Source organism: Nicotiana tabacum, chromosome 23, assembly GCF_000715075.1.
Source record: "Nicotiana tabacum cultivar K326 chromosome 23, ASM71507v2, whole genome shotgun sequence".
Lineage (NCBI taxonomy): Eukaryota > Viridiplantae > Streptophyta > Magnoliopsida > Solanales > Solanaceae > Nicotiana > Nicotiana tabacum.
Genome location: NC_134102.1, coordinates 25008130 through 25152308, shown reverse-complemented (window position 1 = coordinate 25152308; position 144179 = coordinate 25008130). Strand labels below are relative to the sequence as shown.

At 38.4% G+C, this 144179-nt stretch overlaps 1 protein-coding gene and 1 long non-coding RNA gene across 2 annotated transcripts; both read right to left on the bottom strand.

Moving 5' to 3' along the window:
* Positions 1–38876: 38876 nt before the first annotated feature.
* LOC107764656 (plasma membrane-associated cation-binding protein 1-like) lies at positions 38877–41088 on the bottom strand. The gene is given in 6 exon segments (NM_001324854.1): positions 38877–38921; positions 38924–39331; positions 40029–40113; positions 40248–40337; positions 40642–40776; positions 41031–41088. Coding segments are annotated over 4 exon segments (694 nt in total). The 5' UTR covers positions 40753–40776; positions 41031–41088; the 3' UTR covers positions 38877–38921.
* Positions 41089–52679: 11591 nt separating this feature from the next.
* Positions 52680–74794, bottom strand: LOC107764655 (uncharacterized). The gene is made up of 2 exons (XR_001643267.2): positions 74410–74794; positions 52680–54506 (listed from the first exon to the last, which is right to left on the bottom strand). It is a non-coding gene; the product is annotated as an uncharacterized LOC107764655 (long non-coding RNA).
* Positions 74795–144179: the final 69385 nt, after the last annotated feature.

Sequence of the window (144179 nt, the reverse complement as noted above, 5' to 3'; positions counted from 1 at the left end):
TCGAAGAGTCAAACATGCTTCACTTGGTACCTAAACACTTAACTACGTGCTTATGGTTAAAAACAAGGTTGTTTTTAAAGAAATAGCTCTAGTTAGTGACCTTGTGACTCTTGTTTTGTCTTAAGCAATCATCGATCGAACCATAGTAATTTTTAATCTTGAATATGGTCGTTGTTGGCCCTCGACTCTATCCTCTTTAACAATTCAATTGCATGAGAGGTGAGATGTTTGTGTTGCAAGTCCAAGTACCCATGTGAATGGTCTAAAACTTGCCCCGAATGTGTTTCTAGACGAAATTTTAAGTTTTGCTTGGCTTGAGAAGTGATTGTAGGCTCTTCTTGGCCCGCTTGAAGTTTTCCATTGCCCATCAATATTTTTATCCCTAGTCAACCCATTTGAGCCTAAACCCTTCTCATTTGATAACCATGTTACAAGCCTTTTCCCGTTTTGTCGTGACCCTCTCTTGGCACCCGAGCTTTCTTTAACACTCTTGTGAAACAATTGGCTAAGAATGTATGTTTGGGGGAGAGACGAGGAACTTGAAAGAGGTATCAAGGCACAAAAATAAAAGAAATGATGAGAAGGAAAGGCAAGAAAAGGAAAGAACAAAAAGAAAAGTGCAAAAAGAAAGTGAATAAGTTGAAGAGTTGATGGGATTCAAATAAAAGTAATGATGCAAAACATGAAGAAATCAAAAGAGGGAGGAAATGAATATCATGATCAAGAAATAGCTATGTTAAGTCTCTCTAGTTCCCCCAAGGAGAAGAAAATGCCTTAAAGAGTTGGCAAAGCATGATCCTAGAAAAGAAAATGGAGTGCTTAAGGAAAGATGAACCCGTTCTATCATAGCATATCCAACCTTAGTCCAAAAGCATTCATTGCATCCTGAAAAAGCCCTACATGATTTCAAGCTGAGTGAGCTTACATTAGTGGTGATCTACATGAGGGGTAAGCCTATGGTACTTAAAGTCGTGCTTGCGACATTCCTTTGAGAGAGATGAGTGAACCTTTCGCAAATCTTTGGATTAAGTGCTAAATTCTTAAGTGAGATAGGCAACCAGAGAGTAAATGAGGAGGCGTTTGGGATCCACAATGACCTATATAAAAGATCGAGCTTCCTTGATGAATAAAGTCAACTCTTGATGCTCAAGTGTCACATTAGAACTATTTGTGCATGAAAGTTTAACTTGTTGCCTTGTTGATAATTCATAAGTGGTGTGGGTAATTGTGGGTCCTAATTGATGTGTGAATGACTCACTTTTGATTGGCTAGAATGGCTATTAACTTGTGGAGGTGGGAACTACTTTATTTACTTGAGGACAAGCAAAAATTTAAGTTTGGGGGAGTTGATAAGTGGGGATTTTGACTACTTATTAACGCCTTTTAGCTTTTATTTTTGTCCAAAAGCATTTAATTGTGTTACCGAAAACTAATGAAATATGCTTAATTGCAGGAATATTGGAAGATGAACTTCAACTCAAAAAGGAGTAATCTGAACTCAAGGACATAAAAGGCACAAAAGCTCAGAAGCGCAGGCCGCATAATATAATTTGCGGCCACAGGTTATGAAGGAAAAACCATCAGAGTTTGGTGCAAAGTGCAGTCCGCACATGAATTGTGCGGCCGCAAAATCTGAGCCAGGAGGAAAGTTCAGAGAATGTGCACTCCAATTCCCCCAGAAGTGCGGACCATACAAGAATTGTGCGGCCACAGAAGAAGAACTACGCGGCCACAGATGTAAAATCGTGGACCGCAGAAGAGCAAGGTGTGGCCGCACATGTAAAAGTCCGGACCGCAGAAAGAGTGCATTGCGGCCACAAATCAGAATTATGCGTCCACAGACTTCCAATCCTGACAAATTGAAGAAAAGTGTGCACCACACATGGAATTGTGCGGCCGCAGAACCTCCCAAATGGGCATTTTTGTCTTAAATATCCAGTCTTGTATAAATAGATGAGTTTTATATTTTTAGGTAAACTTTTGACATCAGCTGCTACAGTATCCGTCTCCTTTTACTCTTTTTAGTAGTTTTTCATATTTTGAGCTATTTTAACTTAGATTTTATCATTTTGATCTTGAAATATGAGTTTAATTATCATTTCTTCTTATATTTCTTCCATTTCAAGCATAAGTATCTAGATATTCACTAGGGTTGTGACCCAACCCTAGTATGTAAACTTAATGAGTGTTTGATTTAATGCTTGTTTATGGTTGGGTGTTTATAATTTAGCCTTTTTCTTGCTTTTATTTATGGAACTAATAGTTGTAAATATTAGTTCATGCCTATTTGAGCTGGTCTCTACTTGAGAAAGAGAGACTTAGTCTAGGAAAATTTGGCTAACTAGAAATTGGGTCAATCAAGAGATTGATAATCCCAATTAAAGGGTTCAACCTAGAGATAGTAATAACCCGACTTGAGCTTTTATCAGCTATTTTGTTCAATACCCATTTGGACTTAAGAAAGCCAAATTGATCAAAATCACTCTCTGACCGAGAGGTATTGAGTGGGTGATTGAGTGTTGATAGCTATAATACACCCCGATCAATAAAACAAGCACCAAGGTTTAAATCCCATTAGGCAAACAGCTAGGTGAAGGTCATAGCCTTAGGCTTTTTACAACATTTGAAAATAACAAAAAAAATCTCTTAGTTTTATTTCGCAACTTGCAATTGTAGTTTTAAATTAGACTTTAAAACAACCCCATTTTGTGGAAGAATAAACTTAGATATTCAAACTCTCACGCTACGATATATACTATTAACTCCCATCTATAGCTCCCTCCAGAATTTGACCCTAACTATTGTTGGGTATTATTATTGCATCGACCGTTTTCATAACCTTGAATTGAGATATGAAATTTGACGAGATCAGTAGGTGTGTGGTCGCTTCTGTAGAGGCAGTGTCACTTCTGCGACTTTGATGCCAAGGAGAAGCTTCGCTTCTGCGAAGCTTGGGGCGCAGATGCAATGCCCGCTTTTGCGGTGCCATGATCGCAGATGTGATCATTCACGCTTTTGTGGCTCCCCTTACGCTTCTGCGTAGTCGTATCTGCGATGTGAAGGTATGCAGATGCGGTCCACTGCCTGGCTGCCTTGGTTCGCAGATGCAAAAATGCTGGACAAAATGCTTAAAATAGGGCATTTGCCATTTTTACTCATTTTTTGAGTTTTAAGTCTCGGATTTGGGCGATTTCAAAGGGATTTTTCACAAGCTCGTACTGGGTAAGTGTTCCTTATCCTATATTAATTATATTGCATGATTCCGTACTTATTTACATCATGAATCAGTGGATTTAATGGGAGAAAAATCAGATTTTTGTAAAATCTTCCAAAAATGTAAAATGAAGATTTGAAAGGCAATCCGATGTCGGAATTCGATAATTTTTGTATGGTTGAAATTGTATCGGAATGGGTATTTGAATTCCGTAATTTTTCATTGGGTTCCGAAAAGTGGACCCCAGATTGACTTTTGGTTGACGTTTTCGAAAAAGACTTAAATTAAGTCTCTTTCGAATTGTGAATAAGTTCTAAAGCTCAAATTGAATTGTTGGTAAATAAATTGCTAGGTTTGATTGGTTTGGAAACTAATTCGAAAGGAAAAGCTGTGGTCGAGTGATCACTTGAATTGCGAAGCGAGGTAAGTGTCGTGATTAACCTTGACTTGAGGGAGTAGGACTTGTTTGTCTTTTTGCTACGTGATTTAATATGCGGGTACAACGTATATGTGAGGTAACGAGTACTTATGCGTTGTGGTTGAGTCAAAGCATGCGGGTGGAATTTTTTTATTTTGAATAATTTCCTATTTAATTAAGATATTTCTGGTTAAGTTTATTATTGTTTATTTGATCATATTTCATAAACTTATTGCTAATTTAATTATTGTTGAATATTGTGGAAGGTGAGGTCAGTATTCTGGTATCGAATTGATTGATAAGTATAGATCCCCGCATTTAAATACTCTTTCGAATTTATATTATTATTTTTATGGTAAGGAGGAGTGTAAAAGCACGACGGATGATGTCGTGCCATTTATACTATTTATATTATTATTGTCAGGGTGAGGAAGAGTGTAAAAGCATAAAGGGTGATACCGTGCCATTTTCACATTATTATTTATTGATTTATAAAGTGAGGAAGAGAGTCAAAGAACGAAAGTTGATGATGTGCCATTTAAATTATTTATTCATCATACTGTGGCAAGAAAGAAAGTTAAAACACGAAGGGTGATGCCGTGCCATTTATATTATTTATTTATCATTTCATGGAAAGAATGAGAGTAAAAGCATGAAGGGTGGTGCCGTGTTAGTTTTATATTTCAGCTACCTATTTTGTTGTTGGTGCATTATTTGTCTGCTACGTGACACTTCCATGGCTGAAACTTTTATACCATTTCCCTTCACATGTTCCCTCCCAAATTTGTAAAATTTGTTAATTACTGTGTTCAATATTGCTTCGTATATATATATACTTGCACATGTAGTTTACATATTTGTCTTGTCATAACCTCTTCACTACTTCGTCGAGGTTAGGCTCAACACTTATAGAGTACATGGGGTCGGTTGTACTCATACTACACTCTGCACTTCTTGTGCAGATTTTGGAGTTGGTCCCAATGGCGTATAGTAGACTTGCTCAGATTCAGCTACCCAGAGGAGGCTTGATGTATAACTGCACAACGTTCGTAATTCTGAAGTCCCCTTCTAGTTTATCTTAGCTGTGTATTATCTTTCAAACAGCTTGAATTTTATTCAGACCTTTATTTATATTATTCTAGTAGCTCGTGCACTTGTGATACCTGATTCAGGGTTGTATTTGGATGATTCGGTTGTTATGGTCTTCTTCACTTTATTTCAGTAATTGACTTCCGTTTAATTTGATTTGTTTAAAATGGTTAAGATTATTCTAACGTTATCTGCCTAGCAAGTGAAATGTTAGGCGCTATCACGGTCCCGAAGGTGAAAAGTTTGGGTCGTGACATCTATTAGCTTCATTTGATGTTTCTTGCTTTGTGTGCATGGTTCGTGTCCCTTTTCAAATAGTTTTATATGAAATTTTGATAAAAATGCAAATCTTGACTAAAATTAAGGCTAGATTTGACCACAGTCAATATTTTGGATAAACGATTTCGGATAGGTATTTTGACGATTTCAGTAGGTCTGTATCGTGATTTTGGGCTTGGACGTATTCCTGAAATTGAAATCGGAGGGTCCTACATTGATTTGACTTCTTTTGCCGAAAGTTAACAATTTGAATGTTTGAAAATTTTCTAGGTTTGATTGTAGGTTGACTTTATGGTTAAAAGGTTTGAATTTTAGTTTTAGGATTTGAAATAGGTCTATTTTGTTATTTGAAGCTTGTCTACAAAATTTGGTCCAATATGAAGTTGGTTTGACTGGATTCAGACACTTTGTTGTGATTCTAGAGGTTCTTGAGTTTTCTTTTGAATTTTATGCGTTTTTATATCTGATTCGTGGTCCTAAATGTATTTTTGTATATTGATTGCGCAAGCAAGTTTGTATGATATTTTTAGACTTGTGTGGATGTTTAGTTTGGAGCCCCGAGGGCTCGAGTGAGTTTCGGATTGGATTGAACTCTTTTTGGGTTGCTGGTGTGCTAGTGCTGCAATTATCTCAATTGCAAGCACCAACCTTGCAATTGCGAAGTGATCAGTAAGGGGAAGGTATCGCAATTGTGATACCTCTCTCGCAATTGCAAAGAGAGACTGGAACAGGGTAGGTTCGCAAATTGCGACAATTTTGTCACATTTGCGATGGGAGCAGGCTTCGCAAATGCGAAGCCAATGTCACATTTGCGACTTCTCCTTTGGGCTATCAGTCCACAATTATGAGTCATTCTTCGTAATTGCGACATCTGCACCTGAACAAAGGGTTGGAAAGTCGGGATTTGACCTCATTTCTCTCATTTTAGAACCCTAGACTCGGTAGGAGGCGATTTTGAGAGGGGATTTTCATGTACAATCATTGGGTAATTGATTTTGATCTATTTTCAATTACATTACACGATTTATACATGAGATTCAACATCAAATTCATAAGAATCGAAGAGAGATTTTGGGAATTTTTGTCTATATTTTGAAAAATAAAAATTTGGGATTTGAGAGTCGAATTGGACTCAAATTTTGAAACAAATTACATATATGGACTCGTGGGGTTATGGGTAGTCAAGATCTATCCTTGGGCTCGAATTTTGACCAGGTGGACTCGGGGTTGACCTTTGTTGACTTTTTTCAAATTCATTAAAAATTAAATCTTTTTCACTCGTGGGTAATTTTTAAAGCTTATTTTTAATTTTTTGAATTAGATTTGGCTAGATTTGACTGGTTTTGAGGCTAGTTCTAAAGGAAAGGTCGTGGTTGAGTGTTGATTTGATTGTGAAAAAAGGTCAGCGCTTTGTCTAACCTTGACTTGAGGGAATTAGGACTTTGTTGGAATATTTGCTATATGAATTGTGTGAGAAAACGACGTATATGTGAGGTGACTAGGGTATATACGCCATCATGGGATCCAAGCATGCGGGATTGGGCTATTTACTTCCTTGTCTTTTTTTTACTTTATGTTATATCTTGTTACATGCTTTAGTTGCTACATATTCTTGCTCGGTATTCATGGCTTACTTATTATTTGTTGTTTATCTATGTAACGACCCGATCGATCTTTTTGAGCTTTAGCATTCCATTCGTGGTTTGAGACTTTGAGTAGCTTCATATTATGTATTATGACTTGCGTGTATGGTTGGTTTCGGTTTTCAAGCGGTTCAGGATTGATTTGGAAAGATGATTCTCGTTTTAGAAGCTTTAAGTTGAAAGAGTTGACCAAGGTTTGACTTTTGGATAAACGGACTCAGAATCGTATTTTAATTATTCCAATAAGTTTGTATGATGATTTTGGACATGTCCACAAAGTTTGGTTCAATTTCGATGATATTTGGATAAGTTTGGGTTGTATGGTGATTGTTTACGATTTCGACGTCGATTTGAGCATAAAAATTACCATATTGAGCAAACGACCTTTGATTCGTATTTTGACTAAACCATTATATCTGTATCGTAATTTTGGAACCATAGCGACTGAAATCACCAAGTTTCAACATCGTATGAGGAATTTAAGGTCATTTTACTAAGAATTGGGTTGCTAGATCTTTTAGATTAATTACGAAATTGCCACTGAATTCATATTTAAACATATACAGTATTTCCAAATATTGAAACCAAAATATCTCCTTCATTATAAAGTCAAATAGAAAGATTCAAAAGCCCAACTTAACTAGAATTTCACGAGGAATCCATTGGAGGTATCAAAAGCGAGTTTCGGGATCGTTTGGCATAAAAAACAAGGCAGAACAACTGGGAAATTTTGGCTATTAATATTGTTGGAGTTTTTCTCATCTTGAAAGTTTGGAATTGGGATAATTCAAGGATGTTCTTAAAGTTTATTCCATGGGGTAAGGTCTAAACCATAACCTAAATATTTTTCTTTGATTCATTCCCTTGATTTAAGCTTTAATCCATGATTTTAATTGAATTCTTTAAATCAATACCTAAGGTTATGTTCTAAATTTTAAAAATTGAAAATGAGTTAGAGGCGCTTATTTCTCGATTCCTTTTGGGGTTTTGTTTCCTATATTAGGTATAGGAGAACAACATACTCAAATTTGGCGAGTTTTGGAGGAGTATTTCAGGAGATAGGGGACCCAACTAGTATGGATTGGACTCTTGGGTTATGAACACCCAAGAGTGATGTTTTGGCAAATTGGTTGAGCTACCGGACTCCGATTGAGTCGGTATTTATTTGTGTGAGCTTGTATTGGTTCAGGCTTCGCTCGGGTAAGCTTGGATCAGAATTCGGGGATGGGGCATTGGCTTTTGTTGACTTTTTGGGGAAAATATAAAGATCATAGCTTTATTTTTTATAATTAGTTTCTATTGCATTTTTTGATGTTATTTTAGGTGAGATTTGAGCCGTGTGGAGGCGAATTTTAGGGAAAAAGCTATTTCGGAGGTTGAGCTGGCCTAGTTGAGGTAAATATCTTACTTAACTTTGTGTGGGGGAAACTACCCCTTAGGATTTGGGTTGATTGTGTTTTTTTTGTTATGTGAAAGCCGTGTACGCAAGGTGACGAGTGGGTACACGGGCTATATGTGGTATTTGACCGATTTAGATTATCTAGACTCTTTCTATGCCTTTAATTGAATTGTCATAACATATCATATATCTCATTGTTAATCTACTCTTACATGCTCTATTTGACATTGTAGGCACTTGTTCTACCTCTTACTTGTTATTTTGCTCTTATATGATTTAGTTGAAGTTATTGTCTTCCTTATTGTCTTGTTACCTCTTAATTGTTGAATCATTTTTAATTGAAGTTGTTATTTCGTGGAATATCATCTTTTTGAGTTATTAGTGTTGAAGTTTTAATAGTCGTTATCACATTGAGGCGAAGTTGTTAATTGTTGACATCATACTTTTCCTTGTTGAGCATTCTCATTTATTTTGTTATTGTTGAAATTCTTGTGCACATTGCGGTTGAGCCATGTGCTATTTGTTATGAAAATATTGGTGTTGTTGACTTTGTGGCAAGTTGTGGCATATGAGCATTTGTGGTGCGAGTTGTAATTGTGTTGTGATATTGATACGCATGCGATGGTATAAGTGTAACGACCTGGCCAGTCGTTTTAAGTATTACAATCCCGTTCCCCCATTTACTACTCAATTTATACTTTACAATTATTATGTGACTTGTCAGGGTGATTGGTTCGGGTCCCCGAATGTTGTGTTACATTTCTAAACTTGGTTCTAAGGGTATAAATCCCCGAATGTTGTGTTATATCAATTGTTGGAGGTGACGCACATGCTAGGTGACGAGCTTGTGTGCGTGAACCATAGAAACTGTGACTTAAATGAATTCTGTGGAGTTGTAAAATTAAAGAATCATGTTATTATCCGAATATTCTCCACGTGTTAGGAAAATTGAGCTGAGACTCGTATTAAAGATCATGTTTAGGCTACGTGCCGATATTTTGGGACCCATAGGGTCGTGTTTCTGTTGAATTAATCGTTTTAAATGTACCTTTCATAGTCATATTTCATTCATTATGAGGATATTTATGGGATCGAGCTGCGTGCCACAGCAGGCCATATTGGCTTTATATATAGTATTATTATATTGATCGGGGTTGCCCTTTGCAACAGGCCTTGTAGGATTTATTATTATATAGATCGGGACTGCCCGCCTGCAGCAGGCCATATCGATTTTATTATCATATGGATCGGGGCTGCCCGTCTGTAGCAGGCCATATCGGCTTTATATCACGCTTGGGCTGAAGGAGCCCCTCCGGAGTCTACACCTCCCACAGTGAGCGTAGATGATTTATATATACGGGATGGACTTCCCTGGGCATGGACTTGCCTTACTTATTTATGATTGTGATGAATTTCCCTGGACATGGATCTTGTCCGAAACATTTACATTTGGGAATAAATTACCCCAGGGCTGGATTGGCCTTATACGGTACTGAGTGACTGATTGTCAGTCAATGTGTGTGTGTATGTGTGTATGTATGTATGTATATATATATATATATATATATATATATATATATATATATATATATATATATATATATATATATATATATATATATATATATATATACGGGATGGAATGTCCCTGGGCTGGATTGGCCATAAACAGTACCGAGTGACCGAGTGATTAGTGATCAGTAATACATGAGGTTTTTCCACTGAGATGTCATATCCCTCATATCATGCAGTATTGATCTATCTTACTTGTACTGAGTTTAACTATTGAATTTGAAAGCATGCTTACATTTCTGTACCGTTATCTATATACTGGACTGTACCTGCGGAGCTCATCACTTCTTTCAGCCTAGAGGTTAGTCTTGTTGCTTATTGAGTTGGTTGTACTCATACTACACTCTACATCTCGTGCGCAGATCCAGGTGCTTTCGGACACGGCGACTGCTAGATTTCAGAGTGCTATTAATTGGAGACTATCAAGGTAGTTGTCTGGAGTCCACTGACCTTAACTCTTTTTTTTTCCACTTATTGTACTGCTCTATACTTTCAGACAGTATTTTTATCAGTCAGACTTTGTATTCATTTAGATACTCATGTACTCAATGACACCGGGTTTTGGGAGTGTCTTCTATCTATAACTGTGAGGCTTTCTATTAAATTCAAGTATTATGTTTTCAAACATAAAAGATATTGTGTTTTATTAAGGTTGTTGGCTTGCCTAGTATTTAGATAAGCGCCATCACGACAGGTGAGATTTTGGGTCGTGACAAGTTGGTATTACAACCTAGGTTACATAGGTCTCACGAGTCATGAGTAGGTTTAGTAGAGTCTTGCGGATCGGTACGGAGACGTCTGTACTTATCTTCGAGAGGCTGCCGAATCCTTAGGAAAATTTCACTTTCTTGTACTCCGTCGTGCGAATTTGTTGATTCCGGAAAACTAAATGTCTGTTATTCTATTCTCTCACAGATGGTGAGGACACGTACTACCGGATCGGATGGTCAACCACCAGTGCCACCAGTAAGGGCCACGAGAGGTCGAGGCCGTGGTAGAGGCCGGGACCGAGGTAAAGGTCGAGGTGTAGCTCGTACAGCAGTTGGAGCAACACCTAAAGCACCACCAGTTGCTCCAGCTCAGGAGCAGATTCCAAATATAGCTTAGCCGACAGGACCAGCTCAGGCACCAGCTGTGCCTATTGTGATTCCAGGCCTTCAAGAGGCTCTAGCACATATATTGACAGTTTGCACTGGCCTTTCTCAGATGGTTTCAGATCAGGCCGTACCAGCCACTTCTCAGGCCGGGGGAGGTACTCATACCCCTGTTGTCCGTACTCCAGAGCAGGTAGTGTAGGGACTTCAAACACCGGGGCCACCACCAGCCCAGCCAGTTCTAGCTGCTCAGGCCCCGGTAGTCCCTGTTATGGTTGATGATGAGGAGAGGTGACTTGAGAAATTTGGGAGGCTTCAACCTCCATTATTTAGTGGTGCTGAGTCAAAGGATGCTCAGGGTTTTCTGGATAAGTTCTAGCGGATGCTTCAGACATCGGGTATTCTGTAGACCAGTGGGATCTCGTTCACTACTTTTCAGTTTTCTAGGGCTGTCTTCAGATGGTGGGAGACTTATAAGAGGAGCAGACCAGTTGGTGCAGCACTACTTTTATGGCATGAGGTCTCCGTATTATTTCTAGAGAAGTTTGTGCCACAAACCCGCAGAGAGGAACTGCGCAGGCAGTTCGAGTACTTACGTTGACTAGTTTGTGACTCAGTATGAGATGCGTTTTCAGAGTTGGCTCGTCATGCAGTTTGGTTGGTTCCCACTGAGAGGGAAAAGATCAGGAAGTTCATTAATGTCCTCAACCAGCAGTTCCGTTTTGTTATGACTCTGGGGAATGTAGCAGGTTCTAGATTCGATGAGGTGGTTGATAGTGCTCGATGGCTAGAGATAGTCTGTACTCAGGAGCATGAGGATAGGGAGGCCAAGAGGCCTCGTGGTCCGGGTAATTCCAGCGATGTTCCTTCTGGAGGACAGCCCTATCACAATAGGGGTCATCCTTATAGGCCCGCTCAGATGGCTCGTTCAGCTCATCATGGCGCATCAGTTAGCCATGGTCCATAAAGTGATCGACAGAGTCAGTCTTCTCTTGGTGCACTTCCATCTCAGAGTTCATCTCGTGCACCATCAGTTCAGGGTTCATCGGTACCAGGATCTTCTGGTAGTTATTCTGGTTCACGAGGTCCGCCTCAGAACTTGCCACCATTTTTTGAGAGGGATTGCTATGAGTGTGGAGAGCTGGGTCATGTGAGGAAATATTGTCCCCGCTTTTCACGAGGTCCAGTTCAGCAGAGGAGTCAGGCTACGACTCCTGCACCAGTTGCTCCACCACTCGCCCAGCCAGCTCGCGGTGGGGCTCAGTCAGCTAGGGGTCGCCCAAGAGGGGGAGGCCGATCAGGTGGTGGTCAAGCCCGATTCTATGCTTTTATTGCCATGCCATATGTCGGTTCTTCAGATGCAATGAACACAGATATTGTCTCATTGTGCCACATGGAAGCTTCTATATTATTTGACCCTGGTTCCACATATTCGTATGTTTCATCGTATTTTACTCATTATCTGGATATACCCTGTGAGTCCTTAGTTTCACCTGTTTGTGTATCTACACCGGTATGGGATACTATTATTGTGGACCGTATATATCGGTCGTGTGTGGTAACTATTGGGGGACTGGAGACTAGAGTTGATCTCTTATTGCTTAGTATGGTTGATTTCGATGTAATCTTGGGTATGGATTGGTTGTCTCCATGTCATGCTATTCTGGATTGTCATGCTAAGATCGTGACGTTGGCGATACCGGGATTGCCGAAGGTCGAGTGAAGAGGTTCTCCAGATTATGTTCCCAGCTGGGTAATTTCTTACTTGAAGGCTCAATGTATGGTTGGGAAGGGGTGTTTGTCATATTTGTCCTTTGTGAGAGGTGTTGAGGCAGATACTCCTACTATTGATTCAGTACCGGTAGTGCGGGATATTTCGAGTGTATTCCCTGCAGACCTGTCGGGTATGCCACCCGACAGAGATATTGACTTCGGTATTGACTTGGGGCCGGGCACTCAGACCATTTCTATTCCCCCATATCGTATGGCACCAACTGAGTTGAAAGAATTAAAAGAGCATCTTCAAGAACTTCTTGATAAGGTTTTTATTAGGCCTAATGTGTCGCCTTGGGGTGCATCGGTTCTGTTTGTGAAAAAGAAGGATGGTACTATGCGGATGTGCATCGACTACAGGCAGTTGAACAAAGTTACAATCAAGAATAAGTATCCTTTGCCATGTATTGACGATTTATTTGACCAGCTTCATGGAGCGAGGGTATTCTCCAAAATTGATTTGAGATCCGGATATTACCAGTTGAAAATTTGGGATTTGGATATTCCAAAGATGGCATTCAGGACCCGTTATGGTCACTATGAATTTCGCGTGATGTCTTTTGGGTTGACCAACGCCCCAGCAACATTTATGCACTTGATGAATAGTGTATCCCAGTTGTATCTTGATTTATTTATCATAGTATTTATTGATGATATCCTGGTGTACTCACGTAGCCAGGAGGAACATGCACGATATTAGAGTATTGTACTATAGAGGCTGAGGGAAGAGAAACTTTATGCCAAATTCTCTAAGTGTGAGTTCTGGCTTAATTCGGTGGCATTCTTGGGACACATATTGTCCAGTGAAGGGATTAAGGTGGATCCGAAGATAATAGAGGCAGTTCAGAGTTGGCACATGCCACCTTCAGCTACTGAGATTCGAAGTTTTCTTGGCTTGGCTGGTTATTATCGTTGCTTTATGGGGGGGGTTTCTCATCTATTACATCGCCTTTGACTAAATTGACCCAGAAAGATGCTCAATAACTCCATAACTCCAGAGGCTAAATTGAAGAGAGCTTTCAGAGGCTCAAGACTGCCTTGACCATAACTCCAGTTCTAGTTTTGCCTTCAGCTTCGGGCTCTTATACAGTGTATTGTGATGCTTCTCGGATTGGTATTGGGTGTGTCTTACTGCAGGAGGGTGGAGTGATTGCTTATGCTTCACGCCAGTTGAAGCCACATGAAAAGAACTACCCTATCCATGATTTAGAATTGGCAGCCATTGTTCATCATTAAAGATTTGGAGGCACTATCTCTATAGTGTGTCTTGTGAGGTATTTACAGATCATCGGAGTCTTCAACACTTATTCAAACAGAAGGATCTAAATTTGAGGAGGCAGAGATGGTTGGAGCTGCTTAAGGACTATGATATAGCTATTTTGTATCATCCCGTGAAGGCTAATGTGGTGTCCAATGTCTTGAGTAGAAAGGTGATGAGTATGGGTAGCCTTGCATTCATTCCTATTGGTGAAAGGCCTTTTGCAGTTGACGTTCAGACCTTGTCTAATCAGTTTGTGAGGTTAGATGTTTCGGAGCCCAGTCGGGTTCTAGCTTATGTGATTTCTCGGTCTTCTTTATATGAACGCATCAGAGAGTGCCAGTATGATAATCCCCATTTGCTTGTCCTTAAGGACATAGTTCAGTACGGTGTTGCCAAGGATGTTACTATTGGGAATGATGGGGTATTGAGGATGTAGGGTCGTATTTGTGTGCCGAATGTAGATGGGTTGCGTGAATTGATTCTTGAGGAATCCCAAAGTTTGCGGTATTCCATTCATCCGTGTGCCGCTAAGATGTACCAAGACTTAAGGCATCACTACTGGTGGAGAAAAATGAAGAAAGATATAGTTGGTTTGTTGCTCGGTGTTTAAATTGTCAACAAGTGAAATACGAGCATCAGAGATCGAGAGGATTGCTTCAGAGACTTGAAATTCCGGAATGGAAATGGGAGCGTATTACCATGGACTTCATAGTTGGGCTCCCGCAGACTTTGAGGAAGTTTGATGTTGTTTGGGTGATTGTAGATCGATTGACCAAGTCCGCGCATTTTATTCCAGTCGGTACTTCTTATTCTTCGGAGCGGTTGGCTGAGATTTATATCCGCGAGATTGTTTGCCTACACAGTGTTCCAGTATCCATCATTTCAGATCGGGACACACAGTTTACATTACAGTTTTGGAGAGCAGTACAGCGAGAATTAGGTACACAGGTTTAGCTGAGTACATCATTTCACCCTTAGACGGACGGCCAGTTCGAGCGCACTATTCAGATATTGGAAAATATGCTATGCGCTTGTGTTATAGATTTTAGAGGTTCTTGGTATTAGTATCTGCCACTTGCAGAGTTTGCTTACAATAACAACTACCAATCGAGCATTGAGATGGCTCCGTATGAGGCTTTATATAGGAGACGGTGTCGGTCTCTAGTGGGTTGGTTTGAGCAGGGTGAGGCTAGACTATTAGGTACTGATTTGGTGCAAGATGCTTTGGAGAAGGTTAAATTGATTCAGGATCGACTTCGCACGTCACAGTCTAGACAGAAGAGTTATGCTGACAGGAAGGTCCGCGATGTTGCTTGCATGGTAGGAGAGAAGGTATTACTCCAAGTTTCACCTATAAAGGGTGTTATGAGGTTTGGAAAGAAGGGCAAGTTGAGTCCTAGGTATATTGGGTCTTTTGAAATACTTAAGAAGATTGGAGAGGTGGCTTATGAACTTGCATTACCACCTAATATATCGGGTGTTCATCCAGTGTTTCATGTATCTATGCTCTGGAAGTATGTCAGAGATCCGTCTCATGTTTTGGATTTTAGTACAGTGCAGTTGGATGGTAATTTGACTTATGATGTGGAGTCGGTGGCCATTTTAGACCGGCAGGTTCAAAAGTGAAGATTAAAGAACATAGCTTCATTTAAAGTGCAGTGGAGAGGCCAGCCGGTAGGAGAAGCTACCTGGGAGACTGAGCGGGAGATACAGAGCAAATATCCACCCCTATTTGAGACTCCAAGTATGATTCTAAACCCGTTCGAGGAGGAACATTTGTTTAAGAGGGGGAGAATATAACGACCCAGCTGGTCGTTTTTAGTATTACAACTATGTTCCCCTATTTACTGCTCAATTTATGCTTTAAAGTTTTTATGTGACTTGTCGGGGTGATTGATTTGGGTCCGATGAGGTTTTAGAATGAATTGGAACACTTATTTCCAAGGTTTAAAGCTTAAGTTGAAATAGTGATCAGATATTGATTTATGTGTAAACAACCCTGGAATATAATTTTGATGATTCCAATAGCTCCGTGTGGTGATTTTGGACTTAAGAGCGTGTCCAAAAAATTAATTGGAAGTTCATAGTGAAATTAGGCTTGAAATGGCGAAAGTTGAATTTTTGAAAATTTGACCAGGGAGTTGAATTTTTGATATCGGGATCGAAATCCAATTCTAAAAATTGGAATAGGTCCATTATGTCATTTATGACTTATGTACAAAATTTGAGGACAATCGAAATTGAATTGATAGGTTTCGACATCGAATGTAGAAGTTGGAATTTGTTAGTTTTCATTAAGCTTGAATTGGGGGTGTGATTCGTGTTTTTAGCGTTGTTTGATATGATTTGAAGGCTCGACTTAGTTCGTATGATGATTTAGGACTTGTTGGTATATTTAGTTGAGGTCCCGGGGGCCTCGGGCGAGTTTCAGATGGTTAACAGATCAAATTCAGACTTAAGGAAATATCTCAAAATTTCAATCTTCTGGTGCCATCGCACCTGCGGAATTTTGGTCGCAGGTGTGAGATGAGGAGCGCAGATGTGACCATGAAAGGAGCTGGGTAGGGCTCGCAGATGCGACTATATTTCCGCACCTGCGTGGTCGCAGACGCGGTGAGGGGCTCGCAGAAGCGCACCTGCACGTGCGCGAGTCGGGGACTGGGCGTGCCTTCGCAGAAGCAGAAGCTTCTCTACATAAGCGAGAAATTTATCCGCAAGTGCGAAAGCACTGGGCAGTGTACAAAATAGAGGATTTCCGACATTTTTGTCATTTTTGATATTTCAAGCACGGTTTTGGGCGATGTTTTAGAGAGAATTCACGAAAAATCTTGAGATAAGTCACTTGTAATCATTGTTAGTCAATAATATTGGATTATCATTGAATATTTCGACTAGATTACATGTTTTTGAGGTGAAATTAGAGGATTTGGGCCTAGGGATTTTAAAATGAGAATTGAGATTTGGAGGTCGAGTTGATGTCGGAATTTGGTAAAATTTGCATGATTGGACTCGTGGTTAAATGGGCGTTCATATTTTATAACTTTTATCGAGCTCCGAGATGTGAGCCCCACTTGCCATTTTTTAGTTAAATTTCGAATTTTGTTGGAAAATTAGTATTTTCATATGAAATTAATTCCTATAATTTGTTTTGACTGAATCAAATTATTAATGACTAGATTTGAGGTATTTGGAGGCCGATTCGCGAGGCAAAGGCATTACAGAATAAATAATTACACGGGTCGAGGTAAGTAACACTTCTAAACTTGGTTCTGAGGGTATAAATCCCTAAATTTTATGTTGTATGAATCGTTTGGAGATGACGCACATACTAGGTAACGGGCGTGTGGGTGTGCATCATGGAAACTATGATTTAAATTGATTCCGTGGAGTTGCATAATTAAATAAATATCATTATCCGCATATCCTCCACGTGTTAGAGAAATTGAGCTGAGACTCATATTAAAGATCATGTTTAGGCTACACGCCGATATATTTTGGGACCCACATGGGTCGTATTGTTGTTGAATTATTTCTTTAAATTTACAATTTTGTATTCAGTCACATATATCACTTGCATATCATATCTCAGACTCTGTTGTCATTCATTGATACTTCATATCATCATGTCGGGTTGATTTTTCATGTCATTGAGATCACGAGAGACTGGAGATTCTGAGTGATATTTATGTTTATTTATTTATGCCTGGATCTGGCTATTATAGCGCTTGGGCTGAAGGAGCCCCTCCGGAATCTGTACCCCCACAGTGAGCGTAGTTGATATGTGTGTGTGTGTGTGTGTGTGTGTGTATATATATATTGAGGAATGGATCTTCCCTGGACATGGATCTTGTCCGAATCATTGATATTCGGGGATGGACCTTCCCCTGGACTGGATTGACCTTATACAGTACTGAGTGACTGACTGTCAGTTGATGGATATACATATATACTTGGGATGATCTTCCCTGGACTGGATTGGCCATATACAGTACTGAGTGATTGAGTATTTTTAGATTGTGAATACATGAAGTTTTCACTAAGGTGCATCACATATGGTATGTGCATGGGCATGTAGATACAGAGATGACATATTCCTCAAATTGTTCAGAATTTGTCTATTTTACTTGTATTGAGTGTAACTGTTGAACTTGAAAGCATGCCTACATTTTTGTACCGTTATTTCTATACTAGACAGTACCTGTTGAGATCGTCATTACTATCAGCCCAAAGGTTAGTCTTGTTACTTATTGAGCTGGTTGTACTCATACTACACTTTGCACCTCCTGTGTAGATCCAGGAGCTTTCGGACATGGCGACTGTTAGATCTTGGAGTGCTATCCGTTGGAGACTATCAAGGTAGTTGTCTGGCGTCCGCAGACCTTGACTCTCTTTCTTTCAGTTATTGTACGATTCTATATTTCCAAACAGTGTTTTCATCATTTAGGTTTTTTATTCATTTAGATACTCATGTACACAGTGACACCAGGTTTTGAGAATGTATTTATATCCAGTATTTGTGGGATTTGCTCTTAAACTTAATTATTATGTTTTCCGTATTTAAAAGAAATTGTGGGTTATTGATGTTGTTGGCTTGCCTAGTACCACAGTAGGCGCCATCACGACAGGTTAGGATTTTGGGTCGTGACAAGCTGGTATCAGAGCTTAGGCTACATAGGTCTCACGAGTCATGAGCAGGTTTAGTAGAGTCTTGTAGATCGGTATAGAGACGTCTGTACTTATCTTTGAGAGGCTATCGAAGCCTTAGGAAAATTTCACTTTCTTGTACTCCGTCGTGTGAATTTGTTGATTCCGAAAAACTAAATTTTTGTTATTCTATTCTCTCACAGGTTGTGAGGAAACGTACTACCATATCGGACGGTCAGCCACCAGTAAGAGCCGCGAGAGGCCGGGGCTGTGGTAAAGGCCGGGGCCAAGGTAGAGGTCGAGGGGTAGCTCATACAACAGATGGAGCAGCACCTGCAGCACCACCAGTTGCTCCAGCTCAGGAGCAGATTCCAGATATAGCTGAGCTGACAGGACCAGCTCAGGAACCAGCTGTGCCTATTATGATTATAGGCTTTCAAGAGGTTTTAGCACAGATATTGATTATTTGCACTGGCCTTGCTCAAGTGGTTTCGGCTCAGGCTGCACCTGCCACTTCTCAGGCCGGGGGAGGTACTCATACCCCTATTGCCCGTACTCCAGAGCAGGTAGTGCAGGGACTTCAGATACCGGGGGCACTACCAGCCCAGTCGGTTGCAGCTGCTCAGGCCCCGGTAGTCCCCGTTATGGTTGATGAAGAGTAGAGGAGACTTGAGAGATTTGGGAAGCATCGACCTCCATCATTTAGCGATGCTGAGTCAGAGGATGCTCAGGGTTTTCTAGATAAGTGAAAGCAGTTGCTTCGGACAGCGGGTATTCTGGAGACCAGTGGGGTCTCGTTCACTACTTTTCAGTTTTTTAGGGCTTCCTTCATAGGGTGGGAGGCTTATGAGAGGCGCATGCCGGCCGGTGCAGCACCACTTACATGGCAGGAGTTCTTTGTTCTCTTTTTGGAGAAGTTCGTGCCGCAGTCTCGCTGGGAGGAGCTACGGAGACAGTTTGAGCAGCTTCGGTAGGATGCCATGTCTGTGACCCAGTACGAGGTGAGGTTATTTGAGTTGGCTTGTCATGCGGTTTGGTTGGTTCCCACTGATAGGGAGAGGATTAGGAGGTTCATTGATGGCCTCACGTATCAGTTTCGGTTGCTTATGACTAGGGAGAGGGTATCTGGTGCCACTTTTGATGAGGTGGTTGACATTGCTCGGCAGATAGAGGTGGTAAGTAGCCAGGAGCGTGGTGAGAGGGAGGCCAAGAGTCCTCGAGGTTCGGGCAGTTCTGGTGGTGTACTTTCTGGAGGGTAGTCCTACCACATCAGGGGTCGTCCTTACAGGCACGCTCAGACGGGTCATCCAGTTCACCGTGGTGCATCATCCAGCCATGGTTTATATAGTTCTCATCAGGGTCAGTTATCTCTCAGTTCCCTGCCAGCCCAGAGTAAGTCTCGTGCTCTTTCAGTTCATGGTTCATTTGCACCACGTGCTTCTAGCAGTTGTTCTGGTTCTCGAGGTCTGCCTCAAAACATACCGGCATTTTCAGAAAGGGTTTGCTTTAAGTGTGGACACTTGGGCCACATAAAGAGATATTGCCCTCGCCTTATAGGAGGTTCAGCTTAGCAGAGGAGTCAGGCTACAACTTCTGCACCAGTTGCTCTATCACCCGCCTAGTCAGGTCGGGTTAGGGCTCAGTCAGCTAGGGGTCGCCTAAGAGGGGGAGGCCGATCAGGTGGCGGTCAGGCCCGATTCTATGCTTTTCCTACTAGGCCAGATGTTGTTGCTTCAGATGTTGTGATCATAGGTATTGTATCAGTGTGCCACCGGGAGGCTTCTATATTATTTGACCCTGGTTCCACTTATTCGTATGTATCATCATACTTTACTCATTATCTGGATATGCCCTGTGAGTCCTTAGTTTCACATGTTCGTGTATCTACACTGGTGGGCGATACTATTATTGTGGACCGTGTGTATCGTTCGTGTGTGGTAACTATTGGGGAACTGGAGACAAGAGTTGATCTTTTATTGCTCATTATGGTTGACTTCGATATAATTCTGGGTATGGATTGGTTGCCTCCATGTCATGCTATTCTGGACTGTCACACAAAACCTGTGACGTTGGCGATGTCGGGGTTGCCGATAGTCGAATGGAGAGGTTCTCTAGATTATATTTCCAACAGGGTAATTTATTATTTGAAGGCCCAATGTATGGTTGGGAAGGGGTGTTTGTCATATTTGGCCTTTGTGAGAGATGTTGATGCAGATACTCCTACTATTGATTCAGTACCGGTAGTGCGAGACTTTTCGGATATGTTTCCTGCAGACTTGCCGGGTATGCCACCCGACAGGGATATTGATTTCAGTATTGACTTGATATCGGGAACTCGGCCCATTTCTATTCCTCTGTATCGTATGGCACCAGCTGAGTTGAAAGAATTGAAAGAGCAACTTCAGGAACTCCTTGATAAGGGGTTTATTAGGCCTAGTGTGTCGCCTTGGGGTGCACCGGTTCTGTTTGTGAAAAAGAAAGATGGTACTATGCGGATGTGCATCGATTACAGGCAGTTGAACAAAGTTACAATCAAGAATAAATATCCTTTTCCATATATTGATGATTTATTTGACTAGCTTCAGGGACGAGGGTATTCTCCAAAATTGATTTGAGATACGGGTATCACCAGTTGAAAATTCGGGATTCGGATATTCTAAAGACGGCATTCATAACTCGTTATGGCCACTATGAATTTCTCGTGATGTCTTTTGGGCTGACCAACGCCCCAACAACATTTATGCACTTGATGAATAGTATATTCCAGCCATATCTTGATTTATTTGTTATAGTATTTATTGATGATATCTTGGTGTACTCACGTAGCTAGGAGGAGCATGCACAACACTTGGGTATTGTATTACAGAGGCTGATAGAGAAGAGGCTTTATACCAAATTCTCTAAGTGTGAATTCTGGATTAGTATATATTGAGGGATGGATCTTCCCTGGACATGGATCTTGTCTGAATCATTGATATTCGGGGATAGATCTTCCCTTGAACTGGATTGACCTTATACAGTACAGAGTGACTGGCTGTCAGTTGATGGATATACATATATACTTGGGATGATCTTCCCTGGGTTGGATTGGCCATATACAGTACTGAGTGATTGAGTATTTTTAGATTGTGAGTACATGAAGTTTTCACTAAGGTGAATCATATACGGTATGTGCATGGGCATGTAGATACAGATATGTCATATTCCTCAAATTGTTCAGAATTTGTCTATTTTACTTGTATTGAGTGTAACTGTTGAACTTGAAAGCATGCCTATATTTATGTACTGTTATTTCTATATTGGATTGTACCTGCTGAGCTCGTCACTACTTTCAGCCCAAAGCTTAGTCTTGTTACTTATTGAGTTGGTTGTACTCATACTACATTCTGCACCTCGTGTGCAGATCCAGGTGCTTTCGGACACGGCGACTGTTAGATCTCAGAGTGTTATCCGTTGGAGACTATCAAGGTAACTGTCTGGTGTCCACTGACCTTGACTCTCTTTCTTTCAGTTATTGTATTGTTCTATATTTCCAGACAGTGTTTTTATCGATCAGAATTTGTATTCATTTAGATGCTCACGTACTTAGTGACACCGGGTTTTGGGAGTGTATTTATATCCAGTATTTGTGGGATTTACTCTTAAACTTAATTATTATGTTTTCCGTATTTAAAAGAAATTGTGGGTTATTGATGTTGTTGGCTTGCCTAGTACCACGTTAGGCACCATCGCGAAAGGTTAGGATTTTGGGTCGTGACGTAAGTGTTCTTAACTCAATATTGGTCAAATTACTCGAATCCATGGTTGTTTTTAACATTTAATTGGTGATTTAAGTTGGAAAAATTGTGAAAACCCTCTTGGTTTAATTTGAATATTTGAGGGTCGAATTGATGTCGGAATTTGTTAAAAATTATATGGTTGGACTCGTGGTTGAATGGGCGTTCATATTTTATAACTTTTGTCGGGTTTCGAGATGTGGGTCCCACTGGCCATTCTTTAGTTAAATTTCAGATTTTTATTGGAAAATTAGTATTTTCATATGGAATTAATACCAATAATTTGTTTTGACTGAATCGAGTTAATTGTGACTAGATACAAGGCTTCGGAGGCCAATTCGTGAGGCAAAGACATAGAAGAGTAAAGAATTACACGGTTTGAGGTAAGTAACATTTCTAAACTTGGTTTTGAGGGTATAAATCCCTGAATTTTGTGTTATATCAATTGTTGGAGGTGACGCACATGCTCGGTGACGAGCGTGTGAACGTGCACTATAGAAACTGTGACTTAAATGAATTCTGTGGAGTTGTAAAATTAAAGAATCATGTTATTATCCGAATATTCTCCATGTGTTAGGGAAATTGAGCTTAGACTCGTATTAAAGATCATGTTTAGGCTACGAGTCGATATTTTGGGACCCATAAGGTCGTGTTGCTGTTGATTTAATCGTTTTAAAATGTACCTTTCATACTCAGTCATATTTATCCATTGTGAGGATATTTATGGGATTGAGCTGCGCGCCGCAGCAGGCCATATTGGCTTTATATATATTATTATTATATTGATCGGGGTTTCCCGTTGCAACAGGACTTATATGCTTTATTATTATATGGATCGGGACTGCCCGCCTGCAGCAGGCCATATCGATTTTATTATCATATGGATCGGGGCTGCCCGCCTGCAGCAGGCCATATCGGCTTTATATCACGCTTGGGCTGAAGGAGCCCCTCCGGAGTCTGTATCCCCCACAGTGAGCGTAGATGATTTATATAAACGGGATGGACTTCCCAGGGCATGGAATTGCCTTACTTATTTATGATTGTGATGAATTTCCCTGGACATAGATCTTGTCCAAACACATTTACATTTGGGAATAAATTACCCCAGGGCTGGATTGGCCTTATACGGTACTGAGTGACTGATTGTCAGTCAATGTGTGTGTGTATGTGTGTGTGTGTGTGTGTGTATGTGTATGTATATATATACTCACACATACGGGATGGAATGTCCCTGGGCTGGATTGACCATAAGCAGTACCAAGTGACGAGTGATTAGTGATTAGGAGTACACGAGGTTTTCCACTGAGATGTCATATCTCTCATATCATGCAGTATTGATCTATCTTACTTGTACTGAGTTTAACTGTTGAACTTGAAAGCATGCTTACATTTCTGTACCGTTATCTATATGCTGGATTGTACCTGCGGTGCTCGTCACTACTTTCAGCCTAGAGATTAGTCTTATTACTTATTGAGTTGGTTGTACTCATACTACACTCTGCACCTCGTATGCAGATCCAGGTGCTTTCGGACACGACGACTGCTAGATTTGAGAGTGCTATCAATTGGAGACTATCAAGGTAGCTGCCTGACGTCCGTTGACCTTGACTCTCTTTCTTTCAGTTATTGTACTGTTCTATACTTTCAGACAGTGTTTTTATCAGTTAGACTTTGTATTAATTTAGATGCTCATATGCTCGGTGACACCGGGTTTTGGGAGTGTTTTGTATCTGTAATTGTGAGGCTTTCTATTGAATTCAAGTATTATGTTTTCAAACTTAAAAGATATTGTGTTTTATTGAGGCTGCCGTCTTGCCTAGTATTGAGATAGGCGCCATCACGACAAGTGTGATTTTGGGTCGTGACAATAAGGCTAGGGGTTGATACGCATGCGGTGAGATAAGGTGAGCTTGATACTCGTGTTGCTAGTAGGGGAACTACTTGAAGCCACGCAATGAGATAAGGTGGGCTAAAACTCATGTAGCTATTTCAGAAAAAAAAATCATTTTCAAAACTAAATATAAGGCTTACGCGGTGACATAAGGAAATATTGCGATTGAAATTGTGAAATATGAATACGAGGCAGTACCTCGGTTGTGATTTTCATTGTACATTCCATGTTGGAACAACTTGTTGATTTGAACGGTCATTATTCTTCCTTCAATCATTCATCCGGATTTTGATTGTATTTGGTTATTCATTGTTATCTTGGTGTTGGAACGATTGTGGTTTCTTGTGTGAGTCATGCATTCTACGTGATTTGTTGTATTGCTTTAACATGCCAATTTGTGCCTCCGTTATAACTTGATGAATTGATCGTCAATGCGAATTTAATTGTCTGGAGTCACTGTAACATATTCTGTTGAGTTGTTGGTAACATAATGGTTTAAATAAAAGAATTATTAACATGCTTTATTCTATGTCCCTCTTAAGATAGGACTCGTTATCTCATTCGATGCGTTATTCTTCTAAAGGGTTATCGCACTTTCTCAATAATTGGGTTTTCAAATTATACCCATCACCCCGTTAGATGTTTACCTTACTTATAATTGTTATCATATTTTTCTTTAACAAATTCTATATTTATAATTTGTTAATTTAACTTGCATTTTACTTTGTTTAAAAATGATACTTTTACTCAATTTTATTGATTTCTAAAGTAAACCCATCTTATACTCTGTTTCGTACAAATCATATATTAATTTAATTTACTTGATTTCTAAAATAAACTCATTATTTCATTTGACACCTTACCTTATTCAAGATTTCTATTATGTTTTATGGTATCTAAATATATCTTTCGTAATCCAAATTAATATTTATCGCAGTTGCAAAGTAAATGGTAGCACGTGGGTTTTGCCGTGCGAATGTGATTGTTATTGTGGGCACGAGGTGCCATATGTGTAAGATTTAGAAATTGTGGTTCATGACTTATGGTTTATGAGGTGTGGTGCTTCGGGGTAATTCTTGTTGTAAGTCCATACTGTGGGAGCGATTTGATTATTTGAGTTGTCATCCGTTTTTCCTTATTTGAGTTCATTTACATCTCATCGGTGTTCTCATTATGTTATTTCTTTATTACTCGTTTACTACTTGCTGCCATTTATGTTTCTATTACTTCATTGTTAGTTGTAAATTAATAATTTTTCCGTCGTTGGTCTTATATTGATGTTCTTTCTATTGTTAGCTTATGTTTATCTTGAATAGGTTTCTATGTCTAGTAGGTATCTTGACCTGACCTCGTCACTATTCTACCGAGGTTAGGATTGATACTTACTAGGTACCGTTATGGTATATTCATGCTACGCTTCTGTACATTTTTGTGCAGATCAGGTACTCTGATTGTGTTGTTGAGAGTTGCGTCTGTGCGGCGAGAGACTTCAAAGTATACTTGAAAACAGTATTGTGTTACCGTCTTACTTCATTATGCTACTGTTAAATTATAATTCAAAACAGTATTGTGTTTAGAAATTCTAGTGTGTTTTAGTAGTGCTTATGATTCCGTACTACCGATTTTGAGAAATGTAAAACTATTGGCTGCCTGCGGCTATAAAAACAATAATATACCCAGTATTATCACACATCGTGGGGTCCGGGACGCTTGCGGCTATGTGTGTCATTTAATGGTTTATGATAAATGATTAAATAGTTCTATTATTAAATCAACATGTGTTAGGCTTACCTAGTCTTAAAGACTAGGTGCAATCACGACATCCTAAGGTGGGAAATTGGGGTCGTGACAATCTGTTATTTATTTTGATTATACATTTCTCACCAAATATCTGTTCACTTGCTACATGCTTCTAATTGAATTAATTCTATATTTTCGTTGTCTCATGTCCTACTCGCTTTTACCGTCCTTAAATTACTTGAAGTCCTTTATTTTATTATTTCGTTCATGTGAGCCATCTAGCTATTTTGGTACTATTGTTTTGCCAAGGTTGGGACTTCGAAGTATTGGTTATTTTCCGTTTGTTTGGTAGTTCCTTATTGTTCCATATGTTTCATTTCTTCTTTGTATTGATATTTTGTGAATATTGGTATTGAGTTGTTATGTTAATAATTTAAAATTATTGGGATCAGGGTGCGCACCGTAATAATATTAAAATGAATTGATATGGTGGGATCAGGTTGCACGCCGCAACGGAATTGAAATGATATGATATGAAGGAATAAGGAAGGAATATGATATGAACAGATGATGATATGGTGGGATCGGGTTGCGCGCCGCAATGTATTTGAGATATTATTGTTGTTGTTGTGGCTGTAGAGATTGTTCTCGGTATTGTGTTATGAGAATTGATATTATGTTATTCTAGGGCCCTCTAGTAGTTGACCTACGGGTACGGTTATATGAGCTTATTGCTTTACTTCTATTTCGGTATTCTGTCATTATTCTTCGTACATGTTTATTGTGAGTGTCTTGTCATAGCCTCGTTATTGCTTCGTCGAGGTTAGGCTTGGCGCTTACAGAGTACGTGGACTCGGTTATACTCATGATACACTTCTGCACTTCTTGTGCAGATACATGTATTGGTCCCAGTGGCGTGTAGAGGAGATCTTGCCCGAACAGGCTGTCAGCAGGAGACTTGAGGTAAAGTTACTGGCGTTCGCAGTCCCTGAAGTCCCCGTCCATTCTGTCCTTACTGTTTACCTTATTTCAAATAACTATATTTTATTCAGACTTTATCTGTAGTACTCTAGATGCTCATGTATTTATGACTCCAGATTTTTGGGATATGTTTAAGCTACGGCACATGGTATTTTATCAATCTATTTCAGACTATTACAGTTTCTTATTATTAATGTTTTGATTTAAATTGTTAAAACTGGTTAAGTAATTAGCTAACGTTGACTTACCTAACAAGTAAAATGTTAGGCGTCATCACGATCCCGAGATTGGGATTCCGGGTCGTGACAGAATGGTACAAAAATTGTTTGGAGAAGAACAATTGCCCTAAGTGTAGAATACTGTTCTAGAATACCCAAACAAAAATCGTAGGCCAAAAACACACAACCCCAATCGGCTTAATCACAAATTAAATCCAAAACTAACTTTTTGAAGTAAGTAGTTACCTTGAGGAGAGCAAGGAGTCACTACTAGAAATTCGCTAAAAACCGACCAAAAATACCGACCAACGTTAGTCGGTTATGGCAAATTACCGACCAAAACGCGACCATTACGGTGTGGACGGTGTTTTGATGGTCGGAATGGCTTACCGACCAAAGTTGGTCGGAAATTACCGACCAACTTTGGTCGGTATATTAAAACGACCATCTGACAAGTTTAATTACTTACCGACCAACTTTGGTCGGAAACATATTTTATTAATTTAATTTTACCGACCAAAGTTGGTCGGTTTAACTAAATTATATTTTTTTTATTAATTATTAAAATTAAAAAAAACCGACCAACTTTGGTCGGTAATTGAAAATATATATTTTTTAAAAATAATTAAAATTAAACATTACCGACCAACTATGGTCGGTAATCTCAACAATGCAAGCAAAATACCGACCAAAGTTGGACGGTAGTGTTGAATTCTGGGAATTCAATGTTCATTAACCGACCAACTTTGGTCGGTATTTTGGAATAATTTATTTTTTTAATTAAAAACCGACCAACTTTGGTTGGTTTTTCTGGGTTTAATTTTGGCATAAAATGCCTGTTTTGGCAGCTAAACCACCTGCCAGCATACCAATACAACAACACAACAACAATAACAACACAACAACAACAACAACAACAACAACAATAACAACAACAACAATAATAACAAAAACACAACAACAACAACAACAACAACAACAACAACAACAACAACAACAACAACAACAACAACAACAACAACACAACAACAACAACCAAAACATTCAATAAATACTTTAAAACTAACAAATTAAAGTTTAATTGAACATAAAAATCCAAAACTAAGTTAAAACTAATTACAACTAGTTCAAAACTGGTTCTATTTGTCTAGTTCAAAGTATATAAAAGTCAAGGGGTGTTTTGTACAACATCATCATCACCGTCTGATGAACTTTCATCTACAAGACGATATAGAGAACGGTCTTGTGGAGGACGGGAAGCACGATCACGGGGAGGACGGGAGGAACGATCACGAGCAGGGCGGGAGGAACGATCACGTGGAGGTCGACCCTCTGGAGATGACTCACAAGATCGGGGCAACAGAAAAGCTCCACTAGATAGGAGAGTTCTGATCTGAGCTTGCATGCCAAGGAATTGAGCATCTCTAAGACTTTCTCTTTCCTTGGCCGCTTCTAGCTCTGATGTGAGCTTTGTCACTGTCTCCCGCATAGCGGAGAGGCTCTCCCTATTAAGTTGCTCGCCTTGCGAGGAAGTCCCTATTCCTCACATTCCACACTTATAGCGATGGAAGTTTTTAGTAGGAAGCCCGTATACCTTCCCCTATTTTGGACCGCCAACAGACTCCAACCATATTCTTTCAGCATCCTCGTCCGAAGGTTGGGTTGGCTCACCCGATTCACCAGCTGGATGACTACGGATGAATTCCTCCATGTTACTTTGGTAGCGACCCTATATTATTTTAAATTAAATCAGTATTTCAAGTTTTTTATAAAAGTAAATTATAATACTTAAATAAAATTGAAAGCTTACATATGCAGTCGAAGGCCCGGTCCTCGACCCACCTATCTTGATCCCCCTCTTTCTTCTTCTTCACAACATGTGTCTCCTTGAATAGCTCATCATGACTCATTGGACGCCCATACTTCTTTTCCTGAAAACAAATTAATTTAGTTAATAAACAGAATAGATATACTTAGAAAAGTAAAATAATTTAAGCAATTACGTACCAATCTTCTTTTTATTGTCCCTAGGCTGATCGCACCTCCAGTATGCAAGGAGCCTCCCTTCTCGGATGCGCGAGCTTTCTTTCCTTTTTTGCTCCTCTCTAAGAACTCTGCGGTAAGCCATTGCCTTTGCAAATCATTCCACAAATTCTCAAGTAACCAGCCAGGCCTCTTGTTCTTCTTTCTAGCATCCGAGAAAGCATCCGCCAATCTCTTGCGAGCTTTATGATGAAAATTTGTAGCCACTTCCGCGCTATAGCGGTCTTCCCATACACACTTGCTCTGTATTTCAAAAGTTAAATATTAGATGGAAACATCATAAATATAAATTATTAAACTGTTTAAAAGAATATTTATACCTTAAATTGATTGAAAATTTGCTCCTTCAGTGAGAATGGGCAATCAGTCCAAGTCGCATAAGGGCCATCATAAAGCTTTCTGATGGCATTGGTGATTATCCTCGTAGTCTTATTACCCGGCCTGAACCTGCAATTTAACAATAAAAACACATTAATATCTTAGTAAAAATGTTACAAATCAATAGACGCAAAAATAGTGAATAACACTTACCCATCACCCTCAGGAACTATGATGATCCTACCATATCGATCATAATGCACTACCTCGTCATCACCATCCGAAGCATGTGTATCAGAGGCATGTGAAGACGGTGTAGGCGGGTCAGAGCTAATGCCTCCCAGGCGAAGGCCTACAATAGATGGAGTCGATGATGAAGATGGTTGTGATCCCTGTGACTGCGACATAGCTGGATGCGACCCAAGTAGATGTGATACCGATGGCTGTGACCCGAGTGGCTGTGACCCGAGTGGCTGTGACATGGGTAGATGCGATCCATGTGGCTGTTATACTTAGGGATGTGATCCATGTGGATGTGATGCAGATGGTTGTGAGGCAGCTGGACTGTATGTCGGACGTATAGTCCTGTGGCCCTGTGATAGAAGACTGGGTGTCTGAATGAAGGTGTACGGCTCGTGATGCTGTGGCAGCTCGGTATAGCCGTGTGGTGAAGGATAAGACATAGGCATCTCTGCAAAGGGTGGACAAGAGGGAGTATTATTTTCTACCCTCCTCTTTCCCTTCCTACCCTTTTCTCGACCCCGAGAACTAGTAGGGTCATTGTTACCTTGACCCTTGCCTGCCATCTGCATAATATAATACATATTTAGATTGAAACATATAAGAAACTAGCTATAAAACGAGAGTGCTTTAAAAAACCAACTTTTTAATCCTCATCGACGTATTGTTCCTCGTCCGAGAATTCTTCGTCCTCACTTGTTTGAGCTTCATCAGTTGATTCTTCGTCCTCATATTCTATAATTGTTACTTCATTTATATCAACTTCTTCCAATATGCGTTCAGGATGTTCCAAATCATTTTCTAACTGATCGTCCACTATTTGGTGAATATTGGAGATATCGTTTTGATATGCAACATCTAACACATTCTCGACTTCCACCCTACCTACAGGCTTAGTTTTTATTACAACCCACCAATCGGACTTATTCCGCCGCAATGGATAAGGAGCATAATACACTTGCCTAACGTTATGTGCAATTATGAAAGAATCATAGCGATCATACTCCCTCGTATGATTAACCTCAATTATGTTGTATTGGTTGTGTACTCTTGTACCTCTTGTTGGATTTGGGTCAAACCACTTGCATCTAAAGAGTATCAATTTCTTATATGGCCAACCTGTATATTCTAGTTGTAATATTTCTTTGACCACACCATAATAATCAATATCTCCAACTTGGTTGCCATCACCACCTTGAACCCACACCCCGCTGTTGTTGCTATTTTTATTTTTAGAGCAATCCTCTGTATGAAACTTATAACCATTCACTACGTACTTAGACATTGTTGTGACCTGAAGCCCAGGTCCCCAAGATATATCTTTCAAAAATTGATTTACACCATTATTTGGATTATTTACCTACATAGAGTTAAAAAAAGTCATAAGTTAGCACAACTTATGAATCAATTTTTATACATTCACTACATATGTATATATATATATACACACACACTTACAAACTGTTTGAACCACGTATCAAATCTCGTATATACAGCATCATAGCCAAATTGACCCACGAAGTGACTGTGACATATCAAATATTTTTAGTAGTTGCATCAATATGTAGTCACAGTAAATTTTACATTTTGATAACTAATAAATCAATACTTACTTGAGAAATGGTACAACTTCGGGACAATTTAGCAACACATGAAGTGTAGCTGACTTGTACTCCATATCACTCAAACTTCTCTTTCTAACATCCTTAGAACATCGGCCTGGTTGATTGAATATGGACATTGGTGGATATAATGGATCATTCACACATTCGACCGTGTGCCTATTGGGCCTATTCCTAGAACATGGCACGTTACTCTCAAAATAATAAGAACAAAAATGTGCAGTTTCCTTTGCAAGATAGGCTTCGCATATAGATCCTTCAATCTTATTCCTCTGCTTAACAAATTGTTTGCATTTGCCAATTGTCCTACATAATCTCATGTTAGCCAAGAACATTCAAATAAAATAGAATATTACATCAAACTTATAATATTACCTCTCAAAGGGATACATCCATCTGCATTGAACAGGCCCTCCAAGTCGTGCCTCGTGTACAAGGTGTATTGGAAGGTGTTCCATCACATCAAAGAAACCACATGGGAATATTTTTTTCATCTTACTAGAAATTACACGGATGTTCTTGTCCATCCGAAGTAGGTTTTCTTCCCTTAATGTGGTAGAACACAAGTCTTTGAAAAACAAACTAATCTCTGTGATGGGTTTTCAGATTCTTTCAGGCAAACCACAAAATGCAATAGGCACTAAGGTCTCCATGAAAACATGGCAGTCATGACTTTTCAAATGGCTCAACTTCCCTACCTCCATATCTACTATTTTTTCCAAGATTCGACGCATAACCCTCAGGCATCTTTAATTTCGTAACCCAATCACAAATTTGTCGTCTTTCCTCCAAAGTGAATGTGTAACTTGCTTTGGGCTTGAACACCTTACCATTGTTTGCTGTCTGCAAGTATAATTCAGGCCGCCTGCAATATTCTTGTAAGTCCATTCTAGTCTTCGGGTTATCTTTTGTCTTACCTTTAACATCCATCACTGTGTTGAACAAATTATCAAAATAATTCTTCTCAATATGCATGACATCAAGGTTGTGTCGGAGAAGATTATCCTTCCAATAAGGCAACTCCCAAAATATACTCTGTTTCGTCCAATTATGATTAACACCATATCCGGAGAATCTATAAGGTGGAGCCTCAGTAACTTTACTGAAGTTCTGGACCCTCTCCCAAATTTCCTCACCTGAAAGTATCGGAGGTGGAGAATCATATTTCACTTTATTCTTTTTGAATGCATTTTTCATCCTTCTAAACTCATGATCATCAGGCAAGAATTGACAGTGACAATCAAACCATGATTGCTTTCGGCCATGTTTCAAAGTGAACGCTTTACTATTTTCCATGCAGTAAGGACAAGCTAGCTTCCCAGCAGTCATCCACCCAGACAACATTCCATACGCAGGAAAATCATTAATAGTCCACATTAAATTAGCACGCATATTAAAATTCTGCTTGGTTGATATGTCATATGTTTCAACACCATCATACCACAATTGTTTTAGCTCTCAATCAAAGGTTGCAAATATACATCAATCAAACTTTTCGAATTACGTGGACCGGGGATAATACAATTTAAGAATATATATGGACTAGTCATACACAACTCAGGTGGTAGATTATAAGGTGTAAGAAAGACAAGCCAACATGAATATGGTGTCGCAGATATAGAAAAAGGCGTGAAACCATCGGCACACAGGCCTAACCGAATGTTCCTTGGTTCACTAGCAAAATTTGGATATGTCCTATCAAAGTGCTTCCAAGCTTCTCCATCTGAAGGATGACACATAACACCAGGTGGTCTTCTATTTTCAAAATGCCATCTCATATGAGGAGCAGAACTCATCGACGCATATAACCTCTTTAACCTAGGTATAAGAGGTAAATAATGCATTGCCTTGACAGCGACTATATTCCCGCTGGAAAGCCTCTTGAAACGAGGCTTTTCGCAAAATTTACAACTGTCTAAAGTTGCATCATCTTTATAATATAACATGCAACCATCTTCACAACAATCAATTCTCATTGACGAAAGTCCTAACTTAGAAACCAATCTCTTCACCTTATAGAAATCACCAGGTAAGTTGATATTAAGGTCAACTAGTTCACTCATAAGGTCAATGAAACAGTCCATGGCTGCTTGAGAAATATTCTAATTAGATTTGATACTTAGTAATCTAACTGCAACAGACAGCTCAGAGTGCGGACTTCCTTCACGTAGTGGACGACTAGCTTCCTCTAACTGTTCATAAAAATGTTTTGCGTCATCATTAGGAGTTTGTTCAACATTTTCATTGGGCTCACCCCCAAAAGCATCCGCAACCATATCCTGAATTCTAGAATCAAGATTTGTATTCTCTACCGACCTACTACTTTCACCAACAACCATGTTATGAAATATCCCACGGCTACCATCGATCTCTCCATGATTAGTCCACACAAAGTAATTCTCTATAAACCCCTTCCTATAAAGATGAAGCTTAACTTCCTCCGATTTTTTAAACTTCATACAATCGCACCTAACACAAGGGCACCTAATTACTCCTTCACTTTGGTATGGTGGAAGTGACATTGCATGTCTAGTAAAGTCATCAACCCCTTCTACAAAATCCTCCCGCAATCCCCGCCGATTAGGATAATTTCTATTGTACATCCAAGTACGATGTTCCATCTATACAAATAAAATAAGAACAAATTAATTTATTCTACAATTATAAATTAATTATATCTTTTTTAGTTAATTCAAGATAATTATTTTTTCCTAATTACACCAATTTATATCCTAAAAGTTCAATTCATATCCAAAAGGTCCAATTCATATCTTAAAAGTTCAATTCATATCCTAAAAGTTCAATTCACAAGAACAAATCCTAAAAACTAAAATTTCAATTCATATCCTACGATTTTAAACATAAACTAACTAAACTAAAGAAATTCAACCCATACCCTAAAAGTTCGATTCACAACAACAAATTAATTTATTCTACAATTATAAATTAATTATATCTTTTTTAGTTAATCCAAGATAATTATTTTTTCCTAATTACACCAATTTATATCCTAAAAGTTCAATTCATATCCAAAAGGTCCAATTCATATCTTAAAAGTTCAATTCATATCCTAAAAGTTCAATTCACAAGAACAAATCCTAAAAACTAAAATTTCAATTCATATCCTACGAGTTTAAACATAAACTAACTAAACTAAAGAAATTCAACCCATACCCTAAAAGTTCGATTCACAACAATAAATTAATTTATTCTACAATTATAAATTAATTATATCTTTTTTCGTTAATTCAAGATAATTATTTTTTCCTAATTACACCAATTTATATCCTAAAAGTTCAATTCATATCCAAAAGGTCCAATTCATATCTTAAAAGTTCAGTTCATATCCTAAAAGTTCAATTCACAAGAACAAATCCTAAAAACTAAAATTTCAATTCATTTCCTACGAGTTTAAACATAAACTAACTAAACTAAAGAAATTCAACCCATACCCTAAAAGTTCGATTCACAACAATAAATTAATTTATTCTACAATTATAAATTAATTATATCTTTTTTAGTTAATTCAAGATAATTATTTTTTCCTAATTACACCAATTTATATCCTAAAAGTTCAATTCATATCCAAAAGGTCCAATTCATATCTTAAAAGTTCAATTCATATCCTAAAAGTTCAATTCACAAGAACAAATCCTAAAAACTAAAATTTCAATTCATATCCTACGATTTTAAACATAAACTAACTAAACTAAAGAAATTCAACCCATACCCTAAACGTTCGATTCACAACAATAAATTAATTTATTCTATAATTATAAATTAATTATATCTTTTTTAGTTAATTCAAGATAATTATTTTTTTCTAATTACACCAATTTATATCCTAAAAGTTTAATTCATATCCAAAAGGTCCAATTCATATCTTAAAAGTTCAATTCATATCCTAAAAGTTCAATTCACAAGAACAAATCCTAAAAACTAAAATTTCAATTCATATCCTACGAGTTTAAACATAAACTAACTAAACTAAAGAAATTCAACCCATACCCTAAACTAAACTAATTCATAAATAATTGACTAATTAACAAAACTAATAAGTTAATAAAACTAATTAACAAAACTAATTAAAACAAGATCTAAACCCTAATCCTCAATAAAATGCAATGTTCAAATAATTGAAACACTAATCAATTGAAACTAATTCATAACTAATTAACAAAACCTGAAAATAATAAATAAATGGGTTGTAATTCAAACCTAGAATTTTTAGGAGATGGAGAAGGAGATCGAGGGGCGGCAGTGGCAGTGGCAGCGGCGACGGCGCGACGACGGCGAGGGTGAGGGCTGGACGGCGAGGGGGAGGGCTGGACGGTGAGGGGGAGGGCTGGGAGAAGGAGAGAGGGGAATGAAGGTTTAGAGTGAAGAAGAGGGAAAAATTTCAGAAAAATAGGAGTTTCCCCTATTTTTCACTTCTCTGATTTTAGAATTACCGACCAAAGTTGGTCGGTAATTTTGGTCGGTACATTAAGTGCTGACCGTTTGACCAAAAATCGACCAACTTTGGTCGCTTTTTTTAAAAAAAAATTTAAATTCTTTAACCGACCAACGTTGGTCGGTAATTTTAAATATAAATTCTTAAATATTATAAAATATTTTAAATAATAAAATAATTATTAAAATTTAAAAAATTGGATCCAGATTACCGACCAACGTTGGTCGGTAATCCAAAATTTTCTTGTCTGACCAGCTATTGACCAATTTACCGACCAACGTTGGTCGGTATTTAGTTTTAAAAAAATATAAATATTTTTTTTCCCCAGTTTGCGTCCAACCTGGACGGTTTTTGGTCGCATTTTTTGACCAACCAACATTGGTCGGAAATAATTGGTCGGTTTTTAGCAGATTTTTAGTAGTGAGTGAGTCTTAAAGGTAGGCCAAAACCTAATTTCTTGTTTCAAAGATCTCTGAGGGTATGGTAAAAGAGGGGAGTGAAGGAGCGGTGGGGTATGAAGAAAGATTGGAGGGTATTTTTAAAACGTCACGTGAATTTAAAAAAAAAGATAAAAAAAATCTAGGATTTAAAAATTCTGAAAAATTGATCTATTAGTGGGAAAGGGCAAGGATGACCTCGATAGGTAATGACGGGTAAAATTACTACCCATTTTAAACGGAAGGTATAATTGTTCTATTTCGTATAGTAAAATAACGGTTTTGGTCTTTTTTCGATAATTATATAACATTTGTCTTCTAATTTTAATCTCTTAATTATGGTTACTCAAGTTTTTACTTAACTTTTGGTGAAATCTTGTGATTTGGGTGTAAATACCGAGTTCGAGTTGAATTCCACTGATTCTCTATTACCTAATCGGAGCTTTCCTCTTAAATATGTACAAAAACAATCTCAAGAGAGGGAAAATATGAAAAAATCCAGAAAATATTTTTCTAAAACAACCAAAAAGAAAAATTACACGAAGGAGCCATTACAATGACGACTGTTAAGATGTGGTTAATTTTGTTGATGACATCTTCATGTTCAGAAATTCATCTCTTTGGCAAATGATTGGCTGGTCAAATTGAAAATGCATGCTTTCTGAATTAGACCAGAGCAACATGAAGAAAAACAAATATACAAAGCCGAATTCAAAATTTAAATTTTATGTGTTAGAAATTGAAAATTCTACCACAAGTTATTGTTTATTAGATTTAATTTTATTATTTATAAAAATTTTGATGCATAAAAAGAATCTAAATTAAAATTACTGATTTCAGATGAATCCACGAAAATTAACACTATAGCCGCCTCGAATATATGTAGTCAAATTTTCTTATGTGCAAATTGCTAATGCACTAAATGATGATAAATTTAATATCCCAGTTGCGTATATACATCAAACTTCCACTTGAAATATCAATTTCTAATATTAAACTTACATAATTGATTGGTCCAACTGCTTAGCACATAGTTTCTTGCGTGTGGGCAACCAATTTGGTTTCTATCTGGCTGTTCACTGGCCCTACCAACCAATAACATCTCAGATTTAATATCTACGATAAGATTATTAGGATTTCATTTGTATTATCCGTTAAATTAATATTTTGCTGCTGATGTATCCCTTCTTTCCTGTCTGGATAATTTACATTATATTTATTGCACGGTAATATCGTTTTACGTAGGATTTAAATTATGATATACACTGATGTAATAGTAGGTGATTAATATCTTTTTACCTGATATAATAAGTCATTTACCATGTTTTCGAGATTTTTAATTCATATTTGATATTAAAGGTTACGTGTTTATTTTTTTAACTTTCAGTGTATATTTTTAATTTAAGGAATTGGGTTATCAAGTTTCAGCCATTATCGTGTTGAAAAATAGTTGCTTCTATATATCTAAGTGACTCCTTTTCTTTTATGGTATTTTCAAAGTTAGGGCATTAGTTAGCTATTCTTATTGCAAAATATGAAATGTTAATATTTATTGACAGCTTTTCTTCAGTTTATGCGCTTTGTAAATGGTTAATTGAACAAATATTTAAGTTTTATACACTAAACTCTGTAAAAAATATTAGTACATCATAAATAATCTAATCGTAATTTTTATTTTTTGACACCATTAATATATAAGCAAAAAAAGCTCATTAGACTTCCTACGCATTTTTCTAGTGTGTATAGTACCAATTGGTTCGATGGTACTTCTCAGATGATCTTTTACTAAAACTATCTATCATCTTTCTCACATTCAATTTTTTTTCTTTATTTGGTATCTTGTATTCGTATAGATGAGGTTCGACTAAATCTGAATTCGTATTGAAAAATTTCACAGTGGGTGTAAAGAGGCAAAACACTTCCTAACAAAGGTGAAGCTATGTTCAGAGTTCGAATCTAAAACCTCTAATTAAGGATAAAAAAATACTTATCACCGCGATTGTTGGTTTTTCATATTCAGTTTACATTGTAGCAGAAGTTGAATGCACATCATAATTTTGTTCGCATATACTAGACAATGTAGACATAGTTTCTACATCTTTTTGTCGATGATGCCATCACATCAACCATAATTCTTACACGCAATTAGTTAGAAGTTGGTATCCTAGTGGCGGAGTCAGGATTTTCATCAAGGGGAGTCAAAATATAAAGAAACATACTCACCAAGAAGTCAATGAGTGTCATTATATAATAAATAGTATATATTTATTTTATTTTTAAAAAAAAAAATTATACAGTGTAATTTTCCGGCGAAGGGTTGACACGCATGTGGCTCTGCCATTGTCCCCCCCAAAAAAAACCATCCCACAAACTTTGTCTTGTCAAAGAATATTACACTTAGAAAATTTAATCACGTCGTTAATTACTTAGACTAAATTGTATAATGTGGTCTCAGTTTCATTTCATAAAGAAAATTAAAGACGATGAAGAAGAAGAAAGCATAAATTAAACTGAGAAAAAAGGAAATGAGAAACCATTTCAAAGTAACGCACATTTTATAGTATTGAAGAATCAAAAGGAAAAGCGTTGAAAAATGTACATACACACTGTTTGAGATAATCTTGTACAAACTACAAAGTACAAACTAACACAGGTAAGAGAGGAGGGAGAAAACACTAACAAAGAATATAACAAATCATGTTTTTGTCCTCTTTCTTATACAGTAACCACAAAACATAGAAAAATGAAAATACAAAAAAAAAAAAAAAAAAAAAAATCAACTCTTACACAGAGAGACAAACAAATTGAAATATTCATCAAGCTTTTGGTGGTTCTGGTGCTGCTGCTGCAGGTGCTTCTTCCACCTTGGCAGGTGCCACGTCAGCTGCGGGTGCCACCTCAGCTGCAGGTGCAGGTGCCACCTCAGCTGCAGGTGCAGGTGCTGGTTCCTCCTCTTTCTTTGCTTCGGCTTCAACAACTATCTCTTTCTCCTTCACCTCAACAGGAGCAGCTGCAATTGCCTCGGCTTCAGAGGCGGCGGCTACTGAGGCCGCGGCCTCTTCTTCTGAAGAGGAGGCGGCTACTGGGACCGCCGCCTCTTCTACTTTCTTGTTTTCAGTGACTATGAAAGTAGAGACTTTCTCGAACACAAATAGAACTGGACCAGATACATAGGAAGGCCCAAAGTTTGAACTTGCTTCACTTACTGCTTTTGATCCCGGAAATTCTTCATGCAAATACAACAAAAAATCAACATTTCATACCATGAAAATTATAAAGTGTTTAACTTTTATATAACGACAGTGGAAGAAAATTTACTTTTATGAAGGTTACATATAAATATCTTTTGAGTTGATTGATAATATCGGTATATACAAGTAAATCTCTAATATAAAGAATTTTCACATCCTAAAACAACAGTAAATAAATTCCATAATAAATGGAAGTAGTTATCAGAAAAATAAGGCACACACCTACTACAACAAGTCTAGTTACACAAATTGTGTGCAGAAGTCTTTATGCTGCTAATATCCATATATATATACAGGTTAATTAAACCCTAATGGAATAAATAGTACTTCCTCAATTTTATTTGATGTGATGGGGTTGGAGTGCAAGGGTCAAACTACTTAATTATTTTTATATAAATTTAGGCCTAGGTTCTTTAAATTTATTGAAAATAATATTTACTTTTTTGAAAAATACATAAGAAGTACTATCATATGTCGCAATAGTTAATAATTTAAAAATAAATTTAAGAATATTAAAAAAATCATGATCAAATAATTAAGAAACTCATTGACTCCGAATAGTAAAATTATAGTGTTACGTAAAATAAAATAGAAGTAAATATAATTGCTGACATATACAGCAAATACTACTGTGTCATATGAAAATACAAAGTAAAAGAAATGAAGGCCTACCAATCTTGACAAGCTCATCAAGTAATTTCTGGACTTCAGTTGAGTGTTTCTTCAGTCCTGAAACCTTTGGTTCTTTCACCAAAGTCTTTTTTTTTCCATCATAAAGAGATAAGAGCAGTAAGTTCTATGTTTGTTTGCAATAATATATAGTAATAAAGCATATATTATTACTATATATTTTTCCTTTTTAATATTTAAATAAAGTATGTAAATAAAAACCTTGATCTCAACTGCAGCAGCTTCATAAATTTCAACAACTTTAGGTTGGAGCTCAGTCTTCTTATCTTCGAACTCTTTGCTGTATAGCTCCTGAAATTTATTAGACAATAACTCATATTAATTTGTTTATAACTAGGTAAATAAGCAAAAAATTACCCTGCCCTTGTCTTTATATTTTTCTTCTTTTTTGCCTCTTTTATGGGCTTAATTTGAATAAAAAGAAGAGTTCAGCTTCTATAGACTAATGGTATAAAGAATTTTTACACACTCAAGCTACCAAAAAGTAGTTATAGACAATAAATGATAATAAATGAGATTAATAACATATACAAGTAAGACAGATTATTTGTTACCACATATTAAAAAATACGCGATAATGTAAATTTGTTTTTACCTTAGCCTCGTCAAAAGTCTTGCATGCCTCAGCAGCAGCAGCCTTCTTTGGTCCATTTTTATCAAAAATCTGCTTGATTTTTGGAACAACCTTGGCTTGCCAGTAACCCATCTTTATTTCTTTAAATATGTATATCTGTAGCCAAAAAAAGAATTGTTAATACTTAAAATTCTTGCTATACATGTATATATATTTGCTAATCCTAATTAAAAATTTAAAAAGAAAAAGGAAGTAAGGAATTAGGCATATTTGCTATTGTGAACACCTAGCATAAGATTATGAAATTAATAAACTTAAAAAAAAGAATAGAAAAGATGAAACACCAAAAGATTTAATACTAAAAATGAAGAGAAAACAAGAAAGAATTAAGTGGTGTTAGTTTCACTTACATGAATGAAGAAAGCAAACTGAATTTTCTCCTCTTTGTTTGCAAATTGTGGCTTTAGCTTTTGGCTCTCTAATAATAAAACAGATAACTGTTGTGCTAGTGTTTATATATATGTGGACAATTTAGCAAAACTCTTATTTTTGTAGCTAACTGTGCTTCCAAATATAAGGCCTGGCACAAAGACTTATTTCCAACCAAATACTCCCTGTCTTTCCCATTATTTAAGTGTGTATATATATATATATATATATATATATATATATATATATATATATATATATATATATATATATATATATGTGTGTGTGTGTGTGTGTGTGTGTGTGTGTGTGTGTGTGTGTGTGTGTGTGTGTGTGTGTGTGTGTGTGTGTGTGTGTGTATCACCCTCTTTTTCTATTATATAAGAGGTCTCAAAAACTTAGACATTATGAAGTGAGGGAAATGGTAAATTAAGGTTTAAATTTTAATAGAGATAAAATTACTTTAAGTAATTTCTTTCGTCTGTCTAAGCACTAATTAATATAGTTACTCAGCATTCATACTAACGGGAGGTAACATATACAAGTAAATAATTGAAGTATGTATAAGTTGAACTGGACTACAGTTATTTAAAAAAAAGAGGTCTCTCTAACTTATTCAAGGCTTATAATCGTCCTTTCGCGATTTAAGAAATGTTGGGGTTTAGGTTTAATTGACTAAACTAAGCAAATGATATAATTTGGGGGACAGGAGCAGAATATGAAGGGCAAAATGGGAAATGAGATTGACAGCTAGCAAACGGCTCAATCAGAGGTGGAGTGGGACCCAAGCCAGCTTGACAACTTGCTCACGTGGCTTCGCTGGATCTATAAAAAGATCACGTCGTCAAACAAATTGCGCCGTTGAAAACCACCCTCCTTATTCAATCCAAATTACATATATTGCCATCCGATTTAAGAGATTACAAACTTGCACGTTTTATCCTCTATGTTTTATTCTTTGCACGAATGAGGAAACTTATGTCTTGTTTATAGGTCAAGCACCTTTTATACATTTTTATTTATTTATTTTGTTTTAAATTTAAGTTTTAATTAGTTTAAAAACTCAACACATAGTTTTCCCTTTATATCTATTCTTTTTTCAATTGCATACCATTTATAATTGTTCAAACTAATATAAATATCTCTTTTTGTGACCAGCACTAATTCCAAAACAATTAGTGTAACACACGTAACAATCCTTTGTATCAATCATGCAATTAAATCTGTTAAATTGAAAAGGACAAATAATTATTTAAAGATAGACTAATTTTTATTCCTTGTTTAAAAAGAGTGGATTGAAAATCTAACTAAAACAAAATGCAACAAACAGGTCGAATCAATAAGTAGTTGATGGAGTAGTACTTTTACCTACTTATAAATAGAATGACTAAAAATTGAGATGTGTATGCCAAAATTTAAAGTTTAAGAGTTCAGAATTTTAGTCTTTTTAAGTTATTAAATTTTAAATTAATATTTTATAAACTTCTTAAAATAAATATAAAATTTGGATTAAGTTACTCAGTTGATCGAACCCGTAACCTACACGCTAACTCAGCCCTATATATATGTGGGGTGAGGGTTGGTTAGAAGGTTATTGCAAATTAAAAGGATCAATGATGAATGTATATTTGATAAATGATTTGATAGTAGGGCCATTGGGGTGATGATAATAAGTTGTCAAGCACATGGAGGTGATTATAAATTAAAGAGGTGATTAAGGAATTAAGACATAATAAGAGTTGGAGACAAGGAATATAGATTTGTTAATTTATTGGGTGTTGATTGCTTAGGATTATTTATAGACTGATGACTAGGAAGGACACCTAACAGAGAGAAATTCAAAAATAATCAGATTTATAAGTAGTAATTGAAAAATAGCTACAGTTTAAAAAATAATTAAAATTTAGGTACTTTTCATGTAAAGATAAATTTGAACGAAAATACTGTTCAAAATCTGAAAAATATTCCAGCATAATATACTGGAGTTCGAATTTTTATATGTGAACTTCCAGCATAGTATACTGGAACTCCATCATAATATACTAGAGTTCCAGTATAATATACTGTCCAACATAATAAGCTTGAAGTTTATACACAGGTGCTCCAATCTCCAGTATATTATGTTGGAACTTTCCGTGTGCTGGAGTTCCAGAATAATATGCTGGAAGTTTATACACAGGTGCACCAATCTCCAGTATACTATGCTGGAACTTTCCGTATTGCAGTAAAATAGTGCCTATTTTTTAATGACTTTGCAAACATTATCTATTTATCAATTACCACTCTGACAACTGACTAGCCCGTGCAATTTTCACCACCTAACGCTCTCTAAGTAGTTTTTTATTTTGTTTTTAAAAAAAGGAGGTTTAAGTAATATACATACAGTAACAAAAATATTTTATTATTAATATAATTTAAACGTTTTTAAGTTACTTATCATCTACCCTGATTACTAAGCGTTAAATAGAAATACTTATAAGTATAATTACTTCTTAAGTGATTTATTGTCGACGCATAGAATTTTAACAAAGCGGTCGTTTTCTTGTCAGCAAATATACTTTTTTTCTTCAGCGTCATTTAATAGGTTCAATTATATAACAAAATCAAGGCGTAAATTTTATAAATAGTCATATAATTATATTTTTTTTCACCAAATTTATATAACTATAATATTTAACACAAAAATCACAAGACTTTGAGCTACTAACACAAAAGTCACAATTTCCAGAAAATTTAAGTTTCAAATGCAATATTGTTTTACTTCAATTTTTTTAATTGAAAAAAGGCATAAATACTCCCTTGTACTATGGTCGAATTTTTATCAACACACCTATTTTAGGAAAGTTGGGTCTTCCCGTAATTATAACCTTTTTGTTAATAGGTCAAGGTATTGTGGTTTTTGTATTAAAAAATATAGTTATATGACTTGGGTGAAAGAAAAAAGATTATAGTTACATGACTATTTGTGAAATTTAAACTTGTGAGATTTATGGTTTAAAATTGTTATCTCTTGACCACTTCTAGATTTTTTTCTGTTCTTTTAAATAGTGAAAGATCTTTTCTTTAGGGCTCGTTCTTACAAATTACAACACTAGACAATTCCAGAGGGGCTTATGTGGTTAAAAACTTAGTCGTATTCGATGTTACATAAAATCAAAAAATGTATACTATTAAGAAATGTATGACATAAATGAGATTCTTCTATACTTAACATGAAATTTGGGGTTTAAGTTCAGGGAATGAAATTTCTTTCGCTAGGGAGCGCTTCCCCTTATATAAGCTCTACAGAGCGCAATTTAAATTAATTGGGTAGTGACTTCTGGACACCATATGGTGAAACCAAAAAAAGATGCATGATATATATTTGCACGTAGACTTTTTTCACTTAATCATAATTACTTAATAGTATATTTTTACTTTGCAGTAAACATCGAATACAAATATATTTTTTGCGTCTTATATTATTCCTAGGGGCTCTTTAGGTTGTTTCTCTTGTATTTTCCTGTTTCTCCCCTTACAAAATATCCATTGATTATGCATCACACCCTTTTCATTCTGTATTATGGTAATCACTTGGATCGTAAGAATTTCATTCTAGAAAAAATTAAGTAATACATGATCGAATATGTTCCTGTTTCAATTTAATCAATATAATTATTTTTAAATTTAAAATAAAATGATTAATGTTCGTTTTAAATATATTTTACAAAAAGGATTTGTGCAGCAAATTATATATTTGACAGTATCAATAATTTTTGACAACTTTTTGAAGAAAGTATTTTGTAGTCCTGCCAACAGACAGTAAGTGAGATGTACATTGGAGAAACTTGCTGTTACCAGCAAATGAATACACCTTGTATTGCTTACCAAAACCACACATATTATTTTAACCTTTCCCCCCCCCCCCTTTTTTTGTATTTTGTATATTTTTAATAAATTACCAGAGTTTAGATGAAGGTACAGAAACATGAGCTGTTCTGTCATTACCTTATTTCTTACTCTTTTGTTTTTCGTTGGCATTTTGATAATTGCAAAAGACAAGTCACCTTAAATAAATTAGAAAATCACTCTATCCTATTCTATTCTATTTTTGTATGGATGTAAAATACATGGAGTAACAAGGAAGGATCCTAGAAGACCATTATATATGAACTTCATTTTATTTTTTATTCTTATTTGGTGTCTGATATTCGTATTGAGGTCCTGATTAATTTAAATTCACGTTGCGTAAAGTCTATTCAAAGGGAAAAATACTTTTTACCAAAATCTTTTTCATACCTAGAGATCGAACCCGGGACGTTTGTTAAAGATAGGAAATCCTATTCACTGCACTAGCTAAACTTTGATGGTAATGAACTCAATTTCTATGTAAAATTTAACCAATTTTATATTATACTAGGAAATAAGATATAAGTCTAATAAAAAATAAACTAAAAGAAAAAGAAGAAACAAATATCCATGAGCCACTATATTAATCCTACTACTATAACCTAATAATACTAGGAATCTGTAGATAAGATGACGTAGCTTTGATGTTTGACTGAAGAATTCTGTATTACTGTATATTAATGGCTCTTCTGTCATCTTGAAAATGATCTTGATTTTAGCCATTCCCAAATTATTTTAGATTTCTTAATTGTTTTTTCTACTAGCATACGTCAAGTGACAACCCAAACGTACTCATATATCTCTACAATTATTAAACGACAAATAATATCCACAAATATTTACTCTAATTTTTTCCACTCCGATTTTGTACAGGTGCCCGTTAATAAGGATTTGCATCCTATAAGATCCACTAAAAAAATATTTTCCTAAGATTTTTCGTATTAATTAAGGATAAATGAATTTTATTATACCACCATAACCCTATGATGATCACTTTATCATTATTAGATGTTACATAACATACAATATGTATTATTTGTATATTATGCTCTTTACATAATGCATAACATATTGCGAGAACATAGACAAAAGTCACATAGTATACATTATCTCTGTAAATATTTACCCAAACAAAATTTCTTATTCCAAGGCCGTAGATGGCTTATTAAATAGCAACACTAGTCTTAAACTTGACTTAATCAAAATATAATTTTTGATGGGTATTATCATCCTAACGTGCAAGGTGGCAGGAAAAATAATTTTAGTCCCTTTAAATTTTAATGATGTATAGGAAGGAAAATGAAAAGTGAAAATAAGCTTTCACGTGAATGTTTGTGTAGGCATATAAAATTTGTATGAATTAAATTCATAAATTGATTGGGACTATATTTTAAATTCAAGATATATTAGTTCAAATAAACTTATTGGACTAATATAATTGGATTAGTTATATAAGTCCAACATATATGAATTAAATAAATAAGTCTGAATCTGTTGGACTAGCCCATTTAATTGGCTACAAGTGATGAACCCAAGATGTTATCTTCCTAGAGGCCCAGTTTAGTGTCACACGTGAAATGACGTGGCACGCCAAGTCAAACGGAAGAACCAATAAGATCATGCCACATGTCAAAATGACAAGGCATGCCAAGTCACATTAAAAGGCCAATGACATCGCGTCACGTGTGCAAGTGACATATTCTTGCCAATCAAATGCGGCCTTGTCACACTTTAATTTGATTGGTCGGAAAGAGTTTGTTCTTATCATAACTCTTCCCTCCCACAACTATAAATAAGGATATTCATAACTCAGAAAAGACACCAGAAGTTATAACAAGAAGCAAGAGAGAGCTCGTGGATCAAACGTCGGAAATTTCTCTACAAGTTTCAAGCTTCAAGCAATCAAGTTCAAGCTCAAGAACGAAGAACAAATCAAGATTCAAGGAGTACGAGTTCAAATCAAAGTTCGTGCTAGTTGAATCCAAGATCATCGTTCGTGGCAACAAATATAGATTCAAGATCAAACTCAAAGGCCCTTGAATTTATTTACTATTGAAAAGAAGAATCAGAGTATTTATAGAGATTGTAACACTCAAATATTTGAAATAAAATACTATGATTGTTGCAATATTTTTCGGTCTTGATTTTAATTTCTCGATGCAATTTATTGTCTACAAATTTTGGCAAGCCCAGTGGAACAATCTCTACCTCTCATCTCAACGTTTCAATCATCAAAGTCCAAGAATGTCGAAATGACTTCAAAGTAAACCAACTCCAGATCAACATCCACCAAGGCTGCTAATTCCAGGCTCTATCCTGATGTGGAAAACATCCTCGATGTTACCTGTGGAAGCTCCGGACCAGTTACGAGGAGCAAAGCAAGCTCTTTAGGACAACAAGCACTCCAAGTGTCGTCGACATCAAACCTTGTTTTTGGATCTTCATCCTCAAAAGGAGCAAGATCTTCCACAAACGCACATGAAGGAGGAAGCGATGTTGCTGAAAAGATTAAGAAAACTCTTGCTTTGCTTGACCTCTACGGATCCAAGAACTCTACTGTAAAGGAAGATGATGATGCTTCAAGTGATGGATCCTCCCCACTTACACCGCATAGCATGAGCCAATCGAGGATCAATCTATGTGACAATCCATGCTACTCTCCATCGTCCACAACAATCATGAAAGCCATGGTGACAACCGCTTCATCTGTGGAGGAGCAGTTGGCAAACTTGACGGAAGCAATTGCTGGCTTGACAAAGTGCATGCAAAATCAAGACGCTAGAATTAACAAGCTAACATACAGTGTAGGGATCTTTATGGAAGAAGAATCCACCCATGCATAGGGCAAGCTCCCAGAAGTTCTAGAGATTCATTCTCCCCCAAGATGAGTAACATCTGCTAAGGCTATCCCTGTCTCATCTGAAGGGATGATTCCAATCGATCAACTGAAGGAGTTCATTGAAAGAACTATTATGAATAATATGAAGTTGTTGCCAGGTCCTCCCTTACATACGCAAAGTCGTACACTGCAAGGATCGATATGTTGAAGATGCCTGCTGGCTATCAACCTCCAAAGTTTCAACAATTTGATGGTAAAGGCAATCCAAAGCAACATGTGGCGCACTTCGTTGAGACATGCAACAACGCTGAGACTTATGGAGATTACCTCGTCAAGTAGTTTGTCCGCTCGCTAAAAGAAAATGCTTTTGATTGGGATACATACATCGAGGCGGGATCTATTGATAGTTGGGATCAACTAGAGCAAGAGTTCCTCAATCGCTTTTATAGAACAAGGCACACTGTGAGCATGGTGGAACTCACAAATACTCTTCAATGGAAGTTGAACTAGTTATCGACTTTATCAATCGTTGGAGGAATGCTAACCTCAACTGTAAAGTCATGCTTAGTAAAGCTTTTGGCATAGAGATGTGCATCCAAGGCATGCACTGGGCATTGCATTACATCTTGCAAGGTATAAAGCCTAGCACATTTTAAGAACTTGCAACTCGTGCCCATGCCATGGAATTGAGCATGGCCTCCGCTGAAAATGAAAGGCTGCCCATCTATGAACCTCGCAAAGGGAACGACAAGCAAGAAGTCAGGAAATGGAGAAAGTTCGTACCCAAGTATGAAAACAAAGAAGCTATGAATGTCAACACATCATCTGTGAAGTTCACGACGAAGGTGAGCAAGAAGCGGAGTATGAAATCCACTTCTTTTCAAGATAAGCCAAGTGAAAAGTTAACTCTAAAAGAAATGCAAGAGATGGAGTACCCATTTCTGGATTCTGATGTGCCAGCAATTTTTGAAGAACTCCTCGAGTTAAATCTCATTGAGTTTCCGGAGATGAAGCGTCCTAATGAAGCTGGTAAAATGAATGACTCAAATTACTACAAATGCCATCGACTCGTGAGCCACCCTCTCGAGAAGTGCTTTTTCTTCAAGGACAAAGTTATGGACTTGGCTCGTGAAAAGAAGATCGTGCTTAAAGATGAGAAAACGAGCGCAAACCAAGTCTCTATCACCTTTGGCTCATTCAGTTAAGATGAATTATGCAGTTTGAAAGAAAGTAAAGAGGAAGAATTACTGGAAAAAAACAAAGTTGAAGTTGATCAACTTGATGATGATTAAGGTTGGTCGTTGGTGACTCGTCGTAGGCGCTACAAAAGGAGCCCACGTAAAGAATCGATAGAACAACCAATAAGGAAAATGATGGTAAAAAGACCAAGGAAACGGAATCCCGTTAAGCATTTGAAGAAGGCAAAAGTGGAAATGCACCACCCTCAAAAGCCATGACATCTAGTGACCTTGGAGGAGTTCTTGCCATGTTGGTTTCGCATGAAGATTTTCCGTGATGGTATTGAGGCCTCTTGTTGTAATGCTGATAAAGGGGAAGAAAAGAGTGATGACATACTATTTGCACCATCTTCAGAAAATCTCATCGAGTCTATTCCTCAAGAAGTTAATACTTGCGAAAAAAAGCTACGTTCACAAATAACGATCTTCTACTAGGTGACATTACTCATAACCGCTCGTTGTACCTGGTTGGCTTTATGTGTGATGAAAGGGCAAATTGAATTTTAGTTGATGGAGGATCCTCAGTGAACATCTTGCCAATTCTCACTGTGAAATAACTTGGTATTCCCATGAACGAACTTTCAGAAAGTCGTGTCATGATTCAAGGATTCAACCAAGGGGCAAAGAGCCATAGGTGTGATCAGGTTGAGAATTACCATTGAAGATATACAATCAAGTGCATGGCTGCATGTGATCGATGTAAAGACTTCATACAATGTCTTTCTTAGAAGGCCTTGGATACATAAGAATAAAGTGGTTCCATCTACCTACCACCAATGTTTGAAGTACTACGAGCGTGAAGTCGAGGAGAAGATAGCTGTTGATGACGAGCCATTCACCGACGCTGAGTCATACTTCGCCAATGCAAAGTTCTACTTGAGGAACCGCATTATGAAGGAGCTAAAACCTGATGATGTCGCGCATGGCAAGAATGACGAGTCCACAACTAAGAGAGCTGAGGTGGTTGCCGACAAAACCAAAGTTGCTGCTGAGGAGGCACACCCTAACCCAAATAAATATCATAAAGGGAACACTGTATCTCACGACAAGAAAGTAACTTCTGCGCTCCAATATGTCCCTCGAAAGAAGAAAGATGAAGGTGAATCATCTGATCTCCAAACAAACATGATAAAGAGGTTAACTCTTCCGATCAAACGGATTGAGGCGATAAAGTTGTCCTCGAAGCTACTTAGAAAGTCTATGTCTCATCACCATAAGGTATATCACTTCCTACGAAGCATACGAATGAAGGTTTTGATCCTAATGCTTACAAGTTATTTGCAAAGGCTGGATACAATCCTAATGAGTCATCAAAGCTAGGGAAGCTCCCATCAGAAGCTGCTACGAGGAAACCACGTGAATGTTTGGGATATAAACAACCCTCACCAGTGCGCATCTAAGAAGGGCGAGCAACAATTATATCACTGTGGAAGATGAATTTTCCGCCTCTAACAAACCTTCTGTCTTTGATCGACTTGGAAAATCAACTGTGAGGACTTTCGTATTTGAGAGATTGGGTCCATTAAAGAAGGGGAACAAGTTCCATAGAAATTATCAAAGCATAAGAACACCTGATTCGCCCAGAATTCAGAAAATCTCTAAGGATTTCCAAAGTTTGGTTCCTTCTAGAATGAGGCGACAAACAAAACTTGTGGTTTCATGTAAAGAAATACTGAAGGTAAATCCATATACTGTGGTCTACACTAAAGAACGTGATGAAGACGAAGAAAGTGTAGGTTCTTCGTATCATGTTACTGCACAAGGCGAGCATGGTGTTTCATCTCTAATAGAGGATGACCAGAAATTAGAGGATGTTTCAACGTGTTATCACATATCCTTCAATGATAGGGACCCTCAAGAAGATAAAGATGCAAAGGATGCTCCGCCTGAACTTGAAGAAGGGGTAAAGGCAATAGTTGACACTTGTCATTTTTTGAAAATTCGGACTCATTTGTGACAACCTTCTAAAAATTCGGCAGAGTTTCAGGATCTTATTTTTTCTTCTTTTTTTTCAAATACCGGGATTTTCAGGAACCGAGTCAATTTTTTCTCTCCTTTTTTTCTTGATTTTCTTTCCCTATTCTAGAAGCTAGTCAACATGCAAGCCGAAATAAATAAATGCACAAGTAGCACGTCAAAATGCATCAGGATGGTCTTTAATTTGGGTACACGTGTCCAAGACGGACCCAACCCCTGTGTTGAGTCCCCAAAGTCAAATGCACGTGATGCAAACAAGCGTTCCTACTAGGGATCCGGCATGAGGCTATGTTATTCTAGGTTTGAATCCTGGGGTGTGTTGTTCTAGACCTGGCTTACCCAAGCGGACATCTCGAGTCGAAGGGGGCAACGTACCGGGAACCAAAAGGCCATCCGGCTTTGTAACTGATTTGATCCTCGTTCTAAATTAGGGTATGACACTAACCTAAAAGAAGCCACGCCAGCGTGCGATTCCCAAAAGATTTAGAAGACTCGGAGAGAAGAAGGGGTTCGTAATAGTTTTATATACAGTTCAAACAATATCAAAGCGGTCAAAAGCGTCATTTAGCACATTAGGCTCAAACAAGTAATATCAGACAATCACAAGAAAGCCAAGCATAACAGTTATTCTAAGCTCGAATTCTGAACCCTGAACCAGAGATTCTGGGTTCTTAGTCCCCAACAGAGTCACCAGAGCTGTCACATCTCCTTTTTTTCGAGGGGATAAGGAGTTTTTCCAATTAAAGTGACATTATTCGAAATAGGATTATTTATTTAATTTAGATTCGCCACTTGGGATATTTATTATAGTGTCTCAAGTCACCAGTTTATTATAAAATCCCAAATCGAGGAAATTGACTCTATTTTTGGTCTGCGAACACAGAAGACCGGGTAAGGAATTCTGTTAACCCGGGAGAAGGTGTTAGGCATTTTCGAGTTTCGTAGTTTTAGCACGGTCGCTCAACTATTAATAATTGGCCTAATTATCTGATTTATTACACGTTTAAGAACTTATTGTGTGTTTTTACTTTCTATCCGCTTTTAATAAAAAAAAATTAATTGCTTTTTAGTATTTATGGAATTTATTTGAACAAGTCACGATGTCGCGCACTCGTTGTTTTTGTACATATTGCAAATCGCGTCATGTGAAATGCACCCGCGACTTACAACATGTTTATTTTATTATTATTTGAAGTTGTGGTCAAGTCGCATGAAATGCGCACTTGAGTTGGGATTTATGTATCGTGACCATGCCATGGGAACCGTACCCATGGCCACGATGATTTATTATTCGGGCCTAAAGCAAGCTACAATGTTCATTAATTATTATTCTAAACTAATTTGGAATTATTGTGAAGGTCAAAATTATGGAATTGATTGTGGGTAAATACATGTTTGAATACTAAAGAAGTATCACAAATGGTCATAACCTGATTAATTTAATAATGCTCACATTCTGATTTTCATTAAAGAAAAGATACATATTAGGCAAAAAGTGAAGCCAACAAAAACTCAAGAACAGACTCAGTTGTTCAAGACAAACATAATTATAATTGCACATGACAACAACAAACTAATTCCCAATGTAAAAATTATGGACAATAAGTTTCCATTTTTACATTGTAGAGAAATTTCGCATTCAATACCAAATGGAAAATAAATGAAGATTCAAAAAGGACAACGAACAGTAAAGCAAATAAGAGAATTATCAGAGTCAATACATTCAATAGCCAGGAGTAACAACACGAAATCTTGAAGGCTTCTTATTACACATGAGACTAACAAAATCAGAAATTGAGCGGATCTTCAAATTTAAGCAGGAACTCATTTGTTTAATCATTTACTAAAAGCATAATACAAAGAAGTTTCAAACTAACCTGGTTGAACAAAGAAAACTCGAATAAACCAACTAAAGGCAGAGGCAAACTCGACCGAAGCTCATTAGTTCCCGAAATAGTAAATTCAGCGGAATCGAACAATGATTTGAGTTTAAATCAAACTCTCAGCTTCGAACCAAGCTCTACAGCTCCATCAGGCTTTGAAATCCCCAGAAAATATGAGAGAAGACAAGGATTTGAAACTGAAAATCAGCTTTGCAACTTTTAAAGTTTAGCTCTAAACTTTGTAATTCCCACTTGCTACTAGAGGCTTCAGCGTGTGTGTGTTAGGGAAGAATTTGTATGAGTGAGAGGTGAAGAAGGTGAGGGGAAGGCTGCTAGGATTTTGGTAAAAAATGAAGGGGAAGGGGGGGGGGGGGGGCTCTGTTTTCTCCAGTGAAGAAAATGGGATTAGGTCGTTTATAGGGATAGAGGGATTTGGGCCAGGCGGGTTTGAGGGGATTTGGATCGCAAGAATTGTCTTTGGCCCAAATTTAAATAAGACCAACATATTCCTTAATTCCTTCTTTTGTGTTTTTTCTTTAAAAGATTCTAAATTAAATCCTATCGTATGTCTAATTTGCAAAATTAATCTACCTATTATTTCTAATATTCAAATAATTAATTGACTTGAAACTAATGGAAGAAAATTAATAATTTAAGACTAAAAGCTAAAAATATAAAATTCCCATGGTATTTTTGTGATTTTCATTTAATAATACAACTAATAAACATAATTAAATCCTAAAAATGCAAATGAAAACCTAAAATGCTATGCAATGAAGATTTGGACATTTTTTTGGTGTTTTCTTATAATTTTAAGATAATAATTATGCAACTAAATACAAACAATAATTAACAAGAAATTCCTAGAAATTTTATGAAAATTAAAACAATTAGAAAAATATATTTTAGTGGATTTTATAGGAGTATTTTTCACAGGGCAAAAATTATGTGCTCCCAGCTGCCCCTCTTTTCTCGAGAACATGAGGAGTTTTTGGCCAAAGATAAAGTAAGCAATTATGAGCAATTTTTTCCCTTTTGACACTCTATGGGGAAGCATTTTGAAAACGTTTGACCGAACCTTGCTTCGGAAGTTGCCTACATATCCTTGGCTATAAAGGAATCAGGTCAGTGTAGTTCTGGATGTTTTGGTAGCTGGGACTACCATAAGCTGTAATTTCACTGTTGTTGATGCTGTTACTGTTTGCTGAGCTACTTATTACACCAAAATCAAAATGAAGAGAAACTAAACATGCCTATCAGCTATGAGTAACAAGGTTCCTGTCACGACCCAAAATCTCACATGTTGTGATGACGCCTATCTCAATATTAAGCAAGCCGGCAATCTCAATAAACCACCCTATCTTTTAAATTTGAAAACGTAATTATTAAATTCAGCGGAAGAAAATCTCATAAACACAAATATAAACACTCCCAAAACCCGGTGTCACTGATAACATGAGCATCTAGTATGAATACAAGTCTGGAAAATACGGTATATAACAGACTAAGACCAAATACATTAAACAATGAGATAGGGAAAGAGAGACAAGGTCTGCAAAACACGACAACTACCTCTGAATCTCCGAAAAATCAACCATGCGAGAGATCAACACCCGCTATGCCCGAGAATACCTGGATTTGCACACGAAGTGCAGGGTGTAGTATGAGTACAACCAACTCAACAAGTAACGATAATAAATAAGGAACTAAAGATAATGACGAGCTACACAGTTACAATTCATTTTTAGTAATTCCAGCAGAGAGTAGGCATGCTTTCAATTCCAAAAGTTTAAGTCAAATCAGTTTTATACAGTTCAAGTTCATGTAATCCGGATATAAAAGCTTTCAGAGAATTTCACATCAATGACAGATATCAACTAAGTGCAACAACAAATAAAAAACAAGTACAGCCTCTCAGGGCAACAGATACTCAACTCGTCACAACAGCTCAACCACTAGGCTCTCAGCCCTCAGCACTCACACTCAATAGGTACAAGCGCTCACTAGGGGTGTACATACTCCGGAGGGGCTCCTACAGCCCAAGCGCTATAATTTGCACGGCCAACTCACGTGCTGCACGGACATCTCACGTGCCATAGTATCAATATCTGGATCTGCACGGCCAACTCACGTGCTATAGTATCAATATCTGGATCCGCACGGCCAACTCACGCGTTGTACGAACAACTCACGTGTTATAGTGTCAATATCTCACAATCAGGCCCTCGGCCTCACTCGGTCATAACTCTCTCCAGTCTCTCGGGCTCTCAATAATAATAAAATCAGCCCAAACAATAATGATATAATGCATCAATAATGAATAATAGAAACTAAGATAAAATAAACAAGTAAACTGTGACTGAGTACCAAACAACAATTTAGTAGATAATTCAATATGTACACGACCTCTGTGGGTCCCAGCAGTATCAACATATAGCCTAAACATGGTTTCTAACATGTATTACAGTCAAATTTCCATAACACATAGAGATCATATAGCTAATAACAAGTTATTCGACTTTACAGTTTTACGGGACGGACCAAGTCACAATTTCCTCGGTGCACGCCCACACGCCCGTCACCTAGCATGTACGTCACCTCCAAAGTAATCACATGATACAAAAATCCGGGGTTTCATGCCCTCAGGACCAGATTTAAAACTGTTACTTACCTCAAACCGTGTAATTCTTTATTCCGCTATGCCCTTGCCCCGAGAATTGGCCTCTGAAAGCCTCGTATCTAGCCACAATTAAATGCTAATTTTTCATAAAAATCTAAAATTTAGCTCAAACATTGCCAGTGGGGCCCACGTCTCGGAACTCGACAAAAGTTAAACAATCCGAAAGCCCATTCAACCACGAGTCTAACCATACCAATTTTACTAAAATCCGATCGACCCTCAAATCTTCAATTTAAACCAAGGGGTTTTTCTAAATTTTCCAACTTGATTCACCCAATAAATGATAAAAACAACCATGGATTCGAGTAATTTAGCCAATATTGAGTTAAGAACACTTACCCCGTTGTTTCCTCTGAAAATCTCCCAAAAATCGCCTCTTCCCGAGCTCCAATCCGTCAAAAATAGAAAATGGGACGAAGTCCCATTTTCAGAATTTAAACTCTCTGCCCAGACATTTGCTCTATGCGATCGCGGACAAACACACGCGATCACGAAGTACAATTTTCCACTGCCCAGAAAAGACCCTACGCGATCGCGGTTGTCTTCACGCGATCGCGATGCACAAGATCCCAGCTCTACGCGATCGCATCCTTGTTCACGCGATCGCATAGAGCAAACGTGTGGCCCAACTTCCTCTCAAGTTCCCCTATGCGAACGCGGCCTCTCCCACGTGTTCGCGTAGCATACACTAGACCAACTTACGCGATCGCGAAGAATAAAATCAACACTGCCTCATCAAGCCTATGCGATCGCGGACATTCTCATGCGATCGCGTAGTAAGAAACCAGTGACAGAAAACCAACATCATTCAGCTGGAATGCCAACTCCAAAATTGATCCGTTAACCATCTGAAACACACCCGAGGCCCCCGAGACCTCAACCAAACATACCGTCAAATCCTATGACATCATGCGAACTTAGTCGAACCCTCAAATCACCTCAAACAACGCTAAAACCACGAATCATACCCCAATTCAAGCCTAATGAACTTTGAAATTTCAAGTTTCCACAAACGACGCCGAAACCTATCAAATCAAGTCTGATTGACCTCAAATTTTGCACACAAGTCATAAATGACATAACGGAGGTATTCTAATTTTCAGAATCAGATTTCGACCCCGATATCAAAAAGTCAACCCCGGCCAAACTTCCCAAAAATTTAACTTTCGCCGTTTCAAGCCTAAATCCACTACGGACCTCCAAATTATTTTTCGGACACGCTCCTAAGTCTGAAATCACCATATGGAGCTACTGGAATCATCAAAATTCAAATCTGAGGTCATTTACACATAAGTCCACATCTGGTCATTTTTCTAACTTAAAATTTTTAATTTTGAGGCTAAGTGTCTCATTTCACTCTGAATTCTTTCCGGACCCGAGCCAACTAACCCGGTAAGTCATAAAACAATTGTAAAGTATAAATTGAGCAATAAATGGGGGAACAGGTTAAAATATTCAAAATAACCGGCCGGGTCATTACATTCTCCCCCTCTTAAACAAACGTTCGTCCTCGAACGGGTTTAGAATCATACCTGGGGTCTCAAATAGGTGTGGATAATTGCTCCGCATCTCCTGCTCAATTTCCCAAGTAGCTTCTCCAACTGGCTGGCCTCTCCACTATACCTTTACTGATGTTATGTTCTTTGACCTCAGCTTTCGAACCTGCCGGTCTAAAATAGCCACCGGCTCCACATCATAAGTCAGATTACCGTCCGGCTGTACTGTACTAAAATCCAGAATATGAGATGGATCCCCGACATACTTTCAAAGCATGGATACATGGAACACTGGATGAACACCTGATATACTAGGTGGCAAGGCAAGTTCATAAGCCACCTCTCCAATTTTCTTAAGTATCTCAAAAAGCCTAATATACCGAGGGCTCAACTTGCCCTTCTTCCCGAACATCAACACACCCTTCATTGGTGAAATTTTGAGCAGAACCTTCTCCCCAACCATGTAAGCAACATCACGGACCTTCCTGTCAGCATAACTCTTCTGTATAGACTGCGCCGTGCGAAGTCGCCCCTGAATCACTTTAACCTTCTCCAAAGCATCCTGAACCAAGTCAGTACCCAATAGCCTAGCCTCACCCGGCTCAAACCAACCAACCGGAGATCGATACCATCTCCCATATAATGCCTCATACGGAGCCATCTGTATACTCGATTGGTAGCTGTTATTGTAAGCAAACTCCGCAAGTGGAAGAAATTTATCCCAAGAACCTCCAAAATCACTGACACAAGCGTGTAGCATATCCTCCAATATCTGAATAGTGCACTCGGACTGCCCTTCTGTCTGAGGGTGAAATGTTGTACTCAACTGAACTTGTGTGCCCAATTCTCGCAGTACTGCTCTCCAAAACTATGATGTAAACTACGTGCCCCGATCTAAAGTGATGGACACCAGCACACCGTGTCGACGAACAATCTTGCGGATATAAATCTCAGCCAACCGCTCCGAAGAATAATTAGTACCAACTGGAATAAAATGCACTGATTTGGTCAACCTATCTACAATCACCCAAATCGCATCAAACTTCCTCAATGTTCATGGAAGCCCAACTACGAAGTCTATGGTAATACGCTCCCATTTCCACTCCGGAATTTCAAGTCTCTAAAGTAATCCTCCTGGTCTATGATGCTCGCACTATACCTGTTGACAATTTAAACACCGAGCTACAAACCCAACTATATCTTTCTTCATTCGCCTCCACCAATAGTGCTGCCTCAAATCCTGATACATCTTCGCGGCGCCTGGATGAATAGAGTACCGCGAACTGTGAGTTTCCTAGAGAATCAGCTCACGCAAACCATCTACATTAAGCACACATAGCTTGCCCTGCATCCGTAATACACCGTCATCTCCAATAGTGACTTCCTTGGCATCACCGTGTTGAACCGTGTCCTTAAGGACAAGCAGATGTGGATCATCATACTGGCACTCTCTGATACGATCATATAAAGAAGACCGAGAAACCACACAAGCCAAAACTCGATTCGGCTCGGAAACATCCAATCTAACAAACTGGTTGGCCAAGGCCTGAACATCCAATGCTAAAGGCCTCTCTACTACCAGTAAGTATACTAAGCTGCCCAAACTCTTCGCCTTATGACTCAAGGCATCGGCCACTATATTAGCCTTTCCGGGATGATAGATAATGGTGATATCATAATCCTTAAGCAACTCTAACCACCTACGCTGCCGCAAATTAAGATCCTTCTGTTTAAACAAATGTTATAGACTCCAATGATCGGTATATACCTCACACTGGACACCGTACATGTAATGCCGCCAAGTTTTCAAGGCATGAACTATAGCTGCTAACTCAAGGCCGTGGACCGGATAATTCTTCTCATGTGCCTTTAATTGTCTGGATGCATAGGAAATCACCCTGCCGTCTTGCATAAGTACTGCGCCGAGACCAATACGCGACGCGTCACAGTACACAGTATAAGACTCTGAACATATAGGCAACACCAATACTGGAGCTCTAGTCAAAGCTGTCTTGAGCTTCTGAAAGCTCTCCTCACACTTATCTTACCACCTGAACGGGGCACCTTTCTGGGTCAATTTAGTCATAGGCGATGCAATAGACGAGAAACCCTCCACGAAGCGACGATAATAACCGGCCAAGTCGAGAAAACTCCAAATCTCAGTAACTGAAGGTGGTCTGGGCCAACTCTAAACTGTCTCTATTTTCTTCGGATCCACCTTAATTCCTTCACCAGACACTATATATCCCAAGAATGCCACCGAACTAAGCCAGAACTCACACTTAGAAAATTTGGCATAAAGTCTCTCATCTCTCAGACTCTGTAATACAATACCCAAGTGTTGTGCATGCTCCTACTGGCTATGTGAGTACACCAGAATATCATCAATAAATACTACGACAAATAAATCAAGATATAGCTGGAATACACTATTCATCAAATGCATAAATGTTGTTGCGACATTAGTTAGCCCGAAAGACATCACAAAAAATTCGTAGTGGCCACAACGAGTTCTGAATGTCGTCTTTAGAATATCCGAATTTCGAATTTTCAACTGGTGATACCCCGATCTCAAATTAATTTTGGATAACACCCTCGCTCCCTGAAGCTAGTTAAATAAGTCATCAATACGCGGCAAAGGATATTTATTCTTGATTGTAACTTTCTTCAACTACCTATAATCGATGCACATCCGTATAATACCATCTTTCTTCTTCACAAACAGAACCGGTGCACCCCAAGGTGACACGCTAGGCCTAATAAACCCCTTTTCAAGGAGTTCCTGAAGTTGCTCTTTCAATTCTTTTAACTCAGTTGGTGCCATACGATACAGAGGAATAGAAATGGGCTGAGTGCCCTGCACCAAGTCAATACCGAAATCAATATCCCTGTCGAGTGGTATACCCGACAATTCTGCAGGAAATACATCTGGAAAGTCTCGCACGACCGGTACTGAATCAATAATAGGAGTATCAGCATCAACATCTCTCACAAAGGCCAAATATGACAAACATCCCTTTCCAACCATACGTTGGTCCTTCAAATAAGAAATTACCTTGCTAGGAACAAATCCTAGAGAACCTCTCCATTCAACCTTTGGCAACCCCAGCATCGTCAACATCATGGTTTTTTCGTGATAGTCCAGAATAGCATGACATGGAGACAACCAATCAACCATACCGAGTAATAAGATATCAACTCTAGTCTCTAATTCTCCAATAGTTACCACACACGACTGATGCACACGGTCCACAGTAATAATATCTCTAACCGGTGTAGATATACAAATAGGTGAAACTAAGGACTCACATGGCATATCCAGATAATGAGCATAATACGATGATACATATGAATAAGTGGAATCAGGGTCAAATAATATAGAAGCCTCCATCTGGCACACTGAAACAATACCTATGATCACTGCATTTGAGGAAACAACATCTGGCCTGGCAGGAAAAGCATAGAATTGGGCCTGACCGCCACCTGATCGGCCTCCCCCTCTTGGGCGACCCCTAGCTGCCTGACCCCCACCCCGAGCTGGCTGGGCGGGTGGTGGAACTACTGGTGCTGGTGCCGTCAGTCGAGGACTCTGTTGTGGAGCCCCACTCAACATCCTAGGACATTCTCTCTTAAAATGACCAAATTCTCCGCACTCGAAACAGCCCCTACTCTGACGGAATTGTTGCTCCTAATAACCCGAGAAATTACCTGTAGAAGCCTGAGCGGACAAGGCATGATGACAACTCTGCGCTGGTAGTGCACTGAATGAAGACTGGCCTGAGTGAGTACTATAAGAACTGTGGCTAGCTGATGCACCACGATGAGCTGGACGACCCGTCTGAGCGTGTCTGTAAGAACGACCCCTACCACGTTAAAACTGACCCCCTGAAGGAATACCGTTGTAATCACCTGGACCACGAGGCCTCTTAGCCTCATTCTCTCCACATTCCTGGCTACGTACCATCTCTATCTACCGAGCAATGTTAACTACCTCATCAAAAGTAGCACCAGACACCCTCTCCATAGTCATAAGTAAACGCAACTGATATGTGAGGCCATCAATGAACCTCTTAATACTCTCCCTATCAGTGGGAACCAACCAGACTACGTGACAAGCCAAATCGGAAAATCTCATCTTGTATTGAGTCACACACATACCATCCTGACATAACTGCTCAAACAGTCTGCGCAGCTCCTCTCTGCGAGACTGTGGCACGAACTTCTCCAAAAACAGAACGGAGAATTCCTGCCATGTAAGTGGTACTACACCAACTGGTCTGCACCTCTCATAAGACTCCCACCATCTGAAGGCAGCCCCAGAAAACTGAAAAGTAGTGAACGAGACCCCACTGGTCTCCAAAATACCCGTTGTCTGAAGCATCCGCTGACACCTATCCAGAAAACCCTGAGCATCCTCTGACTCAGTACCGCTAAATGGTGGAGGTCTAAGCCTATCAAATCTCTCAAGTCTCCTCTACTCATCGTCTTCCATAATAGGAACTACCGGGGCCTGATCAGCTGCAACCGGTTGGGCTGGTAGTACCTCTGGTATCTTAAGTCCCTGCACTACCTGATCTGGAGTACGGGCAACAGGGGTATGAGTACCTCCCCGGCCTGAGAAGTGGCAGGTGCGGCCTGAGCCAAAACCACCTGAGCAAGACCAGTGCAAACTGTCAATATCTGGGCCAAAGTCTCCTGAAGGCCTGGAATCTCAATAGGCCCATCTGATGCCTGAGTTGGTCCTGTCGGCTCAACTATGTCTGGAATCTGCTCCTGACCTGGAGCAACTTGTGGTACTACAGGTGCGGGTCCAACTGTGGTACGAGCTATACCTCGACCTCTACCTCGGCCCCGACCTCTACCACGGCCCCGACCTCTCGCGGCCCTAACTGGTGGCACTGGTGGCTGACCGTCTAATCCGGTAGTACGCGTTCTCACCAGTTGTGAGAGAACATAATAACAAAAATTTAGTTTTCGGAATCAACAATTTCGCATGACAGAATACAAGAAAGTGAAATTTTCCTAAGGGTTCTGCAGCCTCTTGAAGATAAGTACAGACGTCTGCATATCGATCCGCAAGACTCTACTAAACCTGCTCATGACTCGTGAGACCTATGCAACCTAGGCTCTGATACCAACTTATTACGACCCAAAATCTCACATGTCGTGGTGGCGCCTATCTCAATACTAGGCAAGCCGACAATCTCAATAAACCACCCTATCTTTTAAATTTAAAAACGTAATTATTAAATTCAGCAGAAGAAAACCTCACAAACACAAATATAAACACTCCCAAAATCCTGTGTCACTCAGTACATGAGCATCTAGTATGAATACAAGTCTGGAAAATATGGTCTATAACAGTCTAAGACCAAATACATTAAACAAGGAGATAGGGAAAGAGAACAATGTCTGCAAAACATGGCAGCTACCTCTGAATCTTCGGAAAATCAACCGTGCGAGAACATCAACACCCTCTATGCTCGGGAACACTTGGATTTGCACACGAAGTGCATGGAGTAGTATGAGTACAACCAACTCAGCAAGTAACGATAATAAATAAGGAACTGAAGATAATGACGAGCTACACAGTTACAGTTCATTTTCAGTAATTCCAGCAGAGAGTATGCATGCTTTCAATTCCAAAAGTTTAAATCAAATCAGTTTTATACAGTTCAATTTCATGTAATCCGGATATAAAAAAGCTTTCATAGAATTTCACATCAATGACAGATAGCAACTAAGTGCAACAACAAATGAAAAGCAAGTACAGCCTCTCTGGGCAACAGATACTCAACTCGTCATAACAGCTCAACCACTAGGCTCTCAGCCTTCAGCACTCATACTCAATGGGTACTCGTGCTCACTAGGGGTGTACAGACTCCGGAGGAGCTCCTACAACCCAAACTCTATAATCTGCATGGCCAACTCACGTGCTGCACGGACAACTCACGTGCCATAGTATTAATATATGGATCCGTACGGCCAACTCACGTGCTATAGTATCAATATCTGGATCTGCACGGCTAACTCACGTGCTGCACGGACAACTCACGTGCTATAGTATCAATATCTCACAATCAGGCCATCGGCCTCACTCAGTCATAAATCTTTCCAGTCTCTCGGGCTCTCAATAATCATGAAATCAGCCCAAACAATAATGATATAATGCATCAATAATGAACAATAAAGGCTGAGATAAAATAAATAAGTAAAATGTGACTGAGTACCAAACAACAATTTAGCAGATAATTCATCATGTACACGACCTCTGTGGGTCCCAACAGTATCAACAGATAGCCTAAACATGGTTTCTAACATGCCTTACAGTCAAATTTTCACAACACATAGAGATCATATAGCTAATAACAAGTTATTCAACTTTACAGTTTCACGGGACGGACCAAGTCAAAATCCCATCGGTGTACGCCCACACGCCCGTCACCTAGCATGTGCCTCACCTCCAAAGTAATCACATGATACAAAAATTCGGGGTTTCATACCCTCAGGACCAGATTTAAAATTGTTACTTACCTCAAACCGTGTAATTCTTTATTCCGCTATGCCCTTGCCCCGAGAATTGGCCTCTGAAAGCCTCGTATCTAGCCACAATTAAATGTTAATTTTTTATAAAAATCCAAAATTTAGCTCAAACATTGCCAGTGGGGCCCACATCTCGGAACTCGATAAAAGTTAAACAATCTGAAAGCCCATTCAACCATGAGTCTAACCATACCAATTTTACTAAAATCCGATCGACCCTCAAATCTTCAATTTAAACCAAGGGGGTTTTCTAAATTTTCCAACTTGATTCACCCAATAAATGATAAAAACAACCATGGATTCGAGTAATTTAGCCAATATTGAGTTAAGAACACTTACCCCGTAGTTTCCTCTGAAAATCTCCCAAAAATTGCCTATTCCCGAGCTCCAATCCGTCAAAAATGGAAAATGGGACGAAGTCCCATTTTCAGAACTTAAACTATATGCCCAGATATTTGCTCTACGCTATCGCGGACAAACACACGCGATCGCGAGGCACAATTTTCCACTGCCCAGAAAAGACCCTACGCGATCGCGGTTGTCTTCACGCGATCGCAATGCACAAGATCCTAGCTCTACGCGATCACATCCCTCTTCACGCAATTGCATAGAGCAAACGCGTGGCCCAACTTCCTCTCAAGTTCCCCTATGCGAACGCGGCCTCTCCCACGCGTTCGCGTAGCACAGACTAGCCGAACCTACGCGATCGGAAATAATAAAATCAACACTGCCTCATCAAGCCTACGGGATCGCGGACATTCTCATGCGATCGCGTAGAAGGAAATTAGTGATAGAAAACCAGCATTCTTCAGCTGGAATGCCAACTCCAAAATTGATCCGTTAACCATCTGAAACTCACCCAAGGCCCCCGGGACCTCAACTAAATATACCGTCAAGTCCCATAACATCATGCAAACTTAGTCGAACCCTCAAGTCACTTCAAACAATGCTAAAACCACGAATCATACCCCAATTCAAGCCTAATGAACTTTGAAATTTCAAGTTTACACAAACGAGGCCGGAACCTATCAAATCAAGTCTGATTGATATCAAATTTTGTACAAAAGTCATAAATAACATAACAGAGGTATTTCAATTTTCAGAGTCGGATTCCGACCCCGTTATCATAAAGTCAACCCCCCGGTCAAACTTTCCAAAAATTCAACTTTCGCCATTTCAAGCCTAATTCCACTACAGACCTCCAAATAATTTTTTGGACATGCTCCTAAGTCCTAAATCACCATACGGAGCTATTGGAATCACTAAAATTCAATTCGGAGGTCGTTTACACATAAGTCCACATCCGATCACTTTTCTAACTTAAAATTTTTAATTATGAGACTAAGTGTCTCATTTCACTCCGAATTCTTTCCGCACCCGAACCAACTAACCCTGTAAGTCATAAAATAACTGTAACGTATAAATTGAACGGGAAATAGGGGAAAGTGGTTAAAATATTCAAAACGACCAAACAGTTCCTATCTCTAAGTCTTTTGAAACTTGATCTTGAGTCTTGGCTGGTTCTTCATGCGACTCTGATCTAAACTTTGATGCTTGGTAGCTACAGGTGCTAGTTCATTCTTCTTCGGTTTTTTCTGATCAAAACGGGAAATACAATGCTCGTGACCTCAGTCATGTCTTGAGCAGTCCATGTTCCTTCATCCTTTTCTACATTTTGGATTCACTTATTTTTCTTTTTCTTTTTTTATTATCTTGGATTGAGACTTCTTTTTCTGGTCACCTCGAAACCTGTGCCTCGAGGGAAAACTTGCTTAGACATCAAAACAAACAAACGAACAAAATTTTTCTGCCCCAGTTTTCACTTGAAAAATTTCGTGAGTTATTTGTAACAAAACTCTATACTACTTCATTATTGAAAGCGATAAAAGGGTCGGGAATGGTGTACCCGGAGAAAACATGATTCTTTGGGAATGGTGTACCCTGATTGTCAAAATGGTGCCCCAACTAGGGAGTGGAAGCCATATGTTGGAAAAGGAGACTAGGGAGTGGAGACCTTATGTATAAAATAACATCAACTAGGGAGTGGAGACCCTATGTTGGAAAAGGAGACTAGGGAGTGGAGACTTTATGTCTAAAATAAAATCAACTAGGGAGTGGAGACCCTATGTTGGAAAAGCGCCTAGGGAGTGGAAATCCTATGTCTAAAATAAAATCAACTAGGGAGTGGAGACCTTATGTTGGAAAAGCGACTAGGGAGTGGAGACCCTATGTCTAAAATAAAGTCAACTAAGGAGTGGAGACCCTATGTTAGAAAAATGACTAGGGAGTGGAGACCCTATGTTAGAAAAATGACTAGGGAGTGGAGACCTTATGTCTAAAATAAAGTCAACTAGGGAGTAAAGACCCTATGTTGGAAAAACGACTATGGAGTGGAGACCCTATGTCTAAAATAAAATCAACTAGGGAGTTGAGACCCTATGTTGGAAAACGAGACTAGGGAATTGTGTACCCTATGCTAAAATGAACCGAGAAGGATTTTTGTTTTTTTTTGTTTTTTTAATTTGAAAAATCATTTTCATTTTTTTGAGAAAATTAATTATTTTTAAACAAACTGCCCCAATGCTTATTTTTTGAGGGCATGAACAAATGGCCCTTTTTTTAATCCATACTTTTTAATAATTATCCTAGGAGAAAATTTATCAGACTAGGTTTTTTATATTAGGAGAAAGATTCATTAGACTAAGATTTCTATCCTAGGAGAAAATTCATCAGACTAGGTTTTATTTATCTTAGGAGAAAGATTCATCAGACTAAGACATTTTTTAATTTTTTTTAATCTTAGGAGAAAGATTCATCAGACTAATTTTTTTTTTATCTTAGGAAAAAGATTCATCAGATTAAGATTTCTATCCTAGGAGAAAAATTCATCAGACTAGATTTCTTATCTTAGGAGAAAATTTCATCATACTAAGACTTCGATCCTAGAAGAAAGTTCATCAGACTAGGTCTTTTTTTTTTGTTATCTTAGGAGAAAGATTCATCAGACTAAGACGTTTATCCTAGGAGAAAGATTCATCAAACTAGGTTTTATTTTATTATCTTAGGAGAAAGATTCATCAGACTAAGATTTCTTTCCTAGGAGAAATTTCATCAGACTAGGCTTTCTTATCTTAGGAGAAACATTCATCAGACTGAGACTTCGATCCTAGGAGAAATTTCATCAGACTAGGTTTTCTTATCTTAGGAGAAATATTCATCAGACTAAGACTTCGATCCTAGAAGAAAATTCATCAGACTAGGTCTTTTATTTTTATCTTAGGAGAAAGATTCATCAGACTAAGATTTTTATCCTAGGAGAAAGATTCATCATACTAGATTTTATTTTGTTATCTTAGGAGAAAGATTCATCAGACTAAGATTTCTTTCCTAGAAGAAAGTTCATCAGACTAGGCTTTCTTATCTTATGAGAAAAATTCATCAGACTAAGACTTCGATCCTAGGAGAAAGTTCATCAGACTAGGTTTTCTTATCTTAGGAGAAATATTCATCAGACTAAGACTTCGATCCTAGGAGAAAGTTCATCAGACTAGGTCATTTTATTTTTTATCTTAGGAGAAATATTTATCACACTAAGATTTATTACCCTAGGAAAAAGATTCATCAGACTAGGAATTTTTGTCTTAGGAGAAAGATTTATCAGACTAAGACTTCTATTGGGAGAAAAATCCATCAGACTAGGATCTATTACCCTAGGAGGAAAATGCAAAGATCAATGGCATGATTTTGTGCATTCTAACAAGAAAAATAAAGGCAAAGATTTGATAAACTTCCCTTTGGCTGCTCTTCTTGAATTGTTTTTCTCTCTTTTCTTTTTTCATTTTTTCTCTTTTTTTTGGAAACACTTTCCTTACACTGCTTTGGTCTTGTTTCAAACAAAGAAAATTTTTGTGAGTTTTAATAGTGGTGGTCAGTTTGTGGCCTTGATGTCTTTGGCAACTTGGCTTTGTGATCATCCAACTTTGGAAGACCGACTGTATTGGTAGTTGGTTGCACTGCTGGGAGACTCTGCTGTTTCTTTCAAGAGACCTTTACTTTCTGTATCAACCTTGATTGTTTCGCTCTCAGTGCCATTTATGTTTTGTGGCTCAATCAACCTTATCTCAAAAAAGAGATTTCTTTTCTTGGATAACCTTTTTTGATATCTTGAATAGCTTTTGCTTTTGGAGCAATTTGTCTGTCAGAGAGAATCACAACTGGTAAGTGCCTTTTGCATGATGTGTACACTTCATAGTCATTGTTCAGTACTACAGAGAATCCCTGATTAATCTTGAGGTTATCTTTGCTTGCTTTAGCCAAGTAGGCTGACAAGAGTCTTTTGGGGGGAGAAGCCCTTGTATGAATCCTCAAAGCATGTAGACTGTAACAACAGAGTATGCTAGCCAAATTTACTTTGTGCAACTGAAAAGGTGGTAGCAGATTTTGAAATCTTTTCTTGCTTACTTTGATGAGGACTGGCTCAAAGCAAAAGGACATAAATGATGCGAATAAACAATATTAACAGGAAATGCCCTTGTCGGGAAGGAAAGGAAGATTTTTTTAAGGCAGCTAGCATTAATGATCATGACATGCATTTTGGACTTAGTGGCCCGATCTTTCAAATCAATCTAACCTTTATTCTTGTCATTCCTTCAAGCTTTCAAACCGAGCATCTTTGTGCCAAATATTTGCACTAGATTCATGACTCACCTTCGACTAGTGGTGCCCCGGGGGATTTTCACTAACAAGTCTCTCTCATTTCTTTATCTCTACTTACTGTCGTCTTATATTGCCCGTGAAGGTTTTCACTAGTAAGACTCTCTCATTTTTTCTTTTCTTTTTTTCTTTCTCCCTTGTTTTGGCTTTCTTTTGTGAGCAACTTGACAATGTTCTATGTCGTGTGACAACTGTTGCTCATTGCATATGTCTCTTGGCATTCTTGAAGGCATATCAGAAGGTCTTTATTTGGAAGGTTTTTGGATAGGGTTGGAAAGAAAGGACGGCATGAAGGCTCAAAGTAAACTCCAAATGAGGGGTTGTAGACTTACAACTCTTGGAATCGACTCTTTCAAAAGTGAAACAAAATCTTGGTCCCAGTTTCAGATATTGGGGATATTTTGGATATTCTTTTCCTGAATTCTTATTTGGTTGGACCGAGCCATGTAAGGTTGCCTACATATCCTTTTTTAAAGGAATCAGGTCAAACGTAGTTCATACTTCTGACCTAACTATTGTTTTTTCATCTTTCTTTTTGTTTTTTTTCTCTTTTGTTTTCAAAGCAAGTTGCCCCAGCTTTTATTTTTCTGGGGGCATGGACCTTTGACTGTTATTTTCTTCTTCTTCTTGTTGTTTTTCACTTGAACTTTAAAAATTGCCCCAGTTTGTACTCTTGGGGCATGGACCTCTTTTCCTTTTTATTTAATTTTTTGACTTTTAACTCTAAACTTGATTCCAATAGGGGGTGGTCAAAGAAAATAACATAAGCTCAAAAGGGATAACGAAGGGTATAAAGTGTTTGGATAGCTGAAAAGGGGCCTCCCAGCCTCGAAACTGCCAATCATAGTATCCTTTCGTGATCACAATTGATGAGCATGTCTGTCTTCTTAGCGTGTCGTGGTCGAAAGACACTTCCCATCCATTGATGTCAAACTTTCCACCAATTTCAATTGATTCAACATTCTCAAATCTGATGTTCGCAATGATTTTGAAGGTAAAGATCCTTAACCTCTACGGGTATGACTATTCTAGTTCCACTTGAATTTTACTCAGGCTTAATTCCAAGGTATTTCAACTCTTTTTCATCCTAAAAAGTATCTTTTTCTCAGTTTTCCAATTCAAGCTTAAATCAATTTTCTAAGATCTGGCCAAAAATTTCGCATGCATGTCATGTCACTAGAACTAGCGACAAAAGAACTAAGCATGGAATGACACAAAAGGACAAATTGTATTTCATTGAGTAAAGGATGGAAAGGGTTTAACAACAAGACAAACAACCTAAAATCTGAGTTACAACCCTAAAATAAACCAGATAATAAAAATAGCAATAGAACAGACAAACAAGACTCACACAAATAGAATAGAGGGATAGAAGGGTTTGACTCAATAAAGCAAATAAAATCTGGATCACAATCCTGAAATAACCTAGATAATAGAAAAAATATCAAAACAAGCTACCAAGATTCCTTCCTAGTGAGGGAATGACTTTTCAATTGCGAAGCCTGACATTTAGCCACAAAACTGCTCATCATAAACACCACGGCCTTCTCCAATGTCAATATCATTAACTTCAATCAGCAAGTTCCCGAGAGGATACTCATGTTCCATGTCACCACGTATTATTCCCACAAAGTGTGCATCATTATGTGCAGGTAAAGGATTCTGCGCGATATTCTAGGTGTCACTGTCTTGGATCAAAATCAATTTTTCCTGGATCATCCTTTCAATTTCTCTTTTCGAATCCTGACAGCTTTCAACATTGTGCCCCTGGGCATTGGAATGATATTCACACCTTTTAGAAAGGTCAAAGCTTCTTGCACGTGGGTCCACATGATTTGGAGGAATAGGTGAAATCATATCATAATGCTTTAACTTCTCAAACAAGCTTCCATAGGACTCTCCTATTGGTGTAAAATTATCTTTCAACCTCTGTTCCCCTTTATACCCCTGGCTTTGATGTGGGTTATGGGGAACCTGAAAATTTTGTATAGGCTGGTGGAGATTTTGTGGTGCTGGTGCTCACCTTCTGGGGGGTCTTGGTGGCTGGACAACATACTAAGGTGGAGCAACAGAAAATTGTGGGCTCTGAGGTGGAGCAACAAAGTTATGTGGGTTCTGAGGTGGATAGTAGTGCTCAGGGGAATCATCGGAAACCAGACAAGACTGGTCATACCTTCGAGATGTTCTCCTAGGACCTCTTCTCGACCCTGATGTCATCATGGTTTCTTCATTCTTCTCATTCGTGTCACTAAAATTAACAGATTCAATTTGGACAGCCTGAGTTGCGGCTTTGAGAACTGCTTGACTTATATTTTTGCCTGTCTTAAGGCCATTCTCAACTATTTCCCCAATTTTAATTGCTTCTGAGAAGGATTTGCCAACTGCGGACATCATGTTTTGAAAATAATCTGGCTCTTGATCCTGAAGGAGAATAGTGATTAACTCGTGGTCATCCATGGGTGGCTTAACTCTAGCCGCTTTCCCTCTCCATTTAATGGCATATTCCCTAAAACTTTCAGTTGGTTTCTTCTTCAGGTTTGAAAGGGAATTAAGATCTGGGGCGATGTCGATGTTGTATTGGAATTGTTTGACAAAGGCCCGGGCCATGTCATCCCAGACATGCCAGTGAGAGGTGTCTTGATCCATAAACCATTCGGAGGCTAATCCCATAAGGCTTTCCCCAAAATAAGACATCAGCAATTCTTCCTTTCCTCCCGTACCTCTTAGTTGATTGCAATACCTTTTCAGGTGGGCTATAGGGTCTCCATGTCCATCATACTTTTCAAATTTAGGGGTCTTGACACCAAGGGGCAAACAAATATCGGGGAACATACATAGATCCTTGAAAGCAATACTCTTCTGACATGCCAACCCTTGCATGTTTTTCAACTGTTATTCTAAGCTTTTCATTCTTTGGGTCATTTCTTCCTGTGCCATCTTTTGGGCAGGCTTCTCAATCTTTGCAGGAAGATCAAATAGGTACGAGTGGTATTGTTTTTGCTGGGTAGCAAATTGTGACTCATGAGTTTTCTTCTGTACCAGTGTCGGCTGTGGGATGGTGAAGACGGGCATAACAATAGTGGTTGTCTGATTGGTTGTCAATGGCACACTTTGGGAGTGCGCAATAGAAGTTCCAGTTGTAGTCGTACAGTTGGGATAAAGACTGATTCCACGTGAATAGGATTGATCAGACAATAAGACCGGAATGGCAGTAGTCGAGATGGATGTGAACTCTAGGAAACCATGGATAGAAAAAGGCGGTCCTTGGCCATTGGCCCATGCTTGACACATTTCAATCATTTGCTGCTTCAGTACTCTATTTTCTTGAACCACAATAGACTTTTGTTGAACCCTCTGACTCTGAGCTTTTTGAGCACTCTTAACAGCTTCGATGCCAGTTGTCATTTTTCCTTGGATCTTGTGTTGTCAGCTTACCACAAACCGACCACCTCAAACTTTCTTCACCATTCAAAACAAAGAACACGTTAGAATGGGCTCAATCTATTATTATCAATTTTGTTTTTTTGGATTTTGAATTTTTTAAAAATAGTCGATCAAACCTGATGTGGGTTGCCTACGTATCATGTGGGAACATGAATCAGATCTTGCATAGTTCGGGAAGATCATGAATAAAGTAAATAAACTCACTCTTTTTTTTGGATTTTGAATTTTTATTTTTAATTTCCGAAAGAAAGATTTATAAAGAAGAAATAAAATATTTTTGGATTTCAATTTGTTTGGCTTTTGTTTTTGAGAATTTTTGAAAAGAAAGACTTCTAAAGTAGAAAAAAATATATATATGTTTTTGTGAATTTTGATTTTTTTTCTCTTTTTTTTCTGGAATTTCGAAAGAAAAACTTCTAAAGAAGAAAGGAAATATTTTTGGATTTTTGGACTTTATTTTAAATTTATGAAAGAAATAATTCTAAATAAAAAAAGAAAATATTTTTGAATCTTGATTTTCTTTTCAATTTTCGAAAGGATAATGAAAATATTTTTGTATTTTTTTAAAAAAATGGGGTCTAAAGGAAAGACTTTCTAAAGAAGGAAGTAAAGGAAAATATTTTTGAATTTATTTTTTGAAAATTGTGGGCCGGAACCGATGAAGTTTGCCTACGTATCTCAGATCCGGTGAAAATCAGACCCGCATAGTTCGGTCAATTTTTCAGGACCGGGGGAAAATGTCATTTTTTTGAAAATTCGGGCTCATTTGAGTTTCAGTATCTTTTTTTTTCTTCTTTTTTTTTCAAATACCGGGATTTTCAGGAACCGAGTCAATTTTCTCTCTCCTTTTTTTCTTGATTTTCTTTTCCTATTCTAGAAGCAAGTCAACATGCAAGCAGAAACAAAGAAATGCACAAGTAGCAAGTCAAAATGCATCAGCATGGTCTTTAATTTGGGTACACATGTCCTAGACGGACCCAACCCCTGTGTTGATTCCCCAAAGTCAAATGCACGTGATGCAAAAAAAACGTTCCTACTAGGGGTCCGGCACGAGGCTATGTTATTCTAGGTTTGAATCCTGGGGTGTGTTGTTCTAGACCTGACTTACCCAAGCGGACAACTCGAGCCTGGGGGAGGGGGGAGGGGGGCAGCAACGTACCGGGAACCAAAAGACTATCCGGCTTTGTAACTAATCCGATCCTAGTTCTAAATTAGGCTATGACATTAACAGAAAAGAAGCCACGCCAGCGTGCGATTCCCAGAAGATTTAGAAGACTCAGAGAGAAGAAGGGGTTCGTAACAGTTTTATATACAGTTCAAACAATATTAAAGCGGTAAAAAGCGCCATATAGCACATTAGGCTCAAACAAGTAATATCAGACAATCACAAGAAAGCCAAGCATAACAGTTATTCTAAGCTCGAATTCTGAACCCTGAACCAGAGATTCTGGGTTCTTAGTCCCCAGCAGAGTCGCCAGAGCTGTCACACCTTCTTTTTTCCGAGGGGATAGAGAGTTTTTCTAAATAAAGTGACATTATTCGAAATAGGATTATTTATTTAATTTAGATTCGCCACTTGGGATATTTATTATAGTGTCCCAAGTCACCGGTTTATTTTAAAATTCCAAATCGAGGAAATTAACTCTATTTTTGGTCTGCGAACACAGAAGACCGGGTAAGGAATTTTGTTAACCCGGGAGAAGGTGTTAGGCATTCCCGAGTTCCGTAGTTTTAGCACGGTCGCTCAACTATTAATAATTGGCCTAATTATCTGATTTATTATACGTTTAAGAACCTATTGTGCGTTTTTACTTTCTATTAGCTTTTAATAAAAATTTTAATTACTTTTTAGTATTTATGGAATTTATTTGAACAAGTCGCGAAGTCGCACACTCGTTGTTTTTGTACATATTGCAAATCACGTCATGTGAAACGCACCCGCGACTTACAACTTGTTTGTTTTATTTTTATTTGAAGTTGAGGTCAAGTCGCGTGAAACGCGCACTTGAGTTGGGATTTATGTATCGTGACCATACCACGGAAACCGTACCCATGGCCACGATGATTTATTAATCGGGCCTAAAGCAAGCTACGATGTTCATTAATTGTTATTCTAAACTAATTTAAAAATATTGTGAAGGTCAAAATTATGAAATTGATTTTGGGTAAAATACATGTTGAATACTAAAGAAGTATCACAAATGGTCATAACCTCATTAATTTAATTATGCTCACATTCTGATTTTCATTAAAGAAAAGATACATATTAGGCAAAAAGTGAAGCCAACGAGAACTCAAGAACAGACTCAGTTGTTCAAGACAAACATAATTATAATTGCACATGATAACAACAAACTAATTCCCAATGTAAAAGTTATGGACAATAAGTTTCCATTTTTACCTTGTAGAGAAATTTCGCATTCTATACCAAATAACAAATAAATGAAGATTCAAAAAGGACAACAAACAGTAAAGCAAACAAGAAAATTATCAGAGTCAATACATTCAAAAGCCAGGAGTAACAACGCAAAATCTTGACGGCTTCTCATTACAAATGAGACTAACAAAATCAGAAATCGAGCGGATCTTCAAATTTAAGCAGGAACTCATTTGTTTAATCATTTACTAAAAGTATAATACAAAGGAGTTTAAAACTAACCTGATTGAACAAAGAAAACTCGAATAAACCAACTAGAGCCAGAGGCAAACTCGACCGAAGCTCAGCAGTTCCCGAAATAGTAAATTCAGCGGAATTGAACAGTGATCTGAGTTTAAATCAAACTCTCAGCTTCGAACCAAGCTCTAAAGCTCCGTCAAGCTTTGAAATCCCCAGAAAATGTGAGATAAGACAAGGATTTGAAACTGAAAATTAGCTTTGCAACTTTTGAATTTTAGCTCTAAACTTTGTAATTCTCACTTGTTACTAGAGGCTTCAGCGTGTGTGTGTCACGGAAAAGTGTGCATGAGTGAGAGGTTAAGAAGGTGAGGGGAAGACTGCTAGGTTTTTGGTAAAAAATGAGGGGAGGAGGGGGGGCTCTGTTCTCTCCTGTGAAGAAAGGGGGATTAGGTTGTTTATAGGGATAGAGGGATTTGGGCTAGGGAGGGGATTTGGGCCGCAAGAATTATCTTTGGCCCAAATTTAAATAAGACCAACATATTCCTTAATTCCTTCTTTTGTGCTTTTTCTTAAAAAGATTCTAAATTAAATCCTATCTTATGTCTAATTTGCAAAATTAATCTACCTACTATTTCTAATATTCAAATAATTAATTAACTTGAAACTAATGGAAGAAAATTAATAATTTAAGACTAAAAGCTAAAAATATAAAATGCCCATGGTATTTTTATGATTTTCATCTAATAATACAACTAATAGACGTATTTAAATCCTAAAAATGTAAATAAAAACCTAAAATGCTATGAAATGAAGATTTGGACATTGTTTTGGTATTTTCTTATAATTTTAAGATATTAAATATGCAACTAAATGCAAAAAATAATTAACAAAAAATTCCTAAAAATTCTATGAAAATTAAAACAATTAGAAAAATCTATTTTAGTGGATTTTATTGGAGTATTTTTTACAGGGCAAAAATTACGTGCTCACATCAACTTAGGATGAATCCATTGAAATGCGCCTTTGGAGTTGCTTAAGGAAAGTTTCTTGATTTAATTGCCCGACATCGAGTGATCAAAATTGATCAAGCCAAAGTGGATGCCATTTTGAAGATGCTTGAGCCCCTCGATATTCATGAATTGAAAAGTCTGCAAGGAAAGTTAGCATACCTTAGGAGATTCTTCTCAAACCTAGCTGGGAGGTGCCAACTATTCAGTCTCCTCATGAAGAAAGACGTTCCTTTCAAGTGGGATCACGCTTGTAGCAATGCCTTTGAAAGCATCAAAATTTACTTGATGAAGCCTCTAGTTTTGGCAACCCCTATACCCGAAAAGCCGTTGATACTATATATTTCAGCACAAGAAAGTTCTATTGGAGCGTTGTTGGCCCAAGAAAATAGTGAAGGAAAAGAAAACTCCTTTTACTACTTCAACAGGATGATGACACCAAATGAGCTGAATTATTCGCCAATCGAAAGTTATATTTGACACTAGCCTTCTCAATCCAAAAGTTGAAGCACTAATTTCAAGCTCATGTCGTCCGTCTTATTTCTAGAGCAAATCCCATCAACTTTGTGATGTCAAAACCTGTCCTTAATGATCGTAGCAAGGTGGTACTTCCAGTTTCAATAATTTAAAATTGTGTACATCTCTCAAAAGGCTATAAAAGGACAAGCGTTAGCAGACTTCTTGGCAGATCACCCTATACCTGATGATTGGGAGCTAACTATCGAACTACTTGATGAGGACGCAATGATCATTGAAGTTCAACCTCCATGGAAGATACACTTCGATGGTGCTACACATCGCGGAGGAGTTGGTGCTGGCGTAGTATTTGTCACTTCTCAAGGTGAAGTTTTTTCCTACTCTTTTACGTTGACACAACTCTGCTCTAACAACGTTACTGAGTATCAAGCAATAATACTTGGGCTTGAAATGGCTGTCGAAATGAAGCGGTTGCAATTGCAAGTATTTGGTGACTCTCAGTTAGTGATCAACCAGCTTTTAAGTAGTTACGAGGTCAAGAAACCTGAACTACGTCCATATCATAATTATGCTAAAAAGTTAATGGGGTGGCTCGGTGACGTGATTATTCAACATGTGCCTAGGAAAGAAAACAAGAGGGCTGTTACTTTAGCTGCCCTAGCTTCATCGTTAACCCTGCCAGATCAAGCGCAAGTTACTATCTGCCAAAAATGGGTAGTATCACCGCCAAATGAGGGTGAAAGTGAATAAAATGAACTCGAGCATCTTGTCGCTATTTCTGAAACTGAGAAGGAAGAATGGTGACAACCCATTATCAATTACTTGAGCTATGGGATACATCCAAAAATCCTAGAAGAAGGACTGAAATCCGCCGTCGTGCACCACGCTTCCTTTACTACAAAGTTACCTGATACAAAAGATCATTCGAGGGGGTACTCTTGCAATGCTTAGGGGAAGAAGAAGCACTCCAAGCTTTGCAAGAAGCGCACGCTGGGTATATGGATCACATTAGTCTGGACCAAAGCTCCAGTTTCATATAAAAAGGATGGGATATTATTGGCCAACGATGGTAAAAGATTGCTTGGACTACGCTCGAAGATGCAAGGCTTTCCAATTTCATACAATTTTTATTCATCAGCCTCCCGAAGTGTTGCACCCGACTGTTGCATCCTGGTCGTTTGACGCTTAGGGATTAGATGTTGTTGGACCACTACCAAAGTCCTCTGGTGGGCACCTATATATCTTGGTTGTAACTGAGTCCCTTTGCATATAAGTCCCTTTGCACCTTAAGTTGGTCTCTTCGTGGGTTTGTCCTTAAAAGAAACTATACTTTCCCATATTAAGGTGGACATATAAGTTTCTCCGATATTTGGGCCGTGATGAGTATCCATCCTTTCACACCCTGAGAGTAATCTCTCTGATTTTCGGACGGGGATAAGTATTCATCCCTTCCCACCTTGAGAGTAATCTCTCCGATAGTCGGGCCACCTTAAGCGTAATCTCTCTAATAGTCGGGTCACCTTGAGAGTAGTCTCTCCGATAGTCGGGCCACCTTGAGAGTAATCTCTCCGATAGTCGGGTCACCTTGAGAGTAATCTCTTCGATAATCGGGTTATATTAAGAGTAATCTCTCCGATAGTCGGGCCACCTTGAGAGTAAAATCTCCAATAGTCGGGCGGGAATGAGTATCCATCCCCTTGTAAGCATGTAATTTTTGACCCGCGTAACTTTTAAAAGGAATATTTCAAAAAAAAAATTGTTTATTTTTTATTTTTTATAGGATTTCAGTCAACTTTTAGTTTTAATTTTAAAACATATGTTTGAAAATACAAAAATAGTTTCATGTCATAATATAGATATTTTAATTAATTAGGATTGATTTTACATTTTTTATGGTATGATATTTTAGGAAAAGAAATTAATATTTTAGCTTTGTAGAGTTAAAGGGCTACCTTTAAAGGCAAATTTGGCCCAAACTTGACCCCAATTTCTGACAGCCCACTCCTCCCTTCAGCCCATTTACCCATTCCCTAACCCACAACCCTTTTATAATAAAAATAAAACCTAATTTCCTACACCCTGACAAGGCCCCCCTTCAGAAGAGAGAGCTCTCCCTTATTTTCTCATTGAACAGAGACGGACGAACCCTAGCAGCTTAGGATTAAGAACGTCGTCGCCTTCTTCTTCATATACCAATTACCCCGGCTTTCCTCCATTAACGCCGCAGCAGCTCCACCACTAGCGTTAGGCCATCGTCCTTTAGTTAGCAATAAAGTCACCGAACTCCATAAGCCAAAACTAAGCTCCTCTGGTTCAGCAGCCACAAATTAAAATACCATAGCCAAAATCATCCCCGTTTGCCATTCAGATCATTTGAGTTTTTGAGTCAGTTATTAAAAGCTCCGTCAATTCTTCTTCCGGAACACCAGATTTCATTTTTGCCAAGTTGTATCGGAGTTGGGGGTGTAGAAGACATTTGAATTCGCTGCACGCGATTTCGTCTATGGTCTCCTACCCCGGTTTCTTCTCATAAGTCATACCACCACTCTTATAATTGGAAAAGCTGTCACCCTTTGAGTCGGCGAGTCGATACCTTTTGAGCTCTCCGTTCAAGGTCCCTATTTTAGCCAAGGTTCAAGAGAACGTTGATTTATTGAGGAAAGGACTCACAAAATGGTGAAACATCCGATGACTGCTACGCTCGCAGCTCATCCGCCAGAACAGATTTTAGCTTCTTCTTTTGATTTTTGATTTTGAAACCATGAAATCCGACGGAGTTTAATTGAAGTCGGGTTTGGATTTCGAGTTTTCCGGTGCCGATTCGAGGTTCCGATTCACAATTTCGGCGTTTCAGTCCAACGATTGTTGCTTTGTTATTCCGATTGAGTTGCAAATTTTCAGCTTTATTCATCAATATAAAGGTACGTTCCGAGCTCATGTATAACTGTTGACTGATTTCATGAATAAATATAGACTTAATGGTGTCAATTGTCGAATGGATTTGTTGAATAAGCATCTTGCCGTTTTGTAGTGTTTGCTTTGCAATACTTTAGTTGTCACTCGTGTGTTGAAAAACTGTATATAGTTTATACCCGTGACAATTGCTTTAGCTATGTTAAGTTATTTTGTTCGTTCTGCATTAATTTTCATCTGCTCTTATAAGATAGATGTGTTAGAGTCTATTGGGTAATTACTAAAATATGGATGACGAAGTTTTGGATAGTGGGTTCTTATATTTGGAAATTTCTTATAGATATCTACGCAGAGTGTATTTTGTTTATGCATTAATTTTGTTCTCTTGTCAAGTTTAAAGTGAAAGTTTATTAAGATTTTAGTGGTGCTGAATGCACAATTGTTGATAGGTCGCAGGTATTTGAATTTGTTAATGAATCAGCAGTTAAACATGCACATTTATCCACAACAACTTTCATAATCCATGACCTTACAACGATCTCAAATAGTCGAATAAATAATTCATGAACATCGAACATCGTAGTTTGCTTTAAGCGCTATTAATAATGAATCATCGTGGTCATGGGTATGATTTCCGTTGCATGATCACGATACGTAAATCCCAATTCGGGTGTGCATTTGATGTGGCCCGATCATAACTTCAAACAATAATAAAAATAAGCATATCGTAAATCGCGGGTGCATTTCATGTGGCGCGGTTTGCGGTGTGTGACAAAATGACAAGTGTACGACATCGTGACTTGTTCCAGAAATAATTTCATAAATAATTAAAAGCGGTTAAAAAGTAAAAATGCGCAATAGGCTTTAAATATGTAATAAATCAGATAATTAGGCCAATTATTACAGTTGAGCGACCGTGCTAAAACCACGGAACTCGGGAGTGCCTCACACCTTCTCCCGGGTTAATAAAATTCCTTACCCGGTCTTCTGTGTTCGCAGACCATAAATAACAGTCAATTTTCTCGATTTGGGATTTAAAATAAACCGGTGACTTGGGACACCATAAATTATTCCAAGTGGCGACTCTGAATAAATAAATAATCCCATTTTGATTTATGTCACTTTAATTGGAAAAACTCCCTTATCCCCTAATCTCCCTTCGGGAAAAAGGAAGTGTGACAGCTCTGGCGACTCTGCTGGGGACAAGAACCCAGAATCTCTGGTTCAGGGTTCAGAATTCGAGCTTAGAATAGCTGTTATGATTGGCTTTCATGATTTCCTGAGTTTTACGTATTTGAACCTAATGTGCTAAATGCCGCTTTTTTTTACCACTTTGATATTGTGTGAATTGTATATAAACTGCTACGAAACCCTTCTTCTCTCTGAGTCTTCTAAATCTTCTGGGAAGCGTGCGCTTCGCATGGCTTCTTTTCTGTTAGAGTCATATCCTAATTTTAGAACGAGGTTCGGACAAGTTGCAAAACCGGTGAAGCTTCTGTATTCCCGGTACGCTCCCCCCCAGCTGTTGTCCGCTCGGGTAAGCCAGGTCTAGAACAATACACCCAGGATTTAAACTTAGAATAACACAGCCTCATGCCGGATCTCTAGTAGGTATGTTTGCTTGCATCACGTGCATTTGACTTAAGGGACTCAACACAGGGGTTGGGTCCGTCTAGGACAGATGTACCCAAAATTAAAGGACCATCCTAATGCATTCTTTACGTGCTACTTGTGCATTAATTTTCTTGGCTTGTATGTTGACCAGCTTCTTGAGTAAGAAAAACAAAATCCAAAAAAAAAAGGAGAAAAACCAAGAGTGAGGTAGGATAGAAAAATACCTGGTTTTGATAATCCCGGTATTCAAAAAATCCCGTTACTCTGTCGAAATTTCAAAAAAAAAAGAGAATCATTTCAAAACAAATCATATTTTTCTGTGTATCAAAATAGCAGAACTATGCGGGTCTGATTCTCACCGGGTGTGAGATACGTAGGCAAACTTCATCGGTTCCGGCCCACAATTGTCAAAAAATCCAAAAATATTTTCCTTTACTTCCTTCTTTAGAAAGTCTTTCTTTTAGACCCCAATTTTAAAAAAAAATACAAAAACATTTTCTTTTTAATTTCTTCTCAAAATCCAAAAATATTTTCATTCTTCTTTCGAAAATTGAAAAGAAAATTCAAGATTCAAAAACATTTTCTCTTTTTTTTCTTTTCTTTAGAAATATTTCTTTCATAAATTCAAAATAAAATTCTAAAAATTCTAAAATATTTTCTTTCTTATTTAGAAGTTTTTCTTTCGAAATTTCGGGAAAAAAAAATCGAAATTCAAAAAAAATATTTTCTTTCTTCTTTATAAGTCTTTCTTTCAAAAATTAAAAAAAAAAGAGTTAGTTTATTTCCTTTATTCTTGATCTTCCCGGACTACGCATGATCTGATTCATGTTCCCATATGATACGTAGGCAACCCACATCAGGTTCGATCGACCAAAAAAAAAATGAAAAAAATGAAATAAATGATGACGATGACAATAAGGACCGACTGAGTCCATTCTAACGTGTCTCTTATTTTGAATCATAGAAGAAAGTTTGAGGTGGTCGGTTTGTGGCAAGCTGGCAATACGAAATCCAAAGGAAAAATGTCATTGACAACTGACATTGAAGTTGTTACGAGTGGTCAAGAGACTCGGGGTCAGAGGGTTCGACAAGGGTCTACTGTGGTTGAGGAAAATAGAATTCCGAAACAGCAAATGACTGAAATGTGTCAAGCATCGGCTAATGGTCGAGGACTACCCCTTTCTCATGTTTTCCCAAAATTCACACCCATCTCGACTATTACCACTCCTGTCTCATTGTCTGATCGATCATATCCATTTGGGTTCAGTCTTTGTCCCAACTGTACGACTACAGCTGGAACTTCTGTTGCGCGCTCCCAAAGTGTGCCATTGACAACCAATCAGACAATCACTGCTGTTATGCCCGTTTTCACTATCCCACAACCAACAGTGGTACAAAAGAAAAGTCATGAGTCACAATTTGCTACCCATCAAGAACAATACCATTCTCCTGAGTACCACTCGTATCTATTTGATCTTCCTTCAAAGATTGAGAAGCCTACCCAAAACATGGCACAAGAAGAAATGACCCAAAGAGTGAAAATCTTAGAACAAAAGTTGAAAAACATGCAAGGGTTGGCAGGTCAGAAGAGTATTGCCTTCAAGGATCTATGTATGTTCCCCGGTGTTCGTTTGCCACTTGGTTTCAATACTCCCAAATTTGAAAGTATGATGGACACGGAGACCCCATAGCCCATCTGAAAAGGTATTGCAATCAACTAAGAGGTGTGGAGGGAAAAGAAGAACTAGTAATGGCTTATTTCGGGGAAAGCCTGACAGGGGTAGCCTCTGAATGGTTTATGGATCAAGAAACCTCTCACTAGCATGTCTGGGATGACATGGCCCAGGCCTTTGTCAAATAGTTCCAATACAACATCGATATCGCCCCAGACCGCAATTCCCTTTCAAACCTGAAGAAGAAACCAACTGAAAGTTTTAGGGAATATGCCATTAAATGGAGAGGGAAAGCGGCTAGAGTTAAGCCACCCATGGATGACCACGAGTTAATCACTATTCTCCTTCAGGATCAAGAGCCAGATTATTTTCAAAACATGATGTCCGCAGTTGGCAAATCCTTCTCAGAAGCAATCAAAATTGGGGAAATGGTTAAGAATGGCCTTAAGACAGGCAAAGTCATAAGTCAAGCAGTTCTCAAAGCTGCAACTCAGGCTGTCCAGATTGAATCTGATAATTTTAGTGACATGAATGAGAAGGATGAAGAAACCATGATGACAATAAGGTCGAGAAGAGGTCCTAGGAGAACATCTCGAAGGTATGAGCAGCCTCATCAGGTTTCCGATGATTCCCCTGAGCACTACTATCCACCTCAGAACCCACAATACTCTATTGCTCCATTTCAGTATGTTGTCCAGCCACCTAGACACCCCAGAAGGCGAGCACCAGCCCCGCAAAATCTCCACCAGCCTTCACAAAATTTTCAAGTGCCCTATAACCCACAACCAAGCCAGGGGTATAGAGGGGAACAAAGGTTGAAAGATAATTTTACACTAATAGGAGAGTCCTACGCAAGTGTGTTTGAGAAATTAAAGCATTATGACATGATTGCACCTATTCCTCCAAATCATGTGGACCCACGTGCAAGAAATTTTGACCCTTCTAAAAGGTGTGAATACCATTCCAATGCCCAGGGGCACAATATTGAAAGTTGTCGGGATTTGAAAAGAGAAATAGAAAGGATGATCCAGGAAAAACTGATAGTGATCCAAGATAATGACACCCAAAATATCACGCAGAATCCTTTACATGCACATGATGATGCACACTTTGTGGGGATGATGTGTGGTGACATGGAGTATAAGAATCCTCTCGAGAACTTGCCGATTGAAATTGGAGAAGGCCATGGTGATTCTGATGAGCAAATTTGTGGCTAAATATCAAGCTTAGCAATTGAAAAGTCATTCCCTCCTCACTAGGAAGGAATCTTGGTAGTGTGTTTTGATGTTTTTTCTATTATCTGGTTTATTCTAGGGTGTGATCTAGATTTTATTTGTTTTATTGAGTCAAACCCTTCTATCCCTCTATTTTATTTGTGTGAGTCTTATCTGTTCGTTTTGTTGCTATTTTCATTAGCCGGGTTATTTTAGGGTCGTAACTCGAATTTCAGTTTGTTTGTCTTATTGTCAAATCCTTCTATCCGTTATTCAATGAAATACAGTTTGTCTTTGTTTCATTCTATGCTTAGTTCTTTCGCCGCTAGTTCTAGTGACATGACATGCACGCGGAACTTTTGGCCAGATCTTAGAAAATTGATTTAATCTTGAATCGGATAACCGGAAAAAAAAATATTTTTGAGGTTGAACAAAGAGTCGAAACACTTTGGAATTAAGCTCGAGTAAGTTTTACCTTCAAATCATGGTGAAGATCGGGTTTGGGAAAGAATCAATTGAAGTTTGTTGGAAAGTTTGACATTAAGGAATGGAGAGTGTCTTTCGACCATGACAAACCAAGAAGACAAACATGGTCATCAATGTTGTGATCGCAAAAGATAATATGTTTGGCGTTCTAGAGGCTGGGAGGCCCTTTTTGTGCTACCTAAATACTTTATACCCTTTGTTACCCCTTTTGAGCCTGTGTTATTTTCTTCGACCACCCTATTTTGGAATCAAGTTTAGAGTTAAAAGTCCAAAAAAAAAATGAAATGAAAAAAAAGTCCATGCCCAAAGAGTACAAACTGGGGCAACTCTTAGAAAGTACAAGTAAAAAAAAGAAAAAAAGAAAAAAAAAACATTTGAAAGTCCATGCCCATCGAAAATAGAAGCTGGGGCAGTTTGTTTTGAAAACAAAAAAAAAAGAGAAGAAAGAAGGAAAAAATGAGAAAAAAAGAAAGAAAAAGAAAAAGAAAGAAAAATGAAAAAAATTAGTTAGCTCAGAGGTTTGAACTACGTTAGACCTGATTCCTTTAAAAGGGATACGTAGGCAGCCTTACACGGTTCGGTCCAACCAAATAAGAATTCAAAAAAAAAAGAAAGAAAAAAAATACAAAAATCCCCAGTATCAGAAACTGGGGCAAAAATTTTATTTCACTTTTGAAAGAGTCGATTCCAAGAGTTGTAAAGTGTACAACCCATCATATTGAGTCTACTTAGAGCCTCCATGCCGACCCATCTTTCCAACCCTATCCAAAAAACTTCCAAATAAAGACCTCCCGATATGCCTTCAAGAATGCCAAGAAACACATGCAAAGAGCAGCAGTTGTCACACGACATAGAACACTGTCGAGTTGCTCACACAAAGAAAAAAAGAAGAAAAAAAAAGAAGAAAAAATGAGAGAGTCTTACTAGTGAAAACCCTCACGGGCACTGTAAAACAACGGTAAGCAAAGATGAATAATTGAGAGAGACTTGTTGGTGAAAACCCCTCGGGGCACCACTAGTCGAAAGCGAGTCATGAAGCTGATGCAAAGAATTGGCACAAACAAGCCCGACTTCAAATGTCATAGGAATGGTAAAGGGAAAGATTTGAACAGTTTGAAAGATCAGGCCGCTAAGTCCAAAATGCATGTCATGATCATAAGGGCTAGCTGCCCCCCAAAAAAAAAAAAAAAAATCTTCCTCCTTTCCTTCCCGACAAGGGTATTTCTTGTTAATATTATTTCTTCGTATCATTGTGTCATTCGCTCTGAGTCAGTCCTTGTCAAAACAAGCAAGAAAAGATTTCAAAATCTGCTACCAGCTTTTCAGTTGTACAAAGTAAATTTGGCCAGCATACTTAGTCGTTACTGTCAACATGCCTTGAGGGTTCATGAAAATGTTTGCCCCCAAAAGACTCTTGTCAACCTACTGGGCGCAAGCAAAGATAATTGGTGATTCTCTCTGACAGACAAATTGCTCAAAAAGCAGAAAGATATTCAAGACATAGAAAATGTCACCTAAGCAAAGATCTTCAGTTGGGATAAGGCTGATTGAGCCACAAATACAAATGGTACTGGGTGTGAAACGATCAGGATTGATGCAGAGCAAAAAGTCTCTTGAAACTGACTCAAGCTGATTGAGCAAAAGCCAAATTGCCCAAGACTCAAGGCCACAAACTGACCACCACTTTTAAAACTGACAAAATTTTCTTTGTTTGAAACAGGAACAAATTAGTGCAAGGAAAGTGGTTCAAAAGAAAAAAAAAAGAGAAGAGAAGAGCCGACAAAGGGAAGTTTCTCAAATCTTTGCCTTTATTTGTCTTGCTAGTGTGCATAAAATATTGCCATTGCTCTTCGCATTTTTCCCCCTAGGATAAAAAATCCTAGTCTGATGGATTTTCTCCCAATAAAAATCTTAGTCTGATAATTTTTTCTCCTAAGATAGAAAACCTAGTCTGATGAATTTTCTCCTAGGATAGAAATCTTAGTCTGATGAATCTTTCTCCTAAGATAACAAAAAAAAAGACCTAGTCTGATGAACTTTCTCCTAGGATCGAAGTCTTAGTCTGATGAATCATTCCCCTAAGATAGAAAACCTAGTCTGATGAATTTTCTCCTAGGATAAACGTCTTAGTCTGATGAATCTTTCTCCTAAGATAACAAAAAAAGGACCTAGTCTGATGAACTTTCTCCTAGGATCAAAATCTTAGTCTGATGAATCTTTCTCCTAAGATAGAAAACCTAGTCTGATGAATTTTCTCCTAGGATAAAAATATCTTAGTCTGATGAATCTTTCTCCTAAGATAACAATAAGAAAACCTAGTCTGATGAACTTTCTCCTAGGATAAAAATATCTTAGTCTGATGAATCCTTCTCCTAAGATAACAAAAAAAGGACCTAGTCTGATGAACTTTCTCCTAGGATCGAAGTCTTAGTCTGATGAATCATTCTCCTAAGATAGAAATCTTAGTTTGATGAATCTTTCTCCTAAGATAACAAAAAAGGACCTAGTCTGATGAACTTTCTCCTAGGATCAAAATCTTAGTCTGATGAATCTTTCTCCTAAGATAGAAAACCTAGTCTGATGAACTTTCTCCTAGGACAAAAATCTTAGTCTGATGAATTTTTCTCCTAAGATACCAAAAACAAAAAAAAAGACCTAGTTTGATGAATTTTCTCTAAGGTCAATTTTTAGTTTTCTTAAGTTATCAATCTTTAGTTTTCTTGAAATCTGGGGTCCCGCTGGAGAATAGGGTCAGTTTTTAGTTTAGTCAAGCTTAGTTTATAATTTTTCGCAAGCTCAATCTCAAATTTAGGAGACACACTTCCTAGTTTGGGTTTTTCACATTTTTATTTCTTTAGGAGACGCACATCCTAGTCGAGTCTTTAATTTTACTCTCATCATTGCATCTTTCATCAATAGCATAGGTAATTTATAGTTCTGCTAATAACTCACAAATCTTCCTAGTGTAAACTGGGGCAGAAAAAGTTTCTTTTGTTGTTTCTGTTTTGTTGTAGTTGCAGGCGCCCACCTGGAGAACGGGGGAATTAATTTCAAGTTTTAAGTCAACATCAGGCACCCACCTGGAGAATGAGGGAATTTGTTTTAATTTTCAAGTCATTAGCAGGCGCCCACCTAGAGAACGAGGGAATTAATTTCAGTTTTAAGTCATCAGGCGCCCACCTGGAGAACGAGGGAATTCATTTTAGCTTTAAGTCAACATCAGGCACCCACCTGGAAAACGAGGGAATTTATTTCAAGTTTTAAGTCAGCATCAGGCGCCCACCTGGAGAATGAGGGGATTTATTTTAATTTTCAAGTCATTATCAGGCGCCCACCTGGAGAACGAGGGAATTAATTTCAAGTTTTAAGTCAGCAGGTGCCCACCTGGAAAACGAGGGAATTAATTTCAAGTTTTAAGTCAGCAGGCGCCCACCTGGAAAATGAGGGAATTCATTTCAAGTTTTAAGTCAACATCAAGCACCCACCTGGAGAATGAGGGAATTTATTTCGAGTTTTAAGTCATCAGGCGCCCACCTGGAGAACGAGGAAAGTCATTTAAGAATTCAATTCAAGTTAGAAGTAGCAGAAACTCGCCTCAAGAATGCTGACAGTCCGAGATGACCAAAGGAAGAAGTCCCAATCCAGAATAAAAGAAAAAAAAAAGAAAAAAGAAAAAAAGAGAAGTGAATCCAAAATGCATAAGCCGATGAAAGACATGAACTGCTCAAGACATGGCTGAATACACGAGCACTGCATGTCCGGTCTTGATCCGAAGAAGCTGTAGAAGAATGAATCAGCACCTGCAGTTAGCAAGCAGCAAGGTTCAAATCAAAAGTCTGCATGAAGAACCGTTCAAGCCTCAAGATCAAGCTTCAGAAGACTTATAGATAGGAATCTTGTAACTCATAGCTGACAGGCTTAGTTAGTCTTTTTTTTTTTTTGATTTTGATGTAATAACAGGACCGCGGACCGGAACCTCGACGGAACGGTATCTCACTCGACTCTGTCATCCTCTCCACACATTCCATCACTTCATTCACCTCTGAACTATACGTGACCTGATCCCTTTAAAGCCAAGGATATGTAGGCAGCTCAAATACCAGGGCTCAGTCACAATCTTTTATCCGTCTTTGTTTCGTTTTGAATAAGCGTTGGGTCATAAATCAATTACGTTACTTATTTTTCTTTGCTCCGAAAACTCTTCGTGTTTTCAAGCAAAGAGGGGCAGCTGTAAGCATGTAATTTTTGACCCGCGTAAATTTTAAAAGGAATATTTCAAAAAAAAATTGTTTATTTTTTATTTTTTATAGGATTTCAGTCAACTTTTAGTTTTAATTTTAAAACATATGTTTGAAAATACAAAAATAGTTTCATGTCATAATATAGATATTTTAATTAATTAGGATTGATTTTACATTTTTTATGGTATGATATTTTAGGAAAAGAAATTAATATTTTAGCTTTGTAGAATTAAAGGGCTACCTTTAAAGGCAAATTTGGCCCAAACTCGAGCCCAATTTCGGACAGCCCACTCCTCCCTTCAGCCCATTTACCCATTCCCTAACCCACAACCCTTTTATAATAAAAATAAAACCTAATTTCCTACACCCTGACAAGGCCCTCCCTTCAGAAGAGAGAGCTCTCCCTTATTTTCTCATTGAACAGAGACGGACGAACCCTAGCAGCTTAGGATTAAGAACGTCGTCGCCTTCTTCTTCATATACCAATTACCCCGGCTTTCCTCCATTAACGCCGCAGCAGCTCCACCACTAGCGTTAGGCCATCGTCCTTTAGTTAGCAATAAAGTCACCGAACTCCATAAGCCAAAACTAAGCTCCTCTGGTTCAGCAGCCACAAATTAAAATACCATAGCCAAAATCATCCCCGTTTGCCATTCAGATCATTTGAGTTTTTGAGTCAGTTATTAAAAGCTCCGTCAATTCTTCTTCCGGAACACCAAATTTCATTTTTGCCAAGTTGTATCGGAGTTGGGGGTGTAGAAGACATTTGAATTCGCTGCACGCGGTTTCGTCTGTGGTCTCCTACCCCGGTTGCTTCTCATAAGTCATACCACCACTCTTATAATTGGAAAAGCTGTCACCCTTTGAGTCGGCGAGTCGATACCTTTTGAGCTCTCCGTTCAAGGTCCCTATTTTAGCCAAGGTTCAAGAGAACGTTGATTTATTGAGGAAAGGACTCACAAAATGGTGAAACATCCGATGACTGCTACGCTCGCAGCTCATTCCGCCAGAACAGATTTTAGCTTCTTCTTTTGATTTTTGATTTCGAAACCATGAAATCCGACGGAGTTTAATTGAAGTCGGGTTTGGATTTCGAGTTTTTCGGTGCCGATTCGAGGTTCCGATTCACAATTTCGGCGTTCAGTCCAACGATTGTTGCTTTGTTATTCCGATTGAGTTGCAAATTTTTAGCTTTATTCATCAATATAAAGGTACGTTCCGAGCTCATGTATAACTGTTGACTGATTTCATGAATAAATATAGACTTAATGGTGTCAATTGTCGAATGGATTTGTTGAGTAAGCATCTTGCCGTTTTGTAGTGTTTGCTTTGCAATACTTTAGTTGTCACTCGTGTGTTGAAAAACTGTATATATAGTTTATACCCGTGACATTTGCTTTAGCTATGTTAAGTTATGTTGTTCGTTCTGCATTAATTTTCATCTGCTCTTATAAGATAGATGTGTTAGAGTCTATTGGGTAATTACTAAAATATGGATGACGAAGTTTTGGATAGTGGGTTCTTATATTTGGAAATTTCTTATAGATATCTACGCAGAGTGTATTTTGTTTATGCATTAATTTTGTTCTCTTGTCAAGTTTAAAGTGAAAGTTTATTAAGATTTTAGTGGTGCTGAATGCACAATTGTTGATAGGTCGCAGGTATTTGAATTTGTTAATGAATCAGCAGTTAAACATGCACATTTATCCACAACAACTTCCATAATCCATGACCTTACAACGATCTCAAATAGTCGAATAAATAATTCATGAACATCGAACATCGTAGTTTGCTTTAAGCGCTATTAATAATGAATCATCGTGGTCATGGGTATGGTTCCCGTTGCATGGTCACGATACGTAAATCCCAATTCGGGTGTGCATTTCATGTGGCCCGATCATAACTTCAAACAATAATAAAAATAAGCATGTCGTAAATCGCGGGTGCATTTCATGTGGCGCGGTTTGCGGTGTGTGACAAAATGACAAGTGTACGATATCGTGACTTGTTCCAGAAATAATTTCATAAATAATTAAAAGCGGTTAAAAAGTAAAAATGCGCAATAGGCTTTAAATATGTAATAAATCAGATAATTAGGCCAATTATTACAATTGAGCGACCGTGCTAAAATCACGAAACTCGGGAGTGCCTCACACCTTCTCCCGGGTTAACAGAATTTCTTACCCGGTCTTCTGTGTTCGCAGACCATAAATAAGAGTTAATTTTCTCGATTTGGGATTTAAAATAAACCGGTGACTTGAGACACCATAAATTATTCCAAGTGGCGACTCTGAATAAATAAATAATCCCATTTTGTTTAATGTCACTTTAATTGGAAAAACTCCCTTATCCCCTAATCTCCCTTCGGGAAAAAGAAAGTGTGACAGCTCTGGCTACTCTGCTGGGGACAAGAACCCAGAATCTCTGGTTCAGGGTTCAGAATTCGAGCTTAGAATAGCTGTTATGATTGGCTTTCATGATTTTCTGAGTTTTACGTGTTTGAACCTAATGTGCTAAATGCCGCTTTTTTTTTACCACTTTGATATTGTGTGAATTGTATATAAACTGCTACGAAACCCTTCTTCTCTCTGAGTCTTCTAATTCTTCTGGGAAGCGTGCGCTTCGCGTGGCTTCTTTTTCTGTTAGAGTCATATCCTAATTTTAGAATGAGGTTCGGACAAATTGCAAAACCGGTGAAGCTTCTGTATTCCCGGTACGCTGCCCTCCCCCCTCCCCCCCCCCCCCCCCCGGCTCGAGTTGTCCGCTCGGGTAAGCCAGGTCTAGAACAATACACCCAGGATTTAAACTTAGAATAACACAGCCTCATGCCGGATCTCTAGTAGGTACGTTTGCTTGCATCACGTGCATTTGACTTAAGGGACTCAACACAGGGGTTGGGTCCGTCTAGGACAGATGTACCTAAAATTAAAGGACCATCCTAATGCATTCTTTACGTGCTACTTGTGCATTAATTTGCTTGGCTTGTATGTTGACCAGCTTCTTGAGTAAGAAAAAAAAAAATCCAAAAAAAAAGAGAAAAACCAAGAGTGAGGTAGGATAGAAAAATACCTGGTTTTGATAATCCCGGTATTCAAAAAATCCCGTTACTCTGTCGAAATTTCAAAAAAAAAAAAGAGAATCATTTCAAAATAAATCATATTTTTCTGTGTATCAAAATTGCAGAACTACGCGGGTCTGATTCTCACCGGGTGTGAGATACGTAGGCAAACTTCATCGGTTCCGGCCCACAATTGTCAAAAAATCCAAAAATATTTTCCTTTACTTCCTTCTTTAGAAAGTCTTTCTTTTAGACCCCAATTTTAAAAAAAAATACAAAAACATTTTCTTTTTAATTTCTTCTCAAAATCCAAAAATATTTTCATTCTTCTTTCGAAAATTGAAAAGAAAATTCAAGATTCAAAAACATTTTCTTTTTTTTCTTTTCTTTAGAAATATTTCTTTCATAAATTCAAAATAAAATTCTAAAAATTCTAAAATATTTTCTTTCTTATTTAGAAGTTTTTCTTTCGAAATTTCGGGAAAAAAAAATCGAAATTCAAAAAAAATATTTTCTTTCTTCTTTATAAGTCTTTCTTTCAAAAATTAAAAAAAAAAGAGTTAGTTTATTTCCTTTATTCTTGATCTTCCCGGACTACGCATGATCTGATTCATGTTCCCATATGATACGTAGGCAACCCACATCAGGTTCGATCGACCAAAAAAAAAATGAAAAAAATGAAATAAATGATGACGATGACAATAAGGACCGACTGAGTCCATTCTAACGTGTCTCTTATTTTGAATCATAGAAGAAAGTTTGAGGTGGTCGGTTTGTGGCAAGCTGGCAATACAAAATCCAAAGGAAAAATATCATTGACAACTGACATTGAAGTTGTTACGAGTGGTCAAGAGACTCGGGGTCAGAGGGTTCGACAAGGGTCTACTGTGGTTGAGGAAAATAGAATTCTGAAACAGCAAATGACTGAAATGTGTCAAGCATCGGCTAATGGTCGAGGACTACCCCTTTCTCATGTTTTCCCAAAATTCACACCCATCTCGACTATTACCACTCCTGTCTCATTGTCTGATCGATCCTATCCATTTGGGTTCAGTCTTTATCCCAACTGTACGGCTACAGCTGGAACTTCTGTTGCGCGCTCCCAAAGTGTGCCATAGACAACCAATCAGACAATCACTGCTGTTATGCCCGTTTTCACTATCCCACAACCAACAGTGGTACAAAAGAAAAGTCACGAGTCACAATTTGCTACAGAACAATACCATTCTCCTGAGTACCACTCGTATCTATTTGATCTTCCTTCAAAGATTGAGAAGCCTACCCAAAACATGGCACAAGAAGAAATGACCCAAAGAGTGAAAATCTTAGAACAAAAGTTGAAAAACATGCAAGGGTTGGCAGGTCAGAAGAGTATTGCCTTCAAGGATCTATGTATGTTCCCCGGTGTTCGTTTGCCACTTGGTTTCAAGACTCCCAAATTTGAAAAGTATGATGGACACGGAAACCCCATAGCCCATCTGAAAAGGTATTGCAATCAACTAAGAGGTGTGGAGGGAAAAGAAGAACTAGTAATGGCTTATTTCGGGGAAAGCCTGACAGGGGTAGCCTCTGAATGGTTTATGGATCAAGAAACCTCTCACTGGCATGTCTGGGATGACATGGCCCAGGCCTTTGTCAAACAGTTCCAATACAACATCGATATCGCCCCAGACCGCAATTCCCTTTCAAACCTGAAGAAGAAACCAATTGAAAGTTTTAGGGAATATGGGAGCAAGCGGCTAGAGTTAAGCCACCCATGGATGACCACGAGCTAATCACTGTCTTCCTTCAGGCTCAAGAGCCAGATTATTTTCAAAACATGATGTCCGCAGTGGGCAAATCCTTCTCGGAAGCAATCAAAATTGGGGAAATGGTTGAGAATGGCCTTAAGACAGGCAAAGTCATAAGTCAAGCCGTTCTCAAAGCTGCAACTCAGGCTGTCCAAATTGAATCTAATAATTTTAGTGACATGAATGAGAAGGGTGTGGTAATTTTTCTAGTGATACTCTAGTGGTCGAATAATTGTATGTCGAATGTATGTGGGACGAATATACAGTAAAATGTATATGATTTACAAAACACACATAACAATATAATTATATGCTTTGTGTATATCAATTGTATGTTTTTGCCGGATTGGATATAACAACATAATTGTAATTTTTGTGTATGTAATTTATACATTTTTACCAGATTATATATATATTGTTAAAAAGCTATTGCTAATTTTTGAAAAATAGGTTTTCTGCTAAATAAGGCAATTAGGGCGGATAGTTGCAAACTTCAGATAAAGTTTAACCTGGTAATGTCTGAAGTTTGGCCCTGCGGTCCCAAACTTCAGACTCGTATTTTTGAAGACGTTCAATAATTGAGTCTCGGATGCTTCTTCGAGTTTTACGCTCCCGGACAATATTCAATTACATTTCCAACAAAGAATGCAGGACCAAGAATTTCAGTCAAATAATTTTGAATTAACAAACCTGAAATTGCAGTAGCAAAATCTTCGAAAAACTGACTAAATCGATCGAACCGTACCGTACCGAACCGATTTTCAGTTTTTTTAATAAAATCATAGGTTTTTATATAAATCTATAACCGTACCGATAATTAGGGTAGATTTTTTATTTTATGAAAATAAATCTAAACAATACCGACCTGTACTGAATAAATTTACATATGAAAAATATATTTATATATAATGTTTAAAAATAATAAAGCATTAAAGTTTTCCTGGGGCCTTGTAATTATGAAAACGGTTACAAGCCAACAAAGTAATTAAACTCAAAATCCTAATTCTCAAACCTATTATGCTGTGCTCTTATTGAAATTAAATTATTTCCAACATATTCATTAGCAAGACACAAGTTATTCTAGCGATTATGAATAGCAAACTACAATGTATTGAATATGTTTTCTTTCGTATGATTTAGATTTATCTTTTTGAATATTTAATCTTCTACAGACTTTATTCTTGTCCTAGTATGGTTAATATCTTTTCGCTCGTGTGAGTTATATTTTCTTTGTCTTTGTTTAGTTTCTCTTACACTGCTATAGAATAGTTGATGGATCTATACTCTAGCCATTTTTCATGTTGTCTTAATTCATCAACATTTAAACAGTAAAAATGTCTAGAGAGTTTTATGAAGTCTTATAAAAGTACATATGTTATTGCATTCTACTTCTACTAGTGACTTTTACATGACATTAAAATAATAACCGAAAATTAACTGAACCGTACCCATACCGAAGATCAACCGGCATGATTGAGACGGTTTCGAAAAGTCTAATTTTGGTTATACATATAAAATAATCGAAAAATTGGTATGATACAAATTTTATAAAATAATTGACCGAACCGAATCATTGACACCCCCCTAGCAGTAGCAAAATCTTCAAAATTTTGAACTCCAGACTCAAAAACAGTTTTAATCTGAGTTTTTTGCTTTGTACTTCTAGTTCAAATCTTCAAATTAATGTTGGTATACATTCATCCAACTTCATATTTAAATACCCAGATGATTTCAAGATTAGACCTTCAACATCTCAATTACTCATTTGAGTTTTCAAGTTCCTTTAATGGTGATTTTAACTCGAAACTCATACCTTAGTGCTAAATCAATGTGTACTTCATATCCAATCAATAATACTCACACAAAGTCGCATGTATTTGAGCAAGAAAAGAAGAAGAAGAGGAGGAAGAAAGGAGCACATAAGTTGCAGGAGGAAGAAGAGGGAGGCGACGACTGGTTTGAAGTTGTCAAAATTAGGTATAAGTTAAATAATTTTAAAAATATGGGTATAAGTTAATTTGGTCATCCCGTGCAATGTTTACTACTTTAAGCCATCATATTAGATTTTTTTTCCAATAATCTATTTCTATCAAATCCAAGTCCAAATCATTCTACAACATAATTGGGAACAACAAATCCTGATTTATTTTGTTCATGATTTTCTCATAGTTGTCTACCATCATTTGCCTTCCCTTTGTATCAAATTCTGTGACATGGACATCCAACATTGATAAAGTCCAAGTACCAATTCGAGTATAAGCATAATAATCAAGATTAATTGCACCTCAAGGGATGTAATGTGATAGAAGCAATTCATTCCCTTTAATTAGAGATCTCGGATTCGAATCTGGAGAATAAAAAAATTTCTATTAAAGAGTGTTTCCGTCTTAAATGGGCCTTATGTGATGGGAATCTTTGACGATTTCAAATGCTGACTCTTCTACGAGCTGTAGTTTGTTTTACCCATTCAGGGGATTCACTTAACACTATCAGATCCTACTACTTCATTAACAAAAAAAGCATTTAACCCTTTGCCATGGGTGGCTCGACTTTAAGGCTAGTAAAGCAATCACTTGGGTTCCAACTTTTTGGGATTCCCGTTTTTTCCTTAAAGATGTATTGTATATGTATTATTAAAAATAATATGTGGACATTTAAATTTAAAAAGAATTTTTGGAGCGAAAGTACAATAATTTTAATGTGAGGATCGTTGTAATAGTTAGAGAATGAAATAATATTTAATGAATTGTTTCCTTTACATGGGTAGGGTAGCTATTTTTTGCCTCATTTATATCCTAACAGCTAATACGGGCGGGCCCATATTATTATTTGTATATTTACCTTTTTCATTCTCTTTTTTACTATTCTTATTCTCAATATTGACAAGTCTCTCAATCGGCAATATTGCGACTTACAGGTTGTCTTCTTCAAACCATTACAACAAGCAATCATTATATTGAAGCAATGCACTTTTCGATATCATTATATCAACTTATCTTGCTCTATAGTTTCTTACCCTTTGATTTCTGCTACTATTTGTTATTTTTTATACTTCGATTATTGTATTTATCTGTCACGACCCAATTTCACCTGTAGGTCGTGATGGCGCCCAACACTATAGCTAGGCAAGCCAACTAATAAATGAAGCATACATTGATAAAATTTAAAAGCAAAAAAATATAAACCCAAACTCTACCAATGTGTGTGCCAAGACCTGGTGTCACAAGTGAATGAGCATCTAGTAGATTATACAAAACTCCAAATACTGTCTGAAATGAAATAGACAGAATGTAAATATAAGAAGAGACACTGGTAGCTGCGGAACAGCTTAGAAAGGCAGCTCACCACTATGCCTCGGGATGACGTGGGTATGTGATGATAGGTCCTCCACTAGTGCCAGTCTCAAATCCTGCACAAAAAGTGCAGCAAGTGTAGTATGAGTACGTAAACAACATGTACCCAGTAAGTATCAAGCCTAATCTAGAAGTGGTAGAGACGAGATGACCGACTTTGACACTCACTATGGGTCAATAATAATAACTGAAATAAAACTAGGATATTTAAATCAGCATGATTTACAGAATTTACAATAATTTATTTAATCAGCAGAAATAATCAAATTCCTTCAAATGTAACAATTTGCAATATATTAATTAAATTCCTTCATTTCAAATAATTTTTAATTTATCAATTAAATCTCATTTACAGGAGTAACAATTAGTTTCTTAACAAGCAAGAATAATAATTCATTAAATTCTAAAGATTTTCCAATTTATTAATTAGCTTCGCAAGCTGAAATAAATTATTAAAGTATCGTGTAATTATTATTATTAAGCACGATTTCTGCCGAGGACGTACGGCCCGATCCAGAGTGTCGTGTACACTGCCGAGGGACGTGCAGCACGATCCATAGATGCATCTATCCTGCCGAGGTGTTCGGCCCGCTCCACAAGAAAGGAGGACATTTTCTTATGTGCCTTCGGAAGGAGAGTATATTTATTATAAGGTAAATTCGAGAGGAGAACAATTTTTTTTAACAATTAATTGATTTAAACAAAAATTAAGCATATGAAAATTTCATATTTTTTTACTTTTCATAACAATTCACAATATATACATCAATTATTTTAATTAATAAAGAATACAATTCACACAAGTAATTCATGCTTTGAGTCTTAAACTACCCGGACTTTAGCATTAATAGTAGCTACGCACGGACTCTCGTTACCTCATGCGTACGTAACCCCCACAATTAGCAATAATTATTTAATTTTAATCACCTATGAGGTAATTTCTCCCTCACAAGATTAGACAAGAGACTTACCTCGTCTTGCTCCAATTTAATCTACTATAAGGCCTTTTCCACGATTATCCAATTCTGTCTGGCTCGAATCTAGCCAAAATAATTCGATACAATTACTAAAAATTATAGGAATCAATTCTATAAGAAAATACTACATTTTAAATAAAAATCCCGAAATTAATTAAAAATTCGTCTGTGGGGCCCACGTCTCGGAATCCGGCAAAAGTTACGAAATCCGACAACCCATTCCATTACGAGTCCAACCATACCAGTTTCACTCAAATCCGACTCCGAATCGATATCGAAATCTCAAAAATTCGTTTCTATGAGATTTCTAAAAATTTTCCAAATTTAAATCTCAAAACACTAATTTATGGTGAAAACAATGATATACTTGTATATGTAGACCAAATCCGAGTTAGAATCACTTACCCCAATATTTTTCCATTGAAAATCTGTCAAAACTCGCCTCTGCTCAAGCTCAAGTTCGTCAAAAATGGCAAATGGGACGAATATCTTCTGTTTTTATAACTTACAGCTCTGTCCAGTTCGATCAAGGAGCTCGATCAGGGGAGCTCGATCTCAGGGAGCTCGATATCAGGGAGCTCGATCTTGGGAGCTCGATCTCAGGGAGCTCGATCATGGGAGCTGGTCATGGCCTCGATCAGGCCTCGAGCCTGGGACATGGTCATGGCCTCGATCAAGTTCGATCTTGGGTCTTGATCCTAGCCCTCGAGCCTTGCCTTTGATCATAGCCCTCGAGCCTTGACTTTGATCGTGGCTTCGATACTGAGTTTCATCCCTGACTTCGACTCAGGCCTCGATCGTGGGCTCGATATCTGGGTTCGATCTTGGGCTCGATCACAGCCCAGAATATACAGCGGAAGGGAAAATTACAGCAGCTTTTTAAGTCCAACTTTTGATCCGTTAACCATCCGAAACTCACCCGAGGACTTCGGGACCTCAATCAAATATACCAACAAGTCCTAAAACATCATGCGAACTTAGTCGAACCTCTAAATCACATCAAACAACGCTAAAACCATGAATCATACCCCAATTCAAGCTTAATCAAACTAAGAGTTTTCAACTTCTACATTCGATGTCGCAACCTATCAAATCAACTCCGATTGACCTCAAATTTTACACACAAGTCATAAATTACATAACAGAGCTATAAAAATTTTCGGAACTGGATTCCGACTCCGGTATCGAAAAGTCAACTCATCGGTCAAACTTCCAAACTTAAATTCTTGTTTTTAGCCATTTCAAGCCTAATTTAACTACGGACTTCCAAATAAAATTCCGAACACGCTCCTAAGGCCAAAATCACCATACGGAGCCGTTGGAATCATCAAAATTCTATTCCGGGGTCATTTTCTCAAAATGTTGACCGAAGTCAAACTTAGCACTTTAAGGCCAACTTAAGGAACCAAGTGTTTTGGTTTTACCTCAAACACTTCCAAATCTCGAACCAACCATCCCCGCAAGTCATAAATCATTACAAGCACCTACGGGAAGTTTTATTTTAGGGAACGGGGTTCTAAAAGTTAAAATGACCCGTTGGGTCATTACATTCTCCACCTCTTAAACAAACGTTCGTCCTCGAAAGGGTTTAGAATCGTACATGGAGTGCTGAATAAGTGTGGATATCTGCTCTGCATGTCTTCCTCGCCCTCCCAAGTCGCATCCTCGACTGGTTGACCCCTCCACTGGAATTTTACTGCAGAAATCCTCTTGGACCTCAACTGGCGAACCTGTTTATCAACAATGGCAATTGGCTCCTCTTCATAACCCAAGCTATTATCTAGCTGAACTGTGTTGAAGTCTAACACATATGATAGGTCGGCATGATACTTCCGGAGCATAGATACGTGAAAAAATGGATGAACTCCCGATAGGCTGGGAGTCAATGCAAGCTTATAAGCAACCTCCCCAACTCGTTTCAACACCTCAAATGGGCCTGTAAACCTTGGGCTCAACTAGCCCTTCTTCCCGAATCTCATAATTCCCTTCATCGGCGAAACCTTCAAGAGAACTTTTTCACCTACCATAAATGATATATCACGCGCTTTCTGATCCGCGTAACTCTTTTGTCTGGACTGTGCTGTACGAAGTCGCTCCTGAATCAACTTTACCTTTTCCAAGGCATCCCTTACCAAATCAGTACCATATAACTTAGCCTCACCTGGCTCAAACCATTCGATAGGTGAACGACATCGCCGACCATATAAAGCCTCAAATGGAGCCATCTCAATGCTGGATTGGTAACTGTTATTATAAGCAAACTCGGCCAAAGGCAGGAAACGATCCCACTGACCTCCAAAGTCAATCACACATGCCCTGAGCATATCCTCCAAAATCTGAATTGTCCTCTCGGTCTGCGGATGAAAGGCTGTGCTGATATGATGGAAATTGGCACACCGTGCAACCGAACTATCTCCTGAATATAAATCTGGGCCAACCTCTCTGAAGTATACGTAGTCACAACAGGAATAAAATGTGCCGACTTAGTCAACCTGTCAACAATCACCCAAACTGCATCAAACTTCCTCAAGGTTCACGGCAACCCAACTACAAAGTCCATAGTAATTCGTTCCCATTTCCACTCTGGTATAGTCATCTGCTGAAGTAGGCAACCTGGCCTTTGATGCTCATATTTAACTTGCTCGCAATTTAGACACCTAGATACATACTCAACTATGTCCTATTTCATTCGTCGCCACCAATAATGTTGCCTCAAGTCACGATACATCTTAGTAGCACCTGGATGAATAGAATACCGAGAACTGTGTGCCTCTTCCAGGATCTTTTTCCTCAGTCCATCCATATTAGGAACACATAGATGATCTTGGAGTCGCAGAACACCATCCGCTCTAATAGTAACTTCCTTGGCACCACCTCGTAGTACCGTTTCACGAAGAACCATCAAGTATGGGTCATCATACTGGCGAGCCTTGATCTGCTCAAATAGTGAAGATTGGGCCACCACATATGCAAGAACTCGGGTGGGCTCTAAAATCTCCAGCCTCACAAGTTTGTTAGCCAAGGACTGAATATCTGAGGCTAATGGCCTTTCCTCTGCTGAAATGAAAGCCAAACTACCCATACTCTCCGCCTTCCTGCTCAAGGCATCTGCAACCACATTTTCTTTACCTGGATGATACAAGATAGTAATATCATAATCTTTTAGTAACTCCAGCCATCTGCGTTGCCTCAAATTTAGATCCCTCTGCTTGAACAAATGCTGTAAACTGCGATGATCAGTGTAAATTTCACAAGACACCCCATAAAGATAATGCCTCCAAATCTTTAGAGCGTGAACAATCACAGCTAACTCCAAATCATGTACTGGATAATTCTTCTCATGGGGCTTCAGCTGACGTGAAGCATATGCAATAACTCGCCTTTCCTGCATCAATACACAACCCAAGCCAATGCGTGACGCGTCGCAATACACTGTATATATTCCCAAACCAGATGGTAACACTAACACGGGTGCTGTAGTTAGTGCTGTCTTGAGCTTCTGAAATCTTGACTCACAATCATCGGACTATCAGAACTGAACACCCTTCTAGGTTAATTTGGTCAAAGGTGCTGCAATAGATGAAAAACCTTCCACAAACCGACGATAATAACCTGCTAAACCTAAAAAACTCCTGATCTCAGTCGCCGAAGTGGGACGATGCCAATTCTGAACTGCCTCAATCTTTTTGGGATCAACTTTAATACCTTTGCCTGATACAATATGTCCCAAAAATGCTACACACTCTAGCCAAAACTCATATTTAGAGAATTTAGCATATAGCTTTTGTTCTCGCAATGTCTGAAGCACTACTCTCATATGCTGCTCATGTTCCTCCTTACTGCGCGAATAGATTAATATGTCATCAATGAAGATAATGACAAACGAATTAATATATTGAATGAATACCCTGTTCATCAGATCCATAAATGCTGCCGGGGCATTAGTTAAACCGAAGGACATCACCAGAAACTCATAATGACCATATCTAGTCCGAAAAGCAGTCTTCGGAACATCCGAATCCCGAATCTTCAATGGATGGTACTCCGACCTCAAGTCGATCTTAGAAAATACCCTAGCACCCTGCAACTGGTCAAATAGATCATCAATATGCGGCAACGGGTACTTGTTCTTAATAGTGAGTTTGTTCAATTGGCGATAATCAATACACATCCGCATTGTTCCATCCTTCTTTTTCACAAATAATACTAGTGCACCCCAAGGCGATACACTCGGTCTGACGAACCCTTTGGCTAGTAACTCTTCAAGCTATTCTTTCAATTCTTTCGGAGCCATGCGATACGGTGGGATAGATATAGGTTGGGTATCTGAAGCCAAGTTAATAAAGAAATCAATATCACAATCAGGTGGCATACCTGGAAGAACTGACGGAAATACATCGGGGAACTCCCAAACTACAGGCACTGAATCAATAGCCGGAGTCTTTGCAGTAGTATCCCGAACATAGGCTAGATAAGCCAAACAACCCTTCTCAACCATGTGTTGAGCCTTTATAAAAGAAATAACTCGATTAAATAAACTAACAGGAGAACCCTTCCACTCCAGCTTAGGAAATGCTGGAATAGCCAAGGTAACAGTCTTGGCATGACAATCTAGAATAACATGATATGGAGATAACCAGTCCATGCCCAGAATAATTTCAAAATCGGTCATCTCAAGCAATAGGAGATCTGATCTAGTTTCATAACCACCAAAATGTAATAATACAAGATCGGTAGATCCGGTTCACAACAACAGAATCGCCCACAGGAGTGGACACATAAACAGGAGTACTCAAGGACTCACGAGAAACACCCAGGAATAGAGCAAATAGAGATGACACATATGAATACGTAGATCCTGGATCAAATAATACTGAGGCATCTTTGCCACAAACAGAAATAATACATGTAATCACGGCATCTGAGGCCTCTGCATCTGGTCTAGCCGGAAAAGCATAAAACCGAGCTGGAGCGCCTGACTGACCTCCACCTTTGGGTGGTCGGACTACTGGTAGAGCAACTGGTCCGGTAAGCATAGGCTGCTGACCCTGCTGTACTGGCCTACCCCGAAGCCTGGGGCAAAACCTCCGCATGTGACTGGGATCCCCGCACTCGTAACAACTCTTCGGTGCGATGGGCTGCTGACTAAGTGTCTGGCCTAAGGATGTGAATACCCACTGGGAGGACTATGAATAGCTGGTGGGCGGTAAAAACTCTCTGGGATAGCACTGAGATAAGGTCGTACTGGAGTACCTCAAGGAGGTGGTGGTGCTGGATATGGGGGTATGCTGGACTGCCCCCTCACGAACTGACCTCTGCTCGCGGACGGAGCACCTCTGAACTCTCCAGAGTACCTGAACTGCTTATCTCTCATAATCTGCTCTCGGCTCCACTGACGTACACCCTCAATCCTCCGGGCTATCTCCACAACTCGCTCATAAAAAGTACCCATCTCAACCTCTCGAGCCATAGTGGCCTGAATACCAATATGTAAACCGGCTACAAACCTCCACACTCTCTCCGCCTCAGTAGGGAGTATCACTAGTGCATGGCGAGATAATTCAGCAAACCTTGCCTCATAATCAGTCACTGATATCTGACCCTGCTGGAGCTGCTCAAACTGAAATCGTAACTCTTCCCTCTGGGAGGGTGGAATATACCTGCCCAAGAAGATACGGGTGAACCTGTCCCAAGTTATGTGAGGAGAATCTGCTGGTCTGCCAAGAGCATAAGACTGCCACCATCTACGGGCTCTACCCTATAGCTGAAAAGTAGCGAAATCAACCCCATGGGATTCCAATATCCTCATGTTATACAGTCTATCCTTGCAACGATCATTGAAATCCTGTGGATCCTCATGTCGCTCACCCCCAAAGACAGGAGGATGTAGACTAGTCCATCTGTCCAATAGTTTCTGAGGATCGGCGGCTACAGCTGGCCTGGGCTCGGGTGTAGCTGCTGCCACTGGCTGGGCTCCACTCACGGGTAGTGCACCCTGGGTCTGATATACAGCAGCTGCATGTCCATGAGCCTGCGCGGTAGGGGTTTGTGCTCCCCCGCCCGCCTGAGATGTGGCTGGGTCTGCCGGAAATAAACCGGCCTGGGTCATATTGTCCATGAATCGCATCATACGACCCATAACATCCTGAATTCCCGGTGCAGATGTGAAGTCCACCGGAGCTGGCTCTACCACAGACACCTCACCTTGCTCCTCAATAATGGGATTCTCTACTGGATCCACTGGCAGCATAGCCGGAATAGTCCTGGGACGTCCTCGCCCTCTACTACGGGCTGGATCCCTCCCTCGGTCTCTAGCAACTGGGGGAGTAGCTCTTCCCTGGTCTGGAACTTCATTCGAGCGCGTTCTCACCATCTGTGAGAAAATAAGAGAAGAATTTTTAGTGCTACATTAATTTCACAATGGAATGTGAAGAAAGATAATTTCCTAACACCCTATAGCCTCTCGAAGATAAGTACAGACGTCTCTGTACCGATCCGCAACACTCTATTAGGTCTGCTCATAACTTGTGAGACCTACGTGAACCTAGTGCTCTGATACCATATTGTCACGACCCAATTTCACCTGTAGGTCGTGATGGCGCCCAATATTAAAGCTAGGCAAGCCAACTAATAAATGAAGCATACATTGATAAAATTTAAAAGCAAGAAAATATAAACCCAAACTCTACCAATGTGTGTGCCAAGACCTGGTGTCACAAGTGAATGAGCATTTAGTAGATTATACAAAATTTCAAATACTGTCTGAAATGAAATAGACAGAATGTAAATATAAGAAGAGACATTGGTAGCTGCGGAACGGCTTAGAAAGGCAGCTCACCACTATGCCTCGGGATGACGTGGGTATGTGATGATAGGTCCTCCACTAGTGCCTGTCTCAAATCCTGCACAAAAAAGTGCAGCAAGTGTAGTATGAGTACGTAAACAACGTGTACCCAGTAAGTATCAAGCCTAATCTAGAAGTGGTAGAGACGAGATGGCCGACTTTGACACTCACTATTGGTCAATAATAATAACTAAAATAAAACTAGGATATTTAAATCAGCATGATTTACAGAATTTACAATAATTTATTTAATCAGCAGAAATAATCAAATTCCTTCAAATGTAACAATTTGCAATATATTAATTAAATTCCTTCATTTCAAATAATTTTTAATTTATCAATTAAATCTCATTTACAGGAGTAACAATTAGTTCCTTAACAAGCAAGAATAATAATTCATTAAATTCCAAAGATTTTCCAATTTATTAATTAGCTTCACAAGCTGAAATAAATTATTAAAGTATCGTGTAATTATTATTATTAAGCATGATTTCTGCCGAGGATGTACGGCCCGATCCAGAGTGTCGTGTACACTGCCGAGGGACGTGCAGCACAATCCATAGATGCATCTATCCTGTCGAGGTGTTCGGCCCACTCCACAAGAAAGGAGGACATTTTCTTATGTGCCTCCGGAAGGAGAGTATATTTATTATAAGGTAAATTCGGGAGGAGAACAATTTTTTTTAACAATTAATTGATTTAAACAAAAATTAAGCATATGAAAATTTCATATTTTTTTTACTTTTCATAATAATTCACAATATATACATCAATTATTTTAATTAATAAAGAATATAATTCACACAAGTAATTCATGCTTTGAGTCTTAAACTACCCGGACTTTAGCATTAATAGTAGCTACGCACGGACTCTCGTCATCTCATGCGTACGTAGCCCCCACAATTAGCAACAATTATTTAATTTTAATCACCTATGAGGTAATTTCCCCCTCACAAGATTAGACAAAAGACTTACCTCGTCTTTCTCCAATTTAATCTACTATAAGGCCTTTTCCACGATTATCCAATTCTGTCTGGCTCGAATCTAGCCAAAATAATTCGATACAATCACTAAAAATTATAGGAATCAATTCTATAAGAAAATACTACATTTTAAATAAAAATCCCGAAATTAATTAAAAATTTGTCCGTGGGGTCCACGTCTCGGAATCCGGCAAAAGTTACGAAATCTGACAACCCATTCAATTACGAGTCCAATCATACCAGTTTCACTCAAATTCGACTCCGAAATCTCAAAAATTCGTTTCTATGAGATTTCTAAAAATTTCCCAAATTTAAATCTCAAAACTCTAATTTATGGTGAAAACAATGATATACTTGTATATGTAGATCAAATCCGAGTTAGAATCACTTACCCCAATATTTTTTCCTTGAAAATCTGTCAAAAGTCGCCTCTGCTTAAGCTCAAGTTCGTCAAAAATGGCAAATGGGACGAATATCTTCTGTTTTTATAACTTACAGCTCTGTCCAGTTCGATCAAGGAGCTCGATCAGGGGAGCTCGATCTCAGGGAGCTCGATCTCAGGGAGCTCGATCTTGGGAGCTCGATCATGGGAGCTGGTCATGGCCTCGATCAGGCCTCGAGCCTGGGACATGGTTATGGCCTCGATCAAGTTCGATCTTGGGTCTTGATCCTAGCACTCGAGCCTTTCCTTTGATCATAGCCCTCGAGCCTTGACTTCGATCGTGGCTTCGATACTGAGTTTCGTCCCTGACTTCGACTCAGGCCTCGATCGTGGGCTCGATATCTGGGTTTGATCTGGGGCTCGATCACAGCCCAAAATATACAGCGGAAGGAAAAATTACAGCAGCTTTTTAAGTCCAACTTTTGATCCGTTAACCATCCGAAACTCACCCGAGGCCCTCGGTATCTCAACCAAATATACCAACAAGTCCTAAAATATCATACGAACTTAGTCGAACCTCTAAATCACATCAAACAACGCTAAAACTATGAATCATACCCCAATTCAAGCTTAAGGAAACTAAGAGTTTTCAACTTCTACATTCGATGTCGCAACCTATCAAATCAACTCCGATTGACCTTAAATTTTACACACAAGTCATAAATTAAATAACGGAGCTATGAAAATTTTCGGAACTGGATTCCAACTACGGTATCAAAAAGTCAACTCATCGGCAAACTTCTAAATTTAAATTCTTGTTTTTAGTCATTTCAAGCCTAATTTAACTACGGACTTCCAGATAAAATTTCGAACATGCTCCTAAGTCCAAAATTACCATACGGAGCTATTGGAATCATCAAAATTCTATTCCGGGGTCGTTTTCTCAAAATGTTGACCGAAGTCAAACTTAGCACTTTAAGGCTAACTTAAGAAACCAAGTGTTCCGGTTTCACCCCAAATACTTCCAAATCCCGAACCAACCATCCCCGCAGGTCATAAATCATTACAAGCACCTGCGAGAAATTTTATTTTAGGTAACGGGGTTCTAAAAATTAAAATAACCGGTTGGGTTATTACATTATCTGTGATAACTACCGCTTCTTTTTAGACTGCTTTATCATGACTTATACGTTTTCATTACTTTCATTTTCATACTGCATTGAATTGATTATCCTTTTTAAGTCCAACTTTTGATCCGTTAACCATCCGAAACTCACCCAAGGCCCTCGGGATCTCAACTAAATATACCAACAAGTCCTAAAATATCATACGAACTTAGTTGAACCTCTAAATCATATCAAACAACGCTAAAACTATGAATCATACCCCAATTCAAGCTTAAGGAAACTAAGAGTTTTCAACTTCTACATTCGATGTCGCAACCTATCAAATCAACTCCGATTGACCTTAAATTTTACACACAAGTCATAAATTAAATAACGGAACTATGGAAATTTTCGGAACTGGATTCCAACTACAGTATCAAAAAGTCAACTCATCGGCAAACTTCTAAACTTAAATTCTTGTTTTTAGCCATTTCAAGCCTAATTTAACTACGGACTTCCAGATAAAATTTCGAACATGCTCCTAAGTCCAAAATTACCATACGGAGCTGTTGGAATCATCAAAATTCTATTCCGGGGTCGTTTTCTCAAAATATTGACCGAAGTCAAACTTAGCACTTTAAGGCTAATTTAAGAAACCAAGTGTTCCGGTTTCACCCCAAATACTTCCAAATCCCGAACCAACCATCCCCGCAGGTCATAAATCATTACAAGCACCTGCGAGAAATTTTATTTTAGGTAACGGGGTTCTAAAAGTTAAAATAACCGGTTGGGTTATTACATTATCTGTGATAACTACCGCTTCTTTTTAGACTGCTTTATCATGACTTATACGTTTTCATTACTTTCATTTTCATATTGCATTGAATTGATTATCCTTATCTGGCCTTTTTTTTTGCCATGCTTTCTCTTGAGCTGTGGGTCTTTCGGAAACAATCTTTCTACCTCCCAATGTAGAGGTAAGGTCTGCGTACACTTACCTCCCCATACCCCATTTGTGGGTTTTCACTGGGTATGTTGTTGTATATCAACTTATCAATTCTTGAGCCAGTTTTATTATTCTACCTTTATTTTATACTTTTTTATTAAAAATTTATCGTTGATTTTCTTACTTAGGGTCTCTCTGAAATTTGGCTTTAGCCCCCAATCTTGTTGAGTCGCCCTGCCCTTTGCTTGCTTGCTTGTAGTTCCTATTCTACATTCTATACATCAATAGCCAATTCAACATAATACCCTTTTGGTTGGTTTTGCCCTTGACCGGAGCTTAACTTCTCCAATATAACAACACCATAATCACAGTTTTCTTCTTGAAACTCATATCAGTAACACTAGACTTCACACCACATGAAAAATAATTGTTTTCGCCCTGTCAACAGTTGCATATATATATATATATATATATATATATATATATATATATATATTTTGGTGACTATTATTTTTTAAAACTAGTAAATACTACTATAAAGCATCATATTTTCCAAAACCTAGAGCTAGCAGAATTGCAGAAATTGCATATTTCAAGGTAGAGGTAAGATCTGCTTACACATTACCTTCCCCAAACTCCACCTGTGGGATTACACTGGGTTTGTCGTCGTTGTTGTTGTTAGAGCAGAAGTTGCATATTACCTGACGTCAATATCTACAATTTCTATGGTTCTTCAGCCACTGTTTATGTCAAAAGCTTATGAGAGAAATGTGGAGTATTTCTATTTCCTCATTCTTTGGATTTCAACTGTCAATTGAATGCAAAGTACTACAAGGCATAGTAAGGCTTGCAAAAGGCTTTCCATATAATGAATCTTGTCTTTGATAATGAACCATCTATATTATTTCCAGTTTTCCTCAAGAGATAAAGTAGAAGTGAGCAGTATACAAAAATATACACGAGATAATCCAGGTCATTTAATTTTTTTCCCAAGCATGTCTATTTTTCATTGGTTATATTTTCCAGGTCAACGTGTGAGCCTCACGCGTTTAAAGGTTTTGGCTTACTTTATACGTGTGAGTGTCAAGTGTTCAAATAGGTACTACTGCCTCCATTCCAGTTTATATAAATATATTTTATTTTTGTTCCGTTCCAAAAAGAATGATTCATTTTTAAATTTGGAAATAATTTTGCTTAAACTTATAATTCTACCCTTAATGAGAAGCTTTTATAACCACACAAATACTTTAGGCCCCTTTTTGAATTGTTTAGGACCACAAATTTCAAAAGTTTTATTTTTTCTTAAACTTCATGTCCAGTCAAATAGGTTCACATAAATTGAAATGGAAGGAGTATCTTTTTTCGGATGTCTAAATAAAAACTTTGGGCAAATTTAAGGGACGACATGTGTATTCAATCATTAAATAACACCTCCCCCCCCTATTGATACCTGAATTTCAAAATCCCACCCGATGGAAAATACTCGAGATAAATAAAGCTTAGATGTAGTTCTTTCAAAGGTTTGAAGCAAATCAGCCTTATTAGAATTGCAAAACTGAGTAACCAGCAGACCATTAATGACAATCTAGCAGTTAACAATGGTGAGCACTTAATTTTTTATTATATTTGAATTTTTACTCACTTTTTAGTATTTAAATAGTTTTTAAGTTTAATCTTAATATTTTAGTTTTATTTCACCTTTTTATAAGTTCATTTTAGATAAATTGAAAATCAACAAAAACGTTTCACAATTATAGAGTATACAATTTTGTTCTAATTGGCAAAAGAAAAGAAAACACACAAAAATATGCTTTCCTCTTATTTTTAGTATGTTAGTAAATTTGGAATTACTTTTTAATAGTTCCTAGACAGGAAGTAGCTAGTTAATATTTAATTTTGCTATCTCATTTTAGTAGGAATAATATTTTAAAATTTTATTTTTTTTGTTATCCTTTACAAGAAAAAAAGAGAGAATAAAGAACCAATCAAATTGTGCCAAAACTTTTGTCTTCTTGTTGAGTTTTTGTCTTTTAGTCAAGATTCCTCCCTATCCCAAAATAACTAACTCATAAGGCATATTCTCTCCCCCCTCACGTAATTTTTCTCACAGAGTAATCACATGTACCTTATTTTGGATCTTTTATCCATTCACACATTTTTGATGATCTGAATTTCTTTCTCTCCAAGACTTTGCCCACACATATTATATATACAGACCTAAAGCTAACCATAAAAAAAAGAGAAGGAAAAAACGGGGGAGGCAGAAACCAAAAGAAAGGGAACAAAAGAAGTTTGGGAGGGGATCAGATAGAAAAATGGAAGGGACGTGAGAAAATCAATAGCGGTGCAGCAGAAGCAAGCTTTCCATCCCCTTCTCTGATTTTGCAAATAAATTCATATCCAAACCGCAGCCTTTCATCCTCACCAATCATTAATCACGTTTTCCCCTTCTCAATCAAAATTTCTCCATGAGGCTCTAGTTCAAAAAGAAATAAATCATCTCTCTTTTCTTTTTCATACGAAACAGAGGTTTTATTTCTGTGGTCTGATTTTCGAAGGATTGCGAGCTTCGAGGTCGCCGATCGAGGTCTCCGGTCGCAGGTTCATCTGCTCGTTTAAGGATTTGTTTGGTATTTTTTTCATTAATACAGTATTTCAAAGAGTGCAACAGTAAATGTGCACTTTTCAAACCTTCGTCTTATTTCATCTCATTATTCTGGTTTGGTGAAGGATTTTGATTGATTTTGGTATTCTGTTATGTTGGTTTGTTTGCATTTGCTGTCTTAGTTTCATTATTTGGTTAAATGTCTTAATTCGTGACAGTGAATAGGATGAATTGATATTTCAATGCAACTTTGACTTATATCACTGAAAGTTTCGTGACTTATCCGGTAAATGAAATGGCGAAGGAAACGACTTGAGTTGAAATTGATTTAGGCATTTGGTGTGCCGCAGGAATATAGTATGATGTTGTTTTTAGTTGAGCCTTCATGTCTAGTTGGTACTTAAGTCACTATTATCTTGAACTTGCTTGATAATTCTTTTTTTATTATTTAACTTGAGCTACTGTGTTGGTTAATTAGGGAAAGAATTTGGGTTTAAGTTGGTTTTAAATATAAATGGTTTGTTGTGGCAATCTTGCCTGAAATTAGAAGCTCACAGTGAGTTAGGCTCATGTTGATAAAATTGAAAAGGGGTTTGGTCGAGGGAGTTTATTTGAAGTTAGAAAAGAAATTGGGCTTGAGAGCATTTCCTATTATTTTGCTTATGTGTTTTTTTGTCTAATTGTGTCGTTAGAATGTATGTTTAATTTAAAATTACACTTTTCCAACAATGTCATATCCATAATTCATGACCTCACAATAATCTCAAGCTTAGGTAATTAAAACTTATAAACCATCGCTAGTTGCTTTAGGCGCGATTAATAATAAATCATCGTGACTATGGGTACGGTTCCCGTGGTATGGTCACGATACGTAAATTCCAATTCGGTTGTGCATTTCATGTGACCTGACCATAACTTCAAATAATAATAAAAACAAATATGTTGTAAACCGCGGGTGCATTTCATGTGACGCAATTCGCAATGTGTTCAAAAACAACGAGTGTGCGACATCGCAACTTGTTCAAACAGATTCCATAAATAATTAAAAGCGGTTTAAAAGGTTAAAAATGTACAATAGGTTTTAAACATATAATAAATCAGATAATTAGGCCAATTATTAATAGTTGGGCGACCGTGCTAAAACCACAGTATTCGGGAGTACTACACACCTTCTCCCGGGTTAACAGAATTCCTTACCCAATCTTCTGTGTTCGCAGACCATAAATAAGAGTTAATTTCCTCGATTTGGGATTTAAAATAAATCGGTGACTTGAAACACTATAAATTATTTCAAGTGGCGACTCTGAAATAAATAATCTCATTTCGATTAATGTCACTTAAATTGGAAAAACTCCCTAATCCCCTCTCGGAAAAAAGGAGGTGTGACAGCTCTGGTGACTCTGCTGGGGATCGAACCCAGAATCTCTGATTCAGGGTTCAGAATTCGAGCTTAGAATAACTGTTATGCTTGGCTTTCTTGTAATTGTCTGATATTACGTGTTTGGGCCTAATGTGTTAATTGCCGCTCATTTACCGATTTGATATTTTGTGAACTGTATATAAACTGTTACGAAACCATTTTCTCTCTAAGTCTTCTGAATCTTCTGGTAAGCGTGCGCTTCGCGTGGCTTCTTTTCTGTTAGAGTCATATCCCAATTTTAGAATGAGGTTCGGACAAGTTGCAAAGCCGGTGAAGCTTCTGTATTCTCGGTACGCTTCTCCCCTCCCTTCCCCCGGCTCGAGTTGTCCTCTCTTGGGTAAGCCAGGTCTAGAACAATACACCCATGATTTAAACGTAGAATAACACAGCCTCATGCCGTATCCCTAGTAGGTACGTTTGCTTGCATCATGTGCATTTGACTTAGGGGACTCAACACAAGGGTTGGGTCCGTCTAGGATAGGTGTACCTAAAATTAAAGGACCATCCTAATGCATTCTTTACGTGCTACTTGTGCATTAATTTGCTCGGCTTGTATGTTGACCGACTTCTTGAGTTATAAAAAAAAATCAATCAAAACCAATAGAAGAGAAAAATCAAAGAGTGAGGTAGGATAGAAAAACGTCTGGTTTTGACAATCCCGATATTAAAAAAAAACCTGTTACTCTGTCAAAATTTCAAGAATAAAGAGAGAAAAGCATTTCAAAACAAATCATATTTGTCTATGCATCAAAATTGACCGAACTACGCGGGTTTGATTCTCACCGGATGTGAGATACGTAGGCAACTCTCATCGGGTCCGGCCCCGTTTTTGCAAAAATAACCAAAAAATGCGTCATTTATCATAAATAAATTTAGGGGATGCTATTTTCTGTCCAAATGGCCAGAAACGTCCCGACGGGACGTCGAAAGGCTTGTTTTGCAAAAATAGCCACCTATGGCTCTTTTCCTAATTTTGACCTCTTAGCAAGCACAATTTTAATATCTTCATTTCTGAAGGGCTGAAGGGCCATATTTGCAAAGGTGGTCTTGAGTTGTTTGAGTTTTATTTTGCAAAAATAATCTTTCTTTTGGGGTCAAAAATCAAAAAAAATATAAATAAAAAATCACTTGTTTTTAACCAGTCGCCTTAAATAAAAATGTACAGGATGAGCACTGTTGAAAATATACCTTTTCAAGTCGTAGACGAGATTTCACTAGGACTCCACATGTGGTGGAACGACCTTGGGGAGGTCGCCAAGCGTTCTGTGACAAAGGCTTTAGGTGGGCTCACTGGTCTTCTGGAGATTAAACCAAGGGTTGATATAATCGAAGCTTTGATACCATTTTGGGACCCGACACAGAATGTTTTCCACTTCTCTGATTTCGAGTTGACCCCTATACTAGAGGAGATAGAAGGTTATGTTGGTTTCGAAGGGAAGCTAAGGCATCAATATCCAGTAGCACCAAGAACTGTAACCCCTCATAAGTTTTTGGACCTCTTGAGTATTAGTCGGTAGGTTAAAGATGAAAATTTAGCCGGAGGATTCTGCACATTCCGTTTCTTATACAGCCGGTATGGGGACCCCCACGAATTTGAGGCTCCAGACACTGGTTTGAATCATCAGGGAAATAAAGACAAATAGGAAGCACGCAGGGGTTTGGCCTTTGTGGTGGCATTTTTAGGCACTCTGATATGCCCAAGGAGTGACAGACATATAGATTTGGGGCTCGCAGGAGTGGCCGACTTTATGGTCAAAAAGGCCAGTGGCACTATCATACTGATGATTCTCGCAGAAATTTACCGATCTTTAACCGTTTGTCGAGCCGGGACAAAGTTTTTTGAGGGTTGCAACTTGCTTTTACAAATGTAGTTGGTAGAACATCTTTGTCATCCGCCAGGTTACATGAAATACGGTCTGACCGAACTCAATTGCATCGAAGAATATGAAAATCGAGTAAACGGCCATGAGTTGCCAGAAGGTACTGAGGCATGGTTCGCGTATTTGGGTTCTTTAAACGCAAATAGAATTGAGTGGACTTTCGGTTGGCTCCCGGTCAACGAAGTTATTTACATGTCCGACGGAGTGTGCTTTCTTTTATTAATGGGTCTTCGGAGTATTCAGCCATATGCCCCGCATCGGGTCCTACGCCAATTGGGCATATGACAGACAATCCCCTATGACGAAGATTTGAGTCCACAGGTTATTAAACTATACCCAAAAGCTACATTCCCAGAAGAAAGGGTTCGCCAGATTTGGCACCAATGTAGGTTCCTGGAGCCACAGACTCAAGTACGGGATTTGTCCACAGGTGAAGTAGGATCCAACTACGCCACATGGTATGGTAAAAGAAGTCGGGTCGATCAAGAGCTAGAACAGCCCGCCAAAAGGCCCCGTGTTCAACAATTCACCGAGGGAGCACGAGAGCAATGGGCTTGGTTAGCTAAAAAAAAGGAATACTGGACTACTATAAATAAACTAGAAGAACAAATTAAAAAAATCAAATTTGATAGTAGTTTACAGGCAGCTGAAGATGAAGGGGAAAAGATGAGGTTGGCTAGGGAAAATGAAGCCCTTCGAGCCCAAATCCAGAGAATGAAAATAGCCGCCGAGACACCGGTAAGGCGAAAAGTGCATGATTATGGTTTTGACTTATCAAAGGCTGAAAGGGACTTGTTAAATGATCAAGCAAAGTTGGCCAAAAGTGCAGAAGAATATGCTAGATTAGCCCACCAGTTGAAGCAGAAATATGACAAAGAAGTAGCAATTTTACAGAAAAAGCTAGTTGCCCTGGAAAATGAACTGGTCAAGCAAATAAAGGATTTCAAGACAGAAAGAGAGCATTGCTATGCATTGATTTACCAACTACAAGAAAGCCTGCAGCAGTTACAAGACCAAAATAACACAGATACACAAGTGTTGGAGGCTCGGGCTCAGCAGATTGGACGTTTGCTTCAAGAAAAGGGTGTCATCAGAATGAGGATTAAAGAGATAGCTGATTATGTTGTAATGAAATGACATGAATGTGAAGACATGAACAAGTCTATATTTTTTGCTTCTGTGATGACATTCATTCGACAGGTGATGGTTGACCTAGACCGCCTTCAAGAAGATATTGCCAGTAGGCCCGTGCAGAGACCGGCTGATGTCCTGCAAGCCCCCGGAGTACCAGTGGACGCTCTTATGTATTTTTGACTTTTTATTTTTAGTTTTTGAGTCTGTTTTTTTACTTTCCTCGAGTTTTGTTCGTCTTTGTCAAGGCTGTTTATTGCTTTATTTCGAGTCTGTAGATTTTTCTTTTGTAGTCATCACTACTTTTAAGTCATTGTAATAGAAAATTCAAAAAGATGCCTTTTATTAATGAAATATTGAAAAAATCAAAACAAAAAAATCATTTCGCATTTATATCCCTGAACTACGTAATGATCTGATTCATGCGGCGTCATGATACGTAGGCAATCCCCATAGGATTCGATCATAGTCTTAAAATAAAAAATAAAAATAAAAAGAGAGAGGAAAAGAAAAAGGGTAGGAAGAAAGAAAAGAGGGGCCAAACAAAAGGAAGAAAAGAGAATGAGAATTAAAAGAGCGAAACACAGCAAAAGGAGAGGAAAAAAATCAGGATTTAAAGGGAAAAGAGCCGGGATGAAACACATAAGCCATCGCAAAGCATTTAGAAACGTTTAACTGCTCAGGTGCATTGCATCCCCAATATGCGATTCCCTATCTGTTAAATGCTTCAAAACTGACCAAGTTTTTGTGTGTGCATAAAAAGACAGGTTCTTTTTAGGTGGTTAGTTTGTTGGCATCCTAGCAAGTCACCCTTATAACACCAGATCAAAGCGCAAGGCAGTCATGACTAGCAAAGAGTCGGACACGGGTGTTGTTGACCCGCCGAGGGAGATTATAGAATCAGAGTCTGAATTGAAAGAGGAGGTCCATAGGTTGAAGCATCAAATGGCAGAAATGTATCAAGCCTGGATCAGGGGGCATCCTCCACCTTCATTTCCCGCTAACTACACAGAAAATCCCGCTTTTATCCCACCACTGGCATAAGCCCAGAATCCCACTACCGTTGATCTTTCCCCTCAGCATGCACCGGGTTTTACCCCTTTCCACCACTACCCCGACACCTCGTCCCAAACTTTCCATGCTCCACCAGCCAAAACAACCGCATACCCAGCTCAGACATCTGCTCCTGTTTTCGTAGCCCCTCCGCGAGCTACCCTCCACCGATCTTCTAGTGAACCCGCGTTCCAAGCTCCAGATACCTAATATTATGCTCCGGAACCAACTTTCAAAGTCACGGATCCTTATCCCTACACCCCTCACTTTGAACCTCCTGTTGAAACTGAGAAACCATCCCGGAACGTGGAGCAGGATGAGATATTCAGGAAAGTGAAGAGTCTAGAGCAATCTTTGAAGAACATGCAAGGGATAGGAAGCCACGTAAGTGTGGCTTACAAGGATTTATGCTTACTCCCTGATGTCCAACTGCCCGCTGGGTTCAAGATGCCCAAGTTTGACCTGTACGATGGACATGGAGATCCTGTGGCCCATTTGAGAGGCTTTTGCAGCAAGATGAGAGGCACCAGTGGGAAAGACAAATTATTAATGGTGTATTTCAGTCAGAGTTTGAGTCGGGCGGCTTTAGAATAGTACACCCGCCAAGACGCTAGCAGGTGGTACACATGGGATGACTTGGCTCAGGCCTTTGCTCGGCACTTTTAGTACAATATAGACATTGTCCCGGATCGCCTATCTTTGACCAAGGTAGAGAAGAAGCCCAGTGAGAGCTTTAGGGAATATGGTTTCAGATTGAGAGAACAAGCTGCACGGGTCAATCCTCCAATGGAAGAATATGAGATGGTCGAGTACTTTCTTCAAGCCTTAGAACCTACTTACTTTGGCCATTTGATCTCAGCCATAGGTAAGTCCTTCAACGATGTGGTAAATATGGGAGGAATGGTGGAAGAGGGACTCAAGTCAAGCAAGATCATGAGCTACTCTGCCATAAAAGCAACCACACAGGCAATTCAAAGTGGCACCGGAAGCCTGTTAGGCAAAAAGAAGAAAGATGATGTCGCTATGTTTGTCTCTGGATCAGGGTGTGGCCCAAGGGGTTTGCCTCACCAGTACACCCAACCTCAACCCCAACCTCAAGCCTACACCCAAGCTTCATATAATCCATCCCAACATTATTTCCCACCACAAGACCCTCAATATTCAGTCAGACCACCCCAATACCCTGTTCACCATGCATAGTCATATGCGCAGCCCCCTCCTTACCCGCAATGGCATGCTCCAACTCCACAAAATCCTTATCCACCCCCACAACCATACCGAAACCCTACTGGTCCAAGCTTTCGATCAAGGCCGGATTATAGAAAAGATAGGCAGCAGCAGAAAGAAACCTTCAGCCCTCTTGGAGAGTCGTATACTAGTTTGTTTCAAAAGTTGAGGCAGTTGGACGTTTTGAGGCCGATTGAGCCAAAGACACCAAATCCACCTCCAAGGAACCTTGATTATTCCCTCAGATGCACATATTGTTCTGATGCCCCAGGGCACGACACAGAGAAGTGTTGGCATTTGAAGAGGGCGATCCAAGAGCTTATTGATACAAATCAAATTGTGGTCCAGAGCCCGGAGGCGCCAAACATCAACCAAATTCCTTTGCCGGCCCATGCAGAGACACATATGATTGAGATAGTTCATAAGGATGGGGAGCCCAAGAATTCTTCTAAGTCTGTCATGATGATCCGGGCTAGCGAAAGTAATCCAGTTAAAGCTCTAGATTTTGCAAAAGCAATGCCCTTGACAGTTGAAGGGGTGTCGGAGAAGCTAAGCACGCTCAACGTGAAGCCATCTGTATCGGTTGTGAAAGGGCCTCTGATTGATGTTGAAGCGAACCAGAAAAAGCAAAAAGTAGTCGTGCTAGGGGTCCCGGGCAAGCCTGTCATAGTCGTGGAAGGGGCTCGTATTACCCCCGTTATTATTAAGCTAGTGACCCAATTACCAATGGTTGACACAAAGGCTATCCCGTGGAATTACAAACAGGTGATAGTAACATATAAAGGGAAAGAAGTAGAGGAAGAAGTCAATGAAACCAGAAGACTGACTCGTTCTGGGAGATGTTTTACCCCAGAAGAACTGAGGAAAGCCAAGCCATTCAAGGATGGCCACATCCCAGTAAAGAAGCCGGTCACCGAAGAAGAGGCTGAAGAGTTCCTGAAAAAGATAAAAACGCAAGACTATTCCATTGTAGAGCAGTTAAGGAAAACACCATCTCAGATCTCTCTTTTGTCTTTGCTAATACATTCAGATGAACACCGCAAAGCCTTGATGAAGATTTTGAATGAGGCCCATGTTCCTGATAAGATCACGGTGAACCACTTGGAAAAGATTGCTAAAAAGATTTTTGAAGAAAACAGGATCACTTTCTCAGATGATGAACTTCCTACGGAGGGTACAGAACACAACCGAGCTCTTTATCTCACAGTGAAGTGCGAGGATTCTGCTGTCTCAAGGGTACTGGTTGATAACGGTTCTAGTGTAAATATTTGCCCTCTGTCCACTTTGCAAAAGTTGAAGATCGGCACTGAAAGGATCTACATGAACAATGTATGTGTTCGAGGCTTTGATGGAGGAGGGAAAGATTCTGTCGGTGATATAATGCTCGAATTGTCAATAGGGCTAGTTGAGTTTACTATGGAGTTCCAAGTGCTAGATGTGGCTATCTTCTACAACTTGTTGTTGGGTAGACCCTGGATACATGCTGCCAAGGCAATCCCGTCTTCTCTGCATCAAATGGTAAAGTTCGAATGGGATAGGCAGGAAATAGTTGTCCACGGTGATGAGAACTTATCTGCTTACAATGACACAATTGTTCCATTTATTGAAGTTGAAGATGATAAAGGGCCTTGGGTTTACCAAACGTTCGAAACAGTGTCTGTCGAGAAGATTCCTGAAGGAGAATGCATTCCAGGTCTAAAGCTACCCTCCGCGTCCGTCATGGTAGCAAATGAAATGTTGAAGAATGGTTTTGTGCCGGGCAAAGGCTTGGGTTCGTCTCTACAGGGTATTGCACATCCGGTGTGTCCACATGAAAATTTTGGTACATTTGGTTTGGGATTCACACTCACAGGGAAGGACATGAAAAAGGCTAAAAATTTGAAAAGAAAGACATGGTCACTTCCTAAGCCTGTTCCACATATCTCCAAGTCTTTTGTCAAGCCAGGGGTTGCAAAACGCCCAATATCGGCGGTCCCAAAACCTGTGGTCGACTTTGATGAAGAGCTGATCAAGAGGTTCCAAAGTCTGTTTGATGAGGTTAATATGGTGGAAATCGGGGAAGGTTCCAGTAATGCTGATGTGCAGCTCGTTGGGCCAAATGTGAAGCTTAGCAATTGGAAAGCTACTCCTCTTCCCACCCGGAAGGAGTTTTGGTAGTTTGCTTTGTTTTCCTTTCTGTTATCTGGGTTATTCCAGGGTTGTAATCCAAATTTTTTATTTTTTGCTTGTTTTGATGTACAAACCCTCCTATCCTTTTATTTTCAATGAAATACAATTTGCCGTTTTCCATTATTCCTGATAGCGTTTCATTTTTTTTTCTGTACAGTTCTTTTTATGCTGGTTTCAATGACATGACATGCATGAGGATTTTTCAGCCAAATCTTAAAAGCCAATCTAATTTCGAAATAACAATCCAAGAAGTAGAGTGTGATGATGAAACAGAATATGATGAAGAAGCAGCATTTTAGGAAATCAGTAGAGAACTAAATCACTTTGAAGAAAAACCCAAGCCTAATCTGAATGAAACTGAAGCAATCAATTTAGGAGATCAAGATAATATCAGGGAAACCAAGATAAGTGTGCATCTGGAACCACAAATCAAGGAAGAAATAATCAAAGCACTGTTTGAATATAAAGATGTTTTTGCATGGTCGTATGACGACATGCCGGGTTTAAGCACTGATTTGGTAGTTCATAAATTGCCAACTGATCCGGCATTCCCTCCAGTCAAGAAAAAGTTAAGGAAGTTCAAGACTGACATGAGTGTGAAGATCAAATAAGAAATCACAAAGCAACTTGACGCAAAGGTCATTCGGGTCACTCGATATCCCACTTGGTTAGCTAATGTCGTGCCAGTACCAAAGAAGGATGGTAAGACCAGGGTTTGTGTTGATTATCGTGATCTCAATAAGGCAAGTCCAAAAGATAACTTTCCATTGCCGAACATCCATATTCTGATCGACAATTGTGCCAAGCATGAGATTGGGTCTTTTGTGGATTGCTATGCGGGATATCATCAGATCCTGATGGATGAGGAAGATGCAGAAATGACAGCATTCATCACACCATGGGGGACATACTGCTACCGGGTAATGCCATTTGGTTTGAAGAATACTGGGGCAAATTACATGAGGGCAATGACTACCATATTTCATGACATGATACACAAGGAAATTGAGGTTTATGTAGATGATGTGATCATAAAGTCAAAGAAGTAGTCCGACCATGTTGGAGACTTGAGAAAGTTTTTCCAAAGGCTCCGCAGGTAGAACCTCAAGCTCAATCCGGCAAAATGTGCATTTGGTGTCCCGTCCGAGAAACTGTTGGGATTCATAGTCAGTCGACGCGGTATTGAGTTGGACCCATCAAAGATCAAATCCATCCAAGAATTACCACCGCCAAAGAACAAAACCGAGGTGATGAGCCTTCTCGGAAGGTTAAACTACATCAGCAGGTTTATTGCTCAACTCATGACAACTTGTGAGCCCATCTTTAAGTTTCTGAAGAAGAATGCTGTGGTTAAGTGGACTGATGAGTATCAGGAAGCATTTGATAAGATCAAGAGAAACCTGTCAAACCTACCTGTGCTGGTCCCGCTAGAACCTGGGAGACCTTTAATTCTCTATTTTACAGTATTGGATAATTCTTTCGGTTGTGTGTTGGGTCAACACGACATCACGGGCAAGAAAGAGCAAGCCATTTATTATCTCAGCAAGAAGTTCACTCCTTATGAGGTTAAGTATACTCTTCTTGAAAGGACATGTTGCACCCTGACTTGGGTGGCACAAAAGTTGAAGCATTATCTGTCATCCTACACTACTTACCTCATTTCTCGCATGGATCCTCTAAAGTATATCTTTCAGAAGCCTATGCCCACAGGAAGATTGGCAAAGTGGCAGATTTTACTCACAGAGTTTGACCTCATCTATGTGACTCGAACCGCGATGAAAGCCCAAGCCCTGGCCGATCACTTGGCCGAGAATCCGGTGGATGAAGAATATGAGCCACTGAAGACTTATTTTCCTGATGAAGAAGTGATGTATGTTGACGAGGTTGATCATGATGAAAAGCCAGGTTGGAAACTCTTCTTTGATGGAGCTGCTAACATGAAAGGTGTCGGAATAGGGGCTGTACTCATTTCTGAAACAAGGCATCACTACCCTGTAATAGCTCAGCTTCGATTTTATTGAACTAACAACATGGCTGAATACGAGGCATGCATTCTGGGTTTGAGGCGAGCTATAGACATGGGAGTTCAAGAAATATTGGTTTTGGGAGATTCAGATTTGTTGGTTTACCAGATTCAGGGAGAATGGGAGACTCGAGATTTTGAAGCTCATACCGTATCGACAATGTCTACATGATCTTTGTCAACGATTCAGGGTCGGTAGAATTCAGGCATATTCCCAGGATTCATAATGAGATTGCCGACGCCTTGGCTACTCTGGCGTCAATGTTACACCATCCGGATAGGACTTATGTCGACCCTCTGCATATCCAAATCCATGATCAGCATGCCTATTGCAATGTGGTTGAGGAGGAACCTGATGGTGAGCCTTGGTTCCATGATGTCAAGGAATACATCAAATCGGGGGTATATCCGGTACATGCCACAGGTGATCAAAAGAGAACCATTCGATGTCTGGCTAGTGGATTTTTCTTAAGTGGGGGAATATTGTACAAGAGAACTCCAGATCTAGGATTACTAAGGTGCATAGATGCTAAACAAGCTTCGACTATCATGGTCGAAGTGCATTCCGGAGTTTGCGGACCGCATATGAGTGGGTATGTCTTGGCAAAGAAGATTCTTCGAGCAGGTTATTATTGGCTCACCATGGAACAAGATTGCATCAGCTTTGTTTGCAAATGTCATCAATGCCAGGTGCATGGTGATTTGATTCATTCCCTGCCATCTGAGTTACACACAATGTCTGCACCTTGGCCCTTTGTTGCTTGGGGCATGTATGTCATTGGACCAATTGAGCCGGTAGCGTCAAACGGGCATAGGTTTATTCTGGTGGCCATTGATTACTTTACCAAGTGGGTCGAAGCTGTAACTTTCAAGTCCGTGACCAAGAAGGCGATGGTAGATTTTGTTCATTCAAATATCATTTGCCGGTTCAGAATTCCCAAGGTAATCATCACAGACAATGTTGCTAACCTCAATAGTCATTTGATGAAAGAGGTATGCCAACAGTTCAAGATTATGCATCGAAACTCCACTCCGTATCGTCCTAAAGCAAACGAAGCTGTTGAGGCTGCTAACAAGAACATAAAGAAGATACTTCGTAAGATGGTGCAAGGTTCCAGGCAATGGCATGAAAAGTTACCTTTTGCTTTACTGGGTTATCGCACTACTGTTCGCACTTCAATAGGTGCAACTCCCTATTTGCTGGTATATGGAACCGAGGCAGTTATACCTACGGAAGTTGAGATTCCATCCCTGCGGATCATTGCTAAAGCTGAAATTGATGATGATGAGTGGGTCAAAACCCGGCTAGAGCAATTGAGTTTGATTGATGAAAAAAGATTGGAAGCAGTATGTCACGGTCAATTGTATCAGAAAAGAATGGCAAAAGCATACAACAAAAAGGTGCGTCCCCAGAAATTTGAAGTGGGCCAGCTGGTATTGAAACGCATCCTTCCTCATCAGGCTGAAGCTAAAGGCAAGTTCGCCCCAAACTGGCAGGGGCCGTTCATTGTGACAAAGGTGTTGCCCAATGGTGCTTTGTATTTAACAGACATAGAAGGTAAATGTGTGGATATGGCTATCAATTCTAATGCAGTCAAGAGATATTACGTATGATTTCTTTGCTTATCTTCAATCGCATTTTGTACTAGGCATGTTCAAAGTTGGAATGACGAAGGCATTTTATTCTGCTATCCCAAACACTTTTATCATTTGTTACCCTTTTTTTAGCCTTATTTATTTTCTTTCATACCCCTCTTTTGAAATCAGAAGTAGAGCTGAAAATAGAAAAGAAAAAGAAAAGAAAAAAAAAAAGAAAAGCAAAAGAAAGAAAAGAGAAAAAGAAAGGAGAAAAAGAAAGGAGAAAAAGAAAAAGAAAGGCAAAGTAACAAAAACAAAACAACTTTTACTAATTTGAACTACGTTCGACCTGATTCCTTTTAAGGATACGTAGGCAGCCTTACACTGTTCGGTCCCATCAAAATAAAAATCCAAAATTCCCCAGATTCGAAGAAACTGGGGCAGAAGTTTTAGTTTTGGAAAAAGATCTGATTCCAAAAGTTTAATTTTGAACCCCTTCATCTTAAATTATTTTGAGCTTGCATGCCACCCTTTCTTTCTAACCCTATCCAAAACCTACACTACAGTCCAAAAAAAAGACCTTCTGATCAACTTTGAGAATACCAAGTCAAGTGAGATGGAGGTATGATTTACAAAATGGATAGCACCTTTGTTCACGGGCACAAGGAAAAGTGAATAAATGAGAGAGTCTTATTGGTGAAAACCCTTACGGGCACTGTAAGGCGACAACGAGTTGAGAGAGGAGCAAATGAGAGAGGCTTGCTGGTGAAAACCCCTCGGGGCATTACAAGCCGAATGGGGTTCATGACTTTACAGAGAAATTGAATTATGGAAACCCCGATTTTGAAGTATGAAGACATGGCATGAACTGAAATGTGATTAGTTAGATGGATTAGGCTAATCAAACTGAAATGCATGTCATGATCATTGGAGCCAGTTGCTTCATTCAGATAAGTCTCTTTTCCATTTTTCTTCAAATAGTCATCTCTGTTTTTTTTCCTTTTTATTCCTAATTCTCGAAGTCACTTCGCTTCGTTTCTTTTGGGTCTATTTTTCTAAGTCTCTGTCAAATTAGTCTTTGTTAAGCAAGCAAGAAAGGACTTCAAAGCTCATTACCAGTTTTTTATTTGCACCAAGCGAAATTCGGCCAAGCACATCACAAGTGACATGATTTAGAATGAGTAATGCGGTGGTAACTGAAGTTTAGGTGGTCAAGTGATTCGTGAATTTGTAGGAAATACAAAGGTTCAACAGTTGTCAGAATGAAAGTGCCATACGACGAGTTGAGTGTAAGGGATTCAAGTCATTCATAGGTTTTGTGGTCGAGGTCCGATCATAAGGTCAAACAATTCTTTGTAGCCCGAAGCAACTAATCAAAATGAAGCGGGGTAGTGGCAGAAGCAGACACTTTCAGCAAGGATGCCACAAACTAACCGCTACATTTTCAAACTGACAAAATTTTCTTTATTTTAAGCAGGGGCAAGAAATCTTGTTTGCTTTTCCAGGAATCCCCCATGAGGAAAGCATGTTCTAGATAAGTTTAGTTTTAAGTTTTCAGAACCCTCCTGGATAATGGGAGTTAATTTCAACTGTTCAGGACCCTCCTGGAGAATGGGATTTAATTTCAGGCTTGCAGGACCCTCCTGGATAATGGGATCTAGTTTAAAATTTTCAAGACCCTCCTGGATAATGGGATTCAACTAACACTCAAGAATGTTCCTGGCATAAACTGGGGCAGAAAACTTTCTCTGTTTTGTCTGTGCTGTCATGATTGCAGGCACCCACCTGGAGAACGAGGGAATTCATTTCAGTTTTAAGTCAGCACAAGCACCCACCTGGAGAATGAGGGGTTTTATTTCAAGTTTTAAGTCATTAGGCGCCCACCTGGAGAACGAGGGAATTTATTTCAAGTTTTAAGTCATCAGGCGCCCACTTGGAGAATGAGGGAATTTATTTCAAGTTTTAAGTCATCAGGTGCCCACCTGAAGAACGAGAGAATTCATTTCAAGTTAAAGTCAGTCGCAGGCACCCACCTGGAGAATTAGGAAATTTATTTTTAGTCAGCAGCAGGCGCCCACCTGGAGAACGAGGGAATTCATTTCAAGTTTTAAGTCATCAGGCGCCCACCTGGAGAATGAGGGAATTCGTTTTAAGTTTTAAGTCATCAGGCGCCCACCTGGAGAATGAGGGAATTTATTGCAAGTATTAAGTCAGTGGCAGGCGCCCACCTGGAGAACGAGGGAATTAATTTCAAGTGTTAAGTCATCAGGCGCCCACCTGGAGAACGAGGGAATTCATTTCAAGTTAAAGTCAGTCATCAGGCGCCCACCTGGAGAATGAGGGGTTTTATTTCAAGTTTTAAGTCATCAGGCGCCCACCTGGAGAACGAGGGAATTTATTTCAAGTTTTAAGTCATCAGGCGCCCACCTGGAGAATGAGGGAATTTATTTCAAGTTTTAAGTCATCTGGCGCCCACCTGGAGAACGAGGGAATTCATTTCAAGTTAAAGTCAGTCGCAGGCGCCCACCTGGAGAATGAGGGAATTTATTTTGAGTCAGTCGCAGGCGCCCACCTGGAGAACGAGGAAATTCATTTCAAGTTCAAGTCAGTAGCAGGCTCCCACCTGGAGAATGAGAGAATTCATTTCAAGTTAAAGTCAGTCGCAGGCGCTCACCTGGAGAATGAGGGAATTTATTTTTAGTCAGTCGCAGGTGCCCACCTGGAGAATGAGAGAATTTATTTCAAGTTCAAGTCAGTAGCAGGCGCCCACCTGGAGAATGAGGGAATTCATTTCAAGTTAAAGTCAGTCGCAGGCGCCCACCTGGAGAATGAGGAAATTTATTTTTAGTCAGTCGCAGGCGCCCACCTGGAGAACGAGGGAATTCATTTCAAGTTCAAGTCAGTAGCAGGCGCCCACCTGGAGAATGAGGGAATTCATTTTAAGTTTTAAGTCATCAGGCGCCCACCTGGAGAACGGGAGAATTTATTTTAAGTTTTAAGTTATCAGGTGCTCACCTGGAGAATGAGGGAATTCGTTTCAAGTTTTAAGTCATCAGGCGCCGGGAACGAGGGAATTCATTTCACATTTTAAGTCATCTGGCGCCCACCTGGAGAATGAGGGAATTTATTGCAAGTATTAAGTCAGTGGCAGGCGCCCACCTGGAGAACGAGGGAATTCATTTCCGTGTTAAGTCAACATCAGGCACCCACCTTGAAAACGAGGGAATTCATTTCAGGTTTTAAGTCAGCATCAGGCGCCCACCTGGAAAATGAGGGAATTCATTTTAGGTTTTAAGTCAGCATCAGGCGCCCACCTGGAGAATGGGAGAATTTATTTCAAGTTCAAGTTTGAGAGGCATCAGGAGCCCGCCTGAAGAACAGGGTCAACTTTTAATTTTCAAGTTCAAGTCAGAGACAGCAGGATCCTACCTGAAGAATAGGGGCAATCTCCAGTTTTTCAATTCAAATCAGAAGTAGCGCGAGCCGCATGAAGAACAATGTTTGCAAGCTCAAGTCTACCGCAAGTTCAAGTTTATTTCAAGTGCAAGCAGCAGGGTGCCCGCCTGAAGAATAGGGTAAACTTCCAGTTTTCTTCAAATTCAAGTTAGCAGGATGCCCACCTGAAGAATGGGGTGAATTTTCAGTTTCATATTGAAGGATCAAGTGGAGATTCAAGAAAGATTCAAGACAAGAAGTAGATAGGATCTTGTATTTTTTCTTTTATTTTTGTTGTAATTTTTGCTTTCAATTCATGATGTAATGGCAGGGACCGCGGGCTGGAACCTCGACGGAACGGTACCTCACTCGACTCTCTCATCCTCTCCACACACTCCATCATTCTCTTTGAACTACACGCGACCTGATTCCCTTATAACCCGGGATATGTAGGCTGTCCAAAACCAGAACTCGGTTGCACCTTTTTCTTTTATTTTCTTCCTTTTTTGAATAATGATATGGTCAAAAAATTAGTCACACGGCTCACTTTATTTTTGCTTAAAAATTGTTCATGTTTTCAAGCAAAGAGGGGCAGCTGTGAGCACCTAATTTATGACCATATTTGAATTTTCACTCACTTTTTAGTATTTAAATAGTTTTTAAGTTTAATCTTAATATTTTAGTTTTATTTCACCTTTTTATAGGTTTATTTTAGATAAATTGAAAATCAACCAAAATGTTTCACAATGATAGAGTATACAATTTTGTTCTAATTGGCAAAAGAAAAGAAAACACACAAAAATATATTTTCCTCTTATTTTTAGGATGTTAGTAATTTTGGAATTGCTTTTTAATAGTTCCTAGACTGGAAGTAGCTAGTTAATATTTAATTTTTCTATCTCAATTTAGTAGGAATAATATTTTAAAATTTTATTTTTTTGTTATCCTTTACAAGAAAATAAAAAAAAAAGAATAAAGAACGAATCAAATTGTGCCAACTCTTTTGTCTTCTTGTTGAGTTTTTGTATTTTAGTCAAGATTCCTCCCTATCCCAAAATAACTAACTCATAAGGCATATTCTCTCCCCCCTCACGTGATTTTTCTCACAGAGTAATCACCTGCATCGTATTTTGGATCTTTTATCCATTCACACATTTTTGATGATATAAATTTCTTTCTCTCCAAGACTTTGCCCACACACATTATATATACAGACCTAAAGCTAACCATAAAAAAAAGGAAAAAACGGGGGAGGCAGAAACCAAAAGAAAGGGAACAAAAGAAGTCTGGGAGGGGATCAAATAGAAAAATGGAGAGGACGTGAGAAAATCAATAGCGGTGCAGCAGAAGCAAGCTTTCCACCCCCTTCTCTGATTTTGCAACTAAATTCATATCCAAACCGCAGCCTTTCATCCTCACCAATTATTAATCACGTTTTCCCCTTCTCAATCCAATTTCTCCATGAGGCTCTAGTTCAAAAAGAAATAAATCATCTTTCTTTTCTTTTTCATACGAAACAGAGGTTTTATTTCTGTGGTCTGATTTTCGAAGGATTGCGAGCTTCGAGGTCGCCGATCGAGGTCTCCGGTTGCAGGTTCATCTGCTCGTTTAAGGATTTGTTCGGTGTTTTTTTCATTAATACAGTCTTTCAAAGAGTGCAACAGTAAAGGTGCACTTTTCAAACCTTCATCTTATTTCATCTCATTATTCTGGTTTAGTGAAGGATTTTGATTGATTTTGGTATTCTGTTATGTTGGTTTGTTTGCATTTGCTGTCTTAGTTTCATTATTTGGTTAAATGTCTTAATTCGTGACAGTGAATAGGATGAATTGATATTTCAATGCAACTTTGACTTATATCACTGAAAGCTTCGTGACTTATCCGGTAAATGAAATGGCGAAGGAAACGACTTGAGTTGAAATTGATTTAGGCATTTGGTGCACAGCAGGAATATAGTATGCTGTTGTTTTTAGTTTAGCCTTCATGTCTAGTTGGTACTTAAGTCACTATTATCTTGAACTTGCTTGATAATTTTTTTTTATTGTTTAACTTGAGCTACTGTGTTGGTTAATTAGGGAAAGAATTTGGGTTTAAGTTGGTTTTAAATATAAATGGTTTGTTGTGGCAATCTTGCCTGAAATTAGAAGCACACAGTGAGTTAGGCTCAGGTTGATAAAATTGAAAAGTGGTTTGGTCGAGGGAGTTTATTTGAAGTTAGAAAAGAAATTGGGCTTGAGAGCATTTCCTATTATTTTGCTTATATTTTTTTTTGTCTAATTGTGTCGTTAGAATGTATGTTTAACTTAAAATTACACTTTTCCAACAATGTCATATCCATAATTCATGACCTCACAATAATCTCAAGCTTAGGTAATTAAACAACTTATAAACCATCGCTAGTTGCTTAAGGCGCGATTAATAATAAATCATTGTGATGATGGGTACGGTTCCCGTGGCATGGTCACGATACGTAAATTCCAATTCGGGTGTGTATTTCATGTGACCCGACCATAACTTCTAATAATAATAAAAACAAACATGTTGTAAACCGCGGGTGCATTTCATGTGACGCGATTCGCAATGTATTCAAAAACAACGAGTGTGCGACATCGCAACTTGTTCAAACAGATTCCATAAATAATTAAAAGCGGTTTAAAAGGTTAAAAATGCACAATAGATTTTAAACATACAATAAATCAGATAATTAGGCCAATTATTAATAGTTGAGCGACCTTGCTAAAACCACAGAATTCTGGAGTGCCTCACACCTTCTCCCGGGTTAACAGAATTCCTTACCCGGTCTTCTGTGTTCGTAGACCATAAATAAGAGTCAATTTTCTCGATTTGGGATTTAAAATAAATCGGTGACTTGGGACACCATAAATTATTCCAAGTGGCGACTCTGAAATAAATAAATAATCTCATTTCGATTAATGTTACTTAAATTGGAAAAACTCCCTAATCTTCCCCCCCCCCCCGGAAAAAAGGAGGTGTGACAACAATAATTAGAATAACACCTCCTTTCCTTAAACCTAAAGTGTATGACCCGAATTCAGTCAAAGAACTTTAATCAATTAATAGCTTGTTTGAATGGTTGTTACATGTTCTATTGTATCGTATTGTTACTATAAATACAATATTTATTTTGATTGCTACTTAAATTGTATTGTATCGTATCGTTAAATTCATCGTTACGTAACGACGAGAGGTACCATTTTATGGAGCGACCAATTTGGTATAGTCGCGTCGTTAACTTATTTTTTTTCTCTAATGTATAATATTATGATACATTATAAAACGATAGATAACAACCACCCAAACAAGCTGTTAGAACAATGTCAAGAACCTCCAGAATAACTAAATGACATAGAGCAAAGGACATGCCGTAGAATTTTACTTCCAAATCATATAACCCACGAAACAAGATACTATTTTGAAAATCTAACGATCAGAATTAGCTCTAATATGCTTCAAGTTATTTTTCATATAAACTGTAGATCCATACAGTGATAATTCAAATTTCAAGGAGATACAACGATTTCATTTTGTTATACTTAATAATCTTAAAGTAGCCTAATGAAATCCTTTAAATATTCATTTTTCTGCTTAATGAAATCCTTTAAGCAGAACTTGTTGTTTATCTACTATACTAGTAACGGATAGCCCGTGCTGCGCACTGACCCAATAAACATATGTTAAATATTGGATTATAATTTTTGGGATAATTATATAAATAGATGATCGAATTTATTATTTATTTTTCCTACCTGGTACACATAAGTTATGCACTAATGATACATGATTATACATATAATACACATTTATACATATATGCCACATATACCACCTTTTTTAGCCTAAGTAGTTGGATGAATGACTATTTAGGTTAATTCATTATTAAATAACCTTTTGAGCTAATCTTAAATCATCTAACATAATTGAAAAAATATTTGTTATGTAATTTTGTTGGTCCCAACTATTACTTAGTGTCACGATCCAAAATCGCACATCAGGCGTCGTGATGACACCTAGTCTCTAAGACTAGGTAAGCTGATTACAATTATATTTCAAGCCATTTTTTTGAATTAAATAGGTAATCAAAACTAACAGCGGAAACAAATATGAAAATCTCCCCAGATTGGTAGTACTGAGTCACGAACTCTAACTGAATACATAGAATGTTCACGAGGACCGATTATACAATACTGTTTGATTAAAAATTAACAGTACAATGAAATAAAAAGACTCCAAGGGACTGCGACGACTAAGCAGTTATACCTTGAACCCTTACGATCCCACGCTAATTTTGTCTGAGTCCGATCTCCAATACCTGGCTCTGCACAAAAATATACAGAAATATAGTATGAGTATACCTGTCACGACCCGAAATTCCCTCCTTCGGACCGTGATGGCGCCTAACATTTTACTTACTAGTCAAGCCAATGTTAGAATAATATTAACCAATTTTTAAATTTTTAATAACCAAGGAAACAAAAACGGAAACAAAGTTTGAAATATAGTGAAATAATCCATAAAAACAACGGTGTCTAAATACCATCCCAGAATTGGTGTCACAAGTGCACAAGTTTCTAGAATAAATACAAATAAAGGTCTAAATAAAATAAAGCTATGTGAAAATAAGCACACAGCTAAAGTAAAATAGACGGGGACTTCAGAACTGCGGACGCCATGCAATTATACCTCAAGTCTCCTCTGGTAGCTGAAATCCGAGCAAGTCTATGGTACACCGCTGGGACCAACTCCAAAATCTGCACAAGAAGTGCAGAGTGTAGTATCAGTACAACCGACCCCATGTATTGGTAAGTGTTGAGTCTAACCTCGACGAAATAGTGACGAGGCTAAGGCGGTTCACTTACATTAACCTGTACGCAATATTAATAACAACAACAACAAATAATAAAAATAAATCAGGTAATTCATTTATAATAATTGAAGTCAACTCAGCAGTCATAATCCATTATTATTTCAACCAATTCTGTTGCAGCGTGCAACCCGCTATCACAACATATTCACATTCAATTCTGTTGCAGCGTGCAACCCGCTCTCACAATATATTCACATTCAGTTCTGTTATATATTTATTTCAATCAAGTATATATAGACTTTTTAATAAGTCTGTTGCGGCGTGCAATCTGATCCCCCAATATTGACTTTTAAATAAGTCTATTGTGGCGTGCAATCCGATCCCCCAATATTGACTTTTAAATAAGTCTATTGCGGCGTGCAATCCGATCCCCCAATATAGATATATTTACTTTCATTTCCATTACGGCGTGCAACCTGTTCCTCCAATATATATAACTTTAAACAGCTCATAATGTAAATAAATATTACTCCAATAAATACCACGTCCAATGAAAAACTACTAAGCATCAAGGCACACAATAATTATAATTTATTTATAAACAAACAATGACAATATTAATTTATTTTGGAAATCAGGGAGAAAATAGACAGTTTAATATTTAATATGCTAAATGTCAAGTAACAGCTAGTGCACATAATTCAAATAAGCGTGTAGAAATTATTACAGGAATTTAAGAATTAATATTGGGCAAAGAATATGAGAGAAATAATTATTATAATAATTAATTCATGTATTAAAAAAAATTTAGGATTTTCAAATAATTATGTAAATAATTAATTTGACGATGTATAGGCACTCGTCACCTCGCCTATACGTCGTTCACATGCAATTCACATAACAATTAATTTAAGGGTTCTATTCCCTCAAGTCAAGGTTAACCACGACACTTACTTCGCTTTGCAAATTCCAATCAATTATTCAACTACAACTTTTCCTTTTAAATTTGACTCTGAAAGTTTCAAATCTATTCACAAACAATTTGATATATTCAATACTAATCATAAGAATTAATTCCATATGAATTTACAAATTTTTCGGATAAAAATCCGAAATTCATTTAAATATTTGACAGTGAAAATCACGTCTCAAATCCCGAAAAAACTCACGAAATGCGAACACCCGTTCCGCTACGAGTTCAACCATACCAAAATTATCCAATTCCAATATCAAATGGACCTTCAAATCTAAATTTCTCGTTTTTGGAAGATTTTAGAAAAATTTAATTTTTCTTCCATAAATTCACGAATTCATGATATAAACGAGTATGAAATCATGAAATATAATCAATATAGGATAAGGAATACTTACCTCGATGTTTTCTGTGCAAATCGCCCAAATATTCGGCTTAACCGAGCTCAAAATGACCAAAATATGAAAATAATATCGGACTCTTCGATATATACACTGCCCAGGCATTTCCGCACCTGCGGTGCCTGGGCTCGCACATGCAAGCTCGCATCTGCGAGAAAAATCTCGCATCTGCGAAATGGGGCTGCCAAGCGAGGCCTCGCACCTGCGGAGGAAAAATGCGCACCTGCGATGCCTTCGCTTCTGTGATTCTTTTGTCCGCTTCTGCGGACGCGCGAGTGCTTGCAGGTTTCCGCACCTGTGGACTTTTGCCCAGCCACGCCCGGGCGCATCTGCGATTGAAGGCTCGCTTCTACGAGCTCTCAGCTGTGGTCAAAAATCCACAGGTGCGATTACAACAGAAGGCAAAATTTTAGATTTTGCTTAAGTCCAATTCTTGATCCGATTTCAATCCGTATCACTCTCGGGGTACTCGGGACCCCGTACGAATATACCAACAAGTCCAATAATATAATACAGACTTACTCGGGGTCTCGTGTCATGTCAAACAACGCTGGAATTATAATTCACACCCCGATTCAAACTTTGAGTTTTAAACTTTTCAATTTGCAAATCTCGTACCAAAACATATTAAATGAATCCGGAATAACTTCAAATTTGGCACACAAGTCATAAATGACATAACAGAGCTGTTCAAATTTCCAGAATCGGATTCTGGCTCCGATATCAAAAAGTCAACCCCGTGGTCAAACTTGAAAATCTTTAGCCTTTAAATTACTAGTTTCCGTTAAATGGTTATAACTTGAGCTAGGGACGTCCAAATTAAATTTCGGGCATACGCCCAAGTCCCAAATCACGATGCGGAGCTACCGAAATTGTCAAAACACTGATCCAGGTCCGTTTGCTAAAAATACTGACCAAAGTCAACTCAGTTGAGTTTTAAGGCTCTATTTCACATTTTAGTCCATTTTTCACATGAAAACTTTCCGAAAAATTTTACGGACTGCGCACGCAAGTCGAGAAATGATAAACGGTGCTTTTCAAGATCTTAGAACACAAAATTACTTATTAAATTTAAAGATGACATTTTGGGTCATCACAATACCACGGCCGGTACCAAATAAGTATCAAGACTAACCTCAGTGGAGTAGAGACGAGGTACAGTAAAGACACTCACTAGTCTAATAGCCTGTGCAATAAGATATACAAAATAATAGGAAATAAATAACAATAAGGGCAACAAGAACACCATTAATAACGCTCAACAATTTATGAATATAAGGACACCCAGTTAAATCAAGTATTTCAAATAAATATCTTTCACATATAATTCTTTCGAATAAATCTCTTTCGAATATAATTCATTTAAATAAATATCTTTCAAATATACTTCCTTTAATTAAATCTCTCTTAAATATAATTTATTCAAATAAATATCTTTCGAATGTAATTCTTTCAAATAAATCTTTTTGAATACAAATCCTTCCAAATAAATATTTTGAATATAATTTTTTCAATTAAAAAGTCACCATGTGACACTTCATTTCATAATCATACAACTACGGGTCTCAGTCCATTTTCATATTTTTCATAAACACGGGTCTCAACCCACTTTTATATTTCCATGGTACTTCGTGCCTATAATTAAATCATCATATTTTCCGGCACCTCGTGCCCTCATTTCATATCATAACTGCACGGACAATTCACGTGCAAATATCATCATTATTTACTCACAACACCTCGTACCTACATTTCATATCATAATCTGCCTAGCAATGGCCACAGACTCCCAATTTCAACATAAATCAAGCTATTATCAATTTACCAACAACAAAACAAATTGCACAAGGTATAAAAATAAACACAAGAAAAATCACAACATCACATAAAATCACCAATGTAACTAGTCCACAACATCACATATCATCCCTGACAATAGTCACCCTTATCTCTCATATAGCCCTTTTATCACTCCTATAATAATCACCCTTATCCATCCGCCCTGACAATATCAATAGCCACCCTTATTGCTCCTATTGCCACCATTATCTCTCCTATAGCCACCCTTATCGCTCCACCCAGACAATATTCCAACAAACACAATAGTGAAATGCCACCCTTATACCCACATAATATCAACAGTGGAATGACACCCTTATATCCTCAAAATAACAACTCACACAACATAACAATTTATACGGAAAATTATGACGGTAACATAACAAAATCAATTCATATCACAATTTGTCCAATGGCCACAACCAAATTCCAAAAATACAACCAAATCAATTAATTTCACAATAAATAGCCGAAGGCTCCACGCAATGTGTATAACACCACAAAAACAATCAACAAAGAGAAATTATTCAGCATAAAGCAAAACCTTCATTAATCCAGATTTAGATAATTATATTAACACTCCTTCTTAAGCTTGCTTAATTAACTATTTTCATAGGGAAAAATTCATAATGAAACTAAATTTCAAGAAATATCAAACCATCAAACTCACAGAATTCAAATAAATATACAAGTAATAATTACATCGAAGTGTCATATAAAAACAAGTTCAATAAATCTGATTCGAGGCATGGCAATTAGATGATTATATTTATGCCAACAATTATTTAATTTACTACACAATATACCTAAGACTTTAATTCAATATATTTTGCACATATAAGCCCGGGTACGTACTCGTCACCTCGCATACACGGCTTTTCACATTTCACAAGTGGCACATAAGACTCGATGCCCAATGGGTAATTCCCTCACTCGAGGTTAGGCAAGACAATTACCTTTTTGAAATTATGTCGATATTCTAAAAATCGTCTTCTTGCTTGAATTGACTTCCGGACCGCTCAAATCTATCCAATTTAATTGTATAACTTTATTAAAATTCATCAGAAATAATTTCGGATAATAATTCGTCGACTTAAAAATTTATTCCAAAAAGTCAACAAAAGTCAACGCGGGGCCTGCCTCTCGGAACCCGACATAATTTTATGAAATTCGAACACTCATTCCGATACGAGTTCAACCATACCAATTTTATCGAATTCCAATAACAACTCGACCTCCTAATCTTAAATTTTTGTTTGTGGAAGATTTTGCAAAAATCTTGATTTCCTCCATTTAAATCCGAATTAAATGATGAATATAATCATGGTTTCATGAAATATAAACACTTTAGGATATAGAACACTTACCCAAGTCAAAGTTGTGAAGAACTCTTCCAAAATTGCCCAAAATCCGAGCTCCAAAATCTCAATCGAAAATGACAAAGTGACTGATTTTTGGTCCTTATGTTGCTGCCCAGTTTCGCACCTGCGGGTACTGTTCACGCACCTGCAGACTGTTCACGCACATGTGGGTACTGTTCACGCACCTGCGGGCATTGTTCATGCACCTGCGGATACTGTTCATGCTTCTGTGAAAAAAAACAGCAAGTTGCCCAGAAATTCCAGCAGCTTTTCTTCAAGACCGAATTGATCCGTTAACCTTCCGAAATCTACCTGAGGCCCTCGGAACCTCAATCAAATATACCAACACATCCCAAAATACAATACTAACTTAGTCGAGGCTTCAAACCATGTCAGACAATGCCGAAATTACGAATCGCGCATCGAATCAAATTATGAGTTTTAAAATCTTCCAATTATTTTTTTATGCGCCAAAACGTATCAAATCAATCCGGAATGACTTCAAATTTTGCACACAAGTTATAAATGACGAAATGGAGCTATTCAAATTTTTGGAATCGAAATCCGACCTCGTTATCAAAAATTCAACCTTCGGTAGGACTTTCCAAAATCTTCTATTTTTCAACTTTCGCCAAAATGCGTCGAATTATCTTACGGACTTCCAAATCCAAATATGAGCATATGCCTATATCCGAAATCATCATACGAAGCTATTGACACCATCAAAATTTTATTCCGGGTCGTTTGCTCAAAAGTCAACTCCTCGGTCAACTCTTTCCATTTAAGCTTCTAAATAAGAATTGTTCTTTTAATTTAATTCTGAATCTTCCGAAAATCAAACTCGACCATATTCGCGGGTTATAATACATATTACGAAACTGATCGAGACCTTAAGTCACTGAACGAGCGTAAATTTTTAAAATGACAAGTCGGGTCGTTACACTAAGAAATCAAATTTTGAAAGGAGCTTGCTTTATGATCATGTTGTGCTAATTAGCATGAGCAAATTTCTTGCTTAACTTATGCTGAATGGTATACAGATTCCTTTTAATAACATAGTAAAAAAGTTTTTGCCAATTTAGACACGAATATTTTCTAGAGTGATTTTGATACTTTTGTCAAAATAAATACTCTATTTTTCTTATTACAAGTTTTAGTGAATAATCCACTTTACCTATTTAGTTCTCAACCATACTAACAATGAACACGGGTTATTTAACAAACCTTTTACTTCCAATAATTGAAAAGAACAATAATCATATATAGTTGCATTTATAGTTCTTCATTTATCAATTAATACAATTTATTTACGAACCATTCTTCTACTCAGGGTAAGTGAAAAGTATAATATTCGTATATAATTTTTTGTTGAGTCCTTTCTCTATCATAGTAATAATTAACACAATCTAGTTAGGACCCTTTCTTTTTCATAGTAACTGAAAAGCATAATAAAGTATATAATTATCTCTTTATTTATTCATTTGTCATCGTAATTTATAGTACTTGTTTTTCTTTTTTACCTAAATTGACTCTATTATACTCCAACCAAAAAACAAATACTATTATTTTTATAAGATTTTAGAGATGAATATGCTAAAGTTAGATCAATTTTAATTTATAATGATGGAAATAAAAGATTTAGTTTTAATTTACAAAATGAGCTTATCTTGTTTATCCAAAAAGGACCTAGTATTATTTTATATAAATTTTTACAAATGAATATGCTAAAGTTGGATAAATTTTAATTTACAATTTAATAAAGGAATTGATCAAGTTTACAAAATTTGATTTTTTTATGTCTGCTATGAAGTTCATGTTGAAGAAGAAAATATTGGGATTTTTTCTTTCCTATACACTATTTGAAACCTTATTACGAAAAATATCCATGTTTTGGTATTGTAACGACCCGACCGGTCGTTTTGAATATTTTGCACTTCGTTCGGTTGTTTGAGGTCATGAGTAGATCCTTATGATGTACTTTGACTTGTGTGAATCATCGGTTTTGGTTTGCAGGTATTTCGGAATCGAATTGGAAGAAAGAATTTCATTGTTGAAGCTTTAAATTGGGAGAGTTGACCAAATTTAACTTTTTAGCATTTGACCTCGGATTGAAATTCTGATGGTTTCATTAGCTTCGTTAGGTGATTTTGGACTTAGGTGCGCATCCGGAATATGATTTGGAGGTCCGGAGTGAAATTAGGTTTGAATTAGCAAAATTGAAAATTTGGCGATTTTTGGTCGGCAGTGAAACAATTTGATATCGGGGTCAGAATGGAAATCCGAAAGTTGGAGTAGGTTCGTAGTATCATTTGTGACGTGTGTGCTAAATTTGAGGTCATTCGAACGTGGTTTGGTTGGTTTCGACATAGGTTGTCGAATTTAGAAGTTTTAGAAGTTCTTAGGCTTGAATCCGAGGGTAATTTGGTGTTTCAATGTTGTTTTGAATGATTCGAAGGTTCGACTAAGTTTGTATGTTGATATATGACTTGTTGGTATTTTTGGTTGAGGTCCCGAGGGCCTCAGGGTGATTCCGGGTGGTTAGCAGATTTGTCGAAGTTGAAAAATGCAGCTGAAGCTGTTGCTTCTGCTATTTTCGCACCTGCGAAAGGAAGAGCCGCAGGTGCGAGGTCGCTGTTGCATTTGGGGAAGCCGCAGATGCAGAAATGGAAGGCCAAGGCTGGGAACGCAGGTGCGGAGAATTGGCCGCATCTGCGAGCCCGCGGGTGCGAGGCCTTAAGCACAGATGCGGAAAGGAAGAGTTGGGCCGGTTCCGCAGAAGCGGAAGTGTTACGCAGGTGCGCGCCCGCAGGTGCGGAACCTTGGGTCGCAGGTGCGGAATTGAGGGCTTAAGTGGTTCTCGCAGGTGCGAAGATTCGACCGCAAGTGCGGTTCCGCAGGAGCGAACATATGGCCGCATGTGCGATTGTGCTGGGCAGAAAAGCCCCAGCTCGTTTGTTTTGCCTTCATTTTTCCATTTTTGGATTTGAGAAACTCGGGAGGGAGGCAATATTTCGAAGGTTTTCGAGGAGCAACATTGGGGTAAGTGATTTTAACCCATAATAGTATAAATTTCATGAATCTATGGCCTTGTTCATCATTAATTAGTAGGATTTTGGAGTGAAAGTAGGGGGTTAGGGCTTGGGATTTTTAAGAGTTTAATTTAAGGATTTGAGGGACCAAATGATGTCGGATTTGGATAAATTTTGTATGTACGGACTCATGAGTGAATGGGCTTTCTAGTTTTATAAATTTTGTCGGATTTCGAGACGTGGGCCCGGGGGCTGGGTTTGAGCCAATTTCGGGTTTTGGGCTAATTTGATAGTTTTTCTTGTAGAATTCATTCCATTAGCGTATATTGATGGTATTGTACTGATTGCGAATAGATTCGGAGCATTTGGAGGCTGCATCGAGAGGCAAGAGCATTTCGGGTAGAGATTTGACCGGTTTGAGGTAAGTAACGATTGTAAATCTAGTCCTGAGGGTATGAAACCCCAGATTTTGTATCATTCTACTATTTTTAAGTGACGCACATGCTAGGTGACGGGCATGTGGGCGTGCACTGTTGGGGATTATGACTTGGTCCGTCCCGTAACAACTGTAAAGTTGCATACTTTTTTGAAACTATATGATACTTATATGTTTTAGAAAGAGTTTCTGTAAATTGGGCTGAATGCCATATTTGGGCCTTGTGCCAGTGCTGTTTGGACCCTTAGGAGTCCTTTTCTTACTATCCTCTCACTGTTTTCGATTTAAAATCTATACTCAGTCATAGTTATACCCGTTTACTGCATAACTCCGTTTTTATTACTCGATTTCGATGCACATAAATGTTGTTTTGGGCTGAGCACCCTGTTTTTACTGAAATGCCCGAGTGACTTGAGAGGTTTATAACTGAGTGAGGCCGAGGGCCTGATTTGTGAGGATATTTATGGGATCGGGCTGCATGCCGCAACATGTTTGATATAGGTCGAGGGACTAAGTGATTTATGCCATGATTTGGCTTGATATAGCGCTTGGGCTGAAGGAGCCCCTCCGGAGTCTGTACACACCCCCAGTGAGCGCAGGTACCTACTGAGTGCGAGTACTGAGTGCTGAGTGACTGGGAGGCAAGAGTGGTTGTGAGGTATGCTTGAGTGGCAAGAGTGATTGTGAGGTATGCCCGAGTGGCAAGAGTGATTGTGAGGTATGCCCGAGTGGCACGAGTGACTATGAGGTTTGCGTGAGGGGCTGTTTATGATTTCATCATTTTTGCTCACCTTTGCATTTTTTCTCTGTTTGAAAATTGTTGAAAAGTATCTTTAAATGACTTTACTGGAATTGGGTTTAAACGAGATGTTTTGATTCAAATCCTAATTTTAAAAGCATATGGTATTTTACTGAGATTTTCTAATATGAACGTTATATGCTTTATTGCTTGTCACTACTGCTCAGTCTTTATTTATTGTTGTTACTTACTGAGTTTGCGTACTCACGCTACTCCCTGCACCTTGTGTGCATATTCAGGTGTAGCTGGGCATGGTAGCGGTTGTTGATTATTCTGGTTACAGATTTTCTCGGGGATAGCAAGGTAGCTGCTTGGCGATCGCAGCCCCTGCTCTTCTCCCTCTTATCTTCCTTTAATTGTATTTAGCTACTTTCCAGGCTGAATTAGCCTTGATATTGTTAGACAGATTGTAGTAGATGCTCATGACTAGTGACACCCCGATGTCGGGCTTTTTTTTTCGCACTTTTGTTTTGATTTGAACTCCTTTACGAAGATTTTTGTGATGACCCAAAATGTCATCTTTAAATTTAATAAGTAATTCTGTGTTCTAATCCCTCAAAAAATACAATTTATTCTTCCTCGACTTGCGTGCACAATCTGTAAAATTTTCTAGATAGTTTTCATGTGAAAAATAAATTAAAATGTAAAATAGAGCTTTAAAAATTTAAGTAAGTTGACTTTGGTCAACGTTTTTAGAAAACAGACCCGGATCAGTATTTTGACAGTTCTGGTAGATCCGTATCGTGATTTGGGATTTGGGCGTATGCCCGAAATTTAATTTGGAGGTCCCTAGCTCAAGTTATGACCATTTAACGGAACTAACAATTTAAAGGCTAAATATTCCAAGTTTGACCACGGGGTTGACTTTTTTATATCGGAGCCGGAATCCGATTCTGGAAATTTGAACTGCTCTATTATGTCATTTATGACTTGTGTGCCAAATTTGAAGTCATTCCGGATTCATTTAATATGTTTTGGCACGAGATTTGCAAATTGAAAGTTTAAAACTCAAAGTTCGAATCGGGGTGTGAATTGTAATTTCAGTGTTGTTTGACGTGATTTTAGACCCCGAGTCAGTCCGTATTATGTTACGGGACTTGTTGGTATATTCGAACGGGGTCTCGAATACCCCGAAAGTGAAACGGCTCGAAATCGGAACAAGAATTGGACTTAAGCAAAAATCTAAAATTTGGGTTATGGTATAATCGCACCTGCGGAATTTTGACCGCAGGTGCGAGCTCGCAGAAGCGAGACATCCATCGCAGATGCGGCCTTCGCAGGTGCGGCCCTTGTGCGCAGACGCGAACGTCGCAGGTGTGACATTTTGTCCGCAGATGCGGAACCTCGCCTGGCAGCCCCTTTTCGCAGATGCGAGATTTTTCTCGCAGATGCGAGCTCGCATGTGCGAGCCCAGGCACCGCAGATGCGAAAATGCTGGGCAAAATACATAAAATCGGGTCTTAGCCATTTTTACTCATTTTTGAGTTTTGAGTCTCGGATTTGGGCGATTTCAAGGGGGATTTTCACGACTTTGGATTGGATAAGTGTTTTATAACCAAAAGTGATTATATTTCACAAATCCATGTCTATATTCATCATTTATTTCAGATTTAGATGGAAGAAATTGAAATTTTTGTAAAACTTTCCAAAAATAAAAATTTAAGATTTGAAGGTCCATTTGATATCGGAATTGGACAAATTTGGTATGGTTGAACTCGTATCGGAACGGGTGTTTGGATTTCGTGAGGTTTTTCAGGATTTGAGATGTGGGTCCCACTGCCGAATATTTTAATAAATTTCGGATTATTATCCGAAATAATTATAAATTCATATGGAATTAATTCCTATGATTAGTATTGAATATATTGAATTATTTGTGAATAGATTTGAAGCTTTCGGAGGCAAATTTAAAAGAAAAAGTTGTGGTTGAATAATTGATTGGAATTTGCAAAGCGAGGTAAGTGTAGGGGTTAACCTTGACTTGAGGGAATAGAACTCTTAAATTATTTGTTATGTGAATTACATGTAAACGACGTATAGGCGAGGTGACGAGTGTTTATACGTCATCAAATTAATTATTTTCCTGCTTATTTGAAAAATCATAAATTATTTTTAATCATAAATTAATTATTATAATAATTGTTTCTCTCTTATTCTTTGCAAATATAAATTCTTGAATTCCTGCATTAATTGTTACATGTTATTTAAATTATGTGCCTTAATTGTTATTTAAAATTTAGCATATTAAATATTAAACTGCCTATTTGCTCCCTGATTTCTATAATAATTGCTATTTGTCATTGTTTGCTTCATAATTAAATGTATGCTTGTTGTCTTATGATTTTTATATTAATTGTTGCGTTTATTGGGGAATTTCTTCTATAAGAATTGATTGGTAAATGAATATGTTGGAGGAGCGGGTTGCACGCTGCAACAGGATTGATTATAATGAATATATTGGAGGATCGGGTTACACGCCGCAACAGACTTATTAAAAGTTAATATTGGAGGATCGGGTTGCACGCTGCAACAGACTTATTAAAAGTCAATATTGGAGGATCAGATTGCACTCTGCAACAGACTTATTCAAAGTCAATATTGGAGGAGCGGGTTGCACGCCGCAACAAAACTGAATGTGGATATATTATGAGAGAGGGTTGCATGCTGCAACAGAAATAATGGAAAATGATAATTGGTTATGACTGCTTAGTTGCCTTCAATTATTATAAATGAATTACTTGATTTATTCCTATTATTGTTGTTGTTACTAATATTGCGTACAGGTTAATGTAAGTGAACTGCCTTAGCCTCGTCACTACTTTGTCGAGGTTAGGCTCAGCACTTACCAGTACATGGGGTCGGTGTTACTGATACTACACTCTGCACTTCTTGTGCAGATTTTGGAGTTGGTCCCAGCAGCGTACCATAGACTTGCTCGGATTTCAGCTATCAGAGGAGACTTGAGGTATAACTGTATGGCGTCCGCAGTTTTGAAGTCCCCGTCTATTGTACTTTAGCTGTGTGTTTATTTTCAGACAATTTTATATTATTCAGACCTTTATTTGTATTAATTCTAGAAGCTCGTGCATTTGTGACACCAATTCTGGGATGGTATTTAGACACAATTATTATTATGGATTATTTCAAAATTGCTTCCGCATTTGATTTCTTGTTATTAATACATTTTTAAAAATTATTTTAAAAATGGATAATGTTATTCAACCGTTGGCTTGCCTAGCATGTGAAATGTTAGGCGCCATTACGGTCCGGAGGTGGGAATTTCGGGTCGTGACAGTTGGTATCAGAGCACTAGGTTAGATAGGTCTCACGAGTCACCAGCAAGCTTAGTAGAGTCTGAAGGATCGGTACGGATACGTCTGTACTTATCTCTCAGATGCTATGAAGTTTAGGAACAATATCGCTTCTTTCTTATTCTGTTGTGCGATTTTATTCTATCATCGATGATTGAATCATTCTACTCTTATTCTCTCGCAGATGGTGAGAACGCGTAATACTTCTACCGATGGACAGGGACCAGAACCCCTGGTAGCAACTATGGTCAAGGGTAGAGGTCGAGGCCGAGGTCGTGCTAGAGGCCGAGGAAGAGGCCGAGGTAGAGCTCAGTCCAGAGTTCGAGCAGCTACACCTGTTGAAGAACCTCAGGTAGACCGTCAGGAGGAGGTCCCAGTTCAGAATATACCAGTTGAACTAGTTCAGGTCCCGGAAGGATTCATAGCCACTCAAGTGCTTCAGGACGCTCTAGTCCGATTGGTGAGTCTTATGGAAGGTGTGGCCCAGAATGGTACATTTTCAGTGGCACCAGCCGTCTCACAGGCTGGGGGAAGAGCACAAACTCCCACTACTCCCGCTCCGGAGCAGATGGCTCCCCAGAATCAGGCTCCAGCAGCCCCGCCAGTTGGGGTAGTTCAGCCAGTTATTGCGGCACAGACCGGTGATAGGCCCGCCATGTCTTTTGAGGCCTTATTGAGACTGGATAAGTTTACTAAGCTCTTTCCAGTTCACTTCAGTGGTACACCTTCTGAGGACCCACAAGATTATCTTGAACGCTGCCACGAGGTGCTGCGAAACATGGGTATAGTTGAGACCAATGGAGTTGATTTTGCTGTATTCCAGATGACGAGTTCCGCCAAGAGGTGGTAGAGAGATTATACATTGACCCGACCAGTCGGATCACCTACACTTACCTGGGAGCAGTTCTCTCAGCTATTTCTGGAGAAGTTCCTCCCTATCACACTGAAAGAGGAATTCCGCAAGCAATTTGAGCGTCTACAGTATGGCAGTATGACTGTTACTTAGTATGAATCCCATTTTGTGGATTTGGCCCGTTATGATCTCCTTTTACTACCTACGGAGGGAGAGAGAGTGAGGAGGTTCATTGAAGGACTCATTCACCCTATCAGACTTCAGATGGACAAGGAGACCGGAGGTGAGATTTCTTTTCAGGCGACTGCTAATGTCACAAGGAGGATCAAGATGGTTTTTGCAAAGGAAAGAGGGCAGAGGTCCGATAAGAGGCCTCGTTGGTTCGGTGGTTATAGTGGTG